Here is a 144,179-nt window from a genome sequence, read left to right as displayed (position 1 = left end):
CCCTGCAAAATGGGATCCATGCAGGTCCTCCAAACACCTCCTGGCATAAAAACCTCGGAGCAGGTAACATGGATCACACCAAAAGCCCACCTAGCTCAGTTCCCTGCCCAGTCAGTGGGGGAAAGGTGGCAGAGAGCCGTCAGGAGCACACGCCAGGGGAGCCCTCCCAGCAGAGCAGGCAGCTGAGTTCAGGCATCTCCTGGAGCCAAGGCTGGAGATGGAGGTGGCTGAGGTGGGACATTCACATGCTGCAGGGTTGGGACCCCAGCCCAACATGCTGCCATTGCTGGGATGGCCCTGAGTGCTCCTTATCCCAGGAAACAGCACAACCCCTGGGATGCTGCCACAGCAGCTGCAGGCAGCACAGCAGGGCTGGATGAGCCCTGGGAGAAGCAGAGCCTCCCCATCCTGGGTGAAGACACACAGCCCTCCACAGAAACTGGGGAAATGATGACAACCAGCTCATGAAACCCAAAGACTCTCAGGCACATTTACCTCCTCTCCTTTCATCTCCTTCTACCTTGCTTGGGTGTAACTGCACTGAGCAACACTCAGTGCTGCTCACACAATATTTTTGTTTAATAGCTACAGCACAAAAAAAAAATTTCCCAATAGCCATCAACTTAGAAAACTAATTTTTACTTCAATAAGAGATAAGAAATACAGGAATGTTTCAACTGTTAAGGAAAACATCCTCCAAAATAAAACCAAAATATCTTATAAAAAACAATTCAAGATTTTTGACCTACATTCTGGGTTTACTATACTTGGCTATAAACTAAGTCTGCCTGTGAATTTTGCTACTTTAATGATTCATGACTACAGAATGTGTCTTGAATGCAGAGGACAGAAAAGGATTAGTGATGAAAAGGAAAATACACATAACATTTTTCAGTGTCTTAAGTTTTAATCACTAGGAAACAAAAAATAAATGAGCTATGGGCATTGTATAATTGCAATAAATTTTGAGAAATGAGTAGTGTCCAGAGAAACCCAATTAAGTTTAATAATTTTGTGCATCAGAGACTGAGAGAATGGGGGAGGGGGATAAATCTAACTGAATATAAAGTTTTCAATTGCAGAAAACAATGTTTAAATTAATATGACATGCAGTGATTCTTCTGGCTGCCTTTCTAATTGATTCATCTTGTTAACTCAAGAGGAACTTGTGCACAAAAAGCAGATTGCTGAGAGGCTCTCCCCTACACACAGATAAGAGTTTACCTGCACAGAGTGGCTCATTCATAAAAGAACAGTCTCTTTTTTAATTTAGTTGGGCTTTGCCCATGGGTTTTCTAGCTTAAGGTCAAATGTTAGAGCAAAGACCAAGGAATTCCAGTACTCTCCAAAACCCAGCCACCAAAAATTTAACCACAATTTGGCTCATGTGCATTACTTTTCCTCCTAGTGAAATGTGGAGCAAATGCTCATGATGCAATAAAAGAAGGAAGCCAGGCACTTTTCTCTGTTTGCTGATTAATTCTGATGTACATTATAGCAAGTATCAATCTAACCAAAAGACTGGCCAATATTAATGCATTTTCCAAGCCAAGGAATACTTGAAATGCCCATTGCCAAGTATGAAGCATTTGATTTCATTAAGTTGCACATCAGAGCCCTGATTTTCAAATAAATTCTGAACTGCAAACCCAACTAAGAGAACATAAGAGGAGCCCAGATGTATAAAACAATATAGAGATAAAAAAGGAACTTCTGGCCTCAATTCTACAAAGTCTGTCTTTGTTATTAAAATTAATGAGCCCAACTGGCCAATTCTTTTAGCTGGTCTCCAAGCTCTTCAAAGTTTAATTTTTTTTTTTTTTTTTTTAAAGTGGAGTTCTATCTTTTGGAAATTCAAAGATGATAAACAAAAGCAGAGTGCAACAATTCAGAGGTGTCAAGAACACATCTGGAACATCAGCCTGAGACAAACTGTCCTGTTTAACTCAGCAAGGTGTCCAACAATGATAAATTATATGTCAGCAGCTATGATCAATTCATTGCTTGTGCAGCAAAGGGAAGGAAACTCAGCTATCATGAGACCAGAAGTGACAATCAGGAAATCCTGTCAAGTTTTATCATTCTGCCTGCCCCATTTACTGACTCCAGTAACACAGATTGACACTGAATGCAAAGTGGAAGATCACTTGCTGTAACGTTATTTGGGAACATAACACTGACATTTAATGTTACCCTGGGCAAGTTCAGGAGCTTGGCAGAGCTCAAGGATATGGCAGGAAGAGAGCAGGTACAGAAGAGAACCTTGTTTGTGGGCACAGAAAAAAAGGGATTTTGAACACTTGTAGTACCCAGCAGGTGTTACTTGTCATTTCAGCAACTGTGGCAGAAAGTCTTCATGTAGGGGAATAAACATTGGAAAAGATTGTATAATTAGGAACCTTATATAACTTCGGTTAATTAAAAATAAGATTTTTGAAAGACTGTAGGGTTTTCTTCACATGTGGGAGGGTCCAGAACTGAGAAGAAAGAAGGCTATCTTGTCAGTTTGGGACAATAACAATGGCAAGAAAAGAAAAGGGAAGCCAATTTCTTCATGGTAGAACATGGACTGGAATTTTTCTCAGCTAAAATTAGAGACATTAACTTAGCTACTCTTTCTTTACTTTTTGGTCTGTGTTAATTATTTCAAAAGCAGAAAAGGGGGATTTCCCCCATTTCAGCAAGTTCTCCACTTCCTGTTGTTCAGTGCTGGATTCTAATTGTGAAAGTTACAGTACCTTAACCATTTGTCACTTCACCTTTTATTTTACAGCTCTTGTTATGTGTTAAGGAAAATGTTCCTTTCACTGAAGTGGCAGCAATACCAGCACCTCCTGAAACTTCAAGATAAGAATTCTCACCTGACTACTCATAACAAATGAGATGTGCCTTGCAGGATTCACCCATTTTATTCCAGGAAGAGAAAACGTGTGCACTGGGAGACAGAAATGAGAAATGCCAAGTGACCTTGGGCAAGTCACTTCACTTCTTTGTTTCTCCTTGCTGCTATTTTCCCTGCTACCTTTGGTCTGTCTTTCCCAATTAAAAACATGTGAAACAGGAGTGCTCTTCACTTTTCAGCATATCTCACCAAAAAGGTGCTGACCTTACTCAGCTGCAATATAAATAACTAATAACCATGACAACAATTTAGAAGTGATGCCCTGCATTTCTAATGATCTGGCTAAGAAGTATTTCAATTACTTATCAAAGCACGTGTGTAAGTTCTCCTTTACAACAGGAAACTGCTCTTACCTCTTGTCAGCTTTAATAGAACTTAAAAGCTGAGATTTTTACCCTGACAATTTCTCCTGGCAGGCTGTTGAAGAAGTCTACTGCTCCACTGGTCTGAGAAAAACTCTTTTCATTACAAACCCAAATGCACTCTTGGACAACTCTCACCCTTCACTCTTAGGCCAGCAAGGTCTTCTCCTCCAGTGTTCATGTGCTTCATTTAGAAACAAATCACAGCTCTTCCAGGCCTGTATTTTACTAAGGGAAAGAGGCCAAGCTCTCCTCTGAGTTACATGTTCAGCCTCCATGAGGACCTCTGCTTGGAGCTCTAATCCACCTCCCAGGAAATCATTATAACCTAATTCTGGACTTAAGCTCCCGTTGAAGCAGGTTAAAACCTTTCAGTGTGCTGTGGACAGAGTGGGAGGGTGACCAACCCCAAGTCTCCACCCTCTTCTCCTCAAAATGAAATAAAGGGAACTGTGTCCTTGCTCCTGAAAGCCATTGCTCAGTGCTGTCCTTACCTGTCAACACTCAGCACCCACCCCAGGAAGGGAGCAGAGAGAATAAAATCCCCTTTCAGGACATGCTCCCCTCCTTCCAGCTTGGCATTGTCTGTATTTATCTATAACTATATTTAACTGGTTCTAGAGTATAGCATTGGGTGGTCCTGATGGCATAAAAAAAGCCTAAAGAGCCAAGAAATAAATAGAGTTGAGAAGAAAATTCTGTAACATGTTATATATTTGTAGCAGGAAGGATGACTTTCAAATGTCCACTTGCAGGAAATGTATAATAAGATCTTTTCTTTCTCTGTCCTTTCTATTGACAGCATATCACTTTCAAACATCATCATTTTGCTGGGTGAAAATGTATGCCCTCTTTAATAGAGATAAGTCATTTACCATACATAAGCCTTGCTAATTTAGGATTAATGTTGCTGAAGTAATTAAAGTGACCTTAGGCAAAACACAAGAATATTGCTGTGCACTGAAGTCCTGCTGGTTATCTGTAGGGCCAACTTCAGTCCAGTGGTATTAACAGCTGCCTTGGCTTTGGCCTTACAGCTTCAGAGGTCTCCAAAACCCACTTTATATGAAAGGTCTTCTCCTAAACCTTCCAAAGACAAATGAATACCAGCCAGTTGTTTGAGCAGTTAACTGAAGAGTATAAACTCTTCAAGTAAGGCTTGAAGAGTCAAAGATCAGAGACAGAAGCCAAGGATGTAAAAATCATGGTATGTTCATGTAATCATTCTCTGATTTCAACAGACACCAAAACAAGATGAACTGAAATGACTCTGTGGGCAGAGGTGGCATTTAAACTGCTATAAGTATTGCCTCATGCATTAACTTGGATTTTGGTGTGAACTCCTTTGCCTCCAGACAAAAGCTTGAAATAACTCTCCACTATACTGCAGAGCAGCACTTTTAGTATGATAGAGAATTGTTCAATAAGCAACTTCTGCCAGATTAATAATTTATCAGGTACAAACTATGGTTAAATTTGTATGGTTTCTCTAGCAAGAAAAAATTTGCTGGGAAATTTACATAAAAAGAAACTTCATAGGAAACCAAATGCTCCATAGGCAAGGATATAAAATACAAAAGGTTGTTTTGTTTGATAACACTTTGGGTTGGTGGTAATTTAAAATACTTTTCATGCACTAAGCCAAAGATCAAAGTATTAATGGCAAAAATTACAGAGCACAATGTGAGAGCACCAGAGCAATAGGCTGCTGAGGCTGGAAAGTTTCCTGTAAAATAGTGTTTACACCAATATAGCCCCACTGATTTTCATATTGCAAAATAGTTTGACCTCCCAAGCTACTATCCATGATTACTGCATCTTCCCCTAGGAACAGGATGACTGTTTCAAAGATACAAACATCAGCTTTGTCCACTTTTGCAGACTCAAAATCTGCTCAATAAAATAGTTCCTTTATTTGCATAGGGTTTCCAAGGACTTTGTTGAGAAACCTCTCACAGCAGAAGTGTCATCTGCTTTTCCCCTGTTCCTTAAATCTGCATTATTCACTGCATACAGCACCTTTTGTTCACCTTCTTGATAGCAACAAAGCTAAAGAGGGACAGACTGACCCAAAAAGTGGGCTGCAGTATTGTATATTTCAAAGCAGGGGTATTTCAAAGACTATTGCCTAAGGTCACTTCTGATAAAAATTCCAGAAATTCACATTGAATTTTGTAAGACACTGCTATTCAGTCAGAGCCAAGTTCAAAAGCAGCATGCCTTTATGTGATATGTGGGCTATTTCTGGTACAGAAGTCATTACTAAAAGAAATGCACCCAGCAATGTGCTACAGAACAAGAACCACCATTGTACAGGGTTTGCAATTAAAAGATAAAGGGATTTTAATCTTTTCCAGCAGTTGCCTGAGCAGATACAGTGAAACCTTGAGTTATGGGATCCTGAGTTCCCAGCAGCTGAGCGGCTGAAGAAATGGAGGTGGAACCAGAATAAACCCCACCTGCACAGAGTTCAGTGCTTTGAGGGCTGGCATTTGTGAAAAGCACATGTCTGAGCATACACATTGCAGCATCCATCAAAGCAGTGATGCTGGAGACACCCTGCCCACACATGCACACACCCACCCTCCCCACAACCCCGACACCCTGACCTGGGGACCAGAGCAGGACAAGAGCACCTCGCTCCAGGGAGCCCTTTCTGATCCCCATGTGAAATTCTCTGGGCAGGTTTTATGGCCAGCCATTGCTCTGCACTACAATCCACTCTATCCTTAAACTGGAGCAATCATTCCTACTCCCTTGTAAACTCTTTATTAACACAGACAGAACCACGCTGCTAAAACAGAGTCACACTCTTCTTTCTCACTTCCAAATTCCCCTGAAGTATCTTGCCGGAATTGCTGCCCGCAGAGAAAGCCTCACCTGCTTTTCTTTGTTGTTTTTCCCCCTCCACCATCCGAGTTTAACACACCAGTCAGACAACAATGCCTGGGGCAGCAGCCCTGACTCCGGGAGTCTCCAGGCAATCTGCAGCCCCTGTGGTTGTGTTCCAGGTGAGAGACGAGCAATAAAGGAGCATTACAGCATGGAACCTTGGGGTTTTGCCAAGAGATCAAATAAATAACTTTCATCAGGAGTTTTAGAAGGAAAAAAAACCCTCCCCACTAAGCTTCATCTCATCAGATTTCAGGCTTGAATAAAATGCTCACAGTGAACCAAAGCCCCCTCAAAGCTCATCTGGGTTTGCAGTTTCGCTGTCATAACTCAGACAAGACTCATTGAGACCCCAAATGTATTTGGAAATGTTTGGACCCACTTTCACAGGACTCTCAGCTGGCAGATGAGTTTATGTCTAAATTTTGGTGAAACTTAAATTAGTATGGGCTGAGCTGTTCAAAGATGGGAGTGAAATTATTTGATGTGTGGAGGGGCACATCACTGGCACAAGCATAGAGCTGTAAAGCCTGAAAGGTGGATGTTGCTGGTGATGTCAGGGTGAATTGCTTGCCATGACTATTTGTCATATTTTCCTGCTAAGTAATTTTTTTTAATCTTTACTGCAGTGTCACATAAGAGATCAAAGATCAAGATTCTAATTTTTTAGGCACTGCAAAGGCATCAGTGTGAGTCCCTGTCTCATATAATTTTGAATTTTAACTTGATAAGAACAGGGTATCTTTTAGAATGAGTGATGTTGAACAAGCAGGCATTTCAAAAACTCCATTAGGTCAGAAACTGCTTCTGCAATCCTGTTCAACATAGATCAGAGTCCTACCTATGAGGGTGGTTGGGGTTCTTTAATTTGCATCAGAAAACATCCCAAGTAAGCTGGTATCTTGGTGTTCTTTGTTCTTTTCTCCTTAAAAAGCTTTGTTAGACATTCTCATGATTTGCCCAATGCAAAAGGAGTTTTTAAAAAATGTACATATGCAGAATTAATTTTGCAAATAAAATGGTGAAGGTTGGGAGGCTTTATCCCCTCCTTTGCTTCTCTGCTTTATGGTTTTTAAGGAGTCTGAAGCCAAACTTCAACATAAAACATTGTCTGGTGAATACTGGCTCATCTTTCACAAGATGAACACGCTGACAACAAAATAACTTCCTTGACAGAAATAGGTGTGCAACAGATGCCTAGAAATCATACTGTAAATATATCCCTAAGAATCCTCCAGACTTCCTAAAGTAGAGTGGAGGCTAGAGATATGCTTAAAATCCCAAAAGTAATGTGTACTGTCAGCAAACAAGCTAAACTGCTGCTTCATGGGTAATGCAGGTAAAATACTCTTAAAATTACAGTACCTGCAGCAGAAAAAGTAGCAAATTTTATTACTTATGTCACACCACATCAAAACAGGTCAGATGGTGCATTTTGTGGGGTCATTTCACATCTGACCCTACAAAATCACATGTCAGATGATGGATAAGATGGTTTCTCAGGAAGCAGTATGCTCCAGGTAAAGCCAGGATTAAAGTGAAGGGCCATCTTCCAAAAGTAACAAATACGTGACAAGATGCCTTTCTCACACCTCAGTCAAGCATGCCACTATTTTGATATATGGTAAAAAAAAAGAGGGTTGTTTGATATAGGGTAAAAAAAATGACAAAATAACAGGAGCAATCAGAAGAGCCATCCAAACAGAAAATGCCTGTACTTCTTCCTCAGTTTGACTCAACAACCTGAAGCCAAAGAACATTTTGTCCAAATGTTACTGAATCACTATAGGTGGTGGCTGTAGATCTAGAACAGCCTATGGCTGCTCCACTGACACCAAGGCTGAACTCTGCAATAAGAATAGGATAGAATTTGTAGGAATGTGATCCATTTTCATTAGACAAATACAGTTTGCAGAAAACATACATGTTTTAGGCTACAATCCTCTGTCAATGATTCAGACCTCTGTCCAACTTTTGCTCCCTTTTAGGCCCTAGAGCATCAGGCCTTCCAAAGGACACTTCAGACTGAGTCAGTAAAGTCCAGAGGCACAAAAATCCCTTAAATCTAAAGCACTGAACAAGAAATTGTGGGTTTTCCTTCAGGCAATAGCCTAACAACAAACACCTGGGCTGCTTTAACTACCAAAACCATGCATATTAAATTATTGTTCTGAAAATTATCATCACTCTCCATTTCAGTACACAAGGGCAATACCCACTTCTGGTTCTGTGAACCAGCAACTAATTATCTCTGTGCCAGTGGAAACAAGAAACTATTTTAGTTGGGCAAAACTGTGTTTTCATTAAAGGGAATGCAAGCAGAAAGCAAACACCTCAGAAAAGCAAATTCAACCTAAGAAAATGTTGAAGGAACAAGGACTGAAGCTTAAATCAGTGCTCCTCACTCAGTTGCTGCAATACACTGTCATCCTTCACTCAGCCACGATGATGTTGCCAAGATGAAGCTCCATCCTACCAGCAATTACCTGTTACAGGGTCAAACCACTTGGAACTTCCCACTGCTTCCCATCTTTATGGTACCACATTATAAGACCAGATTTTGACCATGAATAATAGACCTGCACAGGCACTGAGAGCCTGAATTTCCTCCTTCACATCCTCTCCACGGGTCAGCAGCTGAGGAGGAGAGGTTGACAGGGGCAGGGGAAATGCAGACCCTGGGTTTTATACATATTTGTTCATATATCCTTTCACTGGATGTGAAGGAGCACATCCACATTTGGGGCTGTGACAGGACATTCATCATCCTGCTCCTTCTCCTGGAGAGAAAGGAGAGCAAATAATTGCCAGTAAAAGGAACACCTTAGAGCCCAAGGAGCTACTCCTCAAGGAGCAGATGATGTTTCCCCTTGCTCAAGGTGTGATTTAACTCACACATTCACCCCAGCACTATTTACCTTCAGAATAACACAGATGATTCTTGCTCAGGTCTGCAGAGAAGCACGTGCCACACCCCCAGAGCCTCACAGCACCAGTGTTAGCAACAGTGCCAGCTGTGGGGTGCTTGTAAATGCAGTGCTGGTTATCAAATCAGAGTAAGCAAAAGCAAATTCATCATATATAATACTCACAGAGCCCTGTGATAACAATAGCATGTGCATTGGACAGATGTGTTTGTTTCCCCAAAGGACACAGTAACCCAGGACAGTTATTGAAAACACAGAGGAGCCAATTACTTTTTTATTATTTTCTGTGCTGAGGCCTTTCCCATTGTTCTACCAGGTCTGTTCCATCTGAATGCACATGGAAACAGAAAATACTCACCTGCTTCTCAATACCAAGGTGAATTTAATCAGAAAACTAATTGCTTTCATTTTTTCTGCCATAAACTCTTCAATTTGCTGTAGAAATTACCTAGGTGAAAATTTTCTGTGAGCAATGAAGTCCAAAAGGAAATGGTCTGTGCTGTTTCTTGGGAGAAAATTGCCTTAAGAAAAATCCTATTTCTTTACTAGAGTATCAAGGAGAGGTGTGGTGGAAGAAAGAGATGCATAGCTTTTGAGATTGATCATTAGGATGAATGAGAGAAAAAACTGAAGGCTATAAAATAACTCCATAATCTATCACTGCTTCTTACCCAATAATTGCACCAGTAACTGCCATCTTCACTATTTTGATGTAGATTCTTTCCCTGCCAAACTTGGCCCCAAAAGAACTGATGTATAATATCTAGTTCTCTACACACAGATCTAAAACTGCTGGCAGCTGCAAGAAACATGAATTACAACCAAAATACAACATTAAATTATTTTCAAACACATTAGCAGCCCATAGAACAGTCCTCATTTAACAAATGAGCACGAATTGCCAAAAAGAACGTGGAGTGAAATACTTATCTTTTTCAACCCTAGAGTCAAGCACTTGATAGTCTGTGCTGGTTTTGACTGGGGTCTATAAAGTCAAACATATGATTTTCACAGTTTATCATTTCCTTGAAGTATTTTTTTTTTCCTAGAACATTTTGTTAAACACCACGTGGAAGATGGTGATCATTAAACTGTGTTAGGGAAACCCACAGAGCTCATGGAGCCTGTCAATACATGGCTCTGACAGAGTCAGGAGCCCCAGATCTCACACCATTACTTCCACTGGACACAGAATAACACATCCCAGTGCACCAGAGAGTCAGAATGGTCTTACACTGATGTGTCATGGAACAACCAACACAGGATTTCCCCCAGAGAAGGCACTGTTAAACCCCCAGATCCACATTCACTTTCCAGGATGAGGATTCCCATCAGCAGCATGCTCTAATCACTGGCTGCTAAATAAAACCTGCATCTTGTTTGTAATAAATCCAGACTCAACACCAGCTCAAAGAAAGGGACGTGGGAGACAGTGCCAAGATACTTGTGAGGAAAGCAAACAAGCCAAAGGCAATCTGGCTGCTCTGGCAGAATCTCCTTTCCTTACAGAAAAGCAGAGAATTTGAGGTAATCCAGCTGCTGAATTATCTAATTGCAGCAGCAAGGTGAGGACAGTTTTCCAAGTTCTGTTGTAGCAGATCTAAGTGGTCATGCTGTTCAAGGAGGAAGAAAAATGTGAAATGAGTAGGACCCAGGAATTCAAGAGCAGGAGTAAGAACTGAGTGCTGATTTAATGCAAGCCCCAACCTAATGAAAAGACAGATAATTGGAGGTAATGAGAAGCCTAGCAATGATGCAAACAGAAGGTTACACAGGCACGTAAAAGCACTTCCTGTCTGCTTAAATGTGGGTTTGAGAGTACTCAAAAACACCCAAAGCAATGAGGTAAATCAGAATCCTGGTGCCCAAGGAGCTCCTGGATCTGTGAGTCAAACTCACTGACTGTCACACAAAGGTCTCCAGTGGCTCCAGCTTGCAGAAAAAGCAACAATGAAAGCAGCAACAGCAATTTCTAATAGACTGAAGGAGGACTATTTTTGATATCAGCAATCCCTGCTGACCACCTGCCTACACACTGTCAGCTGACAATGTTTCCTCACCTCTGCAGAAGCAGAGTACCCTGTAGGGAGAAGAGGAAAAACAATGGGAATGAATAAATAAACAGAAGGGAAAGCTGATAAAACACGGGGGAGAATGCATGCAACAAACATGGAAGAGAAAACATGAACGGGGGAAGAACTAATGCAGAAGCATTCTGCACAGAGAAAGCAAAATCTGCCAGAAAGATGCAAAGGTGCAAAAGAAAACCAGGAGTTATAAAGGATATTAATGTGGAAGAGCTGTTAAAGCCAAAGCAGAGCTGTTAAATGAACAATCTCCACCTAGATCCTTGCACAGAGGATGTAGGATCCTCGCTGATCAAGCTGCAGGCAGCAAAGGGTTTTAGGACCCTTGAAATAGTTTCAGAGGGACAAAGCCTGCTATGGTCCTTAAAGAAGTGGAATTACCCATCCAGGTTGTTGACAGGAGGAATGGAGTTCTCTAATAGTGAGAAGGGCTTAGAAAGAATCACAGAGCCACCAGGAAAATCAAAGAGCTGTTTTGTTACCAAAATAGAGACCTCATTGCCATCTCATCTGAATAAATTACTGTGAATGGCAGGCTGGAAGCTCACATATAAAGATATATTTTACAGTTACAAAAGGCTTATACATACCCCAGATTTGAGCATCTTTCAGAAAGCTACTCCCAGAAATGGTCTCATTATGCCACTGGCAAACAGCAGCACAACAGGAGAGAGACTACTCAGAGCCTAAAACTGAAGCAGGTGCAAAAAATAGCAGGGATTCAGAGAATACATGGGGGGAAATGGCAGGACTAGGAGCACAATTTACTGCTTGAGTCCCTGTGAAGCTAGCAGAAAGGCTGTTCATTTATTTCAATGAACTTTGGATCAGGCCCCTCACTTCTGAAGAGCTTTGAAGTTGAAAAACGTTAGATGAGCACTCAAAATTCTTATCAACAGAAAAATGTGGCTAAAGAGATGCCTATGAGTGCCTTTTTAACTTGCTTGAAAAGGTCAGAAAATTGAGAAGAATGTTGGCACATAGACTGTGATTTAATGGGATTTGAGGGGAACACTTCAGACACAAAGCATGGAGAACACATGAAATAGGAGTTGAGCATCCCTTACAAGTGTTTGTGCACTATAGACTCATCAGGGCTATCTAAGAACTGCTCAAAAAGCAGCTGAATCTAAATCAGGGTGTTTTTCTAATTTATGAACGCCCTGAGCATTTGCTACCTTATCATAAATCAGAGCAAAATATTTTGTGCAATTTCTCTGGCATTAATGCTGGTTTAGCAAACTTTTGCTCCCAGCAGCTCCTTGTCATCCCAACATCAGCCTGATGCCATGCAAGCAATTCTTCCCCGTGTGGGGTGGAAGCTGCTGCCTGAGGTTCACAGACATAAATACAAGGAGGGCCTTCAAACACAGAACAATTCACCAGACACATCCTCTAGACTTTATTATTCCTCTGAGGTGTGTTGGAGCTTTGAAGAAATCTGGGATGTTTGCAAGAACTGGTGACACGGGTGTGCCTCAGCCAAATCACAGCTCGTGCTGTGAGCAGACAAAGTTAAAATTTAACCTGGGAGATGTGACTTTATAACAGGCTCCAGTGGGCAAAGGCAGCTCAGCACAGAGATCACTTTATCTCCCCACTCCACAAAACTAAAACACTCAGCAAAGCAAATGGTGAAGGGCAGGAGGCTGAGTAGGCAGGAGGGGTTTCAGACTGAAGTACAACTCTGCAGGCAAATCCAAGCAGTGCTGCCTGTCAGACCTTGCTCCATGGGTGAGCTGCTGCAGAAAGATGATGTTTACCTCCACACAAATCTCTGCTGAGTGCTCCCATATGGCACACACTGAGTGAGAAGTGACAAAAGCCATGGATAACTTGCACAGCACCTTCTTCAAGGGTGTCTCTGCAGCCTGGAGCTAACTGCATACCCTGAAAATATGTCTCATGGGTTTAGAACTTTCTGTTTTCCCTTTTTTTAATAAAAATAAATCCATTAGGGCCACAGTCACACTATGTTCTGATTTCAGCTCATTTATCTAAGTTAAATTAGCTGGTATGCAGTTGAATAGGAAACAACACTGACACTATAAACCATGCAAAACAACTGCAGAATGTGGGATGATAATGGTAGAAAGTTACTGTGGGTCTGGAATTTATAGTCGCTGAAACAGCAACCACCAAACAAAAATCTGTCAGCAAATCACTGCCTAGGTAATTTCCTATTGTTTTATTTGCCATGTCTGAGTGAAATTTACTGTGGTGGCACTATACATTTATAATCAGCATGTCATATTTATTATACATAAAGCTTTGCAAAAGCAGAGTGGTTGCTCTCTTTAGTCTAAAAAAGAAAATATGAGGAAACCCAAACCCTTCCTCGAGATGAGATGTGGTTAGCTGTGAGCCTGAAAGTACAGGAAGAAATTTTTGATACACAGGTGCAATTTTGATACATGTATTTTAATACACACTGACATAGAATCCAGAAGGAAAAAGAGTTTATGGGGAAAAAAAAACTACCAAAAAACTCCACAAACACCATCCTCTCTCATTAGGCCATAGAAATTAACTCCCACTGTTTACTTGACAGAACTTGGATGAGTCTCAGTGGGCTCAGTATTTACAGGGGAAATGGCAAAGTTCAGAAGGTTCCTCATCCCCCACACACCTATAATTATCCTGTTTTCTGCAGTTTGGTCAGAAGAGGGATGAGCATTCGTTCTTTCCAGCAGTTCTATTTTCATCCTTGCATCACTTTTTGACAGTAAAATATGTCAGAATTGGAAGCCATCCTGTGTCAAATGACATCTAATTTGCCCTAAACTGAGGAGAGAACTCAATCACCTTTCCCACTTGCTTCTGCACGTCTTGTCCTTACCAAGGGTCAAGAGCAGACAGTTGTGCTCACTTGTGTTAGCTGAGACTCAGCCCAAAATATGGACCTCATTACCTCCCTTTTCACCAGAGCACTGAGCCAAACCTGAGCTGTCATCCACATCCAAAAAAGAAACAAGTGATGGAGATAAGATCTATTTTATTTTCCATGCAATCTTACTTTGCTTTTTATTCTGTTTTGTTTTGTTTATTAAGGAAGCAATAACACCCTATTTTCTTGCAGGAAGAATGTCTATAATCTTATTCCTCAAAGAGATGCTCCCAGTAGCAGTAATGCTTATTCTGCTCATCTCAGTTTTTCTGGTTCTGCTTTCTTCTCTTAAAAATATGCTTCTCATATCCAGCACTTCAATCTCTCAGCATGCTCTACTAATCTGAGGAAGTGCTTGAATCCAGCCAGACTAACTACTTCTCTGTGGTTCACCATTCTACGCTTCTGGAGGCAGCCTCTATTCTTTCATCCCTCACTAAATAAAGATGTTTCTAACTGCACCCTCATTTAGCTTCAATGAAATTTCAGTTTTTATGCCCACAGTTTGAAAGAGACTCACAGCAATATTCACATTTATTAGCTGGAACCAATAACAAACCAAACAGTTGTCATTTTGCATTGCAGCTCTGATCTTATTTTCTTCCTTCTTCAAAGCTATTAAAAAATAAATAAATCAGATACGAGAACAAAAAGTTCAGCAATGGCTCATGAATAGTGATGCTTCTATTCTAGAAGCAGTTTGAGGTTTGGTTGTTTTTTTTCCCCCACACCTTTTCTGATTGTCAGTGAAATGGTTGACTGGTTTTGTCATTGTATTAATTTAATTTTTAGTTAGTTCTCTGATGTCTATCAGAATATATCTGGGATGCTGCCAAACTGCCAAAGATAATTGGTCAAGAAAGAACAAGAAAAGAAGGGGGAGAAAAAGAAGTTTAAAAAGCAATATCTTCAGAAAAGGCCACCAAATATTGGAACACACAAGATCCAAAGCAATTCCCTGCTCTGCCACAAATGCCTTCAAAGACTATGGGAAAATCCCATCAATTCACCAACTTTGGCATTCTAGGGATATCACTCATTCTTTTTGCCACACAATCTGTCTTCCACCAGAAAGAAACCAAAATTCTTGGGGAAGGAGGAGTAGAGAGGTTACCCATATCCAGGATTCAGTAGGAAATACTGTCTGTCTTTCCATGAGTCTGTTCCACAGATCAGTACATCAAAACGGGAAAGTTTAGCATTTGAATCCTAATTCTGGTAACCAATTTCCCCTTTCTATAAAAGCTGTGCTGCTGGAAAATAGGGCCAGGGTTGGATGGGGATTTATCTTCCTGAAACTGAAAACTGGGACTGGAACTCAAAGCAAAGTAAAAAAACTCAAATAACTAAAGTAAAAGTGGATTTTTAAAATTATTCATTGACCTCACTTATTTTAGTCACAATAATTTTTCTTTAATTGACATAATTTCCTTTCTTTCTTTTTCTTTTCACTTATGAAGTTGGCAGAAGTGGGAATACTACTGAGTGACTGTCCAAATGCCTCCCAGAAGTATTCAGAGCAAGAAATACTATAAATTAATTTGTTTTGTTTAGTTGGGCATGAGAAGAATATTAGTAGTTTGACAAATTATGTTTGTTCTCAGTGGAAAAGAGGCTGCTCCAGGAAAAGATAAACAAAATGTTTAATTTCTTAGGAACTAAAGGCACATATACCCCTATTGATCTGTTGGAAGTACATATTGTGCCCCAGCTGTTACTCTATGGCTCTTGAGGAAACCAGCAGCATGCTAGGAAATTAAACAGTAGTCCAAATAAAAAATAAACATTCTTCCTGACGTGTACAGTGTATTTAGGTAACATGCAATTACATAAAAGGGAAGAGGAAAGCCCAGGGATAAGAATAGGCTGAACAGCGTGGGATAATTCCTAGCCACTGGCCTGAGGGATGTGTGGGACATGGACAGAGTTCAGTTTTAAAAAGTGATTTACAGACTTCACCTTTCCAATGCTAACACTCCCTTTTGGCCAGGAAAAGCTGTGTGTGTGCTCTGCCCCACACAAAGAGTCTGTGCTGGCATGGATCAGCATCTGTGCATGAGCAGGAGCAAAACAGGATTAGACCTTGTCAGTTCCATCAGGATTTGCAGGTGCCAGCACGTTCCTTTGGTGCAAAACCGACTCATCATATACACAGCAGACCTGGCTCCAGCAAAAAAAAGACAAAAACACCTGTTCCCTTCTGTGTGTTCCTCTGTGCACTCTTACACAGAGCTTGAGGAGAGTTCTGGGTGACAGTTTACCAGCAGACACATAAAATTCTAACTCCTTTAAGCATAAATAATTTCAGTCCAGGCTGAGAAATGCCAGTGGAAGTGTTAGTGCCACCTTGTCTGAAGCAAAGTATCGCTGTCTTAAGTTTTTCTAAGGGACCTATTACACTGGGATCTAAGCACAAGCAAGGAAAACACCACTCTCAAATAATTTGAACAATTTAAAAGCCAATTTTCCTGTCAGTTCTGTACAGAATGAGCATTCTTCTACAGAACCCACAGGTTTTTAAAACATAGGAAGCTTTTACTGTGCCAAAGGACTGTTGCCTCCTGCACACAAAAGGAGGCTATCTCATAGAACAGTGGCCATTAAGCAAGTCAAAAACTTAAAAATTAAATAAAATTTAAAAGAACAGACTCAATTCATACAGGCTGCATTTCTGCAGAAGTTGTGGGATTTATACCAAGCTATAGATAATTCTCTCCACTGTCCTTGCCTGACTGACAAGAATAAACTCCCAAATAGAAACCAATACTAAGAGCACTTATCCCAGTCTAACTCCTCAGTTCACTGCACATCAATAGAATACACTGCCACCAAAAAGCCAAACTAAACACATTTACTGTTGCTCTCAGGAAAACAAAGTTCTTCAAGCATGACTGTGGTGTCACCTTCAGATTACAGTACATAAATTGCTGCATTTATGAGATTGTGGTCATTCCAAATTTCAGCCCTGGACTGCCTTGCAAAGGACTGACCACTGGCTGAAGAGGTTCACAGAGAAAAATAGGGGCTCATAAAAGTGATCAGAGTCACACTGAGATGGCCCTCATCTTAAAATTGGAGCTCTGCAACTTTCAAGCTGTATTTTGGGTCTCAAATGAAAACTGAGCTGGACACTTCATTCAGGAGGCAGTATTCACTTTGCTGCCACCAGGATTTTTCAGTGGTCACTCCAAACTGTGGCCCTCTCCTACCTGTCCTGGTTTTTAAACTAAAGGAATACGTTTTGAACTGGTTGTGCCTGGAAACATCTGACACAGATTAAACCACAACACAGCTGGCTGGAAATACCAAACCATGCTGCTGCCTCAGCCACTTCTCCCTTGGGAGACATCACCCGAGCTGTTACCTGGGGCTCTACCACACAACAGGATGAGGGGAATCGCTCAGCTTCACAGCCCTGAGCCTGCACTCTGGCAGGAGGCAGCCAAAGCACACACTGGGAAGGGGATCTGTCACCTGCAGACCCACAGAAACCCGTGGGACAGCACACAGCCCCCAGGTCGTGTCTTTGCAAGGGGCCAGGCTCCGTCCTGCCGGGCACAGTGACCCCGGGGAGCTCCCAGGGAGCAGGGGTGTGACAGCAGCAGGCTCTGGAGCCAGCAGCTCATCTGCTATTATGGCCATTAGGCTGAAGACACCTGGCTGGGAGGCAGCAGGGGAAAGGAGGAAAACACAAAAAGAGGGGGGAAAACTGCATGGAGATTATCATTAGTGCATGGAGGAACCAATATTGGGAGGTGTTTTTTTCTGTGTCTGAGGTACAGAACAGCTGCTTAGCTAATAGCATTATACAGGATCATGACAGAAAAGAGCATTAGCTGTATTATAGTGCAGGAAAGAAAAGAATTATGTGCTGCATATTTTGTTCCCAAAGACTAATAAAATGAAAAGGGTTCTGCTGAGGCCACTAAGGCACCCTTCAAATCACATACATTATAAATCAGCAAAGCCCTGAGGCATCATGTTTATATAGACACTTAAATTTAAAACAAAAATACTCAATCTTCATTTCTGAATAGAGATTCAATTACTTTGAGCTTTAGAGTCTGAATAATATGAAGTAGAAAACTAAGTTTTTTTCCCCAAGGTATCTCTCACTTGTGGACCATTTAAATCACCTAGTTGCATGAAGCAGACAAAACAAATTATGCCCAAAAAGCAACAAGATTAGTCTTTTATCTGTGAAATCCAATACAATCTGTGAAATAGAAAAACATGCAAAAAGCACTTGGGCTATGAAGCATCATGAAGCCCTCATCAGCTGTACTCTTCTTCCTTTTCCCTAATTCTATAAAGCTCTCCACAGAAAGGCAGGAAATATTTTATTACTGCAACTATTTGATAAGCTGGTCTTAATACTCTCTCACTGTCTAGGTGAATCAGTGCCAGAGTAGAACATAACAAAATTTCAAACATAATGCAATAGAAGTTATTATGATGACAGCTAGAAAGTTCATTGAGACTATTCTGTGACAGCAAGTTCTTTTGTTTTTCTTTTCTCTTCTTTTTTTTTTCCTTCTTTTCTGTTGTTTTGGGTTTTTTTAATCAAATCAGAGATTGGCCACTAAAGCTTTCATTCTCTAGATGAGAATAGGAGCACGCAGTGCTACCTCAGCTTAGCTCAGCTGAGTTCAGCAGAGTCCAGCAGAGAGAAGAGCACCAGCAGCAAGTTAAAGGAAAGAAGTCAAAAGTTCTGAGCTTCTCTGAAAGTCCAGGTTTGCAGAGCTGGGGGTTCCTCCAGTCCCTGTCACATGCTGCTGTATCAGCGTGGTGTAAATCCAATTGCTGCCCCACACGGCCCTGTTACAGCCAGTGTTCAGCTGCTGCAATGTCACCTAAGGTAGTTCTGCTCCTCCTGTGTGACTCCTGCAGGGGTTATTGGAGGGACGGAAAAATGTAGAATTTTTTCATGAGTAATGCCAAGGCTGACAAAATCCAATTCCCAGACTCCTGAACTTCCAGGCTCCCACGAACATTACAGTGAATCCAAATCCCCAAGGAAGCAGCCAAAGTTATGAGTTTGAAAGGGTTCTCGGAATCAGATCAATACTTGTCTGCCTGCAACCAAATGCAGATCCACTTACCTGAGTCCAGCAGCAGCCAATGCCACTTTATGCATCTCTGCCGACTACATATAGATCTCCCTTAGACTCCTGAAGTTTTTTTTTTCTTGCCAGCCAATTCCCTTTCATTCTGCAACCACTTCTTAAAGCTTTTCTACTTCTTCCTCACCAAAATAACTTCCTCATTGGAACTTACAGAAATAAAAATCCTGAAAGTCACTGCCTTTTCATCAAACCACAGGAGACTGTTAAAGTGATTGCAAAAGTCCAAAGTTTTCAACAAGATAGACAGCAGCACATAGACCCTGTGGGGTTGAGCAATGCAGCTCTTCTCACAACCACTCTAGTTTTACAAGCATTTGGGCAAAGCTGTGTACAACACTCCTGCTGTAATGTTCCAACAGAACCACGTGCTCTTCCCATAGACACTACAAAACCCAGCTCTGATTTGGCCTGTGCTGATGTGCAGAACCCTCAGCACCACCAGAGAGTGCTGAACTGGGCCCAAGATGTATAAATAAATGTATTACCCTCTAGGTAGAGTGAGTTAGAGCAGGACAAAGTAATGAAAGCCAAGGACAGTTGTGCCAGGATGGACTTGCAGCCCTTGCCCAAGGCTGCCCGAGGTCTGGTCACCCCTGGGGCTGAAAGGCAGCAGTGTAAGTTTGTGTCTAACTTTGTTCTTAGACTTAGAGCAAAGCCTGGCCCTGTGACATGGCCAGACCCACCAGACTCAGATAAATCCAAACAAATTCACTGGCTGGGACCTGCAGAAGGAAATCAGCACAAGATGTTGCTCTTGAGCATAAGAGTTTTTGAACCACCCTTTTGCACTTTAGCAGCACAATGCAATGATTGGGAAGGAACTTTCTTAAATGTCTCTGTGAAGGGCTCTCCAGCTATAAAGGATTCTGCTAACAGTCCTCTGTGGCTGCTGAATGTCACTTTATAGTGCTTCAGAGGTGCAGAGCAGCCTTATCTGGACCAAAAGCATAGCCTTCAGGTCTCCAGAGATAAAAGGCCAGAGCACTAAACCATTCTGTCTTGCCAGCCACAATAAAGAGCCATTTAATTTAGCCAAACTCATTTAAAATAGAGATTGATAAAGAACAGGACCAGATTATTTAATAACAAAACTGAAACTATTCCTCTGGGTTGGATGACACTCCAACATTCTTGCAAGAGAGAGAAATGGTAAAATGTTTAATAGAATTTACAGCATTTCATTCAGATAAAAGAGGATGCTCAATTTATGGGTGATGTTTGGCTCAGAGCAGCAATAAAAGTCAGGTCAATAAGTGATTCTTTTTCCTGACTTGGAAAAAATATTCTGACTAAACAAAGAATCACCATAAACCACAAACAGGCAGAGAAAGGAGTCCCCTGATCTTAAGGCCCCCACTGAAAAAATAGCAAAAGGTGGCTTTCTTTTAGCTAGCTGGAAAATGTCAAAGCAAGCCAAATCACTTATGTGGTGTCTGTAAATAAAAATTGTCTAGGAAAATAAGAACATTCAGTTGGAAAAAAGTCACAAAGTCATTCCCTAGGGGGGGGAAAAAGGAAAGCTAGTCTTTTTTGTTAAAAATACTTAACAAGGTCATCTGTGAGCACACAAGCTTTATTTGATTAAATGAAGTGCTCCAAACTTAAGAAAATCCTGAAGAAGAAAGTAACTGCAAAAAAAATGTGCAGGCATTTTAGAGCAGTGTTGAGAGCTTCTTGCAGAGTAGCTGTGGAAATTTCTCTGTCTAATGGGGGAAGTGAAGGTGCAGAGGATTTTAATAACCCAGCACTGGAGCATGCTCAACTTTTCTGCTTCTCAAACACATTCTAATAAAGCACTGAAAAAGCCTGAGCAAACTGCAGTGAATACTTCAGGAAATATGGAAAAAAACTTCTGCAAACTGAAACAGCAGCAAAGTGAGCCCCAAGTCCTTGAGATTCTGTGGAATGGTTTGCTCTTTATCCTGCTAGCAGCAGGATTTTATTTAGGTCCCACACTCTTGGACTGAGCGTACCCAGAGTGAGAAATGCTGCTCTGGCTTGCAGAGGTCTAATGATCCAAACCAGAGCTAGAAGGGAAAGAGCTTTGTGAAAGACAGGATTTGCCCTATTTTACAACTGAAAATCATGGCACAGACAGGTTAAATGAGCTGCCCAGGTCACATGTACCCTGTGATAGAGTCAGAAATGAAATCCAAGTAACCTCAGCTTCCTGTCAGTGCTTTTACCTTAGACTATCATTTCACTGTTAAAAAACACAAACAAATCGAGCCCGGCCCTATCCCAGCAGTGAGTTAAATCATCCTGTTCATGAAAGGATGAATTATAGGCAATGAAATCTGTCAGAAGCTCATTTGTTTTGAAAGGCAGGTCACTAATTTAGGTGCTTAACTCAGGAACCCACTCAGAAACCCTTAATCCCAGAGCTCGCTCTCAGCTCACTCTTAATACTGCAGAGTTTTGCACTGCTGCTGTGCAACCCCACTGTATATCTTTTAATTACACCATCACTCTCTGCAGGCATTCCCCTGGTTCCTAGGCAAGAACCTGTTCCATTTGAGCTGGAAACAGAACAGCCAAATAAGAACATGACTCAAAGCTCCTCAGAATAAAGAGAAAGAGAACAAGGAGATGGAGGAAAACCACAAAGTGAAACTTGCTGGTTCAACTGTACCAAGCACCAGCTTATTTGTGAAACTAGTTGTTTGCAAAGATTTCATGCCAAGGGCTGGCAGGCAGCTACCATGGATTAGAGTCAGGCTGCAAGTGCAGCTATAATGAAGATGGGGAATGGGCCAAACAAGCATTTAGCTGGCTGGGAAGTTACTGCTTCTCCTTCTGCCTGGAACACATATTTAGTTCTCCTGAAATGCACATGTGTGGTGGCACAAGTCCAAATTCATGTGTTCTTCCTCCTTGAGGTCATAACCACACCAGGCACCACATCCTTGGAATTACTGCATTTTTCAAAAACATTCTTACAGACAAAAAAGTTTTGGGCTTGGATTTTTTTAAGCACCACAGAGTGAACAATGAAAACAACAAGAATGAACACAATGATGTGGCCAGACTATTGCCTGGCAGTAATCTCAGTGTGAGAGAAGCCTCCCTGGCTCTCTGGGAACCACCCTGAGGTTTGTTTGCATCAGGCTTGTAATTCTGTACACATGCCCCAAGCCCTGCACTGCTCAAGAAATTGCCACTGATAATTGCTGATTTATGCTCATAGGCTTGAAGGAGCAGGTTCAGTAGGCAAAGATTCACTGTATGTTTCCTGCTTAGGGTATTATTATCTTTAAGACATAAAAATAAAAGGAGGACATGATTGGATTACAATTAGCCACCATATCATTCTCTATCTCTTTTGCCTCTTGCTGTTTTCTAGGACTCTGCAGTTTATGAACAGTCCCTCAAGGCCATTAGGGTAAGCTGTGGTGGAATTTGGATGCTTAAAGTGTTGCACTTCAACTTGAATTGCAGTTTGGCAGGTGGAATATGGAGATTCCTAAAGAAAATACAGAGCAGAACTGGGGCTCTAAACATCAACTACCACCCACAGCAAAAAAATGTTACAAGTTACATGTGAGAGATAAGGTGTTTTATGAAAAGTCTGAATTCACACTGGTTTGTTTTAGGATGATGATTTGGGAGGAAGAGATATTTTAATAATGCCATTAAATGCAATCCCTAAAGTAATACATCAGAGTACAGTAATTATCTGTACACAGGTACCCCCTCTCTGTGTCCTAACACGTCTGAGGTCAAAAAAGAATATTAAATTTGGTTTAGTCAGGATCCTGGACATGACACAGTGAAGCTGTGGCTTGCAAGTATGTTTTCTGAAGAGAAACAGCAGAAAAGCTTTAAATATAATGACTCCATTCACTCTTAATCCCCTTGAATTCACAAAATGAGTCTAAATCTGCCAAAACCAGGAAGATGCTCCATGTAGCTTAAATCTGGACCTGAAGCAAGCAGGATGTTCCTACTCATTACAGCCACCCTCCCGGAAAACTTTCCAATTCACTGATTATATTTGTAGCTCTGGGAACAAGAAAGGGACAAATAACAATAGGCAGCTTGGCTGGAGAAAAATTACCAGTGATAAAAGACAACAGGTGATCACTCTAATGGTCCAAGCTGTCTTGGCTACCCCTTCTATCCCATTGTTCAAAACCACAGGAAGATTTTTTAAGGAGGAAAGGAAGCTGCAATGCCAAGTCCTTGAAAGGTCAAGATGAGCCAGTGGAAGTATTTGGTGAAATAATCAGAAAGAAAGAGAAATAAAAATATCAAGGTGGGGAGAAGTGAGAGCCATTTTCACTTGAGCATTCACTTTTCCACTCAACACCACTAGAATTTAGCAATGTAAAGTCACTGATTCCTTAAAAGCTGTCCACAGCTTGAGTGGCACATTAAACACAGCAGTGGCTTCTTGCATGGCCAGTGACATCACAGTCACCAGAGCTGAGGTGGCAGAGAGCTCAGGTGCTGCTTTCTTCCACTCACAGGCACAGGCACTGCCCACACTGGATCCAAAAGGGTCAGACCTGAGTCAGGAAAGAGACACTTCCCAAAAGCTGAAAAGAAAGAACCACTTCTACACACTTGACACCTAAAAAACCTCAGGGTCAAGCAATCCATCTCATCTGGATTCAAGGACACTGGTTTAGAATGAAGCTTTCTATGGTGCTCATATTCTATTTATAAAGAAAGGAGATTGTGAAGTTATCTTTGTCTGAGATACAGGTTAAGAGTTGTATACAAAATCAAAACTATTTTTTTTCATTTTTCTTTTGCTGTGCAAGGCTAACAGAGCATCTCCAATGCTGAAAATGTATTTCATTTCAGTGTATGTCACTGTAGATTCAGAAATTAATATGTAAGAACAAAAGTTAAACACCACAACCTAAATCACAAATTCAAAGTGAGTTTAAATTGGTATTTCAATTAAAACTCTTTCATTTTAATAATCATTCTGATATCGTCCTAATAAGAAGCAGTAGAACTGATCTGACACATTTTTTCATTTTCAGACTGCAGGAAGCATTGATATTTCTGCTTTTTATTTCAGATTGGAATTTTGTTCTGAAACAGAGGTTGCAGTAAAAGAGAAGCTCTTACTCCTGAATAGGCTGGCTTCATTTTTCCTTGGGTAAGGAAAATGATACAATTACTGTGTTTGTTCTCCTTTTCCAAAGAACATTCCTGACATCAGAGGTGCAGCATTTCACAGCCACCCTCAGGACTTCACCCTGACACAGGAGAGCCCTGAGCTCACTCCATTAGCACAGCCTTGTGAAAAAGCACTCATTAAACTTCACAAGACAAATAGAGGCAGCAGAATTTTGCAGAGTTCTCACCCATCCTCGGGCATGGAACAGATTAGAAATACCAGCAACGTAAGAACAGACACTGAGAATAAGGCTTCACTTGTATGTAAATATGCCAGTCTTGCCTCTCAGATGCCCACTGTAAATACAGAACCCAAAGCTATGCAGGTCTTTGGTGTTTTTCTGGGAAGTTGAGTCACTCTGGTGTCAACATTTCCAGAAAAGACCCTGACTCTACCTCAGTAAATTGGCACTGTGTGGGAAGACATACATCCCAGCAGTTCCACTAAAAGGTAATTGCATTAAAGAACACACTGAAAGACCAGTTTAAATTATGAAGAATTTCCTATTAGTTATAACTCATTGGAAACATGTATCAGGTTGGGTTTTTTTTCTGGAGATTTTTTATTTAGTTAATAATTCAAATTGGCTGAATTTTCACTGCCATCCATTATGCGGTATATACCTTTGTGATGAGCCTGCAATAGGTTATTTACAGCCAGAACAGAACTGCCAGCCCTGAAATTTCGGAAAGCTATCTTGAGCCTTTAATCCAGCTGACTTCTCAATGTTGTAAAGTTCTCCTTAGCAGATGGACTCTGATAAAACTCATAGATTTTATTTATCCTTTCCTACGGGGGAAAAGGTCACCCAAGAAAGACCCTCCACTTCATCCTCAAGACATACAGAGGAGAAAAGGAGGCTCTGTCATCCCAGGGAATGCAATGCCAAATCCCAGAGTAGGAGCTTTCCCTATAAAACACGTGACCAATCACTGTCCTTACCCTTCCACTGTCACACAAATCAAATAAAGAATTTTTGAGTAGTGCTATCTATTTCACATGCAAAATAAATCACTGCTCAGGACATAGAGCACAGAGCAGCCTGACTTATGAGGAGCCAGTTTCTAAAGAGTAACCAAAAAATCAGCCTCCAGAAGGAAACGTGCTTGTAAGACTGAAAACAAACCTTGGTCATCATTTGTGCCCATACTACATCAACTATAAGAACTGTGCCTGTGCAGAGAACTGCCTACAAGTGCTGCAGTTTAATCATCTGATAAAAACCACAGGTCAAAACAGGCCTGGTTAAGTAAAGTGGGGCAAAACAGCCAATATCCTTCACCCATTTCCTTTGGTCAGTGCCAGACACAAACCAGCAGCAAGAGCTGTAACATCCACATGCCACTTCCTTCCTCCCAGGTTTCACTGTCATCTCCCCTGACCACACAAAAAGCCACACATTATGTACATACATCATTTCAGACCTATCTTTGGAAATAAACTAGAACTCAGTTGATCAGTCTGTTCCTCACAAACACCATAATTAGGCTAAGATATATTTCCTGGCTCTGACAGATGAAGTGCGTGGCATGTCTGAAAGCAATAGCTACAAAACAATCACGGCCATAGTTTGCAAAAAGTACCTCAGAGGAAAATGACATTGACAGCTACCAAATAAAAAATGATACAGGCCTGATTTGTCTCTCAGCTGGAAACATTTTGTGAGGAGGGGATTTTTAACTAGAATCTCCATTTTTGATGAACAAAAAGAGAGAAATGGGAAGATAACACTAGTTCATGAGAACAGCATACCAAAAGCTACTGGTGCAAAGCTGTCATACAGGACAACAAACAAAGAAACAAAACCAAGAGAAATAAACAATCCCTTCCCCTAGATGATGTACTAAGAGTGTGGCAGGTTTGAGGTTCCCTTATAGGATTTACAAAATAAAATCCTTTCAAGGTAATTTGCCCACTGCATGCCATATCTCCATAAAGAAATAGTCTTTGTTCATATGGGTTTGGGATGCAGACAGAATTTCTTCAATACCTTGAGATTATGAAAACAAAAGGGTCAATGTATAAGTGTTGTGGAATAATTATCAGATACTTCCTAAGTATGTTTGTCATATTGGAAATAGGCACTGCCCAGCTGTCCCTACCTTTCAAGGCAGGGACATGTCTCTGGGTAAATGCTGATTACTCCACAGGAAAATGTACATACTAATGTGTGTTGAGACAAGAGCTTAAATGGATTATGGACTTCAGGACAACAGTCTCGTATTGACTTCCCTGTAACACAAATCCCTGCTCCTCTCCTGACAGATTTATCCTCTGGTGTTCACAGCACTGGTCCTGCTTTCTCCTGACTAGAGCTAGTAAGTCAATACACTGATCTGTTTGAAAAAATTAAGTAGCACTAGCAGGAATAATGTGGAAAGGAAAAATTCTTCATCTTCAATAACAATGACAGTGCTCCAGTAACCAGGTGATGTGAATGACAAAGGGCAAAACCTTCCAAAGATAAGCTGTGCATGCACAAGATGTCACTCTGCAGAACACCCACTCACTCTTTTTATTTAAGAAGCTCAGAGAAGTTACTGGTTATTGATGTATCAAGACCATTTCCATTATATTCAGAAATCAAACAAAAATCAGGCCTAAAACACCAATCCTTCCAGACTGCAGGCTGCCATTCCCACCCTCTTGCTTCCAAAGACATTTACTCTCAGCTAAACATTAAATTATTGGTATTTCAGTACAAAGCCAAGCCACAACACATAATGCTACAAGCAGTGAGCTGAAAGCCTTTTCTCTGCTCTGGAAAGATTAGAAAACGTTGTTGCATGCCACTTCAAGCCATTTCCCAGAAAAAGGGTCGTGACGTTGTCCATCAGATCCATTCTCTTCCACAATTTTTTTCCTTTCATACAACTGCTAAATCTCCTAGAGTGCTTTTTGGCAGTACTTTTTGTTTTGTGTAGGTTACACTTTGTTGAGAGGGTAGACTCGTGCAATTTTCACAGGCATCAGAGCATTGGCCTTAGCTCCCTTGAAAGCCTCAGCAAATGAGCTAAGCCCCAGGGTCTTTCAAGGACACGTGGTGTTAAACAATTAAAATCTACACTAACAGAAGTATGTAAGTATCTGCTAGAATTACTAAAAGCACCTTTCCTCCTGTTTGAAATTCAGTGGCCACTTGGCCATTTCTTATTATTCATGCCCTGTACATCCTTGAGGCAATTCCCTCCAGAAGTGGGAATCACCCTGGTGCCACTCGCATCTATGCTAGAGCAGGGTGAAGCATCCAGCCAGGATAATTTTCCTTCTAATTACCCCTCCTCACCTGGAGGAGTGATTTCTGCTGGCTGCAGCCCCAGTGCAGGTACGTGGCCCAGGTGCTCACCAGAGGAAAGCGCTCCCAGGCTCGTGCCAGGTGCTGGCTGAGGCCACCAGCGCATGCAGAGTGTCACACCAGCTGTGGGACCATCCCAGCCATGAAATCTCACAGCTCCACTTCTAGGGATGGTTAATGGCTGGACAAGCACTGCAATTGTGACACACTGACCACTACTAAGTAAGTCTGTAAGAGAAGCATTTGCAATAACAAAAATAGGACAAGGACACAAGCACACTCAACCTGGGAAGGCAGAGAGCCTAGCAATCTGGCAGAAAAATACACTGCTTCCTTCTCTTGGTAGAAAAATAATATTCTTTTTAAATATACCTCAGAACTGCTGCTTTAAAATCCTCAAATAACCATAGCTAAAATGTTCCTCTTCAAGGATCTGACATTGAGCAAGGCAATTTTTTTTTCTTCCGCAGGTTAGGAGAAAAGAAAAAAAAAAAGAAAGACTAAAAAAAGAGTGAGATAAATTGCCAAAAGAGGGAGATATCTTTTTAGGGGAGATAGAAATCTATCCAATGTGAAGGGACAGTAGCCCATGCTTGTTCACATAAGCAAACCCTCACTTGCACAGCCTCCCCAAAGGAATAAACGGAGCTCTATGACAGAAGAAGGCACAAGACTTAGATCACGCACAGCCCCAGCTGAGACAGCTTTTAATTTCTCAATTGTCACAAGAGTGAAAAGAAACATCCCTTTCATTCAGACAAGAAGCAGAAGGTTACAAACTGCTCTGTTCTACAGCTACAATCAACACACATCAGAAGTGTGAACAGAGTGGCACTGCTCATAACAATTAGCCCAATGGTGATTGCAAATATTGAGATTGCCAGAAACAGCAACAATGGTGAGTCAGAGCTGCCTCTGCTGTGCATTGGCAGCTGGTGCTCCCAGTGCAAATCAGAAGACATAAAGACACTCTCTGAACTTTCAGCTGTGTGTGACAGTCACTCTTTCCTCCTTCATGGCTTTTACCTACCCAGGGCTGTGCATTGCTGGCTTGTCACATCCATAGACCACCAGGCTCTGCTGTAACACAGGAGGGATATCCAGGTGCAAGATGCTGCCTGGATCCACCACAGTGCAAGTCTGAATCCCACCAGGGTGGACATAACAGTGCAAGAACTGTTTATAGGTGGGATGTGACTGCCAGGAGAGACACTAAGGAAACACACCATGAATTAAATTCTGCCACTCTTCCCAGTGCCAGCACTAAACACATGATTCACTGGGGATAAGGATAACCTTCAGGCCTCGTTTAATCCCTCTCCCAAGCTTCTGGCTGCTAAAGAAGGAAATTCTCCCTTGCTGGGAGATTATATTAGGGGGAAGATCCCCTCTGCTCTCTTCCCTTGCCCCCTGAACACCTGCAGAACAGAAAGGAAGGTTGAGGCACAAATCAAGAAACCTTTGATCTGGTATTTCACTCCAATTTGTGTGTTTCTCTTGTTTTTTAGTTACATTTCAGTTCTCTAAATTGATGAATAGCCCCATACTAAAGCCTGGATTTGCAGAAACAGAGTGACCACAGCTTGGGTCAGTTATTTGAAAACAACAGTTTTGACAGCCTTGTCAAAACATTGCAATCCACTTCCAAATTTCATTAATGAGCTAGGTCTGCAGGTTCTTTTGCCTTGCACTCTGCTTCAAACAAAATCCCTCTTTTTCTTCCTACCCTCTCCACAGGAAGGTTCCTTACTGAAAAGAGGTTTGAAAATCAAGACCTCACACCAAGTCCTGAACTTGAATCTGTGAGTGAATCTGGAGACATCCAACCCCTGACACTTTGCAGAATGCCATAGAGGTGGTTACCTGGAAACAGGTGGTGTTGTCAAGAGTGTGGGTCCATTTGCTACTGTTCATTCCTTCTATCCTAAGACTCAACATCCAATTTTTCCTTTCTTTCCTGTCCTTCCACTTTGCCACGTTAGCAGAGCCCGGGGGACTGGCTGAGGCCACCAGTGTGTGCAGTGTCAGACCAAGGTCAGCATTTCAAAACCACATGGGCACTTAGTGCAACCACTGCTTCCAGAGAAGCCAGGACGTCTTGCTAGTTGCTACAACATGTTTGACACCCTTTCTTTAAGCATCCAGACACCAGAGAGTGCTCAGTGCTGGGAATCTGATTCACTGCTGCTGATTAGAGAGGAAGGAACAACAGCAACCTTGTGAGAAGATTTTCTTTGTCTTCTGTTTATGTACTTTCCAAAGGGAAGAGCCTTGCATTCTCAGGCAGTACAAGGCTAATGACTGCTACTGTCTTGCATTATTCAACAGGAAGTACACAATTAGATTCTTATGTTCAATTTGGTGTTCACATTAGCATCGGGTTATCATAAAATATAATTATGTGAAGTTGTAAATATGTGCTCATCTTTTCTTTGCTGAAAACCAAGGGCAATGCTTGCATTTCCAAAGAAAGGTCACAGCTCTCTAAGCAAGCACAGCGAAACTTCTGCTGGAGCAAGTTCTCAGGGCATGTTCCCATGTGGGGGGAACTGAAAAATTACCTGTAGCACCTGAAACAGAAGGACTGCAGCAGGCTTCCTTTGGGCATTGAGGAACAGCAGAGCAGCACACAATGCAACAACACTGTAACAATCCAGGTATTGTCCAGCAAGGGCTGTAGGGACAAGATGAGCAAGGAACCTTTTCCCCTTACACCATGCTGGGCCAGAGACAGGCACCCAGTGAGTGCCTTGCACCCATCTCCTCTCAGAGAGCCTTGTCAGCTCACAGTGGAGCAGTGGAGGGCAGGCTGTCCACCTGTGCAATGGGTGACACGGTGACACTGCCTGTGTTTGAAAGCACGGCGAGTCTGACTCGCAGAGGAGAGCTCATCACAGGGCTGGGTGTCGCAGTCAGTCCAGCAGCCTCCCCACGCTCAGCTGTCCCTCGGGTGCGTCTCTGTGTGCATCCTCGGGGATGATGCAGCAGCATCTGCCTCCCCCTCGTGGCACACACAAAGAGCATCCCGCTGGCACGGCTCCCTGGGCAGCCTGGTCCTCTGCCAAAGGCCACCTGATCACACCAGCGCTGCTAGAAACTGGGCAGACTGCAAAAACCTGTGCTTGCACGGGGACCATTCCCTGTGGCTCACAGCCTGTGGGGTGTGGTGGCCTGGAGAAGTGCAGTGGAGTTGCCACACTTGCAATGATGATGCTTTAACACAGCACAGTCCTCTATTAATGGCTTCCTATGGGTCTAATTCATTAAAATAATTTGACATGCAGGGCCTTTATTATAAGGCTCCTGTCCCAGAATAAATAAAAGAGAGCTTCAGGTTAAAAGAGTAGAGCTTCAGGGAGCAAGGCTCTGCACAGGGAAATCCCACCAGAAGTCCATCAAGAGACCTGGGGCAGTGACCATGGGCCCAGCCATCGGGGCAGAGGGAATTTCTCATCATTCCAGGCTTCACACAGGACACCTGCACAGCCTGCAGGAAGCTGCTGATTGCTATGAAACCTTTGGGACTTCTGTCAATTTGTAGCAAAGCTTTCTGCTTATTAAGCACAGAAACAAGACAGGGAAAGAGAAGACTGGAGATGTGTAAATTCCTCCAATGCCATTGCTAGGAAATAACTCTACACAGGAATTGTTAGAGGGACTACTGCTGGGTGGAGATGGCTGATTAACCAAAGGTGGGTTTGAGTATCCTTTTTCCTCAGATCTCATTTCCAAGTTATTCTATTTGCCCACTTGCTGAAAAGCAACACAGTTGTCCCTTTGTCCCTTGCTCATGGTGGTGTCTGTGTTCTTCTTAGAGACTGCAGTCACTCAAAAGAAAAGGAACATTAAAGAGCTTCTGGAATGCATCTGTATTCTAGTGCTGGCCTTACTGGATTTAAAATGAAAGGAGCTTTTTAACCTGTAGCTACCCTGTACTGCTGGCACTCTGCTTCTCCAGCTCCACAGAGCTGCTTTCATGGCTGCTTAGACAACATCTTCACAGTGTTTTCATAAGTCAGAGAAAGCACTTTTAAATTACCTCCATGCTTTCCAACACCTAGGCAGTGATTTATAATGAGATCCAGAAATTAAATCACTCTAAGGACCTTCCAATTAAGGGCTTCAGAATAGGAAGTTTCAGAAATACATTTTCTCTTTCATTGAGGAAATGACCACTGTTACAGAGAAACCTAGGAGAGCCCATCACACCTGTCCTTGCATTCTTTCATCTACAGATTCCCCTGTAATGTGAAGGCAAACATGTTCCCAAGGGTTCGGGATTTTCATGTAGGTGATGTCCCTCAAAGAGACAAAGACACCTTCTCCAAAAGACACCCAAAATAAAATCTGAGAGAAATATATATTTTATTGTAAACACAGTTCCTTTCAGGCACACAATGGCTAAAGGCCTCCCAGAAGAGATCTGCATTTCATCTAGTCTGTCAGACAGCTTTCCTAATGCAAGAACATAATTCCATATCTGGGAACAAACCACTTCCATTTTTTATTTGATAACTTCCTTCTGCCTTTAACCAGGATGAAAATTAAGCACAGGAGTAATTACAGTCACACACAATTACTCTCATAATTACTAACACATAGGCAGAGGAACCAATCCATTGTTTATTAAAACCAAGGCAAAGAAGGCTGTGTTCATTTCAGCAGAATCAGAACAGTTGAGGTGTCATGTTTGGACAGCAAGTCTCAAAATTACAAAAGAAATAAGCCTACTGCTTCTTTTTTGTCAGTTCTGAAATGATCTCCAAAATTAGTTTATGGACAACAAATCAGCATGGATATTATGCAAGATTCTACTTTAGCTGCTTCTACAGAAAAGGTTGACATTTCCTCTCTAATACATTCACCACAGACAGAAGATTCACTGGTGTTTGGGGTTGCATGGACTGCTGAGACCAAGAAAATCTTAGCTCAAGGATCCAGTAAATCCTAGGGAGGGTCTTGAGGTTTATAAGCAATTTGTCCAACTTGCTATCACATGCCAGGAATAGAAAGGAAAAAAGTCTGAAATAGCAACACTGCTCCTTGGGATTCATAAAACCTCTGCCCACCTCCATGACTGGGAGATGTGGGTGAACGAGCACAGGCAGAAAGAAGATGTAAGCAAGGCACCGCCCCCTCCAAATCCACCATTTCCACAGCCTGTCCCCACCAATGTGTCACTCTGCAGGTTCCACACAGTCAGAGCTTGTAAGCCCCTGCTCAGGAGAGGCTCCCCTCCCAAAAAAGAGCAATGAAGCCCCTGAAGGGCATCTCCCATCACCAGCCAGGCTGCTAAAGCCACCCCCAACCATGGCATTTGGCTGCTTTTCACCTGCACAGCGACAGCAGGGACCCAACGAGATGCATCTCCTGCCTTCCTTCATTTTGAGGATAAAATTTTGGTGGGAATGAAGTCTTAGCAAAACCTGGCACAAAATCCTGCCCCTAATGAGGCAATGGGAGTTTTGCCATCATCCTGCACTGGAGGGTTGCCAGGATCTCATTTCCACTGCCTCACTCCAAGCACAGTGAAATCTGTGGGAGCCCTCCTGCTTATTCCAGTGTGTACAACCCAGAGTCCCTAACAATTTGCTTTGTAATAAATGCCTGGTGGTGGCACGTTTGAGTTCACCTCTGAACAGCACACCATAAATTGCAGAACTTCTGTTCTTCTAGCAAATTTCTCCAAGGCTGTTTAAAGAAGGTTCTCTGATTTTCTTTATTGTTGCAATTTTCAGAACAGAGCCTAATAAACACTATATTTAAAATTAATATTTGGTTTTCACAATAGGAAAAACTGACAAACAATAACACTTCTTCAGCACCTTTGCTTAAGACAAATGAGAACAATTTTTTTCTGTTTTCATCCAGGTCACTACAACACATTAAACTTATTTTATTGGCTGAGTCAAATTCTAGAAAGGGTTTATTATTTAGAGTGTTTTCAAAATTTGTTATTATTTGAATATTTAATATAGTCCAAATATTCTTTTTTGTGACCTGTGCTACTTTCTTGCTGCCTTCAGTGTAAGTTCACTAACAATTTTATTACTCAGAAATTGGGCATTTATAGATTCTGCAAGCTTAATGCATCGAAGTCCTGACTCAGAAAATCTCTAAGTAAACAGTTTCAAGCAAACTCTTATGTTTTAAATGTAGATTTGAAGAGTTCTTATAGATAACATTATTTTCTTACTGAGCTCTTTATGAGACGAAATCTTACTCTAGATATCAAAGAATCTTCTGTGAAAACCACAGTAAGTGCCCATATTTCACCTCACTGTTTTGGTTTCTGAGTGAAAACTGAAAAAAGTGGAGATAATAGATAGGCAAAAGCCTGTTGACACCTGTAGTGCTGCCTAGAGAAGCCCTAACAGGAAGAAACCCCAGTCGTATTTTAAGCAGTTCTATGATTAAATATGCAAAGCAGACATTCTCATCAATTCAGTAATGAACAGCAAAATGGATGATAAGAGAGCATAGACACCAGCCTATTTTTCTATTACTCCAGCTTTTCTTTTTAAAACAGATAGAACAGACCAACTGATTAAAATCCCTTTAATTTCCTCTTCTTTTAATGTCAATTAAACTTCTCTAACATGAAGGGAACATAGGGAAAGGCACAAAGCAACAATGCAATACTAATTACCTAGCAAGGGAACAAGATGATAATGATTAACCATGAAATTTTTTATCTAGAATAAAAGGATTTTGAACTAAGGAGAATTTTGATTGGCCTCTGTGTGTGTAGCTTATTGATACAGACTGAAGGAGACCTGCCCCAGCCACCCTGGGTGCAGAGATGCTGTTGTGGCACTGTTGCACAATTCTAGGTTTTTACAAAACAGAATTGCTATTTTCTGGTTGGTTGTGCATTTGATCTGCATAATCACCCCACAGCTATGCAAAGCTCCATGCTCTGAGCAGCTGACAGCAACATTTAATCCAAGGTCAGTGATTGCCTTTAATTATTTTTATTTTTTTTCCAATCAGGAATACACTCTGCATAGTTCTGTGCTCTCCCTGCTGGAACTGATACATTTCCCCAGCTCACTTAAAACAAAATATAAATACCCCAATACAGCCCTGGGTGAATTCTCCTCACTAAATGACCAAACTGTCCAAAAGGTCCCCAGAAGCAGATGTCCACAGAAAGGAGGAAGATTTCATCCAACCTGTTTGCCCATGGTTATCCTTCCTGCCTTGTCTGCCAGCACTCCCCATTTACAGGCTTTTCAGCTGGTTCAGAGGAACTGGGGCCAGGCTGCTTGAGGCTGTGGAGCTTAGAAAAAGGGAGAGGAACCCTCCAAGATTTCCCTGTAAAATGCTCCAGAATGCAGAAAAGCATTGGAGTGGCTGCCTGCTCCAGAATTTCTGCTTCTCAAACCCACAGAGCTCTCCCTGGAGAGCCATTCTCTCCCACAGCAGCCAGGAGCCTCCCCAAAGCAAACTGAAAACATCTCACTGCCCGTTCCCCATTGCTGTGCTGCTGTACCCACCCTGCCCCTGGCAGGGCTCCGTCATGGCAGGGGACAGCAGATGGCACCTAGAGGGAGGTAAATGTATTTCCCAGCTCTGTTAGCTCCCATTTGGGTTCCCATTTGGAGTCCCAAACACAGCCAGAGATGGGTGCTGGGAGAAGCAGCTTCTCCCTTGTGCTCCACATAGAAATCATCAGGCCCCTGTGGAGGGGCACCGTGCTGGGACAGGCAGAAGGACAGAGTTTTCTCTCTTGGAGTTCATTCAAACCAGGATACACTCATTATTTCCTCAACAGGAAGCCCTTTCCAGTTATCATTACAATAATGAATGTCTCCAGGGATACATAGCTTCCTTTTTAATAATTCACCCATGAAAAGGCAAGAAAAACAGAGTGGAGAAGGCACTGAGCTCTTTTTTATTTTTGTTTCGGCCTCAGTGACTAGGAATTCATTTCATGTTTTAGGAGTCATTAGGAGCCTAAAGACTGTGGCAGCTTTTAAAAAATTGGCCAATTAAAACTGAGTTGCAGTGACGTTATTGGTGAGGCTGAGTAAAGGTGGCCCTGCATGACAATGAGCAAGTTCCCTCCCAGCCTGAGCCATGCAGGAAGCAGAAGGAGACAAACCAAGGTGCCCCTTGCAGTCCCAGCTCGTGGGGCAGTGCCCCCAGGCTGTCCCAGTGCCCCCACACTGCTCCAGCTGGCAGCATCCCAGCCCTGGGTGCTGTTTCAGGATCCACAGGGCAGCAAAAGCAGGTTCAGCTAAGACAGGAGAGCTGAGGTGGCCTGACACATCTTCCTTCTTTCTCCCAAAGCCAATGGCAGAGACAGAACAGCCATGGATATTATAAAACAACTCAAAATCTACCCAAATTTTCAGTGCTGCTGCAGAGGGACAGTGTTGACCAGCCAATAAACCTCCTGGGAGGAGCAAGCCAAGAGTCCAGGGAAACCCACGCTTCCAGGTGATGCATTTTTAAAATGCCTTCAGAGCTCTGTCCCTGCAATAAACTCTAGATTTCTCAACTTGTAAGAGAAGATCCAATCCTTTTTCACCCTCTGATTACCTGAGCCCATCCTCAATACATAACAAATACTGTCTCACTCAACTCTTCTAACCGCACGTTGCAGCACAGGCGCTTTGAAGAGGGAACCCCATGAAGAACTAAAGGAGCAGGATGTAAAACAGAACTATTTTATGTGAGGCACTAGTTTCACACACACTTTAAGCCAGCTTAAGCTGGGGCAGGCACCACAAGAGGCAGTCCTGCCCTTCCCTACGATTCCAGTTGTTTGCTCTCAGCTCCACTCCTCTGCCCCTGCTGACAAGTGTCTGTGTGGCCATGAAGGGAAAGGGATCAGGGAACTTACCTGAATGAAAACAATAAAGTTCACCAAAGAGGGCAATTATGGGATGGGAAAACGTAGCCAGGGGCACAGGGTGGGTTGAACTGGTGATCTCGGCAGTAACATGTGCTTGTACTGGCTCCAAGTGTGTGTGAAACTTCTCTCCTACGATTGAGACAATTAATGGCGTGGTTACAGAAATGCCTGCCCCTGACTGCTCCCCCTGAGAATCAGGGCAGCACTGATATTCCCTGACAGCAGCTCTCTAACAGGCAGGTTCCTGAATGGTGCCAGCCCTGTGGGGAATTCAGGGCTGGGAAAAGATGACAAAGAAGGGATCATGTCATGAAGATAATTAACTGGGCTCAGCAGAAAACTGAGCTGAAGGAGGCAGGTGAGCTTTGTCTCTACATGGATATGTAGGTTTGGGTGCATTACCTGCAGCTGGGTGGGCAGGAAAGTCTCTCCTGTGTCCCAAAAAAGGGAATTATTGTGGTGGCTGTAGCCTCTGTGCTCAGGCTGTTTGGGAGCCCACGTGCTACAGCAAGACTCTTCCACAGCACTGAGCCAGGGGTCTGTGCAAAGGAAAGATCTGCTTCCAACCAAGGCCTGGGCAGAGATATCGAGGCTTTGATGCCACAATTGGATCCTTGCAAATATGTTCCATCCACACCAGAGGGCTGCTATGCACAAAACCAGTCTGGCTATCACCCCAGGCAGCCACTGCAAGAGCCGGGGCTGTGTCCAAATGGCCATGAGGAATCTCCTTGGGTGTGTGCTGCAGAAAGAGTGCTTCTTGTCTTAATTGATGAATTAAGGTTCATTTCTCAAACAGGGCAGACCAGGCAGGAACCAAAATACTGAGTTTTCCAATGCCAATAGAGAAGAGAATGCACACTGCTAAAAACAACCAATGCAGAACTGGACCAAGGAGACAGGGCAAGGAGGGAAACTTGGTTTTATGCTGATTTCTCATCATTTTCTCTTGTTTAGCAAAACCAATATTAAGTGTTGTACTGTTACTATGCCTTCCCTTCAAATTTCAAATTACCATATTTCCAGAAGTCATGGTTCAGATTTCAGAACATGAAAATGTCAGATTGAAACAATTTAGAAAATAACTCCATCTGAACCCATGCACCTTGGATGTGAAGACTAATTTTTAAAGAAATTAAACCAGAGGCCAGAGCTTTCTGGGACTTTATGCAGCTCAAACAAACAAGGCAGTGGTAGAAAAAAATAAAGATGGAGGAAGAAAATTCCTTGAGCACAATGTTTTAGGAGTATCAGTGGTGTGATGATCCTGTAAATAATATAACTGGGTTGTTTTGTTTTTTTAATGCTCCTTCTGACCTGTCTGAAATTGAAGCAAAACATTCCAATTTATTCTCCTGTTAGTTACTTTAGAAAGCTCAGAACATATAATTACAAATATTACCAGCAAAATTGGCTGAGTGAACAGCTTAGTTACCTCAGCTTCATTTATCTTTTAATTTGTTCCAAAGAAAAAGTAGTCGCTTGATGGTTTTCATTTCAGTTAAGTCTTTTACTGTAAAGCATTAAAAAATTCTTTGATAAATATGTAAATATACCCATTTACCTAGCATATTGTAATAAGATTCAAATTAGTAGTAAAGATTATAAGAAAAGAAAGATAACTGAGTGCCTGGAAAACTTTATGCTTTGTTTTTGACAGAGTTAAACCAGTGATAACAATCCATATTTTTTGTTATTTACTTGACTATTTTGTATATTAGCAAAGACCTAACAGTAAGCCTAAGAAAAGGGAGGTAAAAACATGACCTGAATACACCCCACATTTAAAAATGCAGATAAACAACTACAGGTATTTTTCTGAAGGAACCAACACAATAAAATGCAGTGCTGCAAAGCACAACACTGTTCATATTTTTTAAAATTAATTTTAAAAAATTTAGAAAAATCAGCCTTTTCTGGGGGGTGAGACTGGCTACAGCCCAAAGCTCATTTTTTTTTTGCCTTTATTTCTTAGACTAAGATTAAATTACTAATTTTGTGGATCAAGACAATAAGAATTCTAGTAAAGACAGATATTTTCTCCAACCCAAATGCTAGACAGTAACAATGACAAATGGACACTCTGGAATGTCTCTGAGCAAGCAGTTTTATTCATGTTCCTCATTTAGAAGTCTCCACATCATCAGAGCCATTCACTGCTCCTGGCATTAAGTGACACCTGTCTCAGCAGAGGAGATGAAGATTGAGGAGGTCCAGCATGAGCAGCCCACATGTCCTTTTGGGCTGACTTTGCTGTTCCAGAGCCAAGGCACTGACAGCAGCACCAGCACCATTACTGTGCCACACTCTGTGGTTCAATAAAGGAGATTTTAATGATCCAGCTTGGCCCTCATTATACAGAGAAGGAAAGGAGGAGGAAATTCAAGAGAGAATGAACTTTTTTAAATCATGTCACTCGTGAAGTGAAATCTTTGTAATTAAACTTATTCCCCGAGTCAGGTCTGTTTGCTGTCTGTGACAGCAACTGTTGAGTGATCCCTCCCTGTCCTTATCTAGATCCACAAGACTTTTTTTTATATTTTCTCTCCCCTGTTCACCTGGGAAGGGGAGTGACAGACCAGATTTATTGGGCAGCTGGTGTACAGCCAGAGTCAGCCCACAACTCCAGGTGAGAAACCAAACTTTGGAATCCAGCAGGATCTCTAATGAGCTGCTGCCTCCCTGGGTGACCAGAACACCAATGGGGAAAAAAAGAACAAAAAACCAGGAGCCTCAGAGAAACCAGGACAAACCAGGAGTGAAAAGCCAAAAAAAAAAATCATATGGAGCTCCTAAATCATCTGTCCCATACAAAAAGAACTATTTCCCATGGACACCTTGTAACAGCTTCAATGCAGTTGGAGGTTGTTGGCAGCACAGTAATAACACTCTACCTACAGCTGCTATCCCTCATTCCCAATGACCTAAAGCAGCTTCATTTATTTCAGAATTTTCACAGAAATAAGAATAGATCCAAGCCTGCTGCAATCAATGGAAATACTTCCAAGAGCACAAGAGGGCTGTGAATCAGGCTCATATTTCACAGCAGGCACAGCCTTTGCTTTCGCAGATTCAGGAATACACTTTCTGACTGACTTACAAAACAGAGCTGCAGAGCAAACTGCAACTCTCCTAAATTACAGGCAATGAAAACTCAGCAAATAAAGAACAGAACACCCTGTTCTGTTCCAGGGTGCCACTGGGGAAGGGAAATCACCAGCACAGGGCACACCTGTGGCTCTGTCCTGTGCCCCCAGGGACACTGCAGGACTCAGCTCTCACACCCTGGCTCTGCCCGGGAGCCTGGCATGGGTGGCACACAGCTACGGGCACCTGCAGCCTCCTGGAATCTTCTGGGTTGGAAAAAACCTCCAAGATCTTTGAGTCCAACCTTCACCCAGCACCCCCATGTCCCACATCCACATGCCTTTTGAACTTCCAGGGATGGGGATTCCACCCTGGGCACCCCATTTCAGTTCCTGACCTCCCTTTCAGTGAAGAAAGTTTTCCTAATGCTGGTCTGGTGTCAAGGCTTCCCTGAGCTGTGAAAACACAGCCTCTGAAGTAAAATTCACATTAAACAGTTAATCTCTGTATAATAGTGGAAAGAATCACTTACCAAACTCTGGAATGAGGGTTGAATGCTTATAGGTGTACAAGGATTTCCCTCAGAATTTATTCTTACCACACATTGGCTGCCACACCAAATATTGTTCACTACAGAGTAACTTCCTGCTTTGTTTACAACTGAAGAACAAAAAAAAAACAAACCAAAACAAACAAACAAAAAACACCCACAAAAACTCCAACAAAATCAACAGACTCCTTCTGGTACACTGTAGACACCAACCTGTCCTGGGGAAACAACAATTCTCATCCTTCTGAAGTTTGCACAACTATAGGTATTTTCACAGGTTTTCTCTACCTTATGGTTTATTTATGTTTTACATTTAAACATACTAGTCTTCCAACCCAAGAAACACAAGAATGAACACAGCTCTTGTTTCCAAAGAAGGGAGGTTTCCAAAATCAGCACTCCGGTTGTTATTTTGGGTGCTTTTTTATTCCATTATTACACAGTAAAAATACTTCTCCTGGACTTAAATTACCTGTTTTCAGGCTCTCCAGTGTGTAGAGCTAAAGAACACAATCTCTTATTAGTATGCAGACATGTCCAATGCTTTTAAGAGAAAGATGTCTCTCATAAATTGAATTACAGCAGAATGTTTACCCAAAACAAACACACGGTATGTTTTGGCTATCAACATCTTTGTACTTACCTGAGGAAAACAATCCTTTAAAACATCAGTAATAAGCTCAATGCCTCACTGTGCAGTGACCTTATTTCCTTCCAGTCAATACAATCAACATGGGATTCTGTGTGCAAGAATAAGGCAAGGTGGGGAAGCATTTGAGCTCCAAATTTGTATGTTGGGACAGCAATCCTCCAATTTGTTGGAAATAATTCTGTGTACAACTGTGTTTTGCTTCTCAGTATGGCAAGAAATTGTTATGGCACTTTCTTATACACTCCATGCTCCTGGATATAAGACATGGATAGAATCGTTGCCTTCTCCAAAGTGCAGATGAAGCTACAGGGAAGAAAAAGTGCTGTGAAAAAAGAAATTCTTTCCACAGCCTCAGTGCCAAAGCTGGCCAGTAACTATTATCCACAGACTTTTCCAGAGGAGCGTGGTTTAAACGTTCCCTCATAAGTTGCCTTACAAAAGAAATATTTCTTTGCTTATGTCAGTGGTAAGGAAATCCCAGTCTGATGGTACCCACTAGGTGAGAAGAGTCCCCGCCTTTGTGGACTGACACAATATTGCTGAATGATTTTGAACTTAGCAGTTGAGGACTGGTGGCATCTGCAGACCACTAAAGACTTTTAGATCTCTTTGGTTTATACACATCGCCATTTTTTAAAATAATCTTTAGTTTTCAAGAGCAAATGAGCCTTTTACAACAGACTGAAAAATCCTTTGTGCAAAGAGCAAGGAGCTAGATGGAAACAGCAAGGAGGTGGAGAAATTAAGGGATCTCACCCTTTTTGCACTCTAGAAACAAGTTCTGTCACACACAGCTCTTCCCAGCTCCCTGCTGCTGTATGTGTTGTCCTCCTTCAAGCTGGGCAGACACATGGCTTGTCCAGAAATGTTCCCATCTCCACTCACAAGAATTCCCCCGGCACAAAGGGTCATGTTGAGCATTCATCCACATCAGTGAAACTCCACTGATTTCAGGTGATTGAAGGAATTTGCTCATACAACAATTTCACACCCAAGATCTATAAATAGACTGCCTGGGTGTCCTGATCAATGGCAGCCACCATCTGATCTTAATTAGGAGTGAATCTGTTAGGTCTCTAAGGTTTACCTCCTTCCCTGGGTTTGACATATGCACCATAAGGTTCATTTTCCAGCTGGGAAACCTGCTCTATAAACCCATAGCAGCTCTCCCAGGTGAAATCCTGTGCTCACAATTCCACGATATAACACAGCTAAATTACTTACATGATCAAACACTGAATATGGAGAAAGCTTCCCATTTATTTTCAGGTATGCATGACCTATTTTATCAATTTCACATTACCTTTTTCAGCAGGCATTTGAACCTGTTAACTTGCTCACCAATGTCCATAAAGAGAAGAAGAAGCTTACCCACTCTCCTTTCTAAATACTAAAACACAGGTAAACAAGCTCAGGATTGAATTTAGTCTTTATAGACTTTCATATTGCAAAGTTCTCATTGCTGATCAGATGAAAACAGGTTTATTAATCATCCCTGGCATTCTTCTTTCTGCTTACAGGGGCTAATCTCTATCCATTGACTTTACAGTACTGAAATCAAATGGCTGAAGTTGGATTTCTAGATTTCTACATCACTCCTCCTCTCATCTGCCAAATAAATCTCATCTTTGTGGTGTGAACACACTGTATGTTTCTTTAGTAAATGAAGAACAGTTACTTAAAAGAACAAATCAGTTTCAAAGTGGTCCAAGTTGCTGAAGAAGCTGTCCAGTGATATAAAATGACACTACCATCCCAAACATGTGTCCAGCTTGACACTTGGTTAGTGCTGTTCAGTGTTTGAAATTTGAAATGTTAACACAATTTCTGAACTTGAAAAAGTTTATAAAATACCAAAACTCTCTTACCACGCCCCTGTTAAAATTGGGCATTTCTCTATAGATACATGTATGAAAGAATGAACCCTTTAACATTTTTCAAAATTGTTAATTCTACACACTGGAAGGAGAAATGGGAACACTGCTCCCACCCCTTCACACACAGGGAAATGTTAAACCTTGAGCTGAATTTGTCAAACAGGCTGGAAGGGTTAGAACTTGACTAGAACCTTCTTGACTATTATATAGATATTTAGAACACTTAAGGACCTCCTATCTCAGGTGACAGAGACAAATTATCAGTTCACCCTCCTCCCCTGTCTGGCACGGAAGCAGAGTGACTGCAGCCAGCATTTGCCAGCTGAACCATGTTATTTTGCATTACTGAGGGGTTTTGTGTTCAAATGATAAACTGTGCTCAGTGACATTTTCTGTCACGCTCCTCTGCGCTAAACTGAGCTCTGAAGGAATCAGCAGCACCATTTGGAAGAGGAAAGTTGTACAGAGAACGAAGACACAAATTGCAGCTGAAAAGCTTTTTTCTCTAAGAACCTGTCTGTATCTGCAAAGCTGCAGAAAAATTGACCAAGAGCTGCTGGAACTCTCTCAGCAGCTGCCTCAGAAGAGGAGGAGCCAGGGTGCCTCACCTATAAACCACGGGGTTATGGGGTGTGGAAAGGAGGGAGAGCTGAGAGAGAAGGAAAAATACTTTGTTCTCCCTCTCGTACCAACTCCCTTCACCACATGTGCTTTTCTAACCATCTTTCAGTGATATTCATTAATTACACAGCAATGAAGTACACTCAAAGTCAGTCAGAAATCTGCAAAGCAAATAGACTGTGTGCAGCACACGGGGTGAAGGGACCAGGCTCAGCTCACCCTATTCAAACACAGAAACAGGCATTTCCAACAGCTCTATCACTGCCAGGCTGCAGCACAGCAAGGTTTTTGAGTTAAATCATTGCATAATATGATGGTAATGAGTTTCTCAGCAATCATTATGTCTCTGTCAGATGGTAATAAAATGGAGTATTTGTCTCTGCTCTTGGTGCACTCAGAGAATATGCAGATATGCCAGTCCTCATTAGATCTTGATAGAAACAAAATCCATTAGGCCAGGTGCTATACATTTTAATGAGGGAGACATGTAGAAACAAACCCGGGTCAATTATAATAAAATGGTTACACATAGCTGAAACTGATAAAAATCGAAATAGGTCCATATCAATGCACTGCTTCAGAGATGCATGGTGTTGATCTACTCATGGTAGGGGTGTACAGTGGGCTTTCAACTCAGTGACTCTATGTAATTGGTAGGTAAGGAATGATGTTTTCATGATAGGTGCTGCTTTTCAAGTGTGTATGAATATATTGTGAAAAATTATTCCTTTGGGAAAAATACTTTTAAACTCTCTTTTTTTTTTTTTCTCACAGGCAAAAAGGAGACACTTGTGAGAAAATACAAATATTATTCTGTTGATAAGTTATAATGGAAAGAGCTTGCAGTTTTATACACACCATTCATTGATCCTTAAAGGTAAGAGCTGTAACTGAAATCACAGTTGCCATTTTCAGGACTAGAGCAGTGATACCCAGACATTGATATCTTTACTCTTTTCAGCTGTACTACAAATAATTTAGCAAGTGGCCATATTTGGCCCATTGTTTCAAACCACCTCACCCACCACACCAAGCTTGCCCAGGGCTTGTCCTTCCCAAGCCAGATTTGGAAAAGAGTGGAGGATGGTTAGTTTAGTTTAACACAGGTGTGCTCACCGCAGGCAGGGGGGATGCAGGACAAGTTTCTAAACTGGCCTCAGCCCATTCATGGCACTTGCCATGTGGTCAAGAAACCCAAAATTCAACTTTGAAGAAGAGATTCAGCAGCCAGCACTGTCGTTGGCATGAGGTTTGCCTGGCCATACTCTCAGAGCTCGGGCTCAGCCCTGCAATCCAGAGAGCTGGGAGAGTGAATCCCTCCATGGTGTGCCTGAGGTCTCCCTCCTGAGCAGCAATCAGAATGTGTTTTGTCCTGAAAAGACCACATGAAAGGGTGAAATGATGCCTGATTTTTCTTTTTGTGCGAGTTACATCCTGAAAGGAAACACAAGCTCTGCTGAGAGACTGCTCCAAATGAACTCCAGATGAAATCTCCAACTGGCCCAAATTCCCTCTGACTTCACTGGGTGCTTTGAACAGGCACAAAGGAGAGTCTGATAGCTCTAAGCTGGAAAACATATTCACATATGGCTGCCCCATTTGTTCCTGACTCACTGAGAGCAATGGAATTGCTTCCATGTTATACGTGTGTGAGCAATTTTCCAGACTGCAGCCATAAAGCACTAGATAAAAATGGTTGTAGAGCCTCATATCTTTGAAAGTTGTCTGTAGAACATGATTCACATAATTCTTTCCTCCAGTTATCCATTCATGTACTTCCTTTACCGGCTTTAATCCTTCTTTGCTCCTTTTTGCCTAAAGAAAAGTTGCTTTAAATTTGTATTTCCAGCTCTTTTACCTATTATGCTTCAGAGTCACAATGTTAGAAGAAATATTTGCTCTTTCCATTTAGACTACAAATCTGTGCCTGATATCAAATGACACCAGATTTATTCCTGCCATTTTTAAAGCATCTAAATATACCCCCTTTCCTTGTAGCCATGGTGTGCTTTACTAAGAGGGCCTCCAGGTTTCTCCAGGCACACTCTGTACTGTTCCCCTAAAGGATAATGATGGGAGAAAGAATTGCAGTCAGGTGTAGATATTTCTTTGGAAATTGGTTATTTCAAATTCTCATTAAGTAATAATGATTGTTTTAGTAATAAAAATTCTCTTTTGCATAAGGGAATTTGCTGAACAGGGATTAGAAAGTCATTTTTCAAAGTTCCTACAAATAATAGTTTCAAGGAAGCACGTTTGTTTTCTGACATACAGGGATTCTTGTTTTCTACAGAGGGACAACACAGCTATTAAATCTCAGCTGTGTCAAACATGAATATGTTGCCATTTGGGTGCCCATCAACCAACCATCATATGCCAGAAAATTCTGAGAATCACAACATACATTAAACAAATTCCTGCCTGTCCTCTGAAATATTAACCTTCATTTGCTCAGTCGCAATTACAGCAGTAACAACACTCTTTCTGTGTCTCTGTCTTTAAACTTCCTAAAATTGCCAGAAAAAGACAAAAGGAAGCTTTTTGCTGCATCTGTTGAACAGGTACCCAGATCCTTGGCATAATATGAACATGAAAAAGATTATTGTGAAAAATTTCATGTTCTCTGCAGCAGAGAGCTGTGGCTGAGAAAAAAGTGAAACCACGTTTGCTGCTTGTATATTCTGTCAAATTAACAAGAGATAAACTATGGATGGGCTGCTGCCTATTAATACTGGTTTGCATTATATTCAATTTAAAATGAAATCTGGGGATTTGAACATCCCTGACTGAGATTAGATCATGTCATTGCACAATACCTGACAGCCTTGGTGGAGCTGGCGTGTAGGGGCAACCTTAGTGCAGAACTGAAAAAATCATTTCTAGCCTTCAGCAATCAGTAAATAGCCTTACAGATTTACTCAATGCTTTATTTTCTCCAGTCAACCCATATATAAATTACAAGGGCCTCTTGTCTTTTTCACTATTATTATTTATTTTAAAAGATCTTATTTTGAAGTTATCAAGAGTCCATACACACTTATTCACCAGTGTAATTGCCTGGAAACTTTTCAGCCTTTCTGGTGTGACATTTTTCACCTTGAAAGGGACATTTGCATTGAGAGTTGAAAACAATTTTAAAACTCAAGGCTGAGAACACCTAGGATTGCTATTACTCATCTTTACCAAGCACTGACAGTTTTAAACCTCCTGAGCACTGAGATAGCTCTGCAATTTCCTGGGGGAGTCAACTATTGTGCAACACCATTGTTTTCCTGTGATAGCACTTTCAAATCATTAGTCCACAGAATTCCATACATATCTGTAAACAGGTATGATTTATAGCTCTTAGGATGGAAAATCAGACTTAAAATATTACATTGTAAAAAAATGAACTAAAAAGCCCCTCTGGATTTCTGAGGAAAGTGCCTCATCACTTAACTATTTACTTTGGGACAGCTCAGATGAATAAAAACCCCATTGTAGTGGGCAGCATGTAAATAAAGAAAATGACAGTTCTTTCACAAAAAGTTTAAGCTCTACACTTAAAAATATCTATGTGAGACATCACAAGGGATTGATAAATCAAAAAATAATTATTTATTGTCTTAAAAATAAAGTTGGATCCACAACACTTTCTTTTTTCTCTTTAAAGAAAAATAAATGAGAATAATATTCTCCATAACACTTCAAGTAAAAGGGTTTTACAAACAAATCATAATTTAAATAAACTCTCAAGAGCCACCAAGGTTGGATCCACATGTGACTTGGGATGATATTTTCTGAATTTTGGAAAAGGGCAACAGGTTTGGGTACAAAACTGAGAAAGAGGGAAATCAGGCATTGGACAGTAACATTGGTTTTAAGGGGCCCAGTGGCCCTTCTAATAAAATGGACTAGAGCAAACCAAGAATAAACTTGAGATTTCTGAACTGTACCACTGTCGTTAGTAAGAGGTAGCTAAAACCCAGAAGTTCTCAAGAGCCACACAGCAAACACAAAACAGAGATGCCAAGAGGTGTCTGTGAAGGACAAACTAAACTCGACTCCCTAAATCCTGCCAATATTTACTGAGGAGATGTTCAAAGGCCTGCCCCCATTTAGATCTCAATTAATTTAACTAGATTATTATAATCCATCCTACTCAAACTCTCCTTCACTTCCAGCCCATCAGCTCTGTCCCTGGAGTTTCCAGCTCCATCCCTGCAAGGAGGCAGCTCTGGCACAGAACCTGGACAGGGCTTCCACTGTAATTAACAGCCAGGGCTGAGGAGCTTGGAATGAAACATCTCAGCTCCCCTCATTTCTTTTTCATACATACCCCATTTTTATAAATACCTCCATATAGTCTGGGAACAGTGACTGCTGCTTTGCTTACTTAGTGCTGCACTCAGGGTGTGCAAAGATTCATCATTTTCTGAATGAACTTTTCAAATTCTTTGTTAAATGCATCTCTGTCCAAAAATCTTTTTGTTTTCTTTACCTCATGTAAATTTATACTCTCAAAATAACTCACCACCTTTAATTACAGTGATCTGCTCCCCCATCACTGTAGAAGGGTCACAATTATTTTGATTGGGTAGCCCCAAAGCATAAGGTTCCTTTAAATACCAGCTGTAGGTCAGCTGAAAATACAAATCATCCCTAGCACAGTGAGAAAGCCCAACTGTTCTATTTTCTTACCATTTAAAAAATAAGCATAAGATTTGGTATTAATTTGACATGAAAATGGAGAGCTTGTAAAATTGAGAACATCCCAACAGCATCCCATTGAAAAAGTTGGAATTGACTAAGTGTCTGGTTGAACTGAAAAAAAATTTAAAATTGATTTTTACTATTTCCGGACTTTGAAGGTAAAATTTTCCATTGTAAAATGCATTGAATATTTTAAAAATCAAAATCATTTTCATTTGAAGATAGTTTAAAAAATAACAACAATATTATCGTTTTCTGAAAGCAACATTTCTGAAAACAAAACTCTTCTGGGAGAATACTGATCATGCTTGAGAGATGGGTGACAAGAAACATTGCCTTGGTCTGTTCTGCTAATGACAGCACCCTTACCCACAAATTAATTTGCCTAAATAGCAGGAAGAGAGTGCTTTTATAGGGCCTACCCTGTCAAACCTCCCCCAGCAGTCTTTTTCCTATTTAGTCCACATAGCAGAATAAAAAATATGCAGAATAAAAAATGTGCCCCTCTGCTGCTGTAATCAAAGTGATTGTGTTTCAGATCAAAAACATTTATTTACTGCATGGATTAAAGGATTAAATTGCATAGGAATGCTCTGCCCAACATTTTGTGCTTGTGCTGGAATCCAGCTGCCCTTAATCTCCATATCATTGACACAGGATATTGATAAAATGGTTTTCCCATTATAGCTTGTTTGTTTGTGATGTATACAGAATTAAAGTAACAAAAATAAGATTCCAGGGTCATTTTCTGGGATGCAGCTGAGTCCTGAGCCAGCTCTGCTGGCATCCCCTGTCCCTGTGCAGCTGCAGCGCCGAGCCCTGGCTGTGCAGGGCACCCACAGGGCCACATCCACCCTGACAGCTCTGGGCACAAATTCCCCTCTTGTTCCACCACCCAGGGTGAGTTCTGCCCTTCGCCAGGCTGAGTGAGGGTGGCAGATCATCAGTGACAATGTGACATTGCCTCTGGGTCTGGAGGTGGCTCCGGGACCTCAGGGACAAACGGACACCAGGATGGCTCAGCCCAGGGGAAAACGAGCACACAGCCAAAATCACTGCTGAAGGATCAAAAGGCAATGGCAAACACACCGTGCCATAACTAAATATCTAAAACATCTAAACCTAAAGTACCCTCTTCCCTAGGCCAGTGTCTTTTGTCCAAGGTACGCTGCTTGTCATCTGCTGCAAATGACACATCTATGGCCACACTCAAGCACTAAATGTTTGTTCTGCTTCCTGTACCTCCAAGGCAAGCTAAACATTTGAAAGGTACACCAAAAAGGGAAAAGATTAGAGATATCCCTTCGTAGGCAAAAAGAATTAATTTTATTTTGATTATTGACTGACTACAAAAGAAATTGTGTTGCTTGATGATGAATCCACTGCATGACTCTTGCTCTTCTTTCATAAATAGGAACACAGTTCACAACTAAAAAAATCCGTGACTGACCTCAGTGTCAGCAACCAGCTCCAAAAGATGACAAACTTTTTCCTTCAGGTCTATTGTTGCAGGCTCTCTGCAAATTCAGGCAGACATCACTGCATCGAGTTATATCTATCACACAAGGAGAGTTGCCCTAAGAAAATATAGATCAAATCCCCTCTATTTGCTTCTCCTCTAATAAGAGGAGGTACCATCCTTGTATCCCAATAAGTTTCCAGTTCTCTGCAGCTTTGCTTCAAGAACTGTTGACTTGGTAAGCAAATACAGTAAGTTAATTTAGTGTTATTGCCTAATGATCACAAAAGAGGAAAATAAATTAAGAAGTGTCACTCTTTTACTAATCCTTTTCTATTTTACAGGGCACATGTTGGTGTGTTGCTACTGTTGTTTAAGATTATGATGCCTTTAAGGTTTATTTTGTATCTTCTGGCTTCTGCTATTTTGTGATTAAATGCATGGAAGCAAGAGGAATATTAATTATGTAATTTATGTTCATGCACTTCCTCCCACTGGCAGGTTGCTTCTTGACTGAAATTGTATTATTTGATTCATGAACAGCTACCTATTAAAGATGGTGGGGACAGATACTGCAAATCCCTAAGAGCAATCATGAAAAAATATTTCAGCTACACCACTGATGTCAGGTCCATTTGCACATTTTTATCACTGATTCATGTTCTGTAATCTACTGCTTCAGCTGAGAGCATTTATCCCTGCTGCTTCTGAATAACAGTAAAAGCATACAGAGAGGTGAATCACACAACTCCAAGTGTGCAGCTCTTACCATTGATTCAGGCAAAATAGGAATATAATTGTTAACCAAATTTGCAAATACAGAGAGGAAAAATTTTGCAGCTAAGGCAATTAACCTGTGTGTTTGTGTTCTCTTCCACTCTAAGAAAAGTAGAATACTTCAAAAGTGCCAAACAGAGATAAGTTAAATGGGAACAATTCTGCTAAATGTCAAAGGGGTAACATTTCTGTGCGTATCCAGCTCCTGAGTGATGAAACTAATCATAGCTGAAGTGCCACACATTATTTACACATCAGAGACACTTAAAGACATGGTCCTGCATTGTGTCAAGCTCTGTCCAAGCTTTTCCTTTAAGAAAAACCTAGAAGAGTAGCAAGGAAATCAGAAGGAGGATGGAATGAAGCAACTCAACCAAGGTGACAAAGTGAGTCAATGAGAAAGACAAAACAGATCTTGGCATTTGCCAGCCTGTGCCATGGCTGGCAGGTGTCAGAGCTTCTCTCACATCCTCACATGGAGGAACTGTAAACTTAGTTTCCAAACATTCAGCTGCATTCCTCCAAGAATGAACTGCAGTCAGTGGATAATTCCAATTCTGCATCTACATTAAGGTCTGTGTAAATAATAGTGAGGTTTTTAAGATTGTGATCTGACAAAGCTACTCTGCTCTTTAGAAAACTCAAGGCTATTTTTTGACTGAACAACAGTTGAAAGTAAGAGAAACAGTGAGAAGCTAGAAGCAGTATTATTCATTGCAAAGGAAATGCATTGTCTTTGTGTTTTGTCTTGTTGGAATCTGGGGTGAGGGATTATGCCATTAATTTGTGTATGTTGCTCTTAACAAAACCCCTGAAATCTATGGTTCTGATATTTTACAAAGACAGGACTAAAAATTGGTGAAAATCCTCTTCTCAAGCATTGCTTGTCATGCTGCAATAAATACCAAGAGCTACACAAGCACAGCCTAACCAAATATCCAGTCTTATTCAGAAACAGCCTAAAAAGTTACTAAATGTTTTCTAAGATAAAACCTCCTGTTAAGAAGTGGGGGTTTAGACACTAAATTGATTTACATTGACATTAAATCAGCCCCCCTAAAGAATAAGTTTTGTGTCAGTCTATGAATTTACTTCACAAAAAAAACATGTGTGGGGTAAAAACACAGTTACCAAAGCTGAGTTCTCCTTCTAGGTGGATTTACAGAAGAGTGCTGCAAAGGAAGCTGAGCACCCTTGGATGTAACTGTTAGCACAGGAAAATATCTTCATTCAGGTCACAGAAAAGAACAGACGAATCCCATAGTACACATAATGCCTAAGAAATACACATGAATGAAAGCTAAACTGAGCTAGGTATCTTCCCCAGCATGACTGACAGCCTGTTTGAGAGCTGCACACAGAATTCATATCTGTACTGAGCCATCCCACAGCTCTACAGCATCACATCTGTCACAGGAGGAATAAAACAAGCATTTTGGCACTTTCAATAGTTACCTCATTCACAACATACCAGCTCAGTGAAACAGCCAAAGCAGAGACAAGCAAGTCATCATTTCACCCTAAAATAATGTTTATTTTTTTGCATGACTCTTAAAAGCTCAGGAAGTCTTTCTGTTCCCCAAATCACAGATCAAAAACAGGTAGTAGGTGGTCAGAGGAAGGGTCCTCAATATTCCAGTTCCCCATTGTCTCTGTTTCATTTTAAAAATCTTCCATTTTTGATCCATTTCCAGAATACAAAAGAATCCCAACACTTTCACCAAGAGTTTACAGGCCGCAGTAAGAAATTACTCTTTTCTCTCCAGAAATTTCCAAAGGCTAAAGCAAGGGCAGCACATCTCACACAGGGCGCATCCAGCTCCACATCTGGAAACCAGATCCAGCCTGCAGGGGAAATTCATCTGACCTGCCTCAGTTTGACTGTCATTGTGCCATCTCCTGTGGGTCTGTGCATGCCCATGCATTTTGTCTCTGCCAGGCAGATAGAGGGGAAGGGGGAAGAGGCCAAAGGGGCCATAGGAGAGCACAGAATTTTGGACACTGTCCCAGAAAACTTTCTCTAAATTCATTTAATCCCAACAAAATTGAGTTTGGACCACCCAGACTGCAGTACCTAAGCAAGAAAGGCAAGAAAATTGTTTTAACTTGGAGACACTTCTTTTCACTCACAAAGCCACTATGTTTTACAACACACACATATCCTAAGTATTAAAAATATCAATTTTCCCCCACAGATTTACTTCATACCAGAGGGTTTGCACCACACACAGAGTTGGACAAGGAACCCTGAAGTCCCAATCCCCACTCCTCCACAGAACCTCACAAAGATGGGGAGTAGCTCCTTCACATGCTCAAGCTAAAATAAAGTAAATGGTAGCAGTGTACTGCATGAGAGGTTAAAAAACAGACTTTTTAATAATGGATGCTCCTAATTTACAGAATATTAATATGGCACTGTTCTCTGCTTGATAATGGCTATTTTTTTTTGTCTTACAGAAAGGAATAGGGGCAGCTATTACACAAAGAAACAACATTTCAGTGACACCACCAGACCTCAATTAAAAGTTCTGTGCTACTTGGTATTGCTTCAAGGGATGGTAAAGCAATACTGACCCACTCCAATGTGGTTTATGAATTGCTACTGATGAGAACTCTTGCTGAATAAGCAGAATAGGTTCTAATGCCACTTTCTTACAAGCAGCAGCAAGGAGAGGAGAGAGACAGTAATTAATGTGTTAGTATCAAGAGAAACAGAGCCAGCAAAGGTCTGTCCTTTCCCAGCTATCAGACTGAGCAAGCTTCTCTAATATAGCTGGTACTGTAACAGTTCTCAGGGGCTGGGCTGAGGGTAAGCAATGCCTGATTGATTAAGGTACAATCCTGACAGTATTTTAGAGCCTGGATAAATATCCTTTCCCAAAAAAATAAATAAAATCAGGCTGCAGGCAGCAAGTGAAGCCTGGTATGAGGGTGTGGTGCGCATGAACTTAACAGGCCAAAGCTAACAGCACCTCCAAATGCACCAAACATCATGTTCAGCACAACAACCAGGTGGATTGGAAATGGGCTTTTACCAGTGCTTTGTTATGACAGCTGGTTTCTGTGACAGTTAAGTGTTTTCTTCCAAGAAATCCAACCATTGTGGGTTAAAGGGCAAGATAAGTGCTCATACAAAGCTCTAGTGAGGTTTGTGTTGCTGAGCCAATGAGAAATGAGCTGCTTCTGCCCAGACCACACTGCCAGAACAGGGGGCAGGGGGAAGTGCCCACACTGGTTAGTGCTTCTCCCTTGGAAGCACAGACACAGCCAACTCTGCCACCTCATTTCTTACAAGCAGCATGACATGATCCTCCAGGGCTAGACAAGGTCAGCACGGGTTTTACAGCTCACTCAAGATGGATTTTCAAAGACTATATTAACCACATGTAGTCCTCCAGTGGAGTCAGAGTGAAAAGCATCACCAAAGGACAAAAACACCCCAAACACAACAAAGAAACAAATAAAAAATACATTTTGTAACACCAAAATATCCCTTACCAAGTTTCCCTGATGATGTCCTGTGCTTTCCTCTGAGCCCTGACTGAGCCAGACCCAGCCATCAAAGCAAGTTACCCCAGCAGAAAACATTTACCAGGCTGCTCACTGTCCTTAGCCAATCAGTCTGGGCTGGGGGATTCCACTCCATTTGTTGGCAATTAACATTAAACACCATTCTTGAGGGGAAACAAACAAAGAAACAAATCTTAGGGCTGCCTCTTTTTTCCTGTTTCACCGGGCTCAGCTTCGCCTCTGCCATTTCTGCTTCCTTGTCTAAAATTCCCTGGTTTTGCAGTGGATTCCACTCAGTCACTCCCCTTGGAGGACAGGGGCAGGACATAATGGTACCCATCAGCCATCCCTTCCCTCCTTCCCTTCTCCTCCCCAGGATTTGTCTCCCCAGGGCTGGCGGGGATCACCCAGGGGTCCCCCAGGAACAGGGGGGATGCAGTGCCAGGAGCTCCCAAGCTGCTGAGGGGCCCCAGCTGGAACCAGGATGCTCCAATCCTGGAGTAATGTGATGTTTTCTGGAGGGAATTGGAAGAAATAAAGATTTCTCAGAGTAAAGCATTGGATTATAACAGGGGAGGGAGAAGTTTGAAGGCAGAGAGGGAGCACAACCCATGCTTGGAGCTCTCAGGGAAAGGCAATGCTCATTTAAAGATGGAAAAGCCACAGTGAAGAGATGAAAGTCTAAGATAACAATTTCACAGACTTCCTCTTTTTTTTTTTCTTTTTTTTTTTCCCTGCATTTCAGCACCTTGAGCCCTGGTTTAGGAGGTCCCAGGTAAGGTGACACTGGCCTTTGGCTCACAGCTCATGCACACAGGGACAGTGAGACCCAACACAGTCAAGGGATGATGATGATAAACCATATACAAGTCACCACTTGTTTCACATGTGCTCTCTTGAACCTCTTAAATGTGAAATGCACCCACACTGAGCTGATTAAAAGCTCCTGTAAGTGTGAAATCTTCTCTCTGAATAGGCTTCTACACCACAAAGGAACATTTCATACATCATATTTGAAACAGATCAGAGCCTTAAAAGCAACTGTATTCAACTGCCATTATGAAACAGAGCTTTCATTGTCTGCCCCTGAAACACTTTGAGTCATCATCTTCCAGTAATAACTAATCCCTTGCTCACTCTCTACATGACAATTCATGGGCAGCCCAATTACAGGAGAGGAAAGTGGCACCTCACTTTCAGAGGGTGGACTCAAACACTCAACTCCTGTTAAAGGCTTTTGTTTCAGACTACAATTCACTTAAGCAAACAAGTTCTGATAATCTACTTCGAGAGCAGAGTGCAATAATAAAAAGTTAAATTGCAGCAGCATCATCTAATAGACAGAGTTAATCATGATTACAAGAGTCAGGAGACAAAACTGTAATTTGAGAAACCTGACAGCTATTTATTCTCCATATACTCTCCACAGCTTACATTTCTATCCAGGTTTTCATGTCAAACTTTCTTCTTATTTATTAACATTTCTGTGCCTTGAGTGACCTCTCAGAGTGCCCAATTCACACCAACACAGGTAAATGTGCCAAAGCCTACCAACATGTATATCTCTGTGTTTTAAATGAAATATGGCTGGCACAACTTTGGTGTCAAGGGCTTGTGACTAGTTACTCTCATGAAGATCTGGTGAAATCTGTCTGTAACTACAGAGGTTAAAAAATAAACACAACAGGAGGAATTTTCAGAATGGCATAATGCTCATATACACAAATTTCAGAGAGAATTTTAAATTTGACCTCTCTTAATTCTCAAGTGCTTGATTTTACTGAGTAATGACATGGGCCTTTTTTGTGTATCTAATCTGAGGGAAGAAACCTTGAAGGGAATATTTAGTGAATTGACATTTAATGTAGTTTACTTCCAAGTATTTGCTCAGCAAGATGCATTCTGAGCATGGATCTCTAACAAGACAGAGGCAACCCTTATCTACAATCATAAAAAATTAAATGCAGCTAAGATAGATGTCACATGTCCATGAAGATAATCAGGAACTTCCTACCCTGTACTTTGTCAAACCACCTTCCTGCTAATGGACAGCTGCTGCTGATACAAGAGATGTCAGATATCCCCCAGGCTCTGAAGAATGCTCATGTATAACTAAAAGCTTTCAATTTTATCTCCTGGAGCTGGTGGTAAAACTCTGGGTTAAGACTGTGTAAGCCTTCTCACAAATTGAGGTGCATCCATAGCATATGCTCATAAAAGAAGAGAACCAGGTATTAACATTTGCACATTAACACCATCAGAGAGCCCTTTAAAATAACTCTCTGCTCCCTCACATGCCACGTCTTCTTTCAGGAGTATATCTGAGATGATGCCAAGAGCAAGAGAGATGTCACAAATATAAAAACAACAAAGTTTGTTTCAACTCACATTCGCATTTTCCCATTAAGATTTCTATCATGGACAAAAAGTGGCGGAATTATCTGATGACTTCCTGTCAGGGAATGCTGTCATCTCTCAGACATATCCAAGATGTGCAAATAAGAAATGATCCTGCATCTCCTCTGTGCAGTGTGTGCTGTATTTCACAGCTGCAAATATTACAATCTTCAATAAAGGGAAGGCAACAATTCCCTTCAAGTCATGAAAGCACTGAGCTCACTTGTGAATGACTGCAGACAGAGCATGTTGTGACACATGCAGGAAGTGCTGTGTTTTATAAGATTATTCTTGCCAACATGATTTTGATAAAGAAGTAAGTCTTTGGAAAAAAAAAAAAAAGATGTTTGTTTTCCAAATGCTTATATAGTCCTTAGCACTGATTTATTTGAGCTTTCCCCTTGTACATAGTGCCACAGAGCAAAATTCTCTGACTCAAAAGGAACACCAAGCAGGGCCATGCTTGCTTCATCCATCATATAATGAAGCAAAATCATACTCATATGATAATATTAAATATATTATACATAAAATGAATACCACAGAGAGTTTTATAAAATATTTATTTGGAAAAAATCACTCTGTACAAATTGAACATTCCCAACACTGAGGTTTTATAAAAATGCTAACACAACAGAAAGACAGGTGAAACATTAAACTGCTCTTCTTAAATTACAGAGGAACAAATTCATTCGAAAGAAGCTACTGTAATTCTAAACAGTAAAGAGAACTTGATAAGAATTCATTTTTGCTCTATTGCAGACAAATACAGGTATCAAAGGATGACTTTTTCCATCCTCTTATAAACTTCCCCCCCAAACACTGTCCACAACTAAACCAAATACTCTAAATGGTTTACACTTTTACTGTACACAGCTTGTGCTCCAGGAAAAGTCAGCACAATTTGATCATCATTTTCTCAGTGCCTAACAAAATCTACCTCTATAACATTTGGTACAAAATTGTCTGTACAAAGCAACATTGCTCATGTAAATTTGAAGCAAACTTAAAAGTTAAGAGCATTTATCTGTGCCTTCAATTTGGCATTATGAAGAGAGTGATTAAGTAAAATTTCACAGAGGAAAATTCACTAACTGGGATTACTGTATTTTTCTTTTTTTTTTTAAGTAATCACTATTGTATAAAAAATTTATATCCTGCAGGTTATTATGAATGGCAGACCCTAAATCTAACAATGCTAGTTTCATAGCCTTCATCATAAAATTAGATTTTTCTGTATATTATTTTTCTCTCTTCATTTTAATCTATTTGCAAAAGCCACTGTTGCATATCAACTGCATAAACAGGAGGAAATGTCTCCTGATGAAATTAAAACCAGTAAAAACACCATACTACTGTAAACACAGCTAGAATGAAAACTGACAAAACGCAGCGTGACAGGTCAGCTGTCTTCTGGAAAGCTTTTTTCACATTTTCTTAACACAAAATATGGCTCACACCACAAACAACAGGAGGAAATAAAAACAACAAAAAACCCCAAAACAACAAAAACAACAAAACCCCCCCCTCAAACTGCTGAAAGCTTCATGTCACAGCCAGGGGTGCCAGGCGGGGTCCATCCTGCAGAGGTTGTCCAGGCTGTTGGCAGCTGCCACCAGAGTGTTGACTTTGCTTTCCCCTCCCTCAAACTGGGCCAGGTTGTGGAGGCGAGTCATGATGGCAGTCACAGCTTTCTGAACCAGAGAAACCAGCTGCTGGCTGTCCATGTTCTCAGGCTGCCCAGCTGCTGACAGTGGAGAGGAGGTGTCCTCTTGGGTTTTTTTGTGCCATGCAATGATTTCATCCCTTAGCACGGTTTTTAGGATGCCATCAACCTATATGAAGAAGAAAAATCAGGTTATTGCACTTAATCCAAAGAATGATAAGGTTCTATCAGATTACAGAATTGTAACTAGATTCTAGTCAACAGTATTTTGACACTTTTGGTGCCACACTGCAATTTCAGGCTTTTCAAGATGAGTGTGGCTTCCAAACATTTTATTATTTTCTCTCCAGGTATTCCTTTTCATAAAAAGTTTCCATTACAAAAACACAATACAATGACTCCTGCAGAAATTAATGACATATATTAAGATATTGATATACAGATACAGTTGTGTAAACCCTGTTTTTAAATTACTCCACTAAATTCATGGCTTCTACAACACACACACTGACAGAAGTCTTGGGCAAAGGTTTGGAACTCTTTGAAAAGCTAGAAGGTATTTTTGCAGTCATTACACTCTCAGGGAATATTATTTTCTGCTACACGGGGAAAGAACGCTGACTACAACATCCATACATATGTATCTAATATATATACACATATATGCTATATAGACCAGTTCTACCCTTGGATGAAAAAGAAATGCCTGCAACAAATACTTCCCTGGTTTTTCTCATCACTGAGTTGAGTTACTGGTATTAATCTGCCAACTCCAAAAGTCTTAAGCTTCTAAAGCAAACTTTTATGTGTCCAGCCTGAGTCAAATTAAATGTTTACACATAACATAAAACATTTCCAACATTTCAGCTGGCCTTCGTGATGACCTCAGGGTAAAATTTTAAAACAAATAGGTAGGAAGCAGGCAGCTCCTACCATCATCAAAAAAGTGCTGTTTTGTTTATAAATTGTCAAACACAAACCTGCAGAAAAGGTATACAAACCTTGAAGTTTGGCTGTGCAAAGCAGCGAGCCACTGCAATCATGGATGCAGTGAGGGGCCCCGAGACGCCGATGGTGGTGAGGAACTCGGAGATGTTGGGGGTGAGCCGGAAGGGCACCGGACGGTTGGCGTCCAGATCTCCTGTGGCATCGTTAATGTCAAAGCGAAAGTACGCCACGTTCAGCTTGCCAGTGTCCTGGGATTAACAGAAAGGTGCACAAATATTGTATCTGCAGGGACCTTCGTGGCAGGGAGGAATGATGAATCTGACTCCATGTTCTCAGGCTAATTTATTATTTTATGATGCTATATTATACTAAAGAATGCTATACTAAACTATACTAAAGAATACAGAAAGGATATTTACAGAAGGCTAAAAAGATAATAATGAAACCTCGTGACTCTTTCCAGAGTCCTGACACAGCTTGGCCCCAGTTGGCCGTTAAGTCAAAACAACTCACAGCAAAAACCAATGAAACAATCACTTGTTGGTAAACAATCTCCAAACACATTCCAAAGGAGCAAAACACAAGAGAAGCAAATCACATAATTATTGTTTTCCTTTTTCTCTGCGGCTTCTCAATTTCCCAGGAGAAAAATCCTGGGCAAAAGGATTTTTCCAGAAAATGTGAATGCTGCACACAAAAGCAACTAAAGGAATTGACTTTGGTTCATGGAACCAAAAGAGCTGGGTTTTGTTTCTGTTAATGCTGAGTTCCAACAGTACTTCAAAGGCTTCTCACTTGTTTAGCCAAATAACTTTTGAGGAATTAAGTTATAAATAATGGCATGCACAAAAGTAAGTATTTCTCTCAAAACGTTGTGTCCAAATCCCTTACTAAATACATGTAATACCAAACTTAAGGAATAGATTCCTCTGGATCCTGATCTGTATGGAGTCACTGCCAGTAGACTTCTGGGACAAAATACAGTGCCCAAGGTTCACAGTGGGTAAACAGCTGAACGCTTAATAGAGGGATTAAAAAATCTTAATTGCTATACAGACTATAGCTCTCCATGCATTAAAATGACATTGAGACTTTAATAAATACCACCTTTGTTCTTTTTCAGGTGGCAAACCTCATTTTAAATATTGGGTTAAAACAGAAAAAATCATGATTATGATTAATAGGAGTTGTAGCTTGATGGATATGCTCAAAAGAGAATGGTATTTGAAAAGGGGTATAGACCTTTAAGAAAATGAAGCTCTATACTTTATTTTTCTTACACCTTATATATTTAACACAAAGGTATTTTGAAAGCAATATATTTGAAAGAAGACTAAAAAGAGAGACTTATCAGTCAGTTACATGAAGAGTTCAAATACCTAAGAATAATTTCTCAAAGTTCTAAACTCTCACCACAGAAGGCAGAGTTGATGTCCATGGGGACTGTAGGTTAAAGTGCTCCCTGCAGGATGTGCACTCACAGAAATAAAAAGCCTACTGAAATGCACTGTTAATTATCTATGTTGAACTTCGACTCATCTCAAAAGCACAGTGCAAATATCCATCTGATCCAAGGCGAGAGAATGAGCAAACTGAAGCCCACCTGGGCAATCTGCAGCATCTCAGGGTTGAGCCTGTTCAAGTGGAAGATGAATTCTGCAAAGCCAATGAGGGCTAACTGGATGGTGAACATCTTCCGGAAGGTCCAGTAATCCGTGGCATTGGGGAAGGTGTGCAGGGCCCACTCCTTGAGCATGCTGCGAGGCACCATGTTACTCTGCACCTCCTTCAGGATGTCTCTGAGAACCTGCACAGCAAAAGGGTTACTTGGAAAAAGCCATTTTTAATGTGCACTTCTTAGCAACAGACAAATTGACCTAGAGCAACTACCAACCTGCTCTTAATTGCTGTATCTTGTTTTAGGAAAAGAAAAAAAAAAGAAAAAATAAAATCTACCAAAATATTTAATTACTATTGCATATACTAGCCTCATTAGTTAGAAAGAAAAGTAAAATTAGGATATGTTCTGTAACACCAGAAAGCATGATAGTCATGTTGACTTCAATTACAGGGCCGGTAAAGTTTCAAATGTAAGAATTCTGAACACAGAAACAAGTGTTAAACAGCATTTCCATTTTTATTTTGTAACAAAGAAAGTCTGAGAATTGTTTAAACTATGTCTGTAATACATATTTACTGTGTATTTTCTAATAGCTGTATTTGGAATGGGACTGGCATTTTATCTATGAATTTGCACTAACCCTAACTGAAAAAAAAAACAACAAACCATAAAACCACCTTATACATCACAGCTGATTGTTTGGTGGAGGTTACAGAGAGAGAGAGCTTTGTTCTTTCTGAGTACTTCATTTATTAGGTGAGATTGCCCAATTGCTCCTGTTTGGCTTAGATTAATGGATCCACTGGCAATTTTAAGAGAAATATTAGAAGAACATGGGAAGCCTGCCTCACATACCATGCTGTAGCTGCTTATGTAAATTAGAAATGCTGCTTCCCATGCTGTCAATTAATTATTTTTAAAGCACTATACAAGAGAGCAAAAAAAAAAAAATCAATCAGCACCCTGCCTGTTTTCAGTTGCATTTACCCAAAACAACTTCCAGCAATACAAATACAGCTTTTTTAAATAAAATCATTCCAAGATCACCTAAAACTCTGAAGAGATATAGAGTTCTCATTATGCAAAATCAAAATACATGCAAAAAATCCAACCACCACCCATGCACCACATATCTGTCTGACATCTAATGACATCTATCAAACACACACATCCCTGCTAAGCTGAACTGCCTTTAAAAGACAGGCCCTGCTGAATATTTCTATTTTCTGTAGAAAACCTTTTAGCAAAGTCCTACCTTTACATATAACAATAACTTAAACCTGACAGAATCTGCTACCTCTTTTCTAAACTCCAAAATATTCTGTTATTTAGTATATAATGAACTTTCTAAATTCTGAAGAAGCGCTGGGGGGAATTTGCCAAGGCACAGCAGAGTGCTGGGGAAAGCCTTGGATGAAACTGGGCAGAGCAGGGTGCTGGGGAAAGCCTTGGATGAAATTGGGCAGGGCAGGGTGCTGGGGAAAGCCTTGGATGAAACTGGGAAGGGCAGGGTGCTGGGGACAGCCCTGGATGAAATGGCCCAGGGATGGAACTGCCTGGGGCAGGACAGGGCAGGGTGCTGGGGACAGCCCTGGATGAAATTGGGAAGGGCAGGGTGCTGGGGACAGCCCTGGATGAAGCTGGCCAGGGATGGCAGGGTGCATGTGAAAGCTCTGGATGAAATGGCCCAGGGATGGAACTGCCCGGGGCAGGGCTCAGGGGACAGCCCTGGATGGACCTGCCCGGGGCAGGGCTCAGGGGACAGTCCTGGATGGAACTGCCTGGGACAGGGCTCAGGGGACAGTCCTGGATGGAACTGCCCGGGACAGGGCTCAGGGGACAGCCCTGGATGGAACTGCCCCTGGGCTCAGGGGACAGCCCTGTGTTAAGCCCTGCTGCTGTACCTGGTGACTGGCCTGCGTGCCCCGAGCCTGCACCGTGGCCAGCCGGTCGTAGTAGCGGGAGATGGGGTTGTCATGCTCGATGCCCTTCTTGGCGCAGCGCTGTTTGTAGATCTCCACCAGGGACAGCGAGGAGGGGTTGTCCTCCACCAGCCGCATCTGCGGGGACACTGCCACCACCCGCGGCACTGTGCAGGGGGCGGGGCACAGAGAGTAAAGCAAATTTGAGTTCATCAGAGCCCAAATGCTGACACAACAGCCCTTAAAACACAACCCTGATAATCAACTGGGGCCTGTCAACAGAAAACTTAAATGCTGAGCTCATAACTAATTTACAAGCTCAGGTGAAAAAGAATTACAGTAGAGGGCTTTTTTATCTTAACAGAAATATCAACAGTATTTTCAAAAAAAAATTGAGCACTCATCCTTCTTCCTATTTTTCTTTATTGTCAGGAAAGAGGGTAATACTTTGCTTAGATGAAATTCAGCAGCAAAAAGAAAAAGTATTTCTTCTGTGTTATGTGGAAGACATAAAAGAAATTCAATATTCCTATATCACAACTCGGGGAGAAAAGGTTTCATTCTGTCCCTCTTCAATTGTCTCTAAATGTTGTATTTCCTGTCATATTTCCCATACCTCAATGTTGTTGAAGTATGTGCGCCCATTTCCACAACAACAGGCCCAGTGAGCATCTCTGCCTTAAATATTCACAAGTGCACTTGATATCATAAGCAATGCACATGAGCATTTCTAAAAACACCCCAGGTCCCACGCAATCAGCTGCACTCCTCCAGTGGGGTGCTGCAGCTCCAGACAAGACTAATCACCCAGACAGATGTGAATTTACCTTCTGAATATTCAAAAACCTGCAGCCATTTTAACCTTCGAGCGCAACTTACATTTCAAAACAACACAGATCTCTCTCCTTGCAGTACCTGTGAAGAACAAATGTCTTTTGGTGGTCTCCTTCCTCTTCTCCAGGCAGGGGTTGAGGAGGCGCAGCAGCTGCAGGACGCGCTCCTCGCGGCGCGACTCCGTCAGGCAGGCGTCGTTCATCACCAGGTAGGGGTAGATCTTCCCGTTGTGCCCGCGGATGTACAGCCTGCGAGCGGCCGTGTTGTGCTTCTGCACGATCTCCACCCTGGGCATGAACCTGCCAGGAGCATTAGGAGACAGCTCTGTAACTCTTTTGAACAACAACATCTCTAGTGATGACAATCAAAGCACAGATCTCAACTTACAGCAAGGTACAAGAAAACTAAATATGTTCTGAGCAGTGCAGCAGTTTAGTGATCAAATGTAAAATTATAGAAGGAGGATAAATTAAAAAGGTCTTACATCAACGTTTGACTATATATGGAATACACATATATAAAATATTTATCTACTATAAAATATCTATCTACTTTTGCAGAGTGGCTGGCTGGCTGGCTGGATGGATGGATGAAGAGGGCTTTAATTTTCTTCTCTATTTCCAAAATTATAGCTACCAAAGGCAATTTTTAGGTTACCTTGCTATCTTGATGTAGTAATGTGTTGGCTTTGGCATAAGGAATTCCCCAGGTATCTCTACTTCCGCAGTTTGAGCTGAGAAGTTACTCAAAAAGCGGCACTTCTCCTCTATGAGGAAGAACTTTGGAAGCTGTTTAGTTTTGGCCTCCAGAATTTTGATCCATTTCTTTAGTTTGGAGATAAGGTTGTGGAGTTTCATTGATCCTGGCACACTGAAGTCAAAATCTAAAAAAATAAAGCCAAACAAAAACAAATCACCCAATTCAACAGTGCAAACCAAACACACACACCCCCACTAAGCTGAACTGCCTTTACAAGACAGGCTCTGCTGAATATTTCTATTTTCTATAGAAAACCTTTTTGCAAAGTCCTAGCATTATACAGAGCAATAACTTAAACCTGTCAGAATCTGCTACCTCTTTTCTGTATACAACTCTAAAATATTCTGTTATTTAGTACATAACAAACTTCCTAAGATTTTCCTGTTTTCGAGTCACACAAACATTGCAAAGCATGTAGTGAAAAATTTAAATACTATTACTGTATTGAATTCTCTATATACTGCAACCAGACATACTGCAGAGAAAGAAAGCAGTAAAACCCCAAATTATTACATCAGACCACTTAGAGAAAGAGGAAAAGTAGGCTTACTTTATAGCACTATAACTTTCTACCTGTTTCATTACAAGTTATTTATTTATTTAAAATCAGTGGAGACTCTTTACTCCTAAAATGAATGAAAGAGCCCCAGTTGAGGATACAACATAGAATCTGTGAGGAACCGCAGGACAAATAAGAAAATTGTTATTATTACAATTCTCAGCTGCAAGAAAATTCTTATTCTTTCCTGTCTTAGGCAACAATTGAAAGACACTACAAGAAGAACAGCCACAGCAGTCCAAGAAAAATGACAATATTATGCAAACAGCCTGCTCTTTTCACTGCAATTTCAACAGTCTCCCAGAGTGAGAATATATCCTTTAATCCACATGCAGGTGAAGAAGGAACTTTCTCAAGGTCAATATACGGACTTCAGAACGTTATGCAAGCAATTCTGTAATAGAAATCACTGCAATACTGAACATTTTCTGGGCCACACCAACACCACCTTCCCAACACTGCTCTCACTACAGTTTCAGACAAAGCAAATAGTAAATAAATAAATGTCTTTGAATTTCCCAAAAGAGGGAAAATGAGTAAACCACATACATGAAATGACGGCTCTTCACTTCAGTGCCACAACAATGAAAGATTAAACACACTTGGATAAGAAGACAAACTACTCTCAGTAAACCTCATTAGTTATGGCATCCCAAACTATGCAAATTAACCAACAGACTTGAATTTTTAACTCATCTTCACTCCCTAGAAGATGCCATTTTAAGCTCAACATGTCTCAAGTGAAAAAGCAACTGAAAAAAACCAGAGAATGACAATTCAGTATTTCTGAGATGTGCAGCTACAGCAGAACAGAATCTTCAGTATTATTCAATACAACAGAAAATTAAGTCTTAAAAATTAGTTTCAATTTTCTTGCAGAACCTCCATTTCAATATGTCATATACATTCAATATTTTCCTAAGTTGAGAAAAATACCAAAAACCAAACAAACATGAGCACTGCTCAGAAAATTTGACCACATAAATATGCTACAAGCATCTGCCTGCAAGTGTGCCAAGAGTGAATTAAGTATGTGCACACAGCAATTACTGCATTAAAGAAGTTTTTTCAACCACAATTAAACCACTCAAAACTCTGATTGTTCAAAAGACTTACTCCTAAAAACAACTTAAAATATTCATTTAGCCAGCAGAGTTCCTGTCATTCCACACATACACTCTCCTAAGTTCTTTTCTTTAACCCAAGATTCTAATGCCAAAGAAAACAATGCACCTTAGGATTGCTTTCATTTTGCTGTTCTGTTACTTAAATAAATATCAGAGAACATATAACCTAACATATTTCACTGTGTATCCACAATAAACTGATATGCTAAAATCTTTCAGTGAAAGACCTAAGTTTACCAGCCTAAAACAGAGCAAAAAACCAGCTCGTACAAAATCCTTTCCACTTCTGTAAGAAAAAAGTCTATAATGAAAAATACAGTTTCATATTTATGGATGTAATATTCCCTTTTCTTTTTCTGCCTGCTGTGGGCAGTGCATCTACTGCAATATCACTGTAAAACACTCTTATTAAAATCCCAAGCCTACCCTCTAGTGAGCAGTGGGAGTAAATCATTTCATCAAAGTGACAAAATTATTGCATCATTTATCTCCCGAATCTCTGAAGTGCAGGAAAGTACCCTCAAACTGCAACTAGTTTTTGTGCTAATGTGAATCAACCAAGAGGTAAAAACACACATCAATATATTTTCCTTAGGAAAAAAAGTCACTCAGTTCACCACAAGAGCAGCTCTAGTTTGCTGAATGCCTATTTTAGGATTTTTGTTGTTCTTTTGTTTCCCAGTGGCAGATGGGAAACACAGAGAGTTCAATTAGTCTTTCTGCTCGTGTCACAGAGAGCCCATCTGAGAAGAAAAATCACTTCAGCTGGAAGAAAGGAAAATACAAGACCAAACATTATTTGAGTACAAAGTCTCTCTGCTTTGCAGACATCTTAATCTATATAAACAGTGGTTTTGTTAAAAAAAAAACCAAAACATTTATTCAGGACTTAGAACTGGAAAACACCCTTCTCAAGCTAACACACACTGGTCTGAAGTATTTCACTACTTGGACCACCTATTCCTAAAAAGGATGGGAAGTTTTCCCCCTCATCCTTAATGGGGATTTTCACAGAAGACCCTAGCACAGACTGCAGTGGAAGCAGTTTGCTCTCTCTTCTCAATGCTGCTGAAGTTTCTTGCCACTCTCTATAGAAGGAGAAATAGGGCACAATCTTCTCCCCAGTGAGACAGACCTAAAAAAATCCTGATGCCTCTAAATACACTTTGAATGAAGGCTGTACCATCGCTCCTCAGGAAGAAACACCAAAAAACATATTCAAGGTAGCAAAATTAGAGTATCAAACCCTCTGTCCCCCTCCTTGCCCTTGACCTACACAACATTAACATGCTATTAAGAACACAAAGAACACCTCCACACTAAGACTCCAGAACTATATTTAAAAACCCTTCTGCTACACTGGAAGAAAATAGTTCTGATCAAAGGCAACAGGCTATTAATGCTTTTAGAGCAAGAAACAGTTCATTTGAAGATTTTTAAGATTATTCTAACCATAGGAAAAGCCTGATTCTATTAAAGGTTCACATCTGAAGGATCTCCAGCTAAAAAGCCAATACACTAATCATGTAAAGTGTCCCTGAGGACTGAGTTGTGAGCTTAGCTGCACAGAGCAGGACAATTCTTTATGCCCATGACACCAAGATCCAAGCATTCTCCAAAATTGAAGCGCTGTCTTGCTTTTGAAGTTATTATTCAAACATTTATATACCCTACTTCCCAAAACTTCTTTCCAATCTCACAAGAACTTTTGGAAAAAACCAATAAAGATGAAAAATCTCAGTGAGAGGAAAGCAGAAATATGGAGCAGAACTTCTGGTTTATCACTCAGCTCCAGAAAACCAAGACTGCATGTGCCAGACACCAAGGTCAAATATCATCCATCACTTTATCTGAATTTCCTGCATAACATCCCGTTACCCAAAAATTACAATGGAAGCAAAGAAAGAGCTACCAAAGTACACTGTTCACTTTTGAGCAAAAGGGAAAAAAAAATCCTTAAAAATGCACAGAGCTCTTCCCCCTGCCCCCTCCTAACAGTTCAGAGCCACACTTGGGTTTCAAGAGCTTCCTCCTGACTACAGAGCCACCAGCACAGTAAAGGATTCATTGTGCTGGGGACAAAGTCTCAAGGAAATTACCATGCCCTTCAAGGGGGTATTTTGGAGCTCTCCATTTCATATTCAGCTGGAGAGGAGAGACGTTTGCAGAAAGAAGCTGATCCAAACTCTAAACTATCATCTGCCCACTAAAGGACAATTGAGGCAGCTTTCTGCTGCTTTCACTGCTGAGAGTGCTCTCAAAGGGAGCATTTTTCAGCATTTTCTTTTCTTTGATGTCAAAAGGTTTAGCAGAAAAGGAAAGAACAAAGAACAGATGGTCAAAGAACTATGCATTTGAAGTTCTAGAAAAAAAAATTCAAAGTAAAATTTGTTTTTATAATATAACATTAGGATAGATAAAGATGACCTATCACAGCTCTAACAGTCCCAACTGCTACAAAGAATTCAGAATATAAGTAATGGTGTGAGAGTCTCCAGTGGCTCCAAACAGGAATCAAAATACAACTCTGATGTTGATGGAAATGATTATGCCACCAAACCCTGCTGAAAGTGTCTATAAACCATAGCTGTCAAAATTAATCTGGGAATAATTGACCAAAAGTTTACTCCAAGACAGCTCCTTAGCTTGGACACTTTTGAAATGAAAGGCAACCACTGTAATTATCTGTCCATCATTCAAATGCAACTGGTACTGAGAACAGGAAAAACAAACGTGAACATTGTGGTGTGACAGAAGGACACATCAGGCACATCCTACAATTGGTTTCTTGTAATGTTAAAAAAACTCTTGCAATCTTCAGTACAGCAATTACAATCCTATTCAGTTATTTACATATATTTTACTGTTATTGTAAAATCAATAAAAAACTAATTTTCATTTTCTACATAACGAATTAGATTACAGAAATTATTAAGTAAGCTGATTGGTTTCATTTCTTTTGTTTTCCCACATTTAATTTGTAAATTTAAACACTGAAAGTAATAGATTAAAATAAAATCTAATCCAGCACTAAGCAAAATAATTATATGTATCCTGCAGACATTCATATTTCATTGTACTTGAAAAATAAAACATGAAATCTTCAAAAAAAAAAGAAAGTAATTACTGTTACTTAACTGAAGTTTACTAAGAAACACTTTGCATTTGATGACTTTATATGATTTTTATGACCAGGCCTATGTCATACTTCGGTTTATATGGTGTTCCATATAATGCTTTAATTAAGAGAGAACATCTGAAAACCTTAACAGCCATTTATATATCACAAAGATATGCAAAAAATAAAAACGGCATAAAAAATACTGGAAACCCTCTCCACTTTTTAACTAAAAGCTGTAACCGAATCGTAATTAAACTTTCTTAAATGTTTCTCTAGAAATGTTTTGAAATATTACTTTAGATATTGCAGACTGTAGTCTGGCACTGTATTTACTGTTCCTTTACACCTTGGAAACCCCAGAGGTCTCTGATGGTCACAGGAAAGGAAGTAGGAGCTAGTGTGACAGACCAAAAATAACTCAAATCCAACCAAGCACAGCAACAACACTCACAGCAATAAATTAGCGGCTGTACCACTGTTGCAATGTAAAGACTATAAACCATTATTAAAAATCACAATCAAGTCCAAAGTTGTATTTAATGTAGAGCATTTCAGCTGGAAGGGATCTACAACAACCATCCCCAGATCCCTGATCCAGGGCTCCTCTCCTCTCCCCATTTACACCTGTACCTGCCATGATTCCTCTGTTCCAGGTACAGAATCCAGCACTTGGACTGGTGAAATTTCACCCATTAATCATTATCCAATGATTTTTTTTTTCCCCCTGTGTGCTCCCATTAAAGACACACAAAGTAATCTACTTCCATTTCCCTCCCTAGTACACTTCATCCAGTAAGAATTTAATCATATGGTTCAGGACTTTCATTATCTGCTGTCATGCAACTGCTGTGCCTGAGAAAGGACATCGTGCAATGCATGGCATGCACGAGATATGTAGGTCACTTCTACAACTCAGTTACTTTCACAGGATTCCCATCAGTTCCCTTACTCCCACAGTATTATCAGCAAAATGCTTGAAAAAACACCCCAAGTCCACTTGTCAAACACTCTCATCTATGTTTAAAGAAAAGCCAAGGAATTTATGCAAAACTCAGAATCCTGGCAACCCAAAACACTGATGCCAATCAGTGTCACTTTGTCATGTACGAGCTACGTGGCCTTAACACGTTTCACCAAACAAATCAAGCTTGTCAACAAGCTTTTCTTAGAATTTCAAATCAAGATCAGATACTCAAAAATGTAACCACTGATTAAGAGAAAATGAATGAAGCAAAAAAGCTACTTCCCTTAAGTATCTTTTTTTATTAGATCTGATTAAAGTTATTGATTCAATTTACCAATGATGTAAATTTGGTTAATGGAATTTTTATAATCTAGTTACCCAAAACACTAAAGTAATCTTACTCATCAGAAGTAGGCTGTTTTGAAAGACTTCACATAAAATCATCAGTTTGGAGTTCTGGGGTGAAAATTTCATTAAATTCTGGCATCACAGAGAGACAGAGATCATTATTGTTCCTCACATACAGCCAGCAGTTCTGTTCAAATTGCAAAAGCATTACACTGAAGTAATCTAATTTATCTTTAAACACATATATGATCAAACCACAGTTTTCAATAATAAAAATACAACAATATATTTATTCTCTAGGTTGATGTCTGTTTTCCACTTGAATTACATTTGTTGCTGCACAAAAGACAGGAACAAGACTACTTCAGGTTTGCTGAATGACAGAAAAGTGCCATTTTCTAAATTTTCTCTCAGGAAAGATATTGGAATAAAAAAAACAGAATGCCCTTTACAGCTGAACTGTGGGGGGAAATTTTCTTGAGATTAAAAGCACAATTTAAACATTTACCTGTTGTAAATTGGCCTTTTAACTTCTGGAATACGGGGTCTTGAGCTGTTGCCTGTGCTCTCCTAGCCAGTGACTCTGAGGCTGCACTAGAAAACATGGTGGACACATTAGAGACATTTTCAAGACCTACTCCAAAGGTGCTGACTAACTTCTTGACAAAATTCAGTGTATGAGGAGTGATTTTGGCATCTGAAACGGCTCCACTTTTCTCAAAGGCAACGGAGTAGCACTTTGCCAAACCCTGCTGCAGTTGTCTGAGCACCTAAGAATGAAAAACAGAAAAAACAGAACAGTCAGGAAGATCAGGCCTTCTGATTTGACACCAAATACTCATTCCCACTGCATTTTACAAAGTAGAATTATGCTCTCAGAAACATCCGCTTAAAACTCTACTCCTAAACTTCATCAGAGGGTCAATCAGAATGACAACACTGAATTTCATCAGCATTGCAAACAACAAACTGAGCAGGGGAAATGCTGCCTCGCAAAGGACAACTTGCTCTTTCAACAGCAGGTAACTTTTAGATTTCACATTTTGAGATATATGAAAAAAGGTGATATGAGGAAACCTTCAAATAAACACTGTGCTAGGCAGACAGAACCGCAGTCCAACACTTTGAGAGGCAAGGAACAGCAGAGTGGCAGGTCCATCTGCTCTCTGTTGCAATGCAAATTTCAGGTAATAATCACCACCTGTCACAGACCACCAGATGAAGAAGAAAACTGGTATCTCTGAGACTCAGTGTTAGAATATACATTTTCAGTTAGTACGAGCAACAGCTTAAATCCTAGAGGCATTCACCATATTAACAGTTCTGCAAAACCCCTGTACTGCTTCCAGAAATAACCAAGATCCTGAAACTCCAATCAGAACAGTCAGCTCTACAAACATCAGTTTATTAATCAAAACAAACAGTTATGCTTTGATGTTTAAAATTAATTCTGGGTAAATATTTTGCAGTTAACTTTCCCTTAGATGATCCATACATTGAAGGTGCATTGAAGCCAAATACCTCCTCATGCCAGTTCTCTCTGAACCAGACCATCTGATCCACAATGCCTTCCAGAGAGGACAGAAGGGTTGGATGCAATTCCCTCTGCATGTGCATGATCCTGCTGCATCTCCACATTGGGGCAGTGGCTCTGATGGGCCCGGGGTCTGAGGCAGAGTGGGACTGATTTCCAACTGAACTTGGCTGCTGTTGCCCTGAATCTGGAAAGTGAGCATTAAAAAGGAAATAAGAATGACCTTTCATGAACTTGATAGGTGTCTGTTTGAAATGAAATAAATTGTTCCAAGAACTGGCTAGAGATTTACATTAAATATTAATTATGTATTCCTTACTGAGTTTCAGAAAGAATTTTTTTAGGAAGAAAATTGGGGTTTTTTAGAGAAAACTCTGCACCAAATGCTATTTAGTGGTACAGACTTCCCAACATGAAAGCAAAATAAACTCTCCTCAAAAACACACAGGAGGTGTAGCTTTTACATCAGCAACCTGTGCTCTTGAAGGAACTGACATTGTTTCATATAGGATCAAATTATTTGAATTATGGGCAGTTTTTTCCCTCCCCTTTTGGGGAGACCTTTCACACATAACTAAAGAATAAATATGTTGATGCCAACGACAGACAAACTGTCACAGTCTGTGTCTTTTAGCCCAAACCATCTCTAGCATGACAAGTCCATCAGACAGTGATTAAGCAGTTCTGCTTTATCAGATGACCCCCACTAACTCACATAACCCACCCACCCAGCAGTGTTTTTTGGCAGAACCTACAGGGAAATATTTTACTATTGCTGGAAAAGAGTAAATTATGAGGGTATATGGGCATCTCCTTCTGCAAAAGAGTGCCCAAACAAAAATAAAACATTATTTAATTAGTGCCCTTTCAAATTTTATACAGAAGTTTAGTGAACTAATTCCCAGATGGAAAGGGCAAATAAATAAACAATGTACTTTGTAATGAAGAACACAGAACTGAAATGAGAGTTCTTCAAGTAGCTCTCCCAGGACTCCCAGGAAATTATATGGGACAAAAGAACAACGAAATTCTGAGGAATCATTTGACATAACTATTCCAGATGAGATTTGTTCTTGGGAAAAGAGTTGTTGTGCAAGTTGCTGAATGCTTTCCCCATCTCCCAAACATTTCTCAAAGCCAACATTGCTTTTATCTGGTGTAATCTGAGATGCTCCTTTTATTGAAAATTCACCATAAGAGGTTATTATGGAGATACAATTTTTTCAAGCGTGGCTCCTTTGAAAACAAACTAAATGTTGCATGGTTCATGCTTCCAATGAAAATCGGCCAAGAGAATGTTAGAAAATTGTGACATTCTGTATTTATAAACCAATTTTCTACTTCTCCACAAATTCATCAAGAAAAACATCCAGTAAAGAACATGTGATTCTCAATAATTAAAGTGATATGAGAATGAAAGAGACAGAGCTCCTCTTGCTGAGTATTTTATACAAGAAAATTCAAGCCAGCTCAAGCCATCTGCAGGTTTAACTCCACAGAAACAAATCAATGCAAGCAGGGCTTATCAAGAGTTTTCTTCCTTAGCCTTGCTAAGTTGGTATGTTTTCTAGAGAATCTGTTTTCTCTGTAATATCCAGTGAAACTTGACCTAACAATTAAGTTACAAAGAGCCCAAACAATTCCATGAGGACCAAACTCACCGCTCTTGTAGCGCTCTCGCTGTTCTATCTTCAAGGTCAAATAGAGGGTCCTGATAGGGAAATAAACAGCCTGGGGATAGACTCTTCCCACCTATTTGGAGATACACATTTCTCAGTTAAGGAATACTGACTACAGATCACATCAACACAGACAGATTCTCTTGTAAATGAGTCCAATTCAGGAATAATCAGCTCCTTGTGTTAAATAACAGCTTATGGAAATTAAAGATTCTTTCAGTATCAGGAATCCGAAGAGGATGAATTGGTAGCTCCCTGCACACACTGTTAAGACATTACCTAATTAGGGTTTCCAGATCATATTGCCTAATAAACCTGAAAGAAGCATAATGTCAGAGCTCCAGCTGGGCCAGCTCAAAGATCTTACTCATGTGCATAATGGAAGAAAAACAGACATAATGACAGCAGTTAGTCTTTAAATTAGGCCACAATTCCCAGCAAGCCCCACGATACTTGATAAGAAAGCCCATTAGAGAGTAACTTTACTCCACCTAATTGTGGCACTTAATGTAAGGGGATACCAACTGCACCCAAAAATAAAACCAGGATTTTATGGCTTCCATTAAAAAAAACAACCCTAAAGAGATGTTGACATTCAGCATCCCATTTAAATCTGTAAATCTCCATATCTATTAAAGGAAAGAAACCATGTGTCTACTACCTGCAGTAGAGCACATCTTAAGACATCATTTGAAGCCTCTTCAGCCACAATTTTACTAAATCATAGATCCTTTCTCCATGCAAATGGATATGGTAAGTGGTGGAAATATAGCAATGGGATGGAAGCATTCAGTAATCTGGTATTTATGACAGACCACTAACCTGACAAACACATGCTTCATGCTCTATATCAAGAGTTATTTGAAGAGAATTGTGGAGTTTTAAAACAGTAACACAGAAAGTATGGTATTTTTTGATTTCATACATTTTCTATGTACCTGAAGTTTAAAGGTAAGACAAACAGGAGTATCTGTGATATTTACAAGTCTAAGCTCCAACTAGTGTATGACTTCTGAGCAAACACTCACTTCTACAAATTTTATACAGATCTCAACAAATAAAGTGTCTGCAAAGTGATGAAATGAGTATTTTCTGCCAGAAGACAGAGCACACTGGTGTTGCCAGACAGTACCAAGCCATACCCATCAAAGTTTGCCTTAACTACTTTGGCATCTTAAGCTGCTTGGCAGCATGGTCTCTTCAAAGTTACATTAAATTTTATGAAGAGAGAGGGAAGGGAACATGAGTGCCCTTGCACACACAGACATATCTAGAGCTGTGCACACCCATGCCAACACAAATGGACATCCCCTAGCTACAAAAACTCACATTCTTAGAGGTCTGAAAAAGTAAAGACAGGGGAGAGGATAAAAGGAGCTCAATCTCACAGAATCATAGAATACCCTGAACTGGAAGAGACCTTCATGATCAGTAATTCCATATCTCAAAAACCAAGAGGGGAGGGAAAGAAAGGAGTTCTGTAAGGAATTCAGCACAACAGTTGTCCTGTGCCAGTTTCCAGGAAACAGTAGACAGTGCAGGCCTGGAATTCAGGTATTGTGAGAGCTTCCCATGGCCACCTGTGCATTAATGGGACTTCACAACTGTTTTATATCAACCTGAATGAACAAACACCTAAGCACATCCAGACAGAATTTGCCCCTTAGCTACTAGAGCTAACCATTCCTTACTTCTATGTTACAAGCATTTTTAACTATGTATTTTATGTGCTCTATATCATTCACAAAAATATATTAAATAGAATTCCACAGGGAGAGCTATAATGCCTCATGCAAATAAGGATACAATTTCACTGGATTTAATCTTAGTAAGTAAAACTCACTTTGAAATTTAAAATATCCTGCTTAAAGACAGAAATTACCATTTTTTAACACACCAACAGCTGCAAACAATACCATTTTTCAAGCCTGGCATTTTTGTAATTTGCTTTAAAAATATTCATGTGTCACCTCACAGATGAAGATTACAGATCAAAAGGAATTAGAGATTTTCTTTTGTACCTGACTGATGAGGTTGAGGAGGAGTTTGCCCTCTGAGCCCACCAGGCACGTCAGCAGCTGTGGGATCCAGGCCAGCCACTGGATGGGTGGGACACCAATACAATACTTGTCCACTGCATCTGCCAAGGTGTTCTTATCATCATCAAAACTCAGCAGCCAAAGAACCTAGGAGAGAATTTCAAGAGGATCTCTCAGTGCTTAAATTTAAGCCACATCTATCGTTACAATGCACAAAAGCAGAGATATTTTATTAATAGGACTGTGGAGTCCTTTAAAGTGTTAAAGCTGCCTTAGAGACAAGAACTTACATTCATTGTGCCTGGCCAATGCTATTTTTCCCTCAGAAATAATATTTAAAGGATGTAAAAAATAAATGTAAGTGTACTCCTTAGTATGAAATAAGACAGAAAAGAGCAAATGAACATGACTGCATTCCAGAAATTCTTCAGCTAGGGGTGTGGATAAAAATTTAGGCAATTTTATAGAACCTAAAACATACAACTCAGATAAATGAACCTTGATACAAGAACTTGATTATTTCTCTGGGTATTCTTAATTATTTTAACTGTCCACTCCCAGTTTAATTTAAATGTAAATATATTAAGTATTGAGTAAAAATCATTAACTATTATGCAACCAGACAGGGAGAATAATAAACTTCAGAGTGCTGTTGAGGCCATCTTTAATCTGAAACAATATTTTCTGCATTTGTTTCATGGTCAGAACAGATTGTCTTCCCTAGTCTGGTACAATTTTTTCATTTTCTTCATGAGTGAGATTAAATATCCCCAAACTGAGAAACATACAACACAAATAGGGTTTTTTTGGCCAAAATTTTGCTGAATTTCAGAGTCAAACTCTAAAAAAAGGCCCATCTGGAATAAAATGCAATACTTAGGTAAACATCAATATCATTTATCCATACTAATGATAAACAGACCTCATACTATGTTACTTTTTAAAGCACCAAAGGATGCCTTTTTGCAAGTATTCCACCACACTATGTAGTAGAAATGCTGGATGTTATTTGTCCTTTTCCTCCTACAGAAAGGTTCCACATCCAAATGAAAGCCCAGACATCCCACTGACATAAAAAACCCCAAAATTAGTTATGAGCAACCACACACAGCTCCTCCATTTAAATTAAAGCTTTCCCTCAGTAACCCTTCCTCTAACTGCAAAAACTTGAGCACTGATCATCATCCCAGCATTTCCCAAGGGGATGGAGCTCTGATTCTTTTTTAAGCCCCCAGACCTTACCTTTGCTAAGTATTTCCTGGATTTGCTCTCGTTCTGGTGGCGACAGGCGTGCAGGTAGCAGGTGATAGCAGACACCCCCAGGTGAAGCTGCCTCTCCTTCACAAAGATGTTCTCCAGGTAATCCCCCCACATGGCCCACGCTTTCACCAGCACGTCGTGCATTTGCACAGCTGCAGAAAAAGCTTTGTTTGCTTCTTCAGACCTGCGTGGTGACAAGCAGGAATATGAGTTTTATATCATTTTAGTAGCTGTTTGCTAGTGTAAGTCAGATTTCTGATAGGGCAAGCAATTAGTTTCTTAATACTCAGTGACACTTTTGTTAAGTTCTCTAATAAGATCCCTTACAACTGTTTTGTCATTGCTTTCCTTGCAGTTCAGCACCAACAAAAGTAAATGCTTCATCATGAAAACGGTTTCATAAGTGTTAAAAATTAACATACCCCCTTAAAAAAGAAAAAAAAACCTCCCAGTGCACTGCAGTGGAAACCCAAGCAGTGAAACTGGGAGAAAGAAGAGCAAGTGATAACACAAAGCAAAATCATTTAAACATGCTGCTCCACTGGGAAAAAAAGGAGTAAAGCAACATTGGGAAGACGTTATTTAAGTTATCTTTTAGAAGAATGCATCTCACTTAACTCCTTTTCCAGAGAAGTCATGAAAAATTTTACAATCAACATTTTCTGGAAACAGTCAGTTCCTCACCCCACAGGTGTAAAAGTTTCTTTTTTTCAACAGGAAAAGTGAAGGAATTTGAAGGTTAATTACACAGTTCTGGGTAACCAAAAGATTATTTGTTTGTTACTTCTGAGGTTTTCTCCATGCTTCCTCAAGTGACACAAGTCCAAAATTTGGCATGATTCATCCCAATGTATGTACAGCCCTTGAATTTATGCTACTTCTTAGGCATAAAAATAAAGGATGAGAAAATTCACATAAGCACTATCAAAATGAAGAAACTTAAAGTTTTTCAAGACTCTTTATTAACAGAAAGAGCTTCACTTCTCCCTTGCAGAATAAGCATTGAAATAACCAATGTCAAAGTAACATGATGCTTGTCTGACTCATTTTTTTTAATTACTGAAACAAATTTTTAACATAACAATATTAGCTTGGGGGATTATAATACTAAATTAAAATAACCAGCTACTGAGGCATAACTCTAAAAAGGAAAACAGCTTTGTGTGTCACGTGTTAGTTTTTTGTGCTACATTAATGTCCTTGCTTTCAGAAGCTCCCTGCACCCTGGATGAGGTTTGAAGCGAACCAGCCCAGCAGCAGCCTGATGGATGACTTTGTATCACTACTGCTCCTTTATAAAAAAAGGGACTTCTCTGTCCGTTTTCCTTTCTCCCACTCTACAATCCATCACTCTTGACAGCTGAGGTGATTTTTTTAAATGGTTTCTATCACCTTGCCCAGCCAATGGGCAGCACAAGAGGATGCAGGAACAGAGGTGACCTTTAACTTCAGTTTTGTTGACACACAGGTAATCAATCAGCAGTTCCATTTTCAGGTTCAACACTGCCACTGGTCCTAACTGAAACCTTCCTAAATTCCTGACCTCAACTGTAGTGCTAAAAATGCTTGTGTGGTTTTTGGTAAGATTAAGAAACTGTAAGTACATCAGAACCACGTTTTTAAACAGAAACCTTTATCCATTTTATCCTGAAGAAACAGAGACAATTCTCTGCAAGAATTTTTAAAAATTTAACAATATGGGGGAGGCACATTTTCTTCTCTTTACATCTCAACTACAATTAAGCCAGTGACCATATAAAAGCCCACTGTACTTTCCATCCAAGTAATTGCATTCTGCCTATTTAAAATTCTCTCTTGTATCCAGAGAAGAAGATATTCATAATTTCCTGACTTGAATTGCTATGTGAGGTTGCAGTGTACAGATTGAGACCTGATGGATTTCATTCCATAAGTGGCCACAATGCAGTGGTAAAGAATTATTGCACCCATATGTAACACATAGCAAAATTGTCATTAAATCCCATACCCACTAAGTGCTCTTGAAATCTGAAGGGATCTTTTTGGCATCACCAAACAAAATTTGACTGATGAGATATTTATTTACTGAATTAAAGAGAGATCTTCCTCAGAATAGTGAAATGCCTCTCAGTGCAATGCAAAACCATTACTACTTCTGTCCTAAAAGGCTTCAATATAGGACCAATCATTACATCTCCAAACTGCAAAGGAACTCTCACAGATACTTTTACTTTCTGCCACAGCAGTGAGAAATTTTAGGCTGGTATAAAGATAGAGAATGGCTTTTCTGCTCAAATACTGTGTTGAATACTTCAACTGCATTTTTTTCAGATGTGTATTAGTGCCTCTTGCAGCCAGCATACTCACTTGTTAATCTGTGCCAAGAACATTCCCTTTAAAGCATAAAACTCTGCAGTCATCTCCTTGGTGAAGTACTTCAGGTTGGTTGATTCAATAACTTCAAGACCCTGTTAAATAAGCCTTAGTGAGAAAAGTCTTTTAAAAGGGAATGCTTTGTTAAATCAAAGTGCTATAGAACAACAGCCAAAATATTCTTTTGAAATTTAAATAGCATGACTCTCAAGTATTTCATTTTGATTTTAAAAAATACAGACTGACAATTTTAAGTTTCCACTGGCCTATGCAAACCAAATATTACAGACAACATTTAGCAGGTTATCTTCCCATCTTGTATATGTTATACTTATGTTATATTACAAGGTTCATTTGCTGGTCAACCGCATGCCAGTGGGTTTTGCCTAAAATCACTTCTTTTCCTTTTCAACACATACAATTTTACTTCAGTTTGACAGCATCTACTACTCATGAGTCAGACACTCAGTGCTGTTTTTTCCCATTACAAATAATGCCATTTTCAAAATCCTTCCATTTATCCATCTTGTAAGATTTCAATAAACCTACTCCCACTTTACTTCTGGGTCAGCTAATTTTTAATATATTCACAGTACCCAGTTCACAGAGGGCCTTAACTGCTTTGCACTGACAGCATGACTCAAAACAACACTCCCTGCAGGGTATAACGTGGCCAAGGCAACTCAGCCCCTGCTCTGGATACAGGCAGCTTGTTTAGATCAATGCATCTGACAGCCCCTGTAACCCCACGAGTCCCAACAACAGCTGCAGGAACAAAGCTGCCCTACCTGCATGCACTCATTTTTGCCCATGACTCCAGCCAGCTGCAGGTAGCACTTGACCTGCTGCCGGATCTTCTGGAAGCAGTCCACGATGGGCACGGTGGGGATGGTGTGGATGCGGCTCAGGATGTCCAGGGCCACGTTGACCAGCCCCTGCTTCCGCGCGATCTTCCCGTACTGGATGATGGCCGAGGCCGAGGCATGAACGCCCAGCATGGCGTTGTTGGAGCTGGGGTCGTGCTGGGAGCTGTTCTCATAGGCAGTCACAATGGCTGAAAGGCAACGTGAAATGCCTGCCATTACACAGAGAGCAGCGCCTTACACAGCAACACACATGACTTAAGATGGGGATGAATTAAGATAGTCAAAAACTGCAATGAAAATTGAATAGAAACTACAATTCAAAATCAAGCCACCAAGAATTTGTGTTTGTGGCATTCACATGCTCTGAAAAATCCTTTCGCCCAGGATTTTTCTCCTGGGAAGCTAAGAAGCCTCAGAAAAAGGAAAACAACTGTTATCTCATTTGCTTCTCCTGTTTGTGCTCATGTGTGGAATGTGTTTGGAGATTGTTTACCCACAGGTGATTGTTTCAATGGATTCTGCTGTGGGTTGTTTCCACTCATTGGCCAATCAGTGACAAGCTGACAGTGTCAGGACTGGAGAGAGTCATGAGTTTTCTTTATTCTCCCTTTAACATTCTGTAGCATCTGTATTCTTTAGTATAGTACAGTATAGTATTTTTTAATATAATATAGTATCATAAAATAATAAATTAGCCTTCTGAGAACATGGAGTCAGATTCATCATTCCTCCCTGCCACAGGGATCCCTGCAAATACAATATGTATTGTCTGGAAAATTCTATGATGAATGCATGCTGGACCAGGCAAGACTTACCCTGGTAATGATGCTGTCTCCACATGAAAATGCTGCTCCAGTGGGATAAATCATCTGACACTATAGGTAACCTGTTCCTCCAAGTCTTGACAACAGTCTTCATATCATGTAAGCTGTTGTTCCTCCCCAGATTAGTTGGTTGCAGTCCCGCGTTTATTTGGGCTGCTTCCTGAAGTTCAATTATTTGCTGTGCTGCCTAGAAAACATAAATTTAAATAAGGAACAAACAGAAGATGGCAGCAGTCTCGAACCCACTAAAGGCAGCAGACAGTTTGTTAAAACTTCAACCACCTGAAGAAAAGGCCCACAAACTTTAATGGAATTTAATTACCTGCAGTACAATAAAGCCAGTGTAGTATTCTCTAAGCTACCACTTGGCAGATAACAGTTGTATTCACTGTTAATCAACCAAATGAGATAACTATTTGAAAAAAAAAAAAAAAAAAGGCAGTCCAAATTTATAGAGTGAAATCTCTTGAAACAAAATAAATTAAAGTAATATTTTCCTACAGTCATCTCAGTATCAGCTCTCACAATAGCTTAACCTTCATCCTACACCCATTCATCACATAAATTTAATTTTCTCATGGGTATTTAATCACATACTATCTGATATTTTTAAAAAAGTAATTACTGCAGTGCAAATTCGAGGCTGCATTTGTACCTCTGTCAGTCACTGGCTAATTTATCATTTCTTCATGAGGGATATATCCATATTAGATTGTTTTAAAAGCTTGTTTTAATTGATATCTGAAAGCACTGAAATACTTTATTTAGCAATATTAATCTTTTCCTGCTGCAGATGCTGCCAGTCTTGAGCAGGGGAGGGGGGGCAATTTGAAATATGTGTGAAATCTTAGCAGGAAGAAATTAAATTCATTGAGAAGCCATCTAATGGTATTGTGTGAGCTCACAAATTGTACTATTTATTTGATATCTTCTTCTTCTGAATATGGAGAAAACTTCCATATTCATTCACTTTATCTGATGCATCAATTTATATTATAAAAATTCAAAGGTATGAACTGCTCTGTGAGCTCTACCCATAGGAGCAATCATTTTATAGAGGTCCCTTCATATATGGTGTAGATTGGTTATGAATCATACACACAGAGTAAAGCTACTGATCTTAAACAGAATCACAGAGGCCTCTGTATCAAAGAGACCTCAAAGCAAAGTCCTCTGCACTTCCACAGGCAGGGCTCAGTCACAGATCTCTGAGCAATGGCCCATCAAATCCATTATGAAAACTGAGATATTCCACAATTTCTCCCCTAGAGATGAAAGGTTTCCTCCACAGGAACAAGAGCTTTGTCAGGTATATATTTATAGGGTATCTAAACAGGGACAAAGCCTAAATGTCAAATGAATGACATGTTTTGCCTAAATCCCACACTGCCAAGCCCAGCACGATCCTGCCTCAGCCCCACTTCCACACTGGTTCCACACAGATCAGAGGTAACAAGGTTCATTTTCAAGAATCTTCTGAAAGTAACTCTAGGCCAAATCAGATTTTTTAAAGATGGCTTTAGGCATCTACTTCTGTTTGATTATACTTCTCAATAAAACATCTACTCTCAAAAACTCTTCTCTTACAGTTGAAAATCAATTATTTACATGATTAAATCCAAGAGAAAACAATAGGGTGTTGATATTTTATATATTTCAAAAGGAAACAGAAACCTATTTTTGTTATGGTAGAAAGTGTGTGAAAGTTTCAAAGGACACAATCATTTGTTTATCACCATGTTACTTCATTTCACTATTATTCCATATAATCAGAATTGTGCCAGGTGCTTCCCAAAAATATTTCTGGAGATCTGAAAAAAGGTGGGTTTAATCGCTAACAAGCTCTTCCTGAACAAGTACTCCAAAGAAACAGAAACACACATTCTGCAGCTTCAGAAAAAGAAACACCATGATGCAAAAACTATCAATACTATAGATATCTATTATACAAACTAAAATATTTCACACTTGCAGCTACTGAAAGTTCTGAGACCTGCTACTGGAGGACAACTGGAAAGAAGAGCTCTGTTGTTACCTGCAGCAGGGGGGTGTGGACGTGGGACACGACGGGGGGCAGGCGCCGCCACTCGCGGATGGCCAGGCTGCTCGCCATCTCCACCAGCCGCTCGATGAAGTTCAGCTGCTGCTCCTCGGGGTGGCAGATGGCCAGGTAGCCCCTGTACATGTTCACCTTCCAGGCCATCTCCTTTGGACAACTCAGTTCCACCTGGTTGTGCAATAGGAAAAACATCCAGTAAAGATCGTTCCTACTCAAACAGTTAATTTTTTGAAGCCTTCTTAAACAAACAGCTTTGATGTTTTAAAAATAATCTCATTTCTTAAAAGCATCAGATTGACATATTAACATTTCTGTCACTAGAGGAGTTTCAGCTCTCCAAAGTTACTGGCAAGGGCAGGCTAGCACACGAATTGCCAATTCAGCACAAGAGCAGAAGAGCCCATGCCCAAGCTGCTGCTGGGGTATTTTTACTCTGACAACTGTAATGCATCTCAGAGAGCTGAGCCAGCCCAAAGCCGCCCTGCCACAGGAGCAGGAAGCTCACAGCAAACAATTCACCCTGCACAAAGCCCAGGAGATGTTTCTCAGCAGATATCACACACTATGTCTGAAATGCTTCAGGGGCTCCAGAACATGTAATGGCAACTTCTCACCTAAAAGGATCCTCTGCCTACCTGTCCCACATAATGCAGCATTGTACTCCCTGTTTGCTCTAGGGCATTGCTAAGTTTGTGAAAATAAACAGCTGATTTTTTTTTCAAGTAATCACAACCAACTTCTCATTTATGTTAGAGTAACTCATTTATGTTAGAGGACAGGTGCAAAATCAGGTCACAGTGCTAAAATAATTTATAAAATAATTTTAAACCACTTCCTCAGAATTCTGGAACAGTAGAAATATGGCAACTAAATCCAGCACAACATTTGAATTGTGCAGCACCTAAATTCTGTGAGCACTTTGCAGCAAACTTGCACTGAGCCAGTGCTCACCAGCTGACACTGCAGGCCTTTAATCTACAACTTTCTCACCTCTTTTTCCTCCACTTTACATCAAGCCTTTATGGTTTGATGTGCAACATAGAAATCCCCCTGCATTATCCTCCTGCTGATAAACTGTATGGGGACCATTACAACTGTTATTCCTGTTATCCTCAGCTGACTTTTCCGCCTGAGCCAGCAAAGAGAAAGTGCCAGGTAGCATCCTTACACTTACACAGTGAAAATAATCTCCTTCTTTATTATGTTATCTACTGGATCATTAAACACAATGGCAGTGTGAGCAAATGGAAATGAGTCTTGGGTCCTATCAAAGGCTACTTGCTGTTTTATAAGCTCAACTTTAATGGGTAGATTATTAAAAATCTTTCACAAAGATTTACAAAAACTGATAGATACTTGCCATCCTCTCTGGCCTCTCTTGTGAATCAACCATGGAACTTGACAAAAACCAGCCACATTAAAGAATATCAATAAAATTGGAGTAGTGAGGTACAGCACCATAGAATCAATTATTCTTTCAGATCCCAATATTTATGCAAACGTGTGCTGACACTTTTACAAGAACCTGAGTAGAGTCACAAAGACTCCATTTACAGCTTCAGCAGCATCTTCTCCTCAGTCATAAAATAAATGTCTCATTACTGAAAATACCTCATTTAATACAACTGCAGCTACAGCATATCAGCACTTACTCAGGGTTGTCACTTCCACTCAACTTGCAATTGTCCAAAACCAGAAGCTGTCAGATATGATCTATTTCACTCTCTTCAAGCCCAAGGCTTATAACATACTGTACAATATAGTTCTTATTTTAGGCTTTAATGCTTTCTCAAATATTTCTATACTTAGCCTCTGAAGTTGCACACTTAAATAGGACACAGAATACTAAGTGTTGTAAGAACAAAAGAAATTAATTAAAATGTAAATAGCACCCATAAGACAGTTTTTGTTGCATGTGCAGTTTGCTACTTAGACATTTGGCTTCCCATTGTATTTAAAATATGTACTTCACCTCTTTATTGCAAATTCTGGCAGCTTTACAGAGTAATTCCAGTATTGTCCCACTGTATACAACAGTGCAAGAAAGATCTGGAAGCTCCTTTCCACCTGTGATTTAATGCAGTATTCTCACCTTTTAGATTTAAGTTTTACATCTGGTTAATGTTTCTATATTAACTCATCACAGATGAACAACTCTACCTACCATGAAAAAAGAATATATTTCCTTAACATTAAAACAAAACAGAAAAAACAAACTAAAGAAAAACCAAATCAAAGCACAAAACCCCCTCATGTTTTCCATCTTGTTTAGATTAGCGACACCTTATAAAACACTTAAAAAAATTCCAGACAAGCTACTGGAAACTCCAACAGAAGTCTGCCATTAGCCCCAAGCAGCTCAAGATGTCCATGCAGCCTGGCAGTTTACAGCAGCCTCAAAAACAACAACCACCAGCTTATCATGGGACAGCTCTTAAAGCAGTCAGAATGAAGATATCCAAGGAAACATGAGGAGAAACTAAACATGAGCACAAAAAGCCCTCACTCACCTGCACCAGAGCCTCCTTCATAGCAATCCAGTTTGAGACCCTCCACGCACACTTCAGCACTAGGTAAGGATTTATGTGACCTTTGGACTGGCCATATTCTGTCAAAGGCTCCCACTGGTTCAACTCTTTTGAGCACCTAAGAAAATCAAATGTAGTGTCAATTTTGTTACCAAAAAACCCCAAAAACTTCAATAAAAGTGACAATAAATGTTTGTTGTATCTGAATATTATCGGCATATTTGTTTGTCTACAAAGAGCTTTGCAAGCACTGCAGAAGTTTTATCCAGATGGGAAAACTTTTTTATTTATTTATTTATTATCAGTTATAATACAGAAATCTGTGAACAGGGAAGAGCTGCATTTTGTGTCTCCCAGAACAACCATTTTAAATAGGAAAAACAAATTTTAGCTCCAGTCTGTTTCCACCAATAGCAAATTACATTTTTACAGCAATTCAGGCATATCACTTCTGAGGCTCTGTTAAGGGAATACAAAATAGCTTTTCTTATTCCCTCAGGTTTTCCCTATATCTGAGCTAAGTCCTGAGGTAAGTTTATTCTCATAACTAATGCTTTAAACCAAGAGCAGGGTATTTTGCTTCTATTGCAGGGTAGAATACTTGTTCCACATCAGCCTCCAAGTCTTACCGAATCCAGTGGTCTTCCCAGAGCTGGTACTCCGGGAAGATGGAAGGGGAAGCGTTGCTCCTTTCGTGCTCTTTTTTAGCCTTCTCCATTGCTTTTTCATAAGTTTCTTGTGCCTAAAGAAAATCCAACCATTCCACGTTTCCATCTGCTATGTGCACAATAACTCAATAGTCTTTTATTTTTAACAGCAAGTGATAAGAAAACCTTCACAGACTTGAAAAAAAAGTCAAGTGTGTTAAATTCATTCCTGAATATAGCTATTATTTGACAGCTTGACAAATGCCATGAAAATCTGATGGGTGTGCACAAAAATTTCACCTTAACTCAGTATTAAAGGGCCTCAAACTACTACTGTAGTCAGCAGAGAAGCCATGGCACTTTCCATTTTAGAAGACTGAAGTTAATTATTAATATTCAGAGCTTTTTCCTGCTCATCAGAATATTTGTCCTGACAGTAGAACTACTCAGATAATTTCTAAAATCAAGACTGTACCTGTTCAAAAAAGCCATGCTGCTCATAGGCAATGGCTGTTGCTGTCTCTGGGAATTTGCAGCGTTTCTGCCACAGCCCAGCCCACATATCCTCTTCTTGTAACAACGAGTAGAGCTCAGCAAGGGAGTCCAGGATTTCCTGCAAGGTTAAGAACACATATTTCTCCACAGTCAAGCTGTCTTTATAAAGCATAGTAGGTAGCAAACCCCATGCCCTACACTGAGGCAAGCTGAGAGAGACATGGAAATAGAGAAGGACTTATAAAACTTAGAAAACTTTCTTTAAAACTCTACAAGGCAAGAAATTAGTAAGAACCATGTGCTGAGAACAACACTGCATGACAAAAACATCCTAAGGCTTGTACACTGCCTCTTGCCTGTCTTCCCTAACACAACAGATCAAATCATAAAAAAACAAAATTTTGCAACGAGTAAATAATACAACAGGACAAGAGGAAACAGCTTCAAGTTGCACCAGAGGAGATTTAGATTTGATATTATGAAAAATGTCTTTACTGAAAACGTTGTGAAGCACTGAACAGGCTGCCCAGGGTAACGCTCGAGTCACTGTCCTTAGAGGTATTTAAAATACATGTAAAATGTGACACCTGGGGACATGGTTTAGTGGAGGACTCGTCAGTGTTAGGTTTTTCTCTTCCTATTTAATAAGGTATTTCAATAAATATAACACTACCTGCTGAGGAGGAGTTATGCTTTCCTGCTCATAAAATTCTGTAGTCTGTTTAGGCTTAATCTGCAGACTGAGTCCTTTTTCAAAGGCTTGGTGCTCCAGCATGAGTGTAGAACGAAACCAGAGGTTGTGAGTTTTGCCCAAGTATTTCAGGACACAAGGTCTGATGGGAATGGGAGGAACACACTGTGACATTGCTTCCACAAAGCAGTTCAGGGCACTTGGCTGGCAATCTCGCTGCACCTGATGGCTTCCACTGCACAAGAAAGGGCTTATTTCACCTGCTAGAGCCTAGAAGAAAAAACATGATATTGTCTGTCTATTCAGATTCTTCAATTAGAGAAATCAGATTTAACATCTCTTTAGTACAGGGAACAACCCTTCAATAAGTACATTTCTCTTTGTAAAATCAAAGGCCCTATTTCTTTCAAAAGATGTATTGATACAGGTACACAGCATTCAACAGTCTGAGAATAGCAAATATCTCAAAGCTAGTGAACAAAGTCATCACACAAACACATTTTCCTGGAACAGCAGTCATTTACAAAGAGGAGTCTGCAAGTTGGAGAGAGAGGTTCTCACATGTTGCTGTCTGTCAGACAAGATTTTCCAAAGTCGTGAAAATAGCTGTATCCAAGTCTTCTCTGCCAAAGGTGTAGAAATATGACATAACTGAACAAAGGCACTCAGCAATGCTCCCGTCTGGAAACAGACAGATGTACAGAAATAGGAAAATACAATTAATCCTGTGGCAAAACAGTTCAGTTATACAGTTGTTTCAGTAGTAATACTAATGCCTTTTCAACAAAAAAATTAATCCTGATTTCATGTTGATCAAGACTCTGATTCATTACTGTAACCACCAAAAAAAAAGAAGGAAAAAGAGATGTTGATCATCTTGGTAACAGGAATAATCAGGTTAATTGGATAGAGCTGTTACTAGTGTGGAGCTATTTAAACATAGCTTTCAGCTAAATTATTTTCTTAGAGATTATTTAATCATAAGATGCTGATACACATTTTTGATCCTATACCCTGTGTTTGCCATCACTAGTTTCTGAACTGAATTGTTAAAATATACTTAGAGTGAAGGAGGATGACATTTAATTTTGCAGAAAAGGGATACAGTAATAACTAGCAACGAAGTGAAGGCTTAAGAATTTTTTACCATAGGCAAATAAGAAACTACAGATTGTAGGAGATGTTTACATAAGAAAATACAGCTAAAAAATGAGAAGTATGAGATAGAAAAAGGAAAAAAAAAATCACTTCAGATCAGTTTGAAGTTTTAGGATTAAAGTGGTTTCTCACCAACAACCTGCACCCACCTTCACTTCCCGAAGGGAGTCGAGGAATTTGTCGTGCCGGTTGGTCAGCATGTGCAGCTGGTTGCCAATGTCCTTCTCTGAAAGTTCCTTCGTTTTGGGAGTGCTGGTCTGATCTCCTGGAGCCAATTCAATGTCTATTTCAACATCCTACCCAGAATAAATAACACAGTATGTAAAAATAGGCATCTTCTGGGTACTTGTGCTTATTTTCCACAATAGAAAACACCCTCCTGATCAATTTATTTCAGGCCTCACTGTTTTGTTCTTCAGGTTCAGATCTGTAATTGCCTAGAGCGTTGAATGAGTGAATGGGAGTTCTGAGAGACCCACACATGCTTAAACCACAGGAGACATGAACAATCTGCACATATCATCTTCATCACACATTCTCCAACGGTATCTGGTGAGAAACTAGCAAGAGCTGAATTCCATCCAAAAGACTGCTTTCTCTACAGTATTTTCTGTCAGTTACCTCCTCTTTGGATTCGCTGTTCTCCCTCTCCCGAGGCTCTTGCTTGACGTGTGTGACCATGGCAAAGGCTGCCCTGTCGTGGCTGTCAGCAAGGTTGATGACATTGGTGATGGAGGGCAGCATGGCTCCCTGGCAGCTGGTGCCAATCGTGGTGTTCCTCTCACACACTGCCAACAGCAGCTACCGTGTGGAGAAGCAACAAGAGTTTTTGAACCTACATTTTACTGCAGAACTTCAAAGAAAACATCACTATGGTTTAATATTTAAAAACAAGATAAAAGTTGCAATAGTAAGTTTAAGGCCTATATATCATCTTTATTAATAGAATCTCCTAGGCCTAAAGGCTGTATTTTGTACTTCTTGAGACGTGTATTAAGTGCCCTCAATCTGCTAATAAATACAGACTTTGTTACCCTAAAATGGATGTTCACAGTCACCTTAAATTCATGCTTTAATATGTAAATTGTTAAAATAAATGGTTTTGTCCCATTTTATTTTAAATAAACCTGGCAAAGATGCAATTTCATTTCAGTGCAATCCCACCTAACAGCTGTCATACTGTTAGGAAACATTCCAGCTTTAACAGTTTTCTTGGAATCTTCTCCCATAACAATTCTTGGGGTTTTTTTCATAGTTATTATCAACTATAAGAGATTGTTTTCCTTAAGAAGTATTAACCTGGTCATTAAGCTTTTGGCAGAGAAATAGATTTTAAACATTTCTATTAAAGCCACATCCCAAGCATGTTTAGCCACTGTATACATTTTTAAGCACCACAGGAGTGAGGCAGCAGACTTGGTATTTTCAGCTTTGATACAGACAATACACTCTACAAAACACACACCACACGATGCTTTTACACACAGCAAGGCAAAATAAGGACTGAAACATATTTCTAATTGCGTTTCTGATACAAATAGTTTCCCTACCTCGATGCACTGCTTTATCCAGAAGTGATTTCCCATTGCTTCCCAGTTCTGGGAACAGGTCACATAAAGCAAGCGCTCATAGACGCGACGTTTCATGGAATTGTCAAAGACCTCAAAGAATTTGGCTCGGATAAGTGGCTGGGCACAACGCAAACCAGAGAGAAATGCTGGCTCCAGTTTAGCTGTAAGTTCACTCCCAGAAAGATTCTCATCCCTAAAATGAATAAAGATGAAATAACAGAGCCATTAGAAAGAGAAGACTCCTATGTTTTGTATAACGGACTAAAAACCCCAAGAGGTGACATTCTGTAAAAGCCTACATGTGACAAACATCCAGGTGCAGTTTTTGAGAGAAACAGCAAAGAAAACTTTGCTGCTTGTTGTAAAACTGCCCAGAACTATCAGAAATACTCTTTCAGGATAAAGTCTTATCATTATTGTGAAACACCAAGCTACATCTGTATGGTGTTTGAAAGGACAAATGGTATTGATTGATAAAACTTTCTGAGCACTGTGTGCACACAGAAGTTTTTGCAGTGAACCAGCAGAATACAGCAGCAAAGTGACTGCAAAATGATGTGAAGCAGCAGCACACCATTGAATACCTGGCATTTGTTGATAAGGTGACTATTATTTCATTGTGATTCAAATCTTCAAGTCTATCTAGCAAACTCTCCTGAAAGTGTAATTTACAATTAAGTTTCAAGGAAAAATAATCTTTATATCCTATGAATGTGAAAAGACAGATCTTAGCTGTAACCACAGTGTTGAGAGTACAGTCAGCTACAAGGATGTCTTGGTATCTTGGGAATGGAAGAAGCTGGGGTGAAGGTATTTAATCAGTGCCAAAAGTAAAAATCCTTACTAAGGAAATTCTGTTTTCAAATTGCATTTCATAAATATGCACCATGGTCTCAGTAAAGTGAATTGATTTTGCATTTTAGGGGGAAAAAAATCCCTTAATTCAGACCTAAAAGGATTGATGATATGTTATAAAGTTCATATATGGTACAAATTATGAACCAATAAGCTGCAATAAATGATTAATTGCTATAATTACCTATAGACGTAGTTAACAAGGTCTAAGAACTGAGCATTTAATTCAAGGTCTTCTGGAAAACGCTTTTCAATGTAAGTCATCATTTTCACCAGTAAAATAGACTTCTCCCGGAGAGTAGGTGTCTGTGGAAAAGGAACACATGATTAATTTTGTCAATTCATCTTAAAACATGCAGAGAACTAGCACATTCAAACTACAACTCAGCCAGTCTTTACAGGACTCTTCTGCTTCTTGAAAAAGAGCTTGGTAGGTCATAATTCTTAAAAAGAAATAACTCAAGCACTTATCCTTCTAATATATGCTGGAGAATTTTTAAATTGTGACTAAAAATAAGTTTAAGTTGTTCAGGGATTAAAAATTCTGATGTATATTATAAAAAGCGTAGGTCCTTTTCTACAGCACTAGGCTGTAAAGAGCTCAATCCTTAACAAAAAATATAGCAGACTGAGGAGGCCACAAAATGTTACAGAGTAACACAATTTATACCAGCATCAGTCATCTTCCTCCTGAAGAGTCTTTCTATCCAGGTTAATGTGAAGTATATTTTAAAACTTAAAAGGAAGTTCTCCACAAAGCAGCATTTGAGATCAAACACCAAATACAAGCCCATAAAATGCCAAGTATTTATAGCTGCAGCTATTTTCACAGGGAATGAAAATAGTCTAAACACCATCAATGGCATCTGAACATACATAACAGATCATTACAAACCTCATTGTCAAAACTGATGAATTATATTGGCCAACCATAGTTATTTAGTATTTGAGAGCAACAATGACTTCATCTACCCAATTTACCTGATTAGCTGCCATTGGGGAATTGTTCTTCACCCACTCCTCCACTATTTTTACCACTGCACGAAGAATTTTGGCATCAGTGGATTTTTCAATGAGAGATGTTAGAATAGCTTGTATAAAATTTTTCCTCATTTCCATGCTCATCACAGCCAGGCGAGTTTTCACAAGATCCAGACTCAGCATTACCAGTTCACTTGTACCTGCTAATGAATGCAAAGAAAGGGCTAGAGTTGTGTGTACACCTATGAAACACTGGGGAAAAAATTTCCAGATAAAATGTTGTAATTTTTAGAATATCAGCATCATCTATTGCCTGGAAATACATCCTCAGATATAATGTGCTCAGAATTACTACTTGACATTGCTACACAACTAAGGCACAACCCAAGGCCAGCTTGGATGGGGCTTTAGCAACTGGTGGAAGGTGCCCCTGCCCATGGCAAGGGGTTGGAATTAGATGATCTTTAAGGCTCCTTCTAACCCAAACTATTCTATGATTCAACGACTTCTTTCAAAACCAAATCCATTCGAAATCCTAAAGGCAAGCCTGTTTTTTCCTTTCTGCAGATCTTTAGTAGAAGGTATTATAGACTCCTAATACTGAAAAACTACAATTAACTTTGTAAAATAAATTGTCTGTGAAGCACCTAATTCCCTAATTCTGTTCAGCTAATTTCCTGACTTGCTTATCTATGAAGTTTAATAATTTTCCAATTGTTTCTCAGTGTTAGTAAATTTACAAGGTTCTCATTTACCTAATTAAAGTTTGGGCTGGGAATCTAACAGCAACAATTCTTTCAAAGTGTTTTACTTCGGTAGCTTATTCATTAGTAAATTACAGGGCCCTTTACAGCACTGAATTTTCTTCTACAAGAACATTTGATTTTTTCTAATTCATTTGAAAACAGACAGAATTATACTAACTGAAAGAGATGCTATTTTAAGATTAAAAGCTAAAGCATCAGCTCCAACAAGTTAATTCAAACACATTTGTTCCAATATTATAAAATAGGAAGGAGTAAAAAAAAAAAAAAAGTGAAAGCACAGAGCAATCAAAAAAATTCAGCCCCTCTCCTCTCATCCCTCTAAAGCTTTGAAGAATTTCAGTACTTCTATTTATGCTGCAGCTCAACAAATGCTTCACTAACCCTGCACTGAAAAGGTTGGGCTAATACTGAAAATCAAATATTAACCAGGTAACTGGAACTCCTAAGTGCATTTTTAGCTCTCAATACTTCAGTAGCACTACTCACTAAGGCTGAAATATTCATCAAGAAGTTATAATGCACACAAACCCTGCAAAGCCATTTGAATCCCTTTAGGATGAAGATATTTTAATACTTTCCAACACTTCTAATCATTAACAGACTGTACAAGGTAATACCTGTGCTTGCTTCTGCTGTTCCTGCTGTTGCCTGTGGGTTCAGGTGTTCCCTGACCATCTTCTGCAGGGACCTCATGAAAACTGAGATCAGCCTGTCAATGTAGCTGGGGTTGTTGCTGCATGCAGATTTCAGAATCATCAGAGTCCCTAGAGATTAAAAACAAGGCTTCAGGAATTAAAACTTCTCTTGGGCATGGCCTGGATATGGTACAGATGCCATGAAAGAAGGATGGGACTACCCAGGTTACAAACATTAGAAATCTGGAGAGATTTGGAGAAAAATTTCAGTCTCAACTTTAGTCCTTAGACTAAGCCTAAAAGGTTACTTTTGCACTGATCAAAATATTTTGAAGTTTTGTATAAAAGTGTGTGATGAACAGCAAGGGGAAAAAGGGAGGACAGGAAGAAAGGGACTGAGGGACTGAGAACAACTACTTCCCCAAGACCTTAAAAAATGCAACTACTCCTGCTATTGCACATTTATTTTAGTAGCAAAAAGTAAAAAACTTCTAAATTGGTAGGCCCAGGTTTAGTAATCAAGAAATCGTAACTTGGGTTTTCTAACCCAGAAACTTTATAAAGTTGAATAAATCAGTTTCTGTGAATTAAAGAAGTTAGCTCAAGTTGACTACTTCACCCTTAAAGAAAAAAAGCACACACATTTTGTAAAATCACACCTACTAAAAAAAAACCTACTGCAAATTTCTAATGCAACATATCTACACAGCATATCTACAGAAGCATGCTCTGATCATTGAATGGCTCCTGCCAAAGTTTTGATTTCTTTTTCTGATTAGATGGGCACAAAATTTGGCCCACAAAGCTCAGCCTCCAAGCCACAGAATTACTACAAAATGCACCTCCTGACAGCTTGATTGTGGTGCTGCTTTTAAGGGAGCTCTGGACAAAATGTAAGAAACATCTTTCATGGTTAGTTTGATGTAAAGCATGTCCTGACATCTGACAAATAGGCAATTCCCAAGGTAAAATTACAGCCATCTACACAGCTCACAGAATAGAACGGTGAAGGACATTTGCCATTTAAATCAGCAGGTTTTCCAACATTGTACAATTTCAGGTCTGTATTACCGACACAACCAGTTCTGGGCCAAACTCTATTATTCCTATATATCTTTGTCATTCCATTATGTAGCTGAGTAGTCTAGCAGTTCAGTAAGTACAAAAAAAAAAAAACAAGAAAAGAAAAACATTTCAGCTCTTCAGAATGGTCTATGCTAAAAATTCAGATTTTGTCACTCAATAAATAAATAGTATTTTTGTAATTTCTTGATTACTGAGCATTTAAGATCTATAAATACATAAATCTTAATGCACTACCTAAATCAGCTAATAAACAAGGCTTAAAAAAAATTAAAAACAAAGGCAGGAACACATAAGACTCTACACAGATTCCTTGAACTGTTCTGTTGTATCTCAGAGGACCTTCAGGATTTGGTTTTTTTCCATGTAAGAAGCTGCCGGTAACTCTTACTTTATTTTTTGGCTAATATCAATACTGCACCTTTTCCCTATGCACTTTGAATACAAAAGGCTTCCACCTAGCAGATCTACAGCTCCCCACCTCCAAAAATTGCTCCCAAGTCACTTCAGGGAGCAGACAACACAATGAACCCTCCTCTGTTCCCTTTCTTCACAGACATAACATCCCAAGCTCATCTCTCAAGTTAGCTTGAAATGCTTCCCACAGCTTCCTCTGCATCAGATCAGATTTATGGAAAAGGAAACTTGTGACAAAGACATGACCCTTCAGGGGCTTTCCCACAGAGCTGCCAGGGGTGTGGGACACCTACCAAAGAGCTGGGAAGGGTTGGCATTGGTGGCTTTTTCATAATTAGTCAGTCCTTCATAAATAACCTTCCCAACTGCAGCATAAAGGCACTCCAGCTCTTCGTACTTGGAAGCTACACTTGAGGTACCTGCAGAGTTCAGAGGTGCGTTTAGTTTTGGTAGCATTATCCACAGAACAGGCAAAGAACAGTTACACTGTCAATGTACAGTCACTACAACATCACTGGAGTCTTATACTGTCAACAATCTAAGGTGACACAAGCAGATCCCTCATTTATATAAACCTCTTTACTATACCAGTATGTCTTTGATAATAGTGTACCACTTCTTCTGAGTTACTCAATTTGATCAGCAGTCTTACATTACTGATTTACTTTTTTCCATGAAAATATCATCTAAATTAGCTTCTATTAAGACACAGCATATTATTTATTGCCTTTCTTTTTTACACTTTATCTCCTTTCCTTGTTTCAGCAAAACAGCAAAATTTAATAACTAAAAAATTGCAATTCTGAAGCTGAAAAACTCTAATTGCAAAAATACATTAAATTTATAGCATGCATTTTTTGAACTAAAGTTATGACAGCCACAGGTTATTAAGTTTTTATGTCAATGGATAATGATGTATTCCACATGATTACTTCTTTCAGCTTTTCCTTTTTTAATCAGAGGTTGAAAGTGCAAGCTAAAATGGACCATTAAATGCAGGAATCATAAAAGAGAATATTAGCACATTCCAAAGAGTGCCTTTATCCCACCCCTCAACCACTTAAGTTATGCAGCAATAAAGGATAAAAAGAGGAAGAAAACACCACTCACTTGGTTCTGTGGGGAAAATTCCCATCAAGCGGGAGAGCAAACTGTGGACAGCTCTCAAAACCTTGGTGTTCCCACAGGTCATACAGGCTGCTACCCCTCTTTGGAGGGGCTTGAAACTGCTCAGGACAGCAGGGGGCTGTAGCACAGTCAACAGGAAACTTAAGACCTCTAAGCCAGTGCAAATGTTGGCAAAGTTGGCCTGATTGGGCTGTTCCTAAAGAGAAAGCATACAAAAAGGCAGTGAGTAGGGTAAACAGGAATTACATAGATTACTAAACTCAGATCAAATCTGTTAAAACCTACTAAGAAAAAAACCCCAAAAATAAATAAACCACACCAACCAGTCAGCACTGCAGCTCTACAAATTATAACCACTGCTGCAATTCACACACTTAACAACTTATTTATTTCACTGCAAAGAAAAGATTAGTACTGTAAAAATCTATATCCAGATATGACTGGTATTCAATCATCCCACATGCCAGGGAAACCTTAAGACCTACAGGACTAGAATGCTACCTACCACAGTCATGAGCAGCTTATCAAACCACTGCAACTTCAGTTCTGACTTGGGCCACATGTCTGGCCTCAAAGCTGTTTTCAGAAGGTTGACGCAGCGACGAGACAGCAACTCCCCAGGGGATCCAGCAGTGTTGGAGTTGTCATTTACCTAGCAATTAATCACAGTTAACAAAATGACACCCTTTTGGAACCAAGTCATTAATTTATTATTCATTCCATGCAAGCATGTAATTTCTTATTTCTGAAATGGATGAGCTTAAGTAGTTTTATCAGTACAGTCACACAGCATTTAATGCATAAAAAGCTGACAACTAATAGTAAACACCAGAACTGGTCTCTAAATTGCTTGCTAATTAACCCAAATCACCCATCAAGGGTGTATTTAAACAAAAGTTTCATGCCATCCTTTATTACTACAACTCTGAACATACTCAAGATGGTTAATCTTTACTGTTTGCAAGGTATCCATAAACATGTGCAGTTCTTTACTCAATTCACCTTTATACTTAAGAGCACATTATTTTGTGCAATGGACTGTGGGATATAAAATCCCATGCTACTTACCAGCTGAGTCTGCTGCAGAAGCCATAAAATCTGTTAGACTGGAGGTACACCCAGATAATTTTTCCCATTCTAGAAAAGTTAATTCCCTCCAAATTTACTGAAAAACTTCAGATCTACATGCTACAGGAAAGTAATTCCATGTATAGGATTTTGAAAAAAAAACTACAATTATTATCCCTAGATACAGTTATTCCCTATAAAACTCTCTAAATATTTTGGGATAAAGTATTCTTGTCACTTAACCTAGGCAATAGGACAAGCATACATTGCAGCACCACCCAAATATATAAATTAATAATGAAAACAAAGCACAGAAACATTAGAATAATCCAAGCCTAAAAGCACCTGTGTGAAAAGAGGGGTTTATGTGTTTGGCTGCTACTCCACACTGGTATCTGCATATCAGAATAACCACAGTACCTGGCAAGCAATTCTAATCAGGAAATTCACAACAGTGTCTGTGTGCTGCTTGTCAATGGGCTTGGCAAGGAGGGCATCAGCTCCTGGCAAGGACTGGCTCCGTCCAAACACCTGCATGCACACAAAACATAAAAGCCATCAGCCAGACTGAAGGAGCAAAACAACAAGAATAGATTTTAAATACTTGCTAAAGCTAAAACCTTCAAATTAGGGAGTTTCGAGTCATGTGGAAAAAACAATTACACTACTCAGAGTCTCTGAACAAATCCAGATTTTCTCTTACAGCACTTATTGCTCCTGTAGCTGTCCTGAATCGTTTTACTTCTTGGCCAGAGTCCACAGACAATCCTCTTTTAACAGCAGATGAGGCAGAACTTGCTCCTTCACCACTTGCACTTGAGTCCATATCTGAATCTGGCTGAAATATCAGCAATGTGCATATTAAAAAAAAGTACATTAAACTGTGGAACAGTTCAATCTTTACCCATTTATTTTGATTTCCTACCTGCTGGTCTTTGATTCTTTGCAATTCCCATTTAATAACAACTTCAGCAAGATCCACAGCTAATTTTCTTTGCTCTATTGTAACACTGGGAGTGAAGCCCAGTCTCTGCATGGCACTAACCATATGCTGAACCAAGTGATGTCTCACAGGATAATAAACCTGAAAAAATGGTTTCACAGAAATGTTAGTCATTAACCAGAAACATTCTAGACAAAACCTACAAAGTTGAAATAAAGCAAAATTGTTTTACAATCATCAATCCCAAAGTTCGCTAAACCTGTACCACTTCAAATTTTGCAATATGGAAAATTAACTGGTGCATTGAAAATAGTATTTTGGCTACAACTTTCAGTAGTGACTACTGATTTCAAATGCAATACATTCAAATGAACATTTTCTTTTTAAGACTCATGGTTTTTCTCAAGGACCAATCATACCAGTTTTTTTCCAAGCCTTTTAAAGAGCTTCCACTCACATTTGAACACACTCAGATATTCTTTCAAAAATTGTTGAGGCATCAATTCCTGAAAAAATTGTATTAGCTGTCCCTTTGGATAGCATTTTAATACATGTTTTCAAAAATGTTTCTATGTTGACATTCTGCACCATTCCCCCATTTGTTTAATGTTTCCCAACACACACTAGCTGCAGATAAAAGTGATCTAGTTAATCCCACAGAATACATAAAGTCAAACAAAAAACAATTACTGGAAGATGGCAATGAATGTAGTTCTGCACTTTTTTAAAAGAACTCCTAGAGTATCTTCACAGACCTGTTAAAGAACACTGCTAATACATGCGCAGAGAATTCATCTTGCAGAGTCTAACCTGACATTTGGAGTTCCAACTTCAACCATGACAGAGCTTAATAAATTACTCGCTATTAAACACTTGTATTCAGTTATAGATAAGTATCTTTACAGACAAATGATGCATTTGAAGCTAAACCATATAAATCAGATTATCCTGTTTCTTCTAATCAAACTATTTACTTCCTTGATACAGGAGAGATACAGTGAGTACAGAGCAACAGTACAAGTACCTTGAAATGTTGTACTATCAAATGCAAAATATGCACTAGTTGGGGCACTGTATGGCCCTCCTCCACAATGATTTTTCGTGTCCAGTGAGTGAGCATCTGGTGTCCATCCTCCATTCGAGCAGGCACGGCTGGAGTCAGGATAGCCATGGCCTGCCTGACAATAGCCCGGGCTTCCATTGCATGAGCTTTGAGAAGGCTGTGAAAAACCTGAACAGCAGAGCTTCTCATCAGCATTAATACTGCATGCATTTACAAAAACAAAGCATTTATAAAGAAAGGGAAACCACAACACACGTTTTCTAAAAAACACGATTTTTCTCTAAAGGCCCATAATTTCTTAGAAATATCATGATACATCAGCAGCAGAAGCATAGAGCATATACTTCTGTTTCCCTGTTTCTTTTATAGCCCCTTTTCTTCCTCCCTCTTCACTGTCCAATTTGAAGTTTTCCCTTGGTCCCCACATTGTGAACTGAAGTGTCTGTCTCTTAAATGAAGAAACATTCCCAATTTTGCTAATTCAACCAAAATGTCTACTTGTCTTACTTACCCTTCCTGCTTTCACTTTTCTTCACACTTCTTTCTATACTCTCCTATTCCCAAGTAAACCTGTTTTAAACCTTTGGCCTGCTGCTTCTGCATTTGTTTGTGGTGTTTGAATTATATTCAGTATATTATAATTATTCAAAACCATCGTGCAGCTTCTACTCTGAATCTTAAAATAAAAGAAAGCACTCCATGAACTTAACACAAGTCCCTGGTCAATACCTGCAGAACAATCTTCTTGTGAATGGCAAACTTGGCAATGATGTGTGCCAAGAGCAAGTGGCCACTGTACTTGCAGGCTGGGTCCACGCAGGCCTTGGACAGGAGGCAGGGCCAGGCAAAGGTCATCAGGCGCCGCAGTTTGCTGTTCCTGTTCTTGTTGTTGTCGTGGATGTGATGGGGGGCGTGCTCCACCAGCAGCGTGGCAAACTGCAGCAGGTAGATCCTCAGAGAATCCAGCATATCAGCCTGCTTTTCTGGATCAAGTACCTAGTTCAAGGCAGGATCAAAGAAGAGAGAATGAAGTTGACAAAAAAATTACTTTTATTATTATAAAGGCAAAGTACCACATTTTTGCTTTTTGAGTGGTTTTTAAAAAGACTAAGAACTAATTGTAACTGCTGTCTTGACTCAGTTTAGTACCCACAAAACAACCTCCTGAAGAGTGAACCTTTAAATTATGAGCACATCTGGGAACTCCCAAACTGCTAACCTATAAAAAGAAATAAATAAAATACCCCAACCCTCATCTTCAACAACATTTGTTTTATAACCTCTGACTGGTTCCATGAAATAGCAGTGAATTAGAAAGACACTGATGTTGAGTCATGGAAAGCTTTCCTTGGTCTGGGATTATAGCCAAGTAAGGCCCATTTCTAAAGCCACATTCCAGTTCTGAAAACAGCATGAACTGAAAATTGTAGTCCCATCCTATTGATGACTAATGGATCTCACATTCAGCATTATGAAGCAATTCCACATAACAGACCATAATATTCAGAACAGAACAACTAATTCAAATCAGGATGAAAAGTCCAATGAGAGGAACAACTTTTTGTTTTAATTTTCAAATACTTGAATGTAAACAAAGACTCTTACCTTTGTTATAAAAACACTAGTGATACTTTCTGGATTATCTCCTTCTGGGTTTGGGGGGCCTAACAGCTGTTCACCTTCTCCTTTTTCAAAACTGTACAAGAAAGCAGGATTCAGGATATGTTGCAGCACCTACAGAATATAAACAAAGCAAGTTTTACTGTACTATTACAGCCAACATTCAAGTACTCCCACATGTAAACCTGCCTGTTGGACACACTCACTGAGTTACAAAAGGAAACTACACATAAAACCCCAAGAAAAAAAACACACATCAATTTTTCCCCCCTCTTCCTTCCTTCCAAGGGCATAGATTCTTAGAAAGTGTAAACTAAAGCAGCCAGCATTGAGCACAAGATGAATTGCTGTCTCTGTTTATTATCGCTCTTCTTCAGGTATGATATTTTCACCTAAATGACTCTGCCAATTATCAAACTCGTTGACATTTAAGTAAGGGAGTTTTGTTGCCCTAGTTCCCAAGAAGAAAATTAAACCTAAATACCAGGCTTCTTTGATTTAATTGCTTTAGTTACCTTGGCTTTGAGCTCATCTCCAAAGTTTGGGTCATTCAAGTCTACAAACCGGAAGAACAAAGCCCGTTTCTGGGGGATACTGTAGTTTTTGGGGATCTCTTCTTCCATGTATTCCTTTAAGAAAGTCATATTGCAGAGAAATCTACCCGTAAAAGCTCGAAGCAACTGGAAGAGTAACTCTATATCACCATAATTCCTTCTGTGAAAACACATAAAATACAAAGCTTCCGTGAAAAAAATACACAAACTGCTATGCTGATGAAATTCATCTTTTAAAGGAGCAGAGAAGCAAGAGCAGCCAGTACCACATGCATGGTTTTAAAGCTAATAGCAATATTATGAGATATATTACACTTTCTCTTCAATAACTGCAAACCATTTTTAGTAGGCCTATATACCTTCACAGTATTTTCAAAATTAAAATTAGAAAAATACATGCAGGCTCTAGGAACTGAAGATTTTTACGTACTTGCAGTAATTCAGTAAGCAATAGGCCAACAGCTTGGGCTCTTTCCAGTTTGTTGCAGCCATATTCTCCTTCCTATGTCTCTCCTGAAAAGCTTCACTCACCCATACACGTTTCAGCTGATTCACCAAGGAGTGTTGATTTGCTAACCAACATTCATCATTCTTAACAATAATACTTATGATCTGTCCAAAGCAAAACAAGACAAATGCACAGTCAACACACAAGAGATCTGTCAGGAGAAACAATGATATACGAGCACTTGCTTAAGGTCAATTAAGGGTGCTAAAATATTCAACAGCAAAACAAAAGAGTGAAATACAAAATAGTTTAGATTTTAAAAAAATAAATTTCTCTTTTCTGTTGTCATGCTGTCCTCTTGCATCCTACTTGACAAAAAAAAAAAAAGCAGAGATAATTTGAGTCTCTTTTTCCTTCTCAAAGCAGCTCTGGCTACAAACACTCCACATTTTTACAAGTGGTTTTCTATGACACACACACCCACTGAAAGCCTGGACATAAGAGGCTTGTAGCTGAAGAGGTTTTTAGCTATCCAGTGCAGGGACAAACAAGATAAATGAACACCTTGATAGCCTGGAACTGCAGGTCGAGACGCATGGTGGTGGTGCTGGGGGAGCCAGGTCTCACGGCTGCCTGGGCGCCCACAGGCAGCAGCAGGGTGATAAATCGGTTGGGATTAGCTGCCAGTACATCCCGCAGAGGTTTGGCATCTTTATGTTTCAAGAAACTCTGCAAAAGGGGAAGAAATAATTTTAATAACCTTTAAAAGCCAAAATGCCAGGCGACTATATCATCCCATAGCTTTTATATTCCACTCCAGAGTTGCAGAGGTTATATTTCACCGATATAAAAATAACATCTACACTTCAGTAATAGCCTTACATGATCTGGAAAGGTATAAAATCAACACTTCAGGACAAACAAATACAAAACCAGGAACAGCAACCCTGCAGTCAAGAATAAGACCATGATTAAGGACTACAAGGTCATACAAGCAAAAAATATGCAAAAGATGTTTATCAGATTTGTCAAGTTGAGGGCTTTATCCAGCTCCTCTCCCCACACAGCTTACCATAAACATTCTGCTCCACTGTGGGTCATTTAAAGTGGCTTCCATCATGAACAGCTCCACAGTCTGGGATGGATGACGTGTCAAAAACTTTATCAATGGTTCCCTGAATGGACTGCCAGCCTGAAAAATTCATAAACTTTAAATTAAAAATGCAGAGTATAGGGTATTTCCTACTAATTTACTACCACTCAGAAAAATACATTTGACTTGGCATTTATGCAGATACAAAATGTTCAGAACTTGCATGATGAGAATTTATTGATACTTTCAAAACTTCACTTCTAAGGGTGTAAGGCAAATGTTAATATCTCCTAAGGGCTTGAAGAGCATATTTTAGCATCAAATGTTCTCACACGATATTTAAAATATTATAATTATCATACACTAATGTTTAAGACTATAAAGCAAAAATTTCAGCAATGTTAACTTCCACTTTTACCTCGATTAACATTGCTCGTTCTGTTTTCATAACAACTTCCAGAAGAGGTTTAACCAGAGTCTGTGGGGCAGCTGGGATCAGATGGAATAAATTTATAATTGCTGAACAAATCTTCATTTCCTACAGGTAAAAAGAAACACAATTAAATAAATGTTACTGGCTATAATGTATAAAAACAGTATCACACATCTTACTTCTTTTTTTTTTCCTCTGTATTAGCACAGCCAGCAGCCAAATGCAAAAGGTTAACATATACACAGCATCCACTTACCATAATGCATGAAAAAATTGCACCTGTGGAAGTCTGCCCTACCCCCTCTGGTAATATCATGGTTCACATTTTATTTCCCTTGCCAGTAGAGTGGTGTTTTACAGGTAAGAGCTGAACACTGTGATGATACTGCTGAAGGGGGAGTTACAGTGCTCACTGCTCTACACCAAGTGGGTCAAGCATCAAACAGCCAGGCCTTCCCCCTAAACCATTTCTGCTATACACCCCACAGCCCCAGATTACACATGAAGAGACATTCAGCTATCACACAAACAGCTGGTTACTGTAAAGTCAGCTCTGTTCTCTCACTAGATACTAAATTCTCCAGAAGTCCAAAATAATTTTGCACTTTTTTTCATTGTGTGATTTAAATAGAGACCATATTTCAGCTAGCTAGTGTAGATTGCCTTCAGTAAGAAAAGGGAAGGGAAAAAACAAAACAACAAAACCACCCTCACAGTCTCTCTAAAACCAAGGTCCAGTATCCAAGATGATTTTATCAAGTGTATTACATTTTCTCAACTGAATTTAAACACAAAGCATTAGGCTCCACTCCTTTAACCTGATCTGCCCAGACAGACCCCACAAGACCCCTTCTCATAGACTGAAGTGCAGGGCTGAGAATACATAAAAACCTTTTGAAACCAATTATGACTTCACAGAAAGTAAAAATCCTGCTCTTCCTGGTACAAACATGCTCAACATCCTTAACTGCAATGGGATCAAAACAGCTCTGCACAGACAAACAGAAGACAATTCACAGCACTGCACTCAAAGGCACAATGCACTGTGCCCAAAACATAATGATAAAACTAACAAATCACAAGTTAAAAGAAAAAATTAAACCAAACAAAACAACAACAAAAGAAACCATGACAACAAAAAAAGTTCCTGGTGCCTGCACTGAGTTTCTCACCTCTACCCCTTCCGTGGCAGGCTGAACCAAAACAGAAGTCACAGCATGAAAGGAAAAAGCCCATACAAATATCAAATAATGAACAAATCAGCACATGCCATTTTTCAGGCTGCAGTCTAACCTCTGCTCAGTTACTTCCTCATCTCAAAGGAAGGAATGGAGACAATGAGCACCTCACATGCTCCAAATTGTCCTCCAAAGAACTAGGATGAAATTCGTCCTTTTTCTACTTTTACATTGATCAGACATAGCTTCACTAATATTTAAACTGAATAAAAAGATAATAAAGATGATTAAGTCAGGGGAAACAACATTTTAGCATCTTTGAAGAAAAATTTGGCCACCATCTATTACAAAACCACTTTCAGTACTTGCACTACCGAGCTACGAAGTCCTCTAAACTCCTCCAAGGCTGGAATGCAGAATTTCCACCATGGAAATCTCCACCCTCTCACAAGAGGGACAGCTGGAGGCAACCATCTACTCAAAACTTATTCTTTCAATTACCAGACATGACCTGAAATCCCATGCCTTTCCTTGGAGAGGCAGGGAAGAGAGGAAGAAAGATTTAAATCAAATATTTTATTCCCCAGACCAAGGAATTAGATTTTAATCACTATTTAATATAGTACATTTTAATTTGTTCATTTCTCTAAACAGCCAGATCACAGCTCAGGATCGCAGCAGGACTGTCATAAGTTATTTAGGTGAACAAGGCTTAGTTATTCTGGCATCAGTGTGGATCTTTACAACAGTCATCACTAGGCAGCATTTCTAACTACGTTTTCAGCTTGTCTGTAGTCACCATTTTCCTGTGAAAACTCACTCCACAGACCTTTTACCTTTTAACTACTCTGTAAGAGGCTTTGCTGACCAGCCTTTATCTGCACACAGCTGGAGAACTGCCTGACACCATCATCAAAGGGCACCTTCATCCCATGCTGCTGGAAAAGGATGGAATGCTTGGAACAGCACCAGCACATGAGGCTTTCCTGGCCAGTTCTGTTCTCCACTGAGTGTTTAGCAGCTCCTCTACTCAACCACACAGTCTGCATGATCCAGCCTACTCCCCAGCACTGCTCTTAATGAGTGTCTCAGATGCTGGAATCTCACTAGGATTGTGAAGAAAGGAGAGAAAGTGAAATGCCAGCTACAATAACTGACCACCAGCTTCACCATCCCTGTTTTTCAACAGCACAATGTACATACAGGCACATGAACACAGCCTGCCACAGCAACTGTACAAAGACCAAGCTGTGTGCTCCTGCAGTTTCTTAGAGCTTTTAGTTTTAATGAAACTTTGGAGCAACAACTAGGAAGCAGAAAAGTAATATACAATCAGCTTTGCATTGGCACAATTCTATTTGAAATGTTTCCAGACTTCTCTTGTCCCTCAAGATGTGACAGCAGATTCTTTCTCAAGTGTCTGGTGTGCACTCCCCACTCAACATATCTCTCGAAACACATAACAACACAGAAAACATCAACAAAAAACATTAAAATCAGGGGAATTCCCAACTAAACATGACTTAGCAACAAATAAAAACTGTTCTGGAGGTGCCACACTGTGGTTTAAAAGACTTGCTGCAAAAAGATCTGTAAGAGATCTGTAATCATCACATTTGAGGAAGAGTGAATCCCAAAAGTATATGAAGGCCTTAGAACTATCTGGCATGAATAAAATGAGGTTAACTGAAGAATGCAGTGTTTTAGTTAAGACATAAGAAACCAATCTTATTCTACTTCATTAGAGAACATCTAGGTCTAATAAAAAGCAATGACCAAATTCAGATTAAAAGCTCTCTTTGCAAAGACAGGAAAGAGAAATGAAAGCCATTAAGCCATTTCCATGTTTTGAGGGAAATAAAAAGCCAATGTAATTTCATTCTAATTTGAGAAACAAAGACATTAATAGAATTCCCCCTATTTTTTCTTAGGTGCAATCATAAATCTCAACACTTAATAAAAGCATTTAGTGAAATATTAATAGAATTGTGGGACCTCTGGTAATGCACAGGAAACTGCACTGAAGCAGGAATTCCCATCAGTATTGCTAAGAGCACACAGTATTGACATTACACTGCACAGTTTTCCATTTATAAGAGCACTGATCAGCTTCCCATGCTTCTACACTGAGGCCATTCATTTCACTAGGAGAGTGATTTTAATGTGATCCCAACTAGTAAATATTGAACTTGGTTTAAATAAATGAAATTTTAAATTAACTGGGATTATGTTACCATTAGGTATCATTTTCAGAAGGCTATATTATGAACATCAAACATATTAATGAAAAATGGGGGATTATGCTGCTGAGCTCATCAGCCATTCCAGTGAAGAACAGATTTCTAAGCAGAAAATCCTGAGGGGGAAAAGAAATACAAATGCTTGAGCTGCTCCCACACTAACCTAGAACAGTCTCTAAAGTAACCATTGTCAGCAGATAAGAAGCTCCTCTTACTGAGACTTCTAACAGATATTCAATATTCTACATTCAATCCAACAAGTCTGTTAGCTTGTAACAAAGCATCAGTGTGTAATCAGTTATGGCAGCATTTACAACTGAATGAGTTCTTTAATTCCGAACATTAATACTATTTATTTCTTCTCCTCTCACACAAAAGCATTCATTAACTTACATTTCCATCACTCCGTTGTCCACCTTTGTGTGTAATAACTACAACTTCCATCCATTTACGCAGGTGTTGCTACAAAGAAAGGATAATTAGCATTATTCTTCTAATTAGACTGTTTCATTTTAGAATATGCTACAAGAGACAATATAGAGGCAGAAATAATTCTTTGAAGGAAACAAAGGGAAGAATTATCAGTTATTTTAATTCCCCGAAGTTGAAAAGTTTGCTGTTGCTAGAAGTCCTCTCCATATTCAAGAAGGGAGGGATTTTAAGTACATATATATACAAAAAACTTAAATCTGATAGTCTTACACTCTGCTTGATGTGTATGCATTTAAATATTCATGCAAAGTGGATAAAGAATTCACATATTCAGTTTAAACACTGCAAATAAATAGAGCAAAACCTCCCAAAATTGTATAAATCAAGAAAGCACCAAAACAGATTAAGTGCATTGAGAAGTAAAATTGTTAAAAGTGCAAGTGGCACCTTGCTTAAAGGTAAATTTGTCCAAGCAAACCTTAGCATAACTAGTTATGTCTTCACTAAAAAATAAAATCTCTTAACTTTTTCGTTTAGAAGCCACTCAGAAATTTACTCAGAATGTTTAAAGTATTTGAGTTTTCTTATTAATAGTGAAACAAAACCTTTTACTTCCAACATGTACATTGCATCACTACCGAACTTTGTTGATTTTTCACCAACAAAAATAGTAGCTAGAAGAAAATTTCTTCTGGAAAAGCTAAAATAAAAACTTGGATGGACTTACCATCATCTGATCACAGAATTTATCATTGAAAGAGTTAGGGAAAAGTCTAGTGACTGAGGTCAGACGATTCACAACGTTGAGGGTCAGACTCCGATAGTCTCCCAGCATCATCAGCAGTGGTCTCATGTGGGTATGGATTTGATCAACTTCTATGGTAGCTCCTTCCAAGAACTGCAAGAGAGCACAATTAAGATACGGGTGGAGAGGGACATGACTTTTGTGCAAGCATTTTTCTTAAAACAGATTCAGCTGACTTGATTTTTCTTCTTTTATTTTGTTCCTTCAATACAATAGCTCAAACAACATCTAGTGCTGGAAATTGACACAGTGACAGGATGGATTTGGGAAGCACGGAGGTATTTCTGACACACAGTAGGATATTCCATAAAACAATCAAGAAGGATATCACAATTACAGACAGACTGAAAATCTGCTACAGCTATGATTTAAATACACAGCTATGAACAAATTACTGAGACACTATATTAAGAACTGCCTGTGAATCTGGCTGAAGGCAATAGAGCAAATTTCTGTGTTACAATCTGCATGCATCCTGAGCAACAGAAAAGGTCAAAAGAGCCTGGCTGCAAGCAGCCAGAGAGAATTTCCTGTCATAGCCAAATATCCTGTGGGCATGATTTTATCCTAGGAAAAAAAACTATCAGACAAATCTGATGTATAGGTCAGAACAACCCTTATTTGCTACCTCTCAATCCAACTGTGTTGTTAACAAGCCATAAATAGTAAGTACATTCCCTCTCATGACCACAGTGACATGAAAAGTCACACAACCTCTGGCCAGTCAATGGCACAAACAAATGCAAACCACCAGTATTACTGCAGTTACATTCTCTGTTCCATGCCAGCCCATCTACACAGCATTACAAAGAGGCTGTAAGTAATTTCATTAGCTTTCTTCTTTTCATTTAAAAGAATGGAATTAAAATCTTGCAGAATCAGAATTCAGCACAGCTATTGAACAACAAATCATGATGAAAGAATATCCTTTCCCTGTTCTTCCAGCCTCTGTAGATGATAATGTAGCATCCACAGGTCAGACAGGGCAGTGTCAGGCAAGGACACCAATTCTGACCTCAAACAGGACAGCCAGGGTCGTGTTCCTTAAGGTAACCATCACACTGTGATGCAGGTCTAACTCTGCTGTCCTGCTTTACTTTTCCAAAACCAACTATGGGATCTCTACCACTTCTTTTAGGAACACAGACAAAACATGGGAAGAGTTTTTTCAATAAAGCCAAGCCTGCATATTTGCAAAACAGCTGAGGAGGACTGAAGCTATTTAGAAAAGACGACTCATTTACAAAGACCAATCCAACAGAAAGAGGGAAAGACTGCACAGAAAGACTGAAAGATTTGCCATGGTCCTTATTCAAGAGCTTATAATTCTTAATTGCAACCTGGATAATTCTTAATGGCCAAGTCCAAATCTTAAACAAACACATCTGAGACAAACTTTTATCAGCATCATTAACAAAAACTGAACAGAGATACAATATTTCCTGTAGAGAACTTTCCCAAGAAGTCTTGTACCAAAGAAGGAAAGCAGAGAGGACAATGGCTTCAAAAGGAATATTGTTTTAATACATTCACCTTTCTCATGCATGCTTCTCCTGCCTCCTGCAGCTCGTTATTTGTTGAATTCAGTGCCTTGAAAAGTGCAGCAATGATTTTCTCTCTTGACTGAGGCAAGTAATTGCAGGCAGCTAGAGCATCTGCAAATATTAAAGTAAATTTGTTCTCTTTGTTAACTCAATTTCAAAGGAGAGGAGAAAATAAACCCTAATTCTACACTGCTTCTCTTATAGTTTCTTTTTATGTCATCTCAAATTGCAGACAGCTAAAGTACTGCATGCATAGCCAAAATCAACAGGCATCATAAAATAGTAAAAGAATGAGAATTCTATTAACATTCTATAGTTTTCCTAATGCTTTATAACATAATTAATCTTCAAATATTTTGGGTTCCTTTCAGAAAACTGAATTCTAGTCATTAAGAAGGCAGCAATACTTTCCCATTATTCTCTCCATTAAACTGTAACCTAAGGAGAGCAGTCATCAGTCTTCCAGTGCTCAGGTTTTCTGCTGATCTCAGGAAGCAGACTGCCCATTGCTCACAAGGACACTTAACTGCATCAAGTCTTGCTTAGGAGGTTTTACTTACTTAAGGCTGCAATTCGAAGAGGTACAAGTGATGGAAGACTTTTGTAGCAAGGTAGTTTCATTAGGGCAGCATCTTCAGCCTCACATAAATTCAGTAACTAGGAAAAAAATAAACAATCATTTTAATATTGCTACTCACATTTGAAACACCACTATCTCACCCCCACCTCTACAGACAGCTTTTCATCTACAGCACTTTGTCTTAACACAAAACCAGAGGATCTTCTGCACTGACTGCTGCAGGCAAAGCCGACTTCTCTTGATGTTTCAAAAGGGAAATTCTTGCATTTCAGTCAAAGTTTAAAATGCACAAAGAAAAATATGTATTTTTAACAATGAAAGTACTAACACCATCATACAGAAGCACCTGCATTCAAAGATGAGAACGTAAAAACAAAGTACCTCTGTGTAGAAAACCTTGTGTTCCACAACATTCAGATCCATTGTAAACAATCTGGGCTGCAGGGTTGTGCAAAATGTATTTCCCTCCATCAGGCCAATCTGAGCGTTTGCAGGTTGGTGCCGAAGCAAATGCTTTTTAGGAGGAACCATGTCCTGGAGTACCTGTGGGATGGAATTTAGATTACTGAATGAGCAGCTATTGAAATGACCTCACAGACCCAGCCACCAAGGAGACACCATTAGACATGGCTTTAGGTTTCTATCCATTTTCTATTGTGGCTCCAGATGTATCTTGAGAAAAAATTAAGCTAGAGGAAAAGTAATTATCTGAATTATTTTGATTCACAGTCAGTTCACAAAACAGTGTAGTAGCTGTAATTAATAGATATTCTCCGTGAACAAATCTATGATATTTAATAACTTCACACGACATTATGAACAACAAAGAAATTCACAGACTGAAGCATTTCAAACAGTCAAGAAACAAGAATATTTTAAGCTCCTAAAACATCAGAAGACCAAAAAAGTTTGTGTAACTTTTTTCCATTACACCAACTTCTCATGTTCCTCATTAAACAGCTTTAGCTAAGTAAGATATCAATTAAGGAGTTTCTCAGCGTAATCTGGAATGTTGTCATAGCCCTTAAGACTTACATGCATTCAATTATCTTCCAAAACAGTAAACAATATCAGTTTTAAAGAGTGTCTAGCCAAAAGTTATTTCAATCAGCTCTGAATTTTATAGTCTCTTTCTGGATAGGGAAAAGCATGGCAATAATGCCACATATTTAGAGAATAACAAAACTTAGTATCAAAATGTAGTGTCTATATCACCTAGCCTATGTCTGATTGGTGGCAGGATGAGCAGCCCATAATTTAAGGAAGTAAATCAACCTGAAGACATTATAAATACTGGCTAAGAGTCAGGCAGAGCCTGTATGACTCTCTATAGTGCTTCAGCCATTGAGTATGTTTGAACAACAAAATTTTACAAATGACAAACATATGCCATCAAAGCACAACAAACTTAATTCACTAGTGTGGAAAAACATACCAAGAAAAGCATTTCTGCAAATCCAAACTGGAAAACAACTTTAGGCTCCGGTTCAGTGAATATTTCTGCTTACCTCTTTATGTGGCTCCATGATGACTGTGACACTTTTGCCAGTGACCTGTGCAAGCACCTGCAAGGAATGCATGGCTTGTTTTCTCACAGTGGAGTTTGGAGAGGTCACTTCTCGAACAAGGTCATGTGTGACATGATGGAAAGACTTTTCCTGTGCTGCAAGGATTTCTTCTGTTTTTTCTTCATCTTTTAAAGGAGTTGCACATCTAATCAAGAGCTGTTCTAATGTGGTCTTTGCCATAGCAACTGCTCCATTGGAAACCTGAGGCATCGGAGATCATTTTTATCAGCTAAGTACAGAACAAGATCACAAATCTATACATTACTCATCAACTTAGAATTTTATTTTGATGAATCCTGTGATTTTGATTTCCAACTAAGCTTAGTGATTCTGTGGTAAGTGACAGTGAATCTATGCTCCTTTGTGATCTACATGTGGCCTGCACATTTCTACTCTGAAAGCAGCAAGTGTAATCTCAAAAACTTCAACAAAGTTTCATGGAAAAATCTGACCTCGTTCCTAACTTCAGATCTTGGGTTGAGTTGAAATGACTAGAATTCACTAACTCTTGCAGGTAAAATGCATTCTGAAGTTCAGCAAAATCAAGATTACTAAGAGTTCAATCTGTGTGAATTTAAGGCCAGAAATTTCCCCCACTCTATTTGATGAAATTCATTCATTACATACCTCTCCAGTTAGGTCCATCATAACAAAGAGAAGTGCCTTGAGGAAAGTCTGCTGGTTCTGGAGGACCCAGATCAGTGGCAGCCGTTCCATAAGAAATTTAATGGACACAACACCTCCTAGTTTAGCATACCAAGCTTGCTCATAGCAGCAAGCACATAAACGTTCCACAATGTATGAAAACAAGGGAAGCTGACAAGCCTGGAAACAAAGAAATTGATCAGTTTCCTTTTCTCAGCTTACTGGTAGACTCCAAAATTTTAGAAGCAAAATGGCATTGGCTGAAACTCAATCATTTCAATACACTTTTAAAAATCTTACCCTTTCCTTTGAACCCAAGATGATGCTTGCAACATCAAATATCACTGCTAGGGCCACCTCTCCTATTTTGCAGAGCTCCTTCTCCTCATATGCCATGCAGATGGCTATGGCATCAATAAGCACCAAGGGATCCATGCCTTTGGACCCATTTTCTTCACTGTGAAACATGGCCGTGCTAGGCTGGCTCCCAACCTGATAGCACTGCAGCAAGAAAGGACCTGGAATTTGTAACAGGGAATGGGGGGAGGGGAAATAAAGATAAAACAAGGGATATTAGAATATGAATAGTCTTTTAATTAGATTTTACTACTCCTCGGACTAGCTGATGGCAAAACCAGTAAGCCCTGTGCCTATTTGCATATAAATGGATTGTAAGGCATCCTTCACTCCTAGAAGAAAAACGATTACATCTACTTGAATATTTTCCTCTATGCACTAGACTATGCACTGCAAGAAGATTAATTAAAAATGAAGAGTCATAAAAATCCCAGTTACATTAATGTGACAATGAAGAGTGATATGCTTATAATATGCCTTTTACCAAATTACTTGTCATCCAGCCCAAAAAAAAAGTTTTCTTCTTGGATATAAGACACTGCAATGTTCCAACATTTACTTAGTTCCCCTAAAGGTCCTTCAAAACCACAACTGGAAACAACCTAATTAAAGACTATCTGCAAATAGTACTGTGAGTATTAAGTTACACAAATGCTCTGGAACTGTATAAGCTGTTCCATGCTGCAGTTATTTCATTGCTGTAGTGTCGCATTTTCTGGGACCCCTGTTGTTGGAAGGAAGGAATGAATCTGACTCCATGTTCTTAGAAGGCTGATTTATTATTTTATGATCTATATTATATTAAAGAATACTGTACTAAACTATACTAAAGAATACAGAAAGGATATTTACAGAAGGCTACAAGATACTAATGAAAACTTGTGACTCTCTCCTCCAAGTCCGACATAGCTTGGCCATAATTGGCCATTAAGTCAAAACAATTCACAGCAGAATCCAATGAAACAATCACCTGTTGGTAAACAATGTCCAAACACATTCCAAAGCAGCAAAACACAGGAGAAGGAAATCACATAATTATTGTTTTCATTTTTCTCTGAGGCTTCTCAGCTTCCCAGGAGCAAAGTCCTGGGCAAAGAGATTTTGCAGAAAATGTGAGGGTGACACTGTAGCATTTACAGAGCATTATTAGGTGACTGATTGCTCTCTAAAATTTGTTTAATAATTCCCACTGCTCTAAGGAATTAAAACGTAATTCTACCATCAGACAAAAATCCAGTGTAGTTACCCAGCACCAACTGCAATGTGGTGATTTTAAAAACAAGCAGCTGTGTGTAAAAGCAGCAAGCTGTGCCCAGCTCTCCTGCAGGCCCCAGGAGCTGTGTCCCCGCACTCACCGCACTGCTGAGCCACGGCCACCATGGTGTAGTGGCGGATGAGGCTGGCCACGAAGGGCAGGGCGCTGGGCCGCAGGTCCTTGATGACGGCCGACATGAAGGCCCCGGTCAGGGCCTGCTCGAACGTCCTGCGCGCCGGGGTGTCCTGGGCCTTGTAGCGGTGCGAGATGATCACGCTGGGGATGGACTTCTCTGTGAAGCTGAAACACAAGGTTGTGTTCAACAGAACCCTGAACTGCAGCACGCCCGGCTCAAACTTCATTCAGAGTTTGCTCTGCATATCTAATTCCTTCTCCACCTCCTGCTTTCCCCTCATTTTGATAGAGCTGGACCAGTCCGCTCAGCCAGAATTAATTTTGTCAGCCACTGGTCTCCAGCATGATGGATAGCTCAATTTCATCAGGAACATTTAAAGCCAGTGGTTCAGAAGAAGCCACATATATACAATAATAGGTATACAGGCATCACACTGCAACTCAATTACAGAATGTCATTTTCAATATTTTGACATTTTTCCCTTTTTTTAAAATGACATTTGATTTTAATCTTGAATGATTGAAACATTATTTATCAAATCACTGCCCAACAAAACTTATTCACTGCAAAGCTGTATTTATGTCAAGTCTAACAAGCCCAAACTGTGAAAGCTACTATGCTCTTTAGCTACACTTCTTACATTGCAAGAGTCAAAGTCAGCCCACACTTCTTGGGCAAAGATGTTAAAGTTGTCTAAAAGCAATAAACTCGTGAAATATCAATGACTAAAATTGCAAAACATGTAAGAAAAGCTCCAACAGAAGGCTCCCACACCAAGATAAACAGAGGCTGTATGTGACTATGCTATAGCTTAGTCACTAAATGAAACTGAATTTTGTCTTTCACTTTAGTAAAAGCTTAGATGTACATACAAAATGTCACAATCTAAATTAATCTCTAAAATACAATTAAGCATCAGAATATTCCAATTATTTAAATATATGAAGCTAAAATTAATCATATTGATCATATGTAATAGATTATACACTGGGCTGTAATTAGGGGAAGAAAATTAAACTATAAAACATTAACATGTCACTGGCATTAAAAAACATGCAAACAAAACTCCTTTTCACCAGCAGGCAAAAACCCCATGAATTGCACAGACTAATCACTGTCCGCAAAGTAGATTGCTCCAAAGACACCATAAATTTTACATACACATTTACGTTTAAAGAATTGTCATACTTGGGGTGTGCAAGGAGCTGGTACAAAGCATGTTTGTTATCATCCAGGCTCATCATGGCCACCAGGAAGCACTTGATGACCTCCCAGGCCTGCCTGCGGTAATAGGGCTCCGTGTTGGCGCTCTTCAGACAGTCCAGGGCCGTCTCGATTGCCTGGAACGGAACAAGAGAACCCACACACTTCTTACTCTTGGCTTTTACCATAAGGTCATTAATCAAGGGAATGGTATCATTAATATTTATTAAAAGTAGCTTCCAAAGCAGGCACAGTTTGGAGTGCCCAAGTTAGGAAATGCAGAGAGGGCCCAAGAGCGTGGCTTGAAAACACCGCTGTAGTTTCTGTCCTTCTGTACGTGCTAAGTTTCATGGCAGATACATTTACCTCCATGGTCAGAAACCATTTCAAGTCATGAGTGAGGCAAACCTTCACTGTGTCCCTCCCCTTTCCTATTCAGAAATTTTCCTTGTCTTCCTTTCAGCAATAACTGCTGTGTCAAATCCCTTTATACTGTATGTATACAATGCATTTATACCCATATATAAAAGGTACCTTTCCATGCATGATGAAACATCCCTGTAAGCAAATTCTAAACACCAGTTATTTAATGGAAATAGTACTCTTCCTTTGCAAGGAGATTTAAAACATTCGAGAAGAATTCTAATCAATTTTTTAAGACATGAAGACGATTAAAAAAGGGAAGTACATCTCTTTGGGAAATTTCTATTTTGTGCTTATATAGAGAGATAACACATAAAAACACAACTGTCTAATTTCTATCCATCTCCCACAAAAGACAGGAAGACAAATGAAATGGGCATTAAGTAAAAAAAAAAAAAAAAAAAAAAAAAAAAAAAAAAAAAAAAAAAGGTCAAAATAGTAAAAATTGTTCTGGAATGCATGAAAAAAGAAATTATCAATTGCAAGTAAAATCTAACCATCCATGCTTAATAAGTTTATGCAGAAAAAGCCCCTGCTACAGGCATTTTCCTTCCTTGGTATTTCCACTTACTTATCATCCCTAGTTTTTATCACAGCATCGCAATGAAAAGAAAAACTAGTTTTAGACAGACCACAAAAGTCTACCAGGGCACTAAAAGAAAACAAGGATTTCTTGTTTTCAATTTATTCCACTTTTTTTGTTCTTTGTACTTTGACATTTCCTTTTCATAGATACAAAGTGTTCAGCAGATAACACTTTCTTGGTCAACATCCAGCAGCTGAAGAGTGCTCTGTATCAATGTTAGATGCTAAAATCCTTTGGAAAACTTAGTTTGAATTAAACCTAGCAGGACAGGTAAATGTCAGCAACTACAATATTTATATGTATTCAATTCATCAGTTTCAGTACAGTGGAGAAATCAGTAAATCTGCATTTTAAGAATCACTTTTCCAAGCTATTTTTAAACCTGTTGGCTGGATGGAGCCAGAGAGCCAGCTGCCTGTGAAGAAAATTGCTTACTACATTCAGATGGTATCTACTCATGGAAGTCTAATTGAAAAGGTAAGTATTAAAACTCTACAGACCAAATTATCTCAGAATCCAGCTTCACTCTCAGATATTAGATTGCTGTAATTAGTGAGAGCTAAGCACTTGTGATACACCGTGACTGCCAGATGAAAGCCAGTACAGTACAAAGAGCTTCTAGAGACAACAAACAAAACCAAATCACTGGAGCCATGAGAACAATCACCACTGAAGAATTTCTACAGTAAATTTTTGATACATTTCAAAAAGCAAATAGGGACTTCTAGATGAGGATCCTGCTCCTAACCTAAGCCAGAAGTATATATACCAGAAGTTCCAACCTTACCCATTCTGTGAAAACATTTATTTGGGCCAATTTAGCTCCCTACCCTATGACTTCATAAGAGCAGTACAGCATGCCTAAATCTGTTCTTTTGGGGGTGGAATCTTACACAGTTTATAGAACAAATCAAGAAAACTTCCAGACAGATATTTTTAAAGTTGGTTTCTCAGCATTGAAAGTAACTTAAACCCTTACCTTTTCCATTGGGAGCTGAATGGATGCTTTACAGTCTGAAAATTCAATTGTAATACTGGGTCCTTGGATTTCTGTGACCACATATTGGAGTTTCTGTGATTCCTTCAACATCTTCCTGTTACTTCCACCAAATTTCCCAAGCACACGATAAGCCACGTGGGAGATGCTGTCAGCAGGATTGCGCAGGGTTCGCCACAAAGCCTGCGGGTTTAAGGGACATGGGCAGGCCAGGCTTACTGCAACATTGTTCAAGTCATGTAAAAAAAAAATCTTACTCCAACATTTTTCAAGTTGTAATGTAAAAGAAAAGTCAAGGAAAACACTTTATTTTTGTATTTAGGTAACTAACCCTGCGTAAGTTCTTTATGAAGGCTGAATATCAGCAGTCTCAGTTCACAACAGCCCAAGTGCTTTATAACAAGGTTGTCCTAAATGCAGTTTTAGATTAGACTACTCTCATCAGCTAAAAAATCTTTGCTATCCTGGAGTGTAGTTTCATGTTTATGATGAATATTAAACAACATTGTTAATTAAAAAAGCAGGCCAGTTAAGGCTGAGCTGAATTAAGCTCAGAGCTAGTTTTGAATTATAGAAGCAAAAAAGTAAATAGAATGTAACCATTTAACAAAGTACACAGGAGAAACAACTCATTCACTTCTAAGTTTTCAGAGTTTTCAGCTTAACAGCACAAGACCAACCATCCTTCTATACTCACATCAGACTGGTACAGGTTTCATGACAGATTTTTCAAGTTTTTGTAACCAAAGCTTCACACAAATTTCTGACAGTATTCAGCAAATCAATGACCTCTTGTGGTCTAACAGGAAACAACACATTTACCTGCATGAGCTCAGCTCGAACTGGCTGAATGTGGTCATACAGAAAGTCGGGCTGCAAGTTATCCACACACAATTCCAGAGTTCTTAAGCCCTGGCTGACCAGGGTCTGGGATCCATTGAGGGCTGACACCAAGGGGTCCATGAGCATTGGCAGGTAAGGCAGCAGCGAGCTCAGACGAACGGGCACAGTGAGGCAGAGCTCTACAAACAAGTCTTTCATGTGCTGTTTGTGAAGGCCACTTTGCAACATATTAAGTCCTGAAAGTTATAGATAAGTTATACACTCCCAGGAAAAAGACAGTCCATAGTTTGCTGTTAAAAACTGCTATTTCCTCAATTCAGGAAAATCTGATGTTTTTAAACGCTGTAGAGCGTTTCAAATAATGGATTTACAAAATATTAATACCATTCATTAGTCTAACTTACATCTAAGGATGTCAGACAGTGAATGCTTTTTTATGTACACACATATAGAAGAAAAAGCATCTATACATATTTTAAAGTTTAATACTAGACTCAACCAGGCAGCATTTGAATACAGCAGATAGAAAAGAAAAAAAGATAATTTGACTCAAACCTCAGCCTTGTAACAATAAAAAACAAACCCACACAAAACTTTAAGATATTTCAAATCCTGAAAAGAAACATTCAGTGAGTTATAGTGCATTAATTGCCCCATACAGACTAAGCACACTCCAAGTGATTTTTCTCCCCATAAAGATTTCACATATTCCATAAATCTACTGACATGAGTTTTACATAATGATTTATTGATAACATATATATTTGCTAACTACAATAAAAATTATCCCTACAGCTGTAGATCTGAACCAGTCTACAGTCCTGGAATAGTTCTGATTAGCTTGTCATTAGGTTTAAGTAGCTCTCCACATTTCCTTGTTCACCCTCAGTATTTCTGGAACACAGTTCTTGCAAGCATAAATGCTCAATTAATCAAACTGACTGTTATTTCCATTTCTTTTTGCAGTCTGGCACTACTTGAATTTCTATTTACCATGCCCTTGCAGATGCACACACATGCCCCCAACTGCAGAACAGCCAGAGCTTGACTGCCACGCTCTCCCCACAAAACCAGTGGTGGCCTGGCAATGTTGCTTCACCTACTCACTCATCCTGCAAATGCTTTATGCCAACAAAGTCACACATTGCAAAAAAAACCCAAACAAGTAAAAGAAACAAACAAGAAAACCCCAACAGCCCCAAGATGAAAAGAAGAAAAACAAGCAGCAGAAATTGTGAAGCAGCCAAAACTATGGAGCCTGAAGCAGCTGATAGTAAACGAAAATAAGCACATTCAAGGTATTTAAATCAATCACTAAACTCAAAATCAGAAGCTACTTATCAGGGGGAAGGCTTTAGTTTTGAGGGGTTTTCAACTGCATAACATAACTTTATTACTACTATTTACATAAAAAAAATCAGAAGCTGGGGCAGGGAAAGAAGGTGGTGTTCTACCTTGCAGTAAGTTTGGTAACAGCGGCAAGAATTCTTGGTATAACAGATCATGACTGCCTCCTCCAATTGATCTGAACAGTGCTCTGAGCAGCAGGAAATAGTTATAGGGCTCTTTGGCAGTCTGTGCAAGTTCCATAGAGCTGTTCACAATCTTGTGCAAATGAGGCTATAAAGAAAATAAAGCTTGAAGATTAATAAAACATCAATTTTGTCATCATCGTAGTGTACAAGAGTTTAGCATGAGATTCTGCAAATCTGACACAACGAGAAAATGTTTCCTCTCAAGTACCTGGGAATGGGGAGCAGAAATCAGAGGTGTCAGAATGAAAAGAAAGGACACTTAACAATATTAATTTACCCCTGAACTAATTTCATCACGTTTTTGTGAATGCTAAAATTCCATTTTGAAAGCAAACTCTCTCAAGTAAAAAAGGCTATGGAACTGGTGGCCTTTCTAGAGCAGAGGACATGAACACCTTACAAGATTCATTAAAAATAGTTGATAAATACCAGTATTCTCATGGACCAGAGACAAACAGAAATGTGTCTGGATATTATTAACATCTAAAAGGCTTTCTACATTGCTATGCAAATGCTGCAAACAGCCTTCATCATTCAATTAAATTGTCTGCCCAAGGCCCCTACCATTCATCCTACAGAAACAAAAAAAAAGTAACAGAAGCATGAAACTGTGAAGGTAGTAAATTACACTCTTTAAACTTCATCACCATCTTATAAAATCCAAATGACCTTGATTCTGATGACAAACTGCAAGAATTTAAGCAAGATTATATGAATATTGCTTTATTTTGCTGTTAGTTTTCGAAGATTCTGGGAAATTGGTAATCCTCACTCTGTTCTACAGTTACATGTATCAAAAATTTTGTTCGGTACAAAGTACAAGGAAGAAAAAACTAAGAGAAAGTATGAGAGAACAATCAGTGTTCCATTAAATTCTTAATGTCTTTTCTAGATACAGGCAGCTGCTGCTTTTATGAGGAAAGTGCACTCTTGCTACAAGCTCAGCATTTCTAAATTCACTGAATAATGAGATGATCTCATCAACATAAATAGATACTTGGAATACATAATATGTTGTCTGTAGAAAAAATAGCATTCCTTAAGCCCAGACTTTCCAAGAGCATAGAAAAATCTAACTCAGAGGTACATGTCACTGAATATGACATGAGTGAACAAGATTCACCAACACACAAAAAACTGCTTTCAATCCAAGCAAAATTCTTAATTTAATATAGAAACAAAGGGAGAAAATATGCAAGAATTCAAGCATGTCCTGACCATGAAGTTACATGGGCTTATGGGAATCACAGACCACAGTCATGTATCAGCCATTTACACTCAGAATTAGTACATCACTCCATAGTTTCAAATATGAAGAAAATATTCACAGAAACCATCTCTTATAAACAAGACAATGTACTAGGAATTTGGAAAAAAATAGAGATGTGTCACAAATAGTGCTTCAAACATTAAATGACTCTCAAATGTTAGAGTGTGCAAAACTCTTAGGAATGTTGTTTTTAAAGCAGACTTATTTTTAAAACAAATGACCTTTACCTTCAGCATTTGTTCATTTTCAGCTGCAAATAGTGAAACTGAGCCAAAGACTAACTTGAACAGCTTGAGATACAGATTGGATAGTTCCACATTAGAGCCCATTTCTGGCAGACGATCCAGAAGATACTCCACCAAAATGGTTGCAAAGAGAGCAGAGGTAGTAGGGTTTGCCAAGAAAGAATTGGCAACAATCTATAAAAGGAAACCACAAAGAACTTATTACTGCTGTAATAAAAAGAACAAAAGGATAAATGCACTATCCATTAAAAAAAACCCTAAGATGAATTTCTTTCCCCATCTCCACTGCTACCCAGATGATTCTGTTTGTCCTCAGTGGAAAACAGCCATAATGTTGAAGCCTCAGGTTAAATTTTAAATGGAGATCATAGGATTTGAATTCTGTAAAACAGTAGAACACTAGCACAACAAGCTGAACAAAACAACAAGTCCATAAAGTTCAGTACTTTTCAAGAATGAAGTCCATTCATATCTTCTAAACTGAAGTGTTCATGTTTGTATTGCATCACTTAGGTCAGGTTTTTTGAAAATCCATCTTTAAATTATTTTCATAGATTACTCTTTATATAGACTGCTTCAGATCTCACGTGCTAATTTCAATATTATTATTTCTAATTCTACATCAGTCATATCTACCTCAAGGCATAAGCTCTTTCCCACATGCTGTTCATTATCAATTTAAAAGACAAACAGTAACATACCTGAAGAGCATAGTTTTTAGAGATCCTCTCCACCATGTAAGGAACAGTAGTTTGAAAGATTTCTTTAAAAGTTAAAGGGTTCATCATCGTGAACACACCAGCAAAATGCTCCAGAACTTCCTTTTCCTCTTTCATCCTGACTGTCTGACAGTTTGCTACTCGAACATATGTCTGTCCATTTCCTGCTATTTGCACCTACAGCAATTGAGAAAACACACACACTGGTTACAGAATTTGAGCAGCTTATTCCCCATTATTCTTAAAATAGCTTTTGAAAGTAACTGAGATTTTGTGGGGTTTGCATGCAAGCCCCACACAAGTAGAAGTTGGGCACAAGAGCCAACCATAACAAAAATACTAAAATTGAATGTTTTCAGAACAGATTCTAAAACTAGGAAGTTAGAAAGAGAGAAAGACAACAGTAGGAGGTATCAGTGTATTTGTAAATTAATTAATACCCAGTCAAACACATTTACATTTTATTAGTATTTTGCATAACTACAGAAGACAAACACAGACACGTGAATGCTTCAACTGTTAGCTAAACTATCTTTCACTGAAAGACTTAATTCACTACATGAAAGACTACTATTTCCAGTCTGACCTGCCTGCATGAACAGACAAAAATGGTTGTTAAGAAAATAATCTGTTGCTTGCAAATAGTAAGTACATTGAAATTCACTTTTGAAATTAATTCTCCATATTGAGCATTTCTCAATACTTGTGGTCCCAATTACAGACTTAGTGAAAATATACTATACATATAATCTGTGTTTTAGCTGACAAATAAATCCTTATTAAATGATCTAACATACAGTAACTGTACAAATAGAAGTGCTATGTGGGCAGGTTACATACCTGATAAATATCTAATGCTTGCATTGCATATTTTACCAGTTTTATATAGATTTGAGTCTCCTTAGGTTGCAACTGCTTATTAGGAATGAATTGTGCTTCTGAAAGAAGAATAAGATAGTTAAGCATTAAAAATACAATTTGCTTTCATTCTGGAGAGACTTTCTCTGTAGAATTATGAGAGATAAATGCAATTAAATATGCAGTTTTACCACCAGGAGCTTTGCACGAGGTGATGCCCCACGTGATCGTCTTGACCCCACAGACCAAAGTTTTCACTAAGCTCCGGCAATCCGTGACCTGAAATGTCTGCTTGTCTTCTTTTTCTTTCTCCCCTTGTTTTTCAAACACAGGTACAGGTGCAGGGGCCACAGGAGTGGCTGGGGCAGGAGATGGGACAGGAACAGGGGCTGCATTTGCTGCTGTGGGCACTCCAGGCAAGGCAGCTTCAGCTGCCCCGAGCTCGGACTGGGGCTTGCACTTCTTAAAAATGACAGACAGCTGGTAGCGTGCTATGGTGTGGAATTTCAGAACAAACACCTAAGGCAGAGGAGGAGAGGCAGATCAAACAGCAGGGAGGGGGAGAAAGAAAGAGAAAATAAGTTGCTTCTTCAAAAAACATCCTAAATTTAATAGTACTGATATTTCAAATCAGCATACTGGGATCAATAAAACTTTCAGCTATTGTTGAAGTCATTGAAATGACAGAAAACATTTTTAAGTGTATCAATAAACTAGTCTGCCCTCTTTGAACAACTCTAGCATCCTTGATTTTCAAAAATACAAAATAAAAACCTCCCTATAAAGATCCTTTAATAGGATCATTAGGTCTTCAGATATTTTTAATTGTACAGATTCTCTTGTGCCATGCCAAGGACCTGTGTAAAGATCCTCTTTCAGGGCTTAAAAAAAATACACAAAAGAAAGCACACCCATAACCAGAAGGCATTAAAAAACAGAATTCTTGCATACTCTTACACAAGGAAAAAAGATTATAACTAAAATTTAGAATAAAATTATTTTTTAAAAAACCAAGCTACTCAAAACAGGCATTCAATTTCCTGTTTTGAGGCCAGCCACTGAATGAAGCTCAGTTGACAAAGCATCTCCACTACACTTGAGATATTATCCCAGCTGCAGAGTTAAAGAGCCCTTCTCTGAAGCATTGAAGTGAAACACAGCACACAGGCTGCTCCTACATATTCTCATTTCTGAAGAAAGGAGAAAGTAAAATGTGATTGACAACATGCTACAAAACAGGATATCCAAGCACTTATCAAAAGCTTTAAACAAATCAATACCTCCAGCATTCTCATAAGGATGTCTCTACCATTTCCATTTTCCTGTTCACTTTTAGACCGGATACAGTCTACCAAATTTAACAGGAGCTTGCAAGACATGGTCTGGATACTGCTTGGCAAGGATTCATCATCAATGTTCTTGGCAAACAGCTGGACAGCCAGGGAGAGGTCATTGAGAGGCAAATGCTGCCGGACGTGATGTACCAGGTCTGCCAGGGTGCTGTATGCAAGGGGTCTACAGCCAAAACAAAGAATGAGGAAAAGATATTGAGCACAACTAAAAATGTTCTTAATTTGACTAAACAAATAATTACTGTCTGGAGGTACTTCCAAATTTCTCAGTGTCAGTTTCCTATTTTCATATGCAAATCCACAGCTCACAAGGCTTTTTCAGTTACAGGAGGGAATTTTAACCTGTGCAATTTAACCAATGATGCATCAATCTATCCCACAGCTCTGGACTCTTTGATCTTTCTTCCTTCACTGAAGAGAACACCCCATCACATATTTTCATCCACATGCAGTTAACATGCATGTTAGCCACATTTTGAGCAGTGCTGGTAATCTGTTTCATAATTAATCATAAATCATTCTAGCAGAGAAAATATTTCTAAATCTAATACATGTTGTCAATATGGTACACTTGATACTAAAACAAAAAGAAGTAATTCTCCAAGTTCAGATACTAATTTGGTCAGCAAACTCACCTAAAATTTAGACTACTGAAGACACAGAAAGTCAGGTATTCTCGCCATTTACTTCTTCAATTGCAAACAAGTAAGTTTTAAAGTATTCATTGACGAAACAAATCTCATTAATATTTTACACCAGACACAAGATTTAGGGTGTTTCATGAAATACTGGGCAGATACTGAGTTGGTTTCCCTGTTTTGGTTGTCATCCACAATTCAAAAAACTGAAATCATCTTTATTCAGCCATCTTTCTTATTTTGTCTAACACTCACATTACCATGTTGTGCCATCAAAGTGTTAAACAAAAGTCACCAATACAGCAGCAGAAGCTCTGCCAATAAAACAGTCTAGTAAAATTAGTTACTTGAGGCAAACATTTAGGACCCTATACAGAAGCTGCTGTAAATATTAATGATTTTCAACGTAAGCAGCCCTGGCAGGCACTCAGATCATTACTCTGGACTTTCTCATACCTCAGCGTCTCCCGGGCAGTGTATCCAGAGCCAATCAGTATGGATTCATCAAACAGCTTGTCCATGCATGGAATAAACTCTAGAATTTAAAAAACAGAAAAATGAAAAAGCCATACACAACAATTGGCAAAGGAAATAATGTAAATAAGATAGTTAAATATTAGACCACTTAACTTCGGTATTTAAATCTGAAGTTAGAAAGTGATTTTATCCCTAAATTAATTCCTGAAGCTTCTAAACGGCAGTGCCATTTACAAGGAAATTTTCAAACAATCTCTTGTGACTGTCTACTCCACTACTTGCCCCTTGAGTTAACACTGCAGTACCCGGTCAAAGCCAATTAAATGTGCAAAGAGAAAAAAGTGCTCAGGTTATTTACAACTTTGAAAAACTTTCTGTATATAAATACTTTTTGTATATAAATAATGAGTTACTTTTTATACTTTTTGTATATAAATAATGAGTTACTGGAAATGACAAATTGGGCAACCCTGCACACAACAATTCTATTTGGCCTGGCATCTTGTGATAGTCAAATATAAATAAGTAATATGCCTCTAAAATTGACAGAAATAGCAGAAATCTTTCCAGTTTGCAGGTAAACTTATAAAGAGTGCTACATACGGCTCCTCAGGTCTGTTGTCAGGATGTGCTTGGCAGCAATCAGGAGTTCCTTCCTGAGGTGTGCTGTTTCAGCTGGACAATTTGAGAGCAGCTGCAACATTCCTTTGACCATTTGCTGAGAATATTTAGCCACTAATTCCTGCAACAAAAAAAAACAATGAGTACAACTACTACAACGTTCTATTCCTTAAGGTTGGTCTAACATTTCCAAAGTAGCACCCCATTAAAATTCACTAGTTTCTCTTGCAAAATCTAATCCTAAAACTAAAATACAGTAGTCGTTCCATAAATGCCCAGGGAGGAGGGATGGCATATTTTTACTTTGCATTCACATGAGGATACTTTTGAAAGGATAACCAAGTACAGCTTCACCTCCAGATTTTCTACGCAAATGCTCCCATCTCCAACCCCTGATGCATTGCAGTCATGCAGGTCACTTGCCTGCCATAAAGCAACCAGAAACCTGATGCATTAAGTACCAAAGTTTTAAAAATTCATCCTACCTGGTAAATTCTGATGATGTAAGCCAAGAAAGACAATGTTTTAATCTGAGCAGCGATGAAATCAGCATACAACTCCTTGTTATAAAGTTTATGTTGTCTGAAATTAAAGGGAGCGGTGGTTACGATTTTGCTCCTCCCCTTTAGTACCTCCACTCAGAAAATTCAGCGAAGTTCCAAATTACATCATCTTCTAGTGGATTTCTTGCTTCTTAAAACAATACAATCCTCCTGGAAGAGCCCACTTTCAACAAGCCCTCTGCCATTCAAATTCCCAGCAGCATCTTTCTACAGAAAGCCAAGCCAATACAAAGCAGCACACATTTGGCTCAGCTCCCCTAACTGGGGCCAATTTTTCTCCAGGCAATATTCCCTCCCACAGACTTGTCTGTCTCTCTCAAGGTTCAACCACTTAACCAGGTCATCCAGGCAGACAGGGAAAGGCAGAGATCTTGCTCCCACTGCCCTGACCAGAACCACTTGCTGCTCTTCAGAAACCTCTGCCTCTCTGAGGCAGGAAAAGCAGTGCCTATCCTTGCAACATCACAAGGCTTCATGCAAGCTACACCTCGAAGACCACAGATCCATCATTGATGGTATGGAAAAAGATTAAACAGTGTCAAGTGTCCCTACTCCCAGGGTCTTCATCACTGTCTGTGATGATGTGGATTTTTGTCAGAAACTCTATTTTAAAAAAACTCATTATCAAATAATAAACTGGGACCTACTGCACAACTATGGACTTTACCAATGAGATATAATGCCAATAAATTCACCTACAGAACCTTGGTAATTTTTAGTCAAATAATCATTGCTACTTTTGAGATTAAAAGCATAAGACTAGAATCAAAAATCACAATATAGAAGGAAAAATATTTTGAGCAATACTGAATGACAGGTTTAAGTAGTTTATCTCAAATATCATCAAAATACCATTAAATGCTCTTACCTTGCTTGAGCAGAAACTTGTATTATAATAGTGTTCATAATCAAGGGCACAAATTCAGCTACTACATTATGAATGTTCAGTTTGTAGAGCTTAAAAAAAAAAAAGTATTATTAGAGAAATTCACAAGTCACAATTGCAGTCAAATTACTGGAGAGCTAATCAGAAAAAAATTAAGACATCTCACCAGCTTTATTTTTAGATGATATTTTAATTTCAAAAGTATATCACATTCATTTTTACCACTATGATAGCCAACAGAAGTTCTCAGCCATTCAGTAATGAAGTATTTACATGCAAAATACTGAAGTGTACTAACCTGATACATGAGAACAACAATAATAGGTAGCTCAGCCAAGACCTTTAGTGATAAAGATCCTCTGGGAATTATTGAGTGCTGAAAGAAAGAATACATGCTTTATAAACAGTCTTAATTATTAATTCAAAAGAGTATGTAAAACACATTTTTACAGAAACTGCTCATTTTAGTAGCACTATATTTAACAATAACATTTTTAAAACCCAACAGCACTAGGTATTACATTAAATAAAAATCCTGTAATTACAGTTGCATAAAAAATATCTGGATAGCTTCAATCAGCTTCTACAGAAAAGTCTGGATAAGAAAAACAAGCAAAAAGAAAGTCTGTTATTTTTGCCTGGCCTTATGATGTGACAGAGTCCCCCAGTTAAGAGCAATCAGAACACTCACTGTCCTCGTTTCACTGTCCTCTCGCTCAGGGTTCACCTTCACCACAATGGTTGTAATCATGCCAACCATTTCAGGAGTGGGAACAGTGTTCTCTGGAATCACCTGAGGGTTCTCAAAGTACCGATTCTACAAGCAAAGAGCAGAAGAAAGATATCACAATGCCAGTAACAGTCGAAAAGCCATCCATCTCCTCAGAACTCCCCCAGTAATCCTCCCCTGGAACAGCTTTCTGCTCTCTGCAGTGAAGTTTGCACTGCAGCACCTGCCCGGGCCAGACACACAGCCTGCAACCTCCCCCCTGGACAGAGCAGCAGAAAAGCCCCCCAGCCAAGCTGGCTCTTCTGCTAAAGGAAAACATCCCAAGAGTTACTCTGTATCAGGGAGGGAGGATCAGACTGCAGCCTCCCTTCATGACCTCGCCCTTCCCTCAAGAACAGACACATTTGGGTACCTGGAGACAACTGCAGCCAACCTCACCCTGCTTCAGAACTCCAGCTCACTCCATCTTCTACCACTAACAGTGTGCCAGAAACACAAGGTTTTCCAAATCAAAATCTAAGTTTCTCCATTCTTAGTCACAGTTTTGATAAATAGATTCACTAAAATTATATTTACTTTGTATCACTAGATGTAAAATAATTATGTCAGTATCTTTTAGAGATAAAATTAAGAAAAAACTAGTTTTCTGACTATAGCAGGAACAATTTAAGAAATAAAAAGCTTACCACTACTTTTGGAAGTTCCTTGTAAATCTGTTTCACAAAGTCCAAAAAATGATGAATCTAGGAATGAAGAAGTCAGTTACCATAAAGAAATTTTTTTCAAATAATTTTAAAACCACAATTTTAGAATCCCTGTATTAACAGTACAAATACATCAAGTCTCTACTCACCAGTACAGTATATTTTTCATGATAACTGAAAATAATCTGAAGGTGTTCTCCTATCTCCTTCTGCTTTGTTAGTATTAATTCAAATTGCACTTGGAAAGAATCTGATCTACCTCTCATCTCTACATAGTTCCAATACAGTATTGTCAGGTATAACTACTATGAAACAACTAAGTCTTCCCAAGAGAAAATGAAAGCAAAAAGCAAGATAATAACAATGCAAACTTCCAAATTCCCCTTGATGAGTCACAGGAGAGAAGAGGGGAGGCAGGGGGAAGTCAATCAGAGTAAATTCTTTTTCAGGATTTTCCTTTACAAACTGAAAAGGCATCAATTCTTTTCCTTTGTGTGGGAATTTTATTCCTTAGACTGCTCATACTGTCCATAAACATTTAAACCAAGTACAACAAAGCTTTAAAAGTTTGGTTTTTTTCCCCAGGAGTACTAGGATTATGCAATCCTCTTTTAAAAATATCACTTTAATATTTAAAAAAGGGAAACAAATTAAACATATGGTTACCACAACAGGTCAGGCAACATAAAAGGACAACAGCAAAACAAAACAATCAACCCACTTGAACAAAATAGCAATTCTGAAGAGCATGGCAGCAAGCTTTATACCATGTAACAAGAGTTATGACTTACTTCTTGAGTGATTGCTGGTCTGAACTGTTTGTGCAATTCAATAATTATTCTTAAGCAAATCAGTACATTTTCTTCATTCTCTGTCTGGAAAAAAAAAAGCTTTTTAGTGAGCCCACTGCTGAATTCTCCAACTACTCAGGGGGTACTTCAAAACCCTGTAAAATTATACTCTTCTCAACAGTCTGAAGTGCTCCATTAATATGGGTTTGTGTGAGCAAGATGCATTTCCTTGGATACCGTGCAGTCCCAGAGTATGGCTGAAATTAAATCCACCCCTGGGGAAATAAAATCCAGACATTTCACCCACTCTGTACCATCAGATCTGTTCCCATTGCCCCTCAAACAGAGACCCCCATGTGAGCTTCAAATGAGAGTGCTGTGAATTCCTAGACAGAAAACAAATTCCCAAGAATCAGCTATCTGCCAGAAAATCCTGCCCAGCATGAAAACAGCTCCCTGCATTTGTAAAATCCATGTTTCTGAAGGACAAAAGAGAACATGCAGAAAACCTGTAGATGGTAAGAGAGGGCATAGGTGAAGCTTATATAGAATGTCTTTCCATTCCTGCTCCAGCAGCTATTGAAAATCCTACCCCAGCAAACTCCAGAGATGAAGAAAGCAGAGGAAAATATTTCAGAAAACTTCGAACAGTTTTAAGAGGAAGTAAAAAATACCTCAAGAAATCTGAACATCACAGACAGGATATTTTTGGTATGAAGACGAAGATGTTCATTTGTGGGTATTCTGTGAATTATTTCAAGCACAAGCTTCCGGAGTTGCTGCAGGAAGAAAAAAAAAAAAGGAAAAATAATTATATCACAGAACGTTTTGAAAAGCCCACAAAACCCAACAATTAGTTGCAGCATCTTTTCCAGCTTAAAAATTCTGCATGTTGAAATAGAAAAAAAGCTGGTTTATTTCATGTAGACATAAGCTTGTATACAAAGACATAACTCTTCCTACTACCCACCTACGTGAATGAGGCAAATTTAACTAATTTATAGTTGAAAAATCAGACTTTTTTTAAGGAATGCAATTTCAAATATTTAGTGACAAAGATTCAACTTTTGCCTTTCATTCCTAACCTTCAGTAAAGTCAGTAATTTGTAACAATGTGTAGTATTTCAGTAAGAAAGCCAATTCTGTTGCACCTACTTTTCCTTCTTTTTCACAGAAGCCCAGATTAGCAAAGTTTATAAGTAACTTATTTAGAAACAGGACTTTTTCAGTTCCACTCCAAATAACAGATCTATTTTTAGCAAGTCTTAAATCAGTTCATTAGGTTAATCAAGGACAGCAAAAAGGCAGGAGATGCTCCACACAGTTTACCTGTGCTGGCTTCTCCTGCAGAAACTGAACTTCCCCATCCTGTAGAAAGGTGAGAAACCGAGGGATGATGTGTTCCAGGAACGTAGAATATTGAGGGGATGATGTCACATTCTAATTAAGAACAAAAAATGGGGAGTTATAGACATCACACAGATTATATTCAGTCACATTCAAAGCCACTATTAAACATTTTCAGCGAATCTTGAACAGATTCAGTGACTAAGTATCTGCTGACACTACAGAACCACGTGAGTTCAAGAGAACATAAGCAAAACAAATACAAGTCCTTCCCCACTGAAGGGAAGAGCAAAGAGAATCAACTAAGTCTTCAGATTCTACCAGATCTCCAGACTAAGCAGTTAAAACAATTATTTTAGTCAGATAAATGGTTTCAGAAATAGCTTAAGCAGATAAAAAAACTCCACAAAAATAATTTTAGTTTTCTGTAACTTCACAACAGGCACATATTAACCAAGTATTCAACTAAAGTATAATTTCTGCTAACACAAGGCTGGGTTAACTTGTGTTTCACATTTTCTCTGCTGCTCATCCAAAAAGATGGCCCATCACCATGCAAAAGATGTCACTGGAGACATCTCCACTCCTGATGTCAGATTCTGCATCTGACAACTCCTCTCTCACTTCCACACCATGGAATACTCAGAGGAATCAGAAGGGCCTCTGTTTCACAAGAACACAATACACATTTGAACTAAATAAAAGAAAGCTTTAAATACAGGCATTTCATAGCATTAAAAAAATAGAAGAAAAATTTTTACTTCATTTTTATTTAAATGCTTAATGAATAAAGATTTGGCAATGTAAGCTCACTAAGTCCAAACGTAATTCTTCAACAACCTGGTTAATTCCTAAATACAAACCTAGAATCAATGACTTGTAACCATATAAATCATTGGTCACAGGATACTACTATTAATATTTTAACTGCATAACATCAGAAATTCAAATAATATACATTAAGCACAAGAAAGGCTGCCATTGCAGAAAGTTAGGGGGGTTTTGTTGCTTGGGGTTATTATCTTTTTATTTACCTCAAAATTCTCACTGACTTCTTGCATCATTTTCAATTTGGTTTCATCAGCTGAAAATGGAAATTCAAGCAGAAAAATGTGAGTGTAAAACCAGGTCATGAAGGAAAACAACAAACTCATTGATCAAAGAAGCAATCAGATCTTATCAGTTTAGCTATCACTGCCCAATGATTACACACACAGTTCTCTCAAACAACCACCACACAACTGCACACACACACACATCTCGCTCACTTTGGCTCATGTAAATGTTTCTCATCATTTTGCTTCTTCAAAAACCAAAACTCAAACAAATTTCAAAGTGAATTTGACAGATTTCACTGTCTCTCTCATCAACTGTCTGAACAAGTCTGCAACACTTGTGAAACAAACTACTGAAGAGCTGCAATTTACAAGAAGAAAGAAGTCTCTTACGTGTATTGACATCTGTAAGAGCAGCCACAAACTGAAGGTATTTTTTCATCAAAGTGGTTTGGTCCACCACCGTAGGCCCTTGTGCTGAAACAAATGCCATCTTGGAGGAGTAAAGATCAGCTTTCAGTACATAAAATCAAGATCAACACACCTGCAAAAGAATACAGAAGTATTTCTTAGTTTACACAGCTCATAAACAGCAGCTATCCCATCACCTAAATACATTCTTCTAACATATTGAAGAGGACCACCTTTTCCAAAAACCACAACTGTAACATTTACTTAGGCTTACAAATACAACACCAAGCATGTAGAGCACTCATTGTGACAGGACTGCACGAATAGATAAAAGGGGTTACTGAGCTCTTCACAGCACAAACATTCACGTGTTCTGCGCGGTTTCCTCTCTCCCAGCAGCAGGCTCCAGGCTCAGGGATGCTCCCGACAGCGCACACCTGTCATCATCTGCCTTCCGCCCCAAACTCACAGCTCCCCTCGGACACAGCCCTGCGGGACTCGCTCCCAGGCGCGCCTGCAGCTGTCCTGCCGCCACAAGCTGCCTGTCTCGCTCCTAAAATCACATCTGGCTTGAAAGACCGGCGATCTCCCTCCTCCCCTGGGGGGTCCCCGTCAGTTTTGCTCCCGGCCAGGTCCGGCCGAGCCAGCCCGGGATCCCTCGTCCCTCACCTTCCCCGCCGCAGCTCTGCTCGCCCGGGTCGCTCCCCGCTGCCAGGGCGCCGTCACGCCGAGCCCATCTCCGTCCTGCGAACACGGGCACCGTGAGCGGCCGCAGCGGCGTTTCCCCCGTCCCTCAGCCCTCCCGGTGCCGCGCTCGGCCCCAGGCCTCCGGCGGGGCTCCGGCCGCCCCCTCCTGCCGGCAGCGCGCCGGTCCCGCCTCCCCCCGCCGCGCTCCACCGCGCCCAGGCCCGGGCCCCACCGGGGCGCCGCCGCCGCGCTCCTCACCCCGCGGCTCCCCGGGACCGCCCGGCCGCGGCCCCCCGGCTCCCTCCTTTGTTGCTCCCGGAGGCCGCCGGCAGCGCATGGGCGCAACGGAAGCGCCCGAGCTCAGTTCCGGCCGCCTCCGCCCGGTGCCGCCTCCCGCGCCTCTCCCCGGGCGGAGGCGGCCGCGGCACCGCCCGCTCCCTTCGCCGGCCCCGCGAGCCTCGCACGGCCCCGCCTTGACCCGCCCCGCCAGGGCGGGCTCGCCCGGCTGGGCGCTGCCGGAGGCCGCCGCCTGAGGCGAGCGCCGCCCGGCCCCGCGTCCCCGGAGGCTCCGCTGCCACCGCGGCCGCCGGTAACAGCGGGCGAGGGGTTACCGGGGCAGAGGCGGCCGCGGCCGGTGCCTCCGGCCCACCCCGCCCCGCCGGTGCCCCGGGAGAGCGGCGGCAGCACCGGAAGCGAAGCGCGCCGAGAAACTGATCCGCCGCAAGAAACAGAGCAGCGGCCCGGAGCGAGAAAGGGCTTCGAATGTTGAGTTTAAAGAAACACAAAAAATAAAAGTAAACGAATTAAAACCAAAAGATACAAAACAAAACAGGAGAAAACAAAACAAAACGACAAAAAAAGAACACCAGAAAACCACATTCCGGCGCTTTTGCTGTCGCTTCTCTCCAGCAGCGCACCCGTTACAGGCCGTTCGCAGCGCTGCGGGGCCGGTAACAGCAGCCGAGCTGCCCCCGGCAGACGCATCCCCGCGCCACCGCAGGAATACTTTATATGTGCTTGCCGCAACCACAGCGCGGCACAAACCCCTTCCCGAGCGCTCCGGGATGTCCTCACGCCCTTGGCAGATGGGAAGCATTTGTAGGTTTTATTGACTATTTGTTTAAACCGCCGGCGGCTTTGCGTCCCGGTGGCGCTGGCAGCGCGATCCCGCAGGAACTGCCCCCGGGAGAGGCGGGCTGGGCGCTGCCGCGGGGGAGCGTCCCGGGGGCGCGGACACCGGAGCCGCAGTGCCGCGGGGGCAGCGCGGCCCCAGCGCGCCCAGCCCCGCTCCCGGTTCGAGAGCCGGCCCGGTGTCCGTCCCCGCGGCCCCCAGCATGCGGTGGCTGTTCTGCGCGCTGCTGCTGCTGCTGCTGCTGCTGCAGCTCGGCCACGGTCGCTCCCCGGCCGCAGGTAAGGAGTCGCCGGTCTGCGCTGGCATCGCCGCCGGGGAGAGGGCGAGGGGTGCGGGGTGCTGGGGGCGAGGGCTCAGACCTCGGAGTGAGCTGCATCACGGGTGGGGGTGGTTCCCTGCCCGAGACTGATAGATGTGACGAGGAATGGAAGCAGCTATGGGCACGCTCCCACCACCCTAGATTTTATTCTCAGGCCCTGCAGTCTTGGTGTCTGCAGTGGAGGTGGGGCATCCCGGGAAGCCGGGGTTCTGCTTTGCACTTCTGACCCAAAAGCTGCACTTCTGCTTCCCTCGCTGACCCCGCGCCGCAGGTCACAGAGCACCTGGGCAGCTGCTGTCCCTCGCTGTGGGACTCACCGAGCTCCACTCTGCAGAAAGAGGTCGCAAAGGCAGGAGAAATCCCTGAATTGGATGGAGTGTTTTGCTGCGCCGGTCACTCCCTGGTTGACCTTGGGTTAGCCACTGAACCTCCAGCTGCTGCAGCTGTTGGGATGGTATGGCCCTGATTTGTAAAGCGCCGTGATAATCTCCAAGGAAAAGTGGTAGATAAGCATGAGGTAGTTGGCTATTTTTTTCCTGAATTCTGCTGAAACTAAGTGGAACATAGCCTGAATCTTCTAGAGACATGAAACCTCCCTCTGCCAGATTTCATCAAATCACAAGCATTTCTGTTTTAACTCAGAAAACTGAACTCGGGGCCATTTCTTGTGCTGTGAAATGGGAACGGCGGAGTTCTTTCTCAGGCAGTAGTGTTACAGTTCATTTCTCACAGTTCTTCTGCCTCCAGAATTGTTCAGCACCTGTGATCTGTAAAATAAAATGCAGGCACAAATGCCATCTCTTTCATCTCATCCCAAGCTGATGGGTGCAGAAAAGCCAGCACAGGAGTTAGCTAGCCCCAGTGCTCCCTTCATATTAGAGGCCATGGATGAGTGAGAAATGCAGTTTCTAAAGGTCAGAGATTCAGGTCCTGGGTAGCAGTCTGGTGGCTGCTGAAAGAGAGGATAAAGGAAAGGCACGTGCCTTAGAGCCCCCCAGCTCTGCTGCTCTGCCCAGCACTGCTGATGTGATGAGAGCCAGGCAGAACTCTGATACAGGGAAGGGAATGTGCTCCGTGTTGGAGGCAAGCAACCAGACCCTGCTCCCAGCTCTGTCCCAATTCACAGCTATTTTGCATTTCCTTTTGTTTTGAGGCTTGGGGGTTGATTTTGTTGTTTAACACATGCACATTCTTTAATACTTCTGCACTGCTATTTTTTGGGGAAAAATGTAATTTTTTTTCCACAAAACTCAACACTGTCTATTTCAGTAGTTGCAAGATCTGAAGAAATTTGAGTAAACATGGCAGAGAAGATAATGGTGAGCCATTCAGAGCAGCAGAGCTGGCTCGGTATCACAGGCCCTGCACCTCTCATGCTTCAATGTCTCATAGAATCATAGCATAGTTTGGGTTGGACTGGACCTTTAAAGGTCATCAAGTTTAACCCCCTACTATGAGCAGAGACATCTTCGACTAGATCAGGTAGCTCAAAGCCCAGTCCAATGTGACCTTGAAGGTTTATACTGGGTGACCCATGCCAGTGTTTCACCACCCTCAATGCAAAACATCACCTCCCTCAACCTGCTGGCTGATTTTTAAGCAGCCTCATGTCTTTCTTGGGTGCATATTGTTGGCTCAAGTCCACATTTTCATCCACCAGTACCCCCAAGTCCTTCTCTATCCCTTCATCCCCCAGCCTGTACTGAATACCAGGGGTTATCCCAATCCAGATGCAGCACCTTGCACTCAGCCTTGTTCAACCCCATGAGGCTCCCACATTTTCAGCTTGTCCAGGTCCCTCTGGACAGCAACAGATCTGCCACTACAGCATGGTACATCTTTTATTTGCCTTAGGACTTCTGGTCCTTCCCTGGAAAAGGAAATTTAAGGTGGACCATAGCACAGAAAATGCTTTTACTGAGTTTTTTTTTATGTTTACTTATGAGGGAAGTTAGATAAACTTTTCAACAAAGCTGGCAAAGGAATCTAGTGAATGAAATCTCACCTGAGTTTGAAGGTTTACATCTTTAGGACAGAGATTAGAGACTGAGCCTCTTCCAGTAGCTGGCAGTCTAGTGATCATGTCAGATCATTAGCGACAGTGAACCTATAGCCAGCACCCAGCTCTGGATGTAAAACCTCATCAAAGCTTTTGTGATGTTCTAGACTGAAGCTGTCTTCTACTATGAACATTTCTAGGACTCAGTCTGACATGTTGTTTACTGCTATTTATTTGAACTCATATACACATGCAACAATTTCTGTTCCAGATATTTAAACAATAAAAAATTATGGTGGTAAATTCTTTGCTGGGATAAGTGTCATTGTAAGTTATGTAACTAGAGCTGACTAGTTCAAATGTATAAATAAATAAATGAAATTTAAAATTCCATACAAGAAGGTTTGGTTTACTCATTTTCTTCTGCTTTCCACAGAGTTGTATAGTCTGGAAATAACCAACAATGGTCCCATCACAACAGGAGCACAAGCTACTGTTCAAGCCAGGCTAAGGATGAAGAATGAAAATGTCACATCAAACTGGTATCACTTTAACTGGGTCTATGCTCCTCTGATTTTGATAGAGAAATCCGAGCAGCAGTTTAATTCCATAATTAATGTAACTGGTGAATTTCCTGGCACTTTCCCTGTGTCTGTCTGGGTGACTCACAAAAACTGTTGGTTGTGTCGGCCGATTGCAAGAAACGTCACCGTGCTCCAGATTACAGGTAAAATGGGTAAAGGGCTTTACAACAGCTCAGTATATATGCCCTTGCAGCAGCAGGGAGAAAGCCAGTGTAAATATGGCTTCTGACAACAGAGTTTGATTTGTAGCCCTGTGGCTGAAGGTGGGTTTGGGGGCATGGTGCAATCAGTACCATCACAGCCATGCTCCAGTCTCTCTACACCCAGGAGGAAAGTGTGGTGCTGCCTGTGTTTTCCTACCTCTGTCACTGAGAGAAACTGAACTGGAAACCAGATGCTTCAGCAGCTGCAGTTCACACAGCCACATGGGTCAGTGATGTCCAAACTCCTAGAACAATGCTTCTTCTACTGCCTCCCAGCATTTCTAGACCTAAAGTTAGGATGACCATCAGCAGTGCCAATCTGCTGCTTTTCCCTGTTGCATGACACAGCAAATCTTAGGCCATCAGCACAGCGAGCATTACATTTTCTTTTAAAGCTCTGTCCAAGTGTACTGAAATTGGATCTGAAATCATGGCTGCATTTTTAAGTGTTGCTAAGTGCAACTTCAGTTTTCTGGGAACATTCATAACCATAAATATGCTTTTTTTATTTACAAATTAACCACTGGTGTCCTATGGTTAACCAAATCTCTGATACAGGGATTGACAGCCCCATTCCAACAGCAATTGCAATTATTATTTGTGCACCACCAAAAAACCTGTCAACCAGATGTAATGAATTGTTAACAGGATAAGAGTCTGTTACTTGTAATCAATAGCCGATTAATTTTATAACGAGCTGGTGTCTGATCATATCTCTTTATTCCTAGGTTACAGAGGATTTTTTTAGATAACTCCTTGCCACTCATTGTCCAACAAAGAACCTCTCACAGACAAAAAACATTCCCCCCTTTCTGTATTCACAATACATAGCACATCTGTTATTCACGATAGTCAAATCTTAATTTCTGTAGAAATAGCTAAAACTTAGGGGAAAAAAACCCTAAATTTAAAAACCCCACAAAACAAACAAAAAACACCATCCCAGACATGATGAGTATGTGTACTGGCCTGACTCTGAATCTAGATGTTTGATATTAATACCAGTATTTTAAAATAAATTTTAAAAGTTTATATTGAGCTCAATCAGTCCAGGGTTATTTCTCTTAGTTGTATTGCATGATTCATCATGACCCATTGTATAACCCTCAATAAATATTTTCATTTCACTGCCTCATTCACGCACATGACAACACTGAGTAATGGATGTAAAATACACTTAACCACTTGGATGGGACACAGCAAGACTTACCCAGTACATCTGAATGAATGTTTTGATACACAGAGCATGCTGTGGAAAGGTGCTGTCATTCTTCTGTCACATATGCTGTCATACATGCTGTGATTATTCTGTCACATATGTTGTCATTTTTCTTTCCCCTTTTTATCCTGCAGAATTTATCACAGGGAACCTCACCATAGCCCAGATAGAAGACAGCAGAGTTACCACACATGGTTCCAGCTCCTCCACGGACACAGTGACCCGGATTTCTTTCTCTCTTCATGACCCAAGTCGTTACTTCAAGTCAGCATCATTTGTCTACAACTGGGATTTTGGAGATGGGTAGGTGTGGGTACTCTGTTTGCTTTAATGAGTATTCAAGACGGCTCTGATTCAGATGTTCATCTAGAGAAAAATCCCAATAAAATCAGTTAGCTAATAGTCTGCCTGCTATAAATGTTGTTTCCATAATTTACTGACTATTCCTATTCAGTTTCGTGAATTCCTTTAGCATTCTATTTAGTTTCTTTAATTAAAAATGCAGAGACCCACTCTGGATCTTGTAGTTCTACAGGTAATACCACAGACATAAATCCTCATTTATATGGACATAAAGTAGAATTAGAACCACAGCCACTGGAACGTTGTCTGTAAAGAAAATATATTAGAACTTGTCTCTTTTTAAACCAGAAAAATTCAAGTAGTAAAGGCAGTTTTGATTCTAAAGTTAAAGGCAGTTTTGATTCTAAATCTTTTCCTGTTGCACACAGAGTTTACCAGATTACCAAGGAACCCTTTGTCTACTGCAACTGCTCCTCCATGGGGAACCGCACGGTGCATCTGAAGGTCGTGGCTGAATGGGAGCAGGTTGGAAGCATCATTCACGAAAGAGAAATTATGCAGAAAACTGGTGATTTTACCACAGCCCTGGAGCTCTTGGGTAATTATAAAACATTTTGCGCCTTTAATGCAGAACAAGCTGTATATGTACAGATACAATCTAGTATGTACAGATACAATCTAGCTTTGACATGGTAACACGACTTCAACATTGTTTCACATTCAAGTACAGGTCAACATCTTTCGGTGAAGTGTTTCCACTGCAGAATTGACTACTTGCTCTTCTAGGGCAGAAAAATTGGTGGAAACAGATAAAATCTTCAGTTTCTTTTTAATCAACAGATAATTTTACTGTCTTTTGTAAAAGTCTTACATACAATTCAAACAACAAAGTATTTATGGTAATTTATGCTGGATTTGTTTGTTCAATTTACACCAGCTATCTCTAAACAATAAATCAGTTAAATCAAGCATTAGGAAAGCCTCATTGATTTGATCAGCTCCAGGAGTAAATAAACACAGAATTAAAAATGTAAAGAATTAATAAAGTTGATTATACATATAAAAAGGAGTCTGACAAAAAGTCGGGAAACTTACAACATCTCTAGTGGTAGGGTTCCTTTTTGGGGTGTGAGACAAATAATATTATTTGTGTGACTGATGAAGCTCCAGTCTGCAAGTCTGTGGAAACAAACCTTCACTGGGAAACCAGTGACACTCAAGTTTACACGTAGAGTGTGACATGCTGGCTTTTCATTTCTTCTCAGATGCTGTTAAAAGTATTGACATAGTGGGCTCCAGAGAGACTCATGTAATGGAAAATTTGAATTTATCTCTTCATATCAATGGCACGTAAGTAGCAAGCACAACTTCTTTTCCCCCCAAAATTATCTCTTTAAGTGTTTTTCCCAGTGTTTCCTAAAAATAATGAGTTGAGCCCCAGAGAATTATTTTTTAAAAAACCAAAACCACCTCCTTTCCCCCAAAAAATACTGTTGAATATTGCATTTTCCTGACTAGAAATGCCATGAGCTCTAAGAGCCTGAAAGACTCTGCATCTTTACAGAAAAGTGGAATCCTCCTATGTAAAGTAAATGCCATTTTTTAATCTTTGTAAAGGGAATGTTAAAAGACAAGTAGCCAGAGAAATAGTGAGGGAAAATACATCTGAAAACTTCTTTCTGAACTTTTCTCCTTCACCAGTTTCCCTGTTATTAAATTGAAACATATTCCAAGTCCTGTTGCATAGCAGCAAAGCTTGACTGGCATAGGGGATTAATGGGTTTGGGGAGTGATTCTGGCAAAGTTCAGATTGCCACAAGATGAATAAGACATCGAAGCAAGGATCATAGGAAAACAGGAGAGTTGTGAGCACCTCAATCCTAGCACATGCTCCCTCAAGTTGCAGCATTAGAGCACATTGGAATTTTGGAGTGAGCAGCACCCAGAGTCATTTACCAAAGGCATAAACAGTCCCAACAGACAAAGCAGCACAGTTTGCACTCAGAAAATGAAAGGGGTATTGACACGAATGGGAACTGCAGATGGCATCCCAGTAAAGGTGAACAGCCAAAAACTGGGACAGACGAACCTGAGATCACTAAGAGAAGGCTTGATGACCCCCAGTCACAGGACTGGGGCTGATGCAGGAGGAGTTTAAGATAGAGATGCAGTGGCAAAGAGATGGGTTATCAAAAACAAAGCTAGAAAATGAGCTAAACACATAAACCTGATGCTTTCTTTAGCAAATAATGTTGTAAAGAGATAAGAAACAAAAACCTAATAAAATAGGGTAAAGAAAACCTCTGTCTGTTGTCAGAATCAAAGTCTATAGTGCATAAGATGAGTTCAAGCAAAATCAGTTGAAACAGGGATCTGGAAAGGTAAATAAAAGCCTTCAATTAGATGTGGTGAGAAGCCACATGGCAATGAAGTGGGTTGCACTAACTTGCTTGATGGCAAATAAAAACCCTTTTGTTAATGTAAGGGAATGCTGTGATCCTTGAAATTTACTTACATTTTCCAGCTATTAGTCCTTTGTGCAGAACTCATCTTATATTCTTTCCAGTTTCATGTGCAGGGGTTTTAATTAGAAGAGTCTTGGGTGTGCTTCAGCGGTACAGACAGTGATATCTGTGTGAGAAGGACAAAGAAAAAACTACCTTCCCTTGGAAGTGCAGGAAAAAAACATTCCTTTTATCTTTATTGAAGAAGGACTATGGAGTTTCTACACACAATGGCCCACTGATGACCCTTGCAGGTATTCAGCTCTCAGCTGAAAGACCTGCCTTTATAGAAGAATCACAAAGAACTTTTTCATTTGTTGGATGCTATAAACCAAAGAGTGCAGTTGATTATTTCTTTATTTATATTTAAATTATCTTCATTAGTTTCAAAATTGTTCTGCTATTTTAACCAAGCTCTTTGCTGAAATTTTGTGCAGTTTTCACCTTTCTTTTATTTTGCCTTTTTGTTCTTGTCGTTTCAGCCCACCACTGGCATTATGCTGGCTTATAAAATCCGAGTGCATTCCACTTGAAGGTGACAAATGCCATCTGGTGGAGATCAGTGGCTCCTGCTACAACCTCAGCCACACCTTCAGGGACGCGGGACAGTATTGCCTCAGTGTCAGGGTGGAGAACGGCGTGACAATGCTGCAGACGTACCACGGGATCAAAGTGCGGCCAGCAGGTGAGGGACAAGGACTTTGAGCAGCACGGAGAGTCCCAAACAGGTTAGGGACAAGCGTGGGTTAGCCAGCCTGCAGATGAGGTTTCAGGAATGTGGTGTAGGTCCCTAAAATGAGAGGAATAAAAAGGGAAATGAGAATTTATAATGTGCCTGCTGTAATTGCTCTGAGCTTCTTGTGTTCTGCTGAACCCTCAGTCCCAAGAGTGTCTTGAAGCTACTAAGTACACTGGGAAGGTTATATTATTTAAATGAAATATTTTTCAGTTTAAATAGTCCAGCTTTTGTAGTTAGAGAGGATAACTAGGAAAACGTATGTGTCTGTAACACTATCTTAATTAAACAGTCTCAATTCTTATTGCTTAGTTTAGTTATGGAATTTTGAGGGTAGATTTTTCGGGGCCTCCATTTCATTACAAGTCTCTGTCCCTCCTGCCAGTGACCCCAGCTGGCTCCCCCATGCATGCTCACACATGCTCCTCCTGGGTCCCTAAACCACCTGGGAGAGTAGTTAGGTGGCCAAGTGAAGAGGACAGGGCACAGCCAGGCTGTGACACAGAGTGGTCACACCATGTCACTGTGAGCCAGCTGTGTACAGACAGGGCAGCTCACTCCAGAAGGCACTGGTGTGCATGCAGGGCTGTGTCCTCTGTGCTGGAGGCTCTTGGCTGCTGTGGAGGAGAGAGTCCTTCCCATCCTCTTGGGGTACCACAAACACCCTGGGGAGTCAGGGGCTAACATATGTAACTGGATAGAGGTTTCTATGCTCTTCAATGCAAAAGAGGGCATTGGAGGGAATTATAAAGGGAAAAGATCCTTACAAACCCCTCTGCCACTCCTGAGATTTCAGAAAAACCTGGAGTGATCAGAGCTGAATAGTGTATTCCTTCTTACACACATTTCTTCTTTTTTCTAAAAATACTCCTAAAATTTCTTCATTGTTTCCTTCTCGCTGTTGCCTTTTTCTGGGGTATTGTGTCACTCCAGAAATGTGTCCTTGTGCTTTTTCCTAGGAATCCACCCTGCTTTCCTTGTCCTGCTCTGCACTGCTCTGGTTTCAGTGATGCTGATACTGGTGCTGTACACGACTTTTCGAAGTCACACACAACAAAAAGATCTCGTGGAGGTATTCAGTTACTCTTGCTTTGAGCTGGGATAGAAATTAGATAGCTTTCAGCCATGAAAGGTATCTGATATGAAAAGGTTCTTTAATCCCCAGACAAAGAGAGTGTGAGGGAGAATTTCCCTGGTACTTGTGATCTGTTCCACGAAAAAAATCCAAGCAGTGTAAGCAAATGAAGAAACAGCCATGCTTCTAGTTTGCAGAGAACTCTGAATTGCAGAATAATAATGGGCAGTTTGCAGAGAACTCTGAATTGCCAGAATAATAATGGGCAGTTTTTCAATATTCCCAAGCAGATGCTTGCATTGAAGTATCCATTCCAGAGGATCTGCCTCAGAGTAGTTACATGAAAGAAAGCAAGGAGACAGTGCAAGAGGATACAGGATAATAAAAAAGGAGGGGTACGTTACCTAAAGCAGCCCTAAATTGTTACCTACCCCTTGTATGTGGCCTTCACCTCCCCAGCTCCCTGCCATCTCTAATATACTTTCACTTGCTACAAAAGGTGTTTGCAATAAGCATGAGTTCTTAAATCAAAAGTAGCTTTCATGGTACTTTGGAAAGTACCTAATACCCTTTACACTCCACCATAATATAAATTCTATACCTCTAGAGGCACTGTCTATAAGCCATGTGCACAGCAGGTATAAATCAGAAGTCTATTTGAAGTTAGTGACTGAGGGAAAATGGTTGAGGACCAAGTGCCATTTGCAGCCCAATGTGCTCTTGCTGGACTTGAGCCAGTGGGAACTGAACTAAAAATTATCTTTTTGATGTTCCCTTCCCAGGTAGCTGACTTTGACTTTTCTCCACTGTCTGATGAACACCGGTCTAATCATTCCAAGTCAGGCTGTGGCCCAGCATGTTGCAGATCATGTTTTCTTCAACCATCAAAAGAAGCTGCCTGGGAGAGTCATGAACTTCTACATTCACTTTACAAGCCAGTCAAAATGTACACACTGTGAAGAACACAATTGCACTTTGGTTGCACTAACTGTCTAACTTTCTCACTTAGGCTAAGTCAAAAGCCCGGTGCTGCATGAATGGTTTGGTTTTGCCAATGCAATGAGGTTCACCACTTTAAGTCCAGCACTTGACTACTTCATTTTCTGAACTTAAAAAGAACAAGAAACACAGTAAAAATAGCTTTGTATTTTTAACTTATACGGGTGTGTACATTTACAGCTGTAAATGCAGCCTTTTATTCTTATGAAAGATTGTTTTATGTGCAGGTTTGCTAAATTCACTACCTCTTGTAATTTCTCTGTTCCTTCTGTTCTCTGTTCCAAAGAAGAAAATGCCTAAGACAAGCATATACCTCCTTTCCTATGTACAACAGCATTATTGGAAATGGAAGTCACCCAAAATATTGTTGAATGTGTATTTCTCCTATCAAGGAACTGATGTGTCCATGTTGAAAACAGAGAAGGTGTTTCCTGTGAACCAGACTACCTAATTATGTTGTCCTTTTTCCTGTCTTAAAAGACCCCTTTTTAAGCTAATGGACTTCTGTCAGACTGCAGTGGTAGTGACATACTCACCTGCTAGCAATACTTTGGTCCTGCATAAACCTCCACGTGTCCACCACTTTCTAAAATAGAATACCACTCTAATCTGTATAAGTAGCTTTTTTTATACCTCATATTGCTCCCCAATTAGCCATCAAAGGTCCT

General features: G+C 40.1%; 2 protein-coding genes across 3 annotated transcripts; one reads left to right on the top strand and one right to left on the bottom strand.

Annotated features, from left to right (window-relative positions):
• Positions 1-56,643: 56,643 nt before the first annotated feature.
• Positions 56,644-132,839, bottom strand: LOC119706882 (transformation/transcription domain associated protein). 2 transcript variants are annotated; one of them, XM_038151071.1, is made up of 72 exons: positions 132,697-132,839; positions 132,421-132,495; positions 131,734-131,884; positions 131,320-131,369; positions 130,268-130,378; positions 129,613-129,717; positions 128,939-129,022; positions 128,130-128,186; positions 127,405-127,530; positions 127,012-127,089; positions 126,696-126,784; positions 125,750-125,846; positions 125,247-125,385; positions 124,623-124,701; positions 123,457-123,691; positions 122,368-122,695; positions 122,159-122,256; positions 121,301-121,495; positions 120,582-120,773; positions 119,004-119,169; positions 117,529-117,785; positions 116,689-116,889; positions 114,659-114,837; positions 113,462-113,661; positions 112,050-112,267; positions 111,732-111,929; positions 111,045-111,305; positions 109,918-110,079; positions 109,517-109,613; positions 108,946-109,067; positions 107,335-107,505; positions 106,569-106,637; positions 102,743-102,862; positions 102,304-102,423; positions 101,796-101,960; positions 101,214-101,395; positions 100,745-100,943; positions 100,215-100,343; positions 99,339-99,605; positions 98,571-98,777; positions 97,529-97,687; positions 97,307-97,441; positions 97,024-97,134; positions 96,041-96,187; positions 95,518-95,731; positions 94,701-94,826; positions 92,890-93,036; positions 91,506-91,708; positions 90,709-90,830; positions 89,649-89,862; positions 88,720-88,899; positions 88,248-88,394; positions 87,502-87,621; positions 86,923-87,210; positions 86,230-86,367; positions 85,737-85,849; positions 85,090-85,225; positions 82,556-82,747; positions 80,512-80,707; positions 79,619-79,884; positions 78,825-78,925; positions 76,461-76,662; positions 75,201-75,365; positions 73,162-73,252; positions 71,488-71,687; positions 70,475-70,736; positions 63,746-63,971; positions 63,170-63,387; positions 62,237-62,421; positions 60,315-60,518; positions 58,765-58,959; positions 56,644-57,932 (listed from the first exon to the last, which is right to left on the bottom strand). In XM_038151071.1, the coding sequence occupies exons 3-72, from the start codon at positions 131,831-131,833 to the stop codon at positions 57,648-57,650; spliced, it is 11,541 nt and encodes a 3,846-aa protein (XP_038006999.1). In that variant the 5' UTR covers positions 131,834-131,884; positions 132,421-132,495; positions 132,697-132,839; the 3' UTR covers positions 56,644-57,647. The 2 variants fall into 2 exon arrangements, with proteins under 2 accessions (XP_038006999.1, XP_038007000.1); XM_038151072.1 differs by having other exon boundaries at positions 114,686-114,837; positions 132,697-132,838.
• Positions 132,840-133,012: 173 nt separating this feature from the next.
• On the top strand, positions 133,013-143,949 carry TMEM130 (transmembrane protein 130). Its single transcript, XM_038151073.1, has 8 exons — positions 133,013-133,848; positions 136,325-136,615; positions 138,029-138,197; positions 138,626-138,795; positions 139,463-139,547; positions 141,184-141,386; positions 142,397-142,509; positions 143,295-143,949. The coding sequence occupies exons 1-8, from the start codon at positions 133,773-133,775 to the stop codon at positions 143,469-143,471; spliced, it is 1,284 nt and encodes a 427-aa protein (XP_038007001.1). The 5' UTR covers positions 133,013-133,772; the 3' UTR covers positions 143,472-143,949.
• Positions 143,950-144,179: the final 230 nt, after the last annotated feature.

This window comes from Motacilla alba, chromosome 14 (genome assembly GCF_015832195.1).
Source record: "Motacilla alba alba isolate MOTALB_02 chromosome 14, Motacilla_alba_V1.0_pri, whole genome shotgun sequence".
Classification (NCBI taxonomy): Eukaryota; Metazoa; Chordata; class Aves; order Passeriformes; family Motacillidae; genus Motacilla; species Motacilla alba.
This window is presented reverse-complemented; position numbering and strand designations above follow the sequence as displayed.

Excerpts from the sequence above, each read along its gene's own strand:
- LOC119706882 (XM_038151071.1), bottom strand. The coding sequence starts at position 131,833 with ATGGCATTTGTTTCAGCACAAGGGCCTACGGTGGTGGACCAAACCACT. Across the intron at positions 127,090-127,404 it reads AGGACAGTGAAACGAGGACA|CACTCAATAATTCCCAGAGG; the intron begins GTGAGTGTTCTG and ends TCTTTCTTTCAG. Across the intron at positions 114,838-116,688 it reads TTCAGCTCCCAATGGAAAAG|GCAATCGAGACGGCCCTGGA; the intron begins GTAAGGGTTTAA and ends GTTCCGTTCCAG.
- TMEM130 (XM_038151073.1), top strand. The coding sequence starts at position 133,773 with ATGCGGTGGCTGTTCTGCGCGCTGCTGCTGCTGCTGCTGCTGCTGCAG. Across the intron at positions 133,849-136,324 it reads CGGTCGCTCCCCGGCCGCAG|AGTTGTATAGTCTGGAAATA; the intron begins GTAAGGAGTCGC and ends TGCTTTCCACAG. Across the intron at positions 142,510-143,294 it reads AACAAAAAGATCTCGTGGAG|GTAGCTGACTTTGACTTTTC; the intron begins GTATTCAGTTAC and ends TTCCCTTCCCAG.